The sequence below is a fragment of the Elephas maximus genome, chromosome 6, assembly GCF_024166365.1.
Source record: "Elephas maximus indicus isolate mEleMax1 chromosome 6, mEleMax1 primary haplotype, whole genome shotgun sequence".
NCBI classification, from domain to species: domain Eukaryota; kingdom Metazoa; phylum Chordata; class Mammalia; order Proboscidea; family Elephantidae; genus Elephas; species Elephas maximus.
Window position 1 is genome coordinate 67,542,258 of NC_064824.1, and position 103,249 is coordinate 67,645,506.

General features: G+C 38.3%; 2 protein-coding genes and 1 long non-coding RNA gene across 5 annotated transcripts; 2 read left to right on the top strand and 1 right to left on the bottom strand.

The window, feature by feature from the left end:
• Positions 1-39,902: 39,902 nt before the first annotated feature.
• On the bottom strand, positions 39,903-64,766 carry LOC126077772 (uncharacterized). 3 transcript variants are annotated; one of them, XR_007517846.1, is made up of 4 exons: positions 63,989-64,766; positions 57,505-57,586; positions 41,501-41,990; positions 39,903-40,246 (listed from the first exon to the last, which is right to left on the bottom strand). It is a non-coding gene; the product is annotated as an uncharacterized LOC126077772 (long non-coding RNA). The 3 variants fall into 3 exon arrangements; XR_007517845.1 differs by lacking the exon at positions 39,903-40,246 and having other exon boundaries at positions 41,080-41,990; positions 64,030-64,766; XR_007517844.1 differs by lacking the exon at positions 39,903-40,246 and having other exon boundaries at positions 41,080-41,990.
• A 76-nt stretch (positions 64,767-64,842) lies between these two features.
• On the top strand, positions 64,843-86,004 carry BBS5 (Bardet-Biedl syndrome 5). Its single transcript, XM_049887392.1, has 12 exons — positions 64,843-64,988; positions 67,185-67,267; positions 71,483-71,548; positions 72,681-72,730; positions 72,869-72,996; positions 75,471-75,606; positions 78,435-78,530; positions 81,390-81,452; positions 83,034-83,168; positions 83,582-83,665; positions 84,653-84,676; positions 84,828-86,004. The coding sequence occupies exons 1-12, from the start codon at positions 64,930-64,932 to the stop codon at positions 84,927-84,929; spliced, it is 1,026 nt and encodes a 341-aa protein (XP_049743349.1). The 5' UTR covers positions 64,843-64,929; the 3' UTR covers positions 84,930-86,004.
• Positions 86,005-87,743: 1,739 nt separating this feature from the next.
• On the top strand, positions 87,744-102,803 carry KLHL41 (kelch like family member 41). The gene is made up of 6 exons (XM_049887388.1): positions 87,744-89,152; positions 92,316-92,473; positions 92,595-92,702; positions 95,590-95,775; positions 97,425-97,571; positions 102,549-102,803. The coding sequence occupies exons 1-6, from the start codon at positions 88,043-88,045 to the stop codon at positions 102,658-102,660; spliced, it is 1,821 nt and encodes a 606-aa protein (XP_049743345.1). The 5' UTR covers positions 87,744-88,042; the 3' UTR covers positions 102,661-102,803.
• The last annotated feature ends 446 nt before the right edge of the window (positions 102,804-103,249 follow it).

Sequence of the window (103,249 nt, forward strand, 5' to 3'; positions counted from 1 at the left end):
CACTGATGCACACCTTTCCTTATACTAAACCACACAGTATCTGCTTATTCCATTTGAAACGCTGCCTCTTGGTTTATGTACAGGTTTCTCATGAACACAATTAAGTGTCCTGGAATTCTCATTCTTCCCAACATTATCAATAATTTGTTATGATCCACACAGTTGAATGCCTTTGCATATTGTCAATAAAATATAGGCAAACATCTTTCTGGCATTCTCTGCATTCAGCCAAGATCCATCTGACATCAGCAATGATATCCCTTGATCCACATCCTCTGCTGAATCCTGCTGTTTCAGTTACTATTGCTATGCTGCAAATTACTTCAAAACTTGGTGGCTTAAAACAGTTGTATTATTATGCTCTGGATTCTGTGGGTCAAGACTTTCCACAGGTCCCATGAAAATGACTTGTCTGTGCTCAATGATATTTAGGGCCTCAGATGGGAAGACTCAGTAGGTGAGAGTGACTCTATGGCTAGGGGGTGGAGTCATCAAGAGCCATCTTCACTCACAAGTCTGGGGAGTGATGCTGGCTGTTAGTTGGGACTGAGCACCTGCATGTGGCCTCCTCATGTGATCTCTATTTTCTCACAGCATGGCAGCATCAGAGTAGCTGAACTTACACGGTGGCTCAAGGTTCTAAAAGCAATGTCCCAGAGAACAAGGCTGAATCAGCATCACCTTTCTGACCCAGCCTCAGAAGCCACACAGCATCATTTCTGCTGGATTCTATTTGTCACAAGTGAGTCACGAGCCAGCTTCGATTCAAAGGGCAGGAGGTACAGAACCTGTCTCTTAATAGGAGAAATACCAAAGAATTTTCAGCCAAGCTTTAAAAATCACCAACCTTCCCCCCCTTCCACCATCACTTAAAAAATACAATAATGTACTAAATGCACTTTTTTTTTTTTTGGTAAATATCTCTTCCCCATTTTGACTTATTTGAAACCCTAGTGGCGTAGAGGTTAAGAGCTATGGCTGCTAACCAAAAGGTTGGCAGTTCGAATCCACCAGGCCCCCCTTGGAAACTCTATGGAGCAGTTCTACTCTGTCCTATAGGGTCACTATGAGTCAGAATCGACTCAACAGCAAGAGTTTTTTTTTTTTTTTTTTGCGTTATCAGGCAAGATGAGGTAAGGTTTTTCTGAGACTAAGCACTCAGCTACCTCCCATTCTATCACCTCACCTGACCGAGAACTCACACATGCGCCCGTGGGTACTGACTCGCAGACCACACATACAGAATTAATTAAGCAAACAAGCTTTTTTGTTGTGTTTAAGATTCAAGAAAACTGTCATCATCAATTTTATTTCAGCTATAGAAGAAAGATAATCTTATACACCATCAGAGTAAATTAAGCACTCTTTTTTTTACCTTTCGAAAAACTTAGCAAGTTTCGTATCAACTCTTTTACTTCAATTGATTTGATTTTTTTTAAAAAACACCATTGATTTTCACACTAGCCATTGTTTCATGACATACAATTATATAAGCAATGTTCTTCATAGCACATTCTTTATAAAAATAATTCTTATCTTCTTTAAAAAATACATTGTTAATAGTTAAATGAACAATGACTACTGCTAAGGAAGTTGAGAAAAATGTTCACTTTGAAACACTTTTTCTTTAATCTTTGTTATTGATAAAAACAAAAAACAAACTCATTGCCATTGAGTTGATTCCAACTCATAACAACCCTATGGGACTGAGTAGAACTGCCCTATAAGGTTTCCAAGGAACGCCTGGTAGATTTGAACCGCTGAACTTTTGGTTAGCAGCCAAAGCTCTTAACCACTTCTAAGAACACCTTAGAAGCTCTAAAGAATCCTTATAGAAAAACTTTTTTTTCTGATCATATTTTTGTTTGGTTTGAGAAGGATTTATTTTTACATCCCTTAGATACAATGGATGCACACAAATGACCCCAGTTTTCAACTCCCTTTTGTGGCTTCCTGGGGTATTATTGATCATCCCCAGACCCCGAACATTCTAAGGCTCCATCTTCTGAAAACGGAGGAACCGAGCAATTTGCAAGGTAGTTAGCCTGCCCACAAATCCAGGGAGTAGGGGGGAAAACCTATACTGATCAACTAGAATTAACAATGATAGCAGCATTGACAGTGAAATGGAAGATACCCAAAATGCCCCAGTTATCTAGGCTGGTTTGAAGTGACTTGCCCTTGGGGAATGAATTTGTCTTACTGGAAAGTTTACAATTTACATGGCTAGTTTAGAGTTAACTAACCTAAGGCAGAACATAAATGCCATAAGAGAGATTCAAAATGCTTTGGGGATTAAAAGGCTAAAAGGGCACATAGGTTAGAGGAATCACACAAAACCTCATAAAAGAAGTAACTACACACGGAGCTTCCAACGAACTGCTTAGGATTCCATCCTTAAATATAAATGTGTTCAAGTCTCATTAGACATTTCAGGAAGACAACAATATGGAAGAGAGAGATCAAACCAAGCATAAAATATGAAAAGAAAGAAAAGGAAGGAAAAAAGAAAACTTGAAAATTCAGAGGGAAAGGTATGAGTCATGGAAGAAAAACTTCAAAACAAAAGAAATAGCCTTAGAGAAATAAGAGATGGTGCATCATTCAGAAGGTGATATGAAAACAGATAATCCGAGAACAAAAAATAACTATTTGAAATTAAAAATCTAGTCATTGAAATTTTTAAAAATTAAATAAAATGGTAGGAAAATAAAGTCTTCGTCGATAGTAGAAAAAAGAGAAAGCAAGGAAGTACAGGGTGGGGGAGGATAAAAAATACAAAAGATAAGAAAATGAGAATATCAATCATGGTTATATAACATTTGATAGACGACAAGAAATCAGTGACTTAAAATTTTTGAGAGAAAATGATGTTCAACCTAGAATTTCAACCTAACATTACATACTTGGTCAAGCTTTAAGGTAGACTGAAAGTCCATGACTAGTCCCAGGATGACAGCAGACTTAGCAACCAGCCCAAAGTGAGCACCAGAGAGCTCCTGAAGGAAGGTTCCCAGAGAAAATGAATGAAGTTAATAGACTATCTAACATGTCTGCCATCTGGAAGACTATTGAAAGGAGTTTAACATGTCTTATGGAAAGTTTAACATGTCTTATGGGTTTTTATGGAAAAAAAAAACAAACACTGGAATTGTACAGGCAAAGAAATCATAATAAGCTACTTGGTTCAGCAGTGAGCAATGTTTATATCGTTTAATAATTTTATCACTATTCATTTAACCAAAAATAATAATATAATTGTATTTTGATGAGGGAATGTTGTTGCCTACACAGCATTCATTCCTGCCCTCCTCCATCTTCCTCCAGGCAGATTTTGTTGAGATAGCTGCCATTTTCTACAAGACAATGTGCTTTAGGAAAGGCTGATCCCAACTACAGCCCCCAGGGGTAAATCCTGATTAGTCCCAAACCCACTGGCATGGAGTACATTCAGGCTCATAGTCTGAATCCCATAGAGTTTTCAAGGCTGTAATCTTTAGGAAAGTTGGCTGTCACATATTTCTCCCACAGAGTGGCTGGTGGGTTCGAACCACCAACCTTTTGGTTAGCAGCTCAGCGCTTAACCACTGTGCCACCAAGGCTCCTTTGATAAGTCCTAATCAAGTCATGAAAATCCCATTTCCTTTACTTGTCACTGTTTTAGGAAGAATCATGCCACCCAAGTCTGTTGGAGGGCTTCTTAAATAGAGATGCAAGGAGAGCCACTCTCATCTTCTTCCTCTGGATGCTGTCCTAATGTGGAAACAACAACTAAATTTGCTGCCACCATCTAGCAATCATGACGGCAGTCAACCTGAAGACAAAGTCAATACCCCAAAGACAGCAGAACAGAAAGCTCCAAAGTACCTGAGTCTTTTGCCCCTGAATTATCCAACCCTGGAGAGAAACTATCTTCAGACTTCTGTTAAATGAAGACAATACATTTCCTTATTAAGCCAGTAAAGTCAGTTTTCTGTAATCTTTACTTGTTTTTTGGGGAGGGTACTTTGGTTTTGTTTCCTTTTGCTGGGGAGAGGGAATGTAACCAGGCGGTAAAAACAAAACAAAACACCTTGCCTTCAAGTCAATTCTGACTCAGGGTGAATCCATCTACTACAGAACAGAGCTGCTCGCCATAGGGTTTTCTCAGCTGCAATCCATCTTTAAGGAAGCAAATCACCGGGGCTTTTCTTCCACAGAGACACCGGGAAGGTTGGAAATACCAACCTTTAGGTTAGCAGTTGATCGAAAATCACTTGCTCCACCCAGGGACCTTCTAATCAGGTAGTGAAAGTGCTAAATCTGATCTGCCATAACAGGAAATACATAATATCTAAAATTGTTAAATCAAGGTATAGCTGTATAAATCCTACATTTAGGAAAAAAAAAAAAAACGCAGAGGTAAATACTCGGAGAAACAGCTAAAATAGTGAAGAGTGGGTAGCCTAGGGAGCAGGACTAAGAGTTACAGAGAGATGCAACAGGATAGCCTAGTAATTCGAATTGACTTTTTTAACTACGTGAGCGATTACTTTGATAAAAATAAAAAATAATTACAATAAACAAAAACAGAAAGTTGAATAATTTTCTAAGGTCATTGTTGTTTTAGAGACAAACTTGAACACTGTTTCAAGTTAAAACAGTAAACTTTATTGAAGGTTTAAAACAATTGCAATTGGGGAACTGCTTAGTCTATTGAAAAATGGCACCAGGTAGTCCCAGGGTGGTTTCATTATACAAGTATTCTTACAGGGTAAAAAAGGGAACCAAACCATAGGGAGGGCAATTACAGGAAAATCACTGAATATTGTAATAATCACACTCTGGTTACTGATTATTAACAGTTAAAGTTAGTGATTACAGATGGTTTTACGGGATGCTTAGATCGTGGTCACAAGATGCTCCCGCGTATCTGTCTATCTTACAAAAATACCTTGTTGGCGACAGCACTCTCCCTGAGTACGTGCATTTTGAGGGGTGCAAATGGTCACTTACTTGGTCAAGGCCCCTTGGGGCATACGATTTCACTTTGACCACTGAGGAAAAGCACGTTTTTCTCAAAAGCATAGCTGTTAGTTTGGAATCTAGATTAAAATGAGATAGCACGGTCAGCATATTATGCCTCTGTCTCACTGAGTGCACTGAAAGTTGTCTTTCCCTGAGACACTGTAAAGAAAGGTTGAGTTCCCTATGTGGCTGTCAAAATAGATATTGATATCCCCCCAAAAACAAACCAGCCAGTCTTCCAGAAACTGATACACTCATCATAACCACATCGATCTTTCCACGCTATGCACCAAAGACTCAAATTGGGGAACAACCTGGATCTGTTAATTACACAGTGCAAGCCTAGCATAGTTTCAGACAAGATGGGAACAAGGTGATACATATAATCACAAGGTGACATGATTAGGTTGCAGTCACATGACTGCCCAGTATTCTTTCCCCAAGTTATTTACTAACTTTTTTTTTAATTAATAAAAATGTCTTCCAGCTTTCATTTCTCTATAATTCAGATATACAGTTTTACTCTCAAAGTCTTAGTATTTTTAAGGGCTCCAACATGAAAAAAGAGATCTGTATAGCAAACTTACATGGTTTTGCAACTATTGGACAACATTCCCACCCACTGCCGTCCAGTCGATTCCAACTTATACCGACCCTATAGGACAGAGTAGAACTGCTCCATACAGTTTCCAAGGAAAAAAACTGGAGGATTCAAACTGCCAACCTTTTGGTTAACAGCTGTAGCACTTAACCACTACGCCACCAGGGTTTCCTTAGACAACATTAAGGTCAGGTAAAAGAAGCTGATTTTTGGTAGGCAAAGAAAATGAAAATGTAAGATTTAGTCATTCTTTTGGAAGGAAAAAGAATTTGTCATTCTGTCAAATATAATGATTTCAATTCATTTATCTCCTTATGATTTTTTTATTGAGAAATAGGATATTAAAATTCACACGTTTCAAAACATTGATTTCAACCACTAGGCCAACACACTTTTCACATCTTTTCAAGTCTCATACCCTCACATTATGTTCCCAGTGAAAAATATGTTCTTAGACTTAGCTTTAAAATTCTTCCGCAGCCCCTTGATGGTTTCCTCATTATCTTCAAAATTTCAAGAGTCACAAGAATAGTGCTATCTTGTAAAGAGAGGATTTCTGCCTACAGAGTAAGACTGTGAATTTGTCTGGGGACCTTTGACATCCTAGTCCATATAGCTAATTTCAATAGACATTTCTAGTAGGCCCTGAGTCTAAAGCAACCAATAAGCTGTTTCCTATATAACTAAGTTAAACTTATAAAAATCAATCCCTAAAATATTAAAAATGAATTCCTGAGATCTCAATGGTATGCAGCTTGGTGTTCTATAAAGAATTTATTATAAAACCAGGAATATAGTTGTGATTTGATGTGAATGTCATTTATTTGCAGTTTCTCAGTGGAAGGGAATACTTGAGAACAACTGTTTTCTTGCAAAGAAGAAGATGAAGGATAATTAATGAACAATTTTTAGCAGGAAGTTAAAAATTGTCTATTTTATTAAATACTAATTCTAAACAGAAAAAACAAATTTGAATATTTTTTAAGTACTCTTTTCCCTGCAAACAACTTGATCTTCAAAACCATGTATTTTGATTTTGAAACAGTAGACATATAACGATCCCTCAAGATTAGTAATTACTGCGGTATTTGAACATATCATAGACAAAAAGAGTTTGGTTTAAAATCTATGTTTTTTCATGTGAGAAACAGAACAAAAGAAGTATTCTTATTTTGGAAAGCTGCCTTTGAGTATATCTCACTTCAACCTTTTAGTTTTTTTTTTTTTTTCTTCTTCAGGTCCAAGAAGACCCCAAAGTTCCTTTTTAGTTCAGAGTCTTCACACAAGTTCTTCCCCCTGCCAGGAAAGCTCACCCTTCCTCTCACCTTCCACTCATTTCCTCCTTTTTTCTGACTAATTACGGTCATCCTTCAGTTGAAGTCCTCTTTGTCCTCCAAGACTAGGATAGATCCCATCGTTATACATTCTTATAACACCCTATACTTATCACCAAAAAAAAAAACCATTGCTGTCGAGTCGATTCCAACTCATAGCTACCCTATAGGACAGAGTTAGAACTGCTCCACAGAGTTTCCAAGGAGCACCTAGTGGATTCGAAGTGCTGACCTTTCAGTTAGCAGCCGAGTTCTTACCACTATGGCACCAGGGTTTCCACACTTAAAACCCAAACCAAACCCACTGCCGTCAAGTCAATTCCGACTCATAGCAACCCTATAGGACAGTGTAGAACTGCCCTATAGACTTTCCAAGGAGCACCTGGGGGATTCGAACTGCTGACCTCTTGGTTAGCAGCCATAGCACTTAACCACTATGCCACCAGGGTTTCCTTTCCACATTTATCACAGTAGTAATCAAATAATCTTTTTTTTAAATTTTTATTGCGCTTTAAGTGAAAGTTTACAAATCAAGTCAGTCTCTCATACAAAAATTGCTATATACTCCTAATTGCTCTTCCCCTAATGAGACAGCCCACCCCTTCCCTCCACTCTCTCTTTTCGTGTCCATTCTGCCAGCTTCTAACCCCCTCTGCCCTCTCATCTCCCCTACAGATAGGAGATGCCAGGGTAGTCTCAAGTGTCTACTTGATCCAAGAAGCTCATTCTTCACCAGCACCTTTTTTCTATCCCATCGTCCAGTCCAATCCCTGTCTGAACAGTTGGCTTTGGGAATGGTTCCTGTCCTGGGCTAACAGAAGGTCTGGGGGCCGTGACCACCAGGGTCCTTCTAGTCTCAGTCAGACCATTAAGTCTGGTCTTTCTATGAGAATTTGGGGTCTGCATCCCACTGCTCTCCTGCTCCCTCAGGGGTTCTCTGTTGTATTCCCTGCCAGGGCAGTCATCGGTTGTAGCCGGGCACCAACTAGTTCTTCTGGTCTCAGGCTGATGTAGTCTCTGGTTTACATGGTCCTTTCTGTCTCTTGGGCTCATAACTACCTTGTGTCCTTGGTGTTCTTCATTCTCCTTTGGTCCAGGTGGGTTGAGACCAATTGATGCTCAAATAATTATTTTTGTAATTAATTGCTTCATGTCTGTTTCCCCAAACTAGACAATAAGTTCTCTGAGGGCACAGATGGTGTTTTTTTTTTTTTTTTTTCCAGTACCTAGCAGAATGCATGGCCCATTGCACATGGCCAATATAAATAAATAAATAAATACTTGTTGAATAATAGAAAAAAGGACAACAAATGATTTTTGAAGACATTAAATATTTTAAGCCTCACTCATAAAGAAATGAAAATAAAAACATAAATGAAAAAGTATAGTTTTCATTTATCAAATTGAAAAGCTAAAAAAATTAGATAACACACTGTGTTGGAAGAGTGTGATATGATAGTGTGACAGGCGACCCCTGTTGGGTGGTGAGAGTTGGCAGTCTCTTTGAAAGACACAGCAAAATCTTCCAAAACTTAAATATATATACCCCTTCTTCCCAACAATTTCACGTCTAAAACTTTATTCTACAGTTATACTCTCATTTGTATGCAAAGACATATGTATCAAGGATATTCACTATTTTGTTTAAACAGAAAATGTTTCTTAAAATCTTACAGTAGAGAAAAGTTAAATAAATTATGGTATGGCCATATACAGCAATAAAAGAAGAGAATGAGATAGATGCATATATACTGATACCATACCCAAGACACATAAGTAAACAAAATAAAATGCAAAGTGATATGATATTATACTCCTATTTATTTTTGTTTTTTTTAAGGATAAAAATATGCATATAGGATACATATGAGAGGATACATAAGAAACTGGTAACGGAAGTTGCCTCTGATGGGGAAAGATGGAAATCCGGGTCTGGGACAGAGGAACAAATTACTTTTCACTCTGTTTCTCTTTGTACTGTTAGAATTTTTTAACATGTGCATTACTATATTTTTAAATACAAAAACTTGTTTAAAAATCTAGTTTGGAATGAATATTTTTCTAGCCAGATAAATAAACTTTCCACTTAGGCCTTTTTTTGTTAGAGAGAGAATTTGTAATTAAAAATATGTAAAATATCTAAATTCTGGTTCAGATTATTGTAGAAATTCTCTCTTTAATGTACATTTGTTACCTCTCTCTCTAGAAGAAATGGTTTCTCATAACACTAATAATTATTTTTTAACAGAAAAGTGTGATAAATGTCTGCTGAGAGTCCCTCCAAAGTAGCTATACACCAATTGCCTTCATTTAAGGCACTTCTCTTCTGAGGTGTGAACCAATATTTATTCATTCTTTCATAACAATAAATCTAATTTAATCTCTATGGCCATGTCTTTTATGAGAATTGTATATTTTCTGAAATAGATTCCAATGAGTTTTATCCTCAAATATCATTAAGAGAAATAAGGTTTGGTAGGTGAGACAGTCGCAGCTATTAGCTAGCTGATGCACTGTCACACCTGAAGATGTTGTTATAATTTTATCAGACTTCGAGTCAAAATTTTTTCTTCAGTTCTTTCAGCTTGAGAAACGCCAAGTGTGTTCTTCCGTTTCGGTTTTCCATCTCCAGCTCTTTGCACATGTCATTATAATACTTTATTTTGTCTTCTCGGGAGGTCCTTTGAAATCTTCAGTTCTTTTACTTCATCAATTCTTCCTTTTGCTTTAGCTGCTCGACACTCAAGAGCAAGTTTCAGAGTCTCCTCTGACATCCACCTTGGTCTTTTCTTTCTTTCCTGTCTTTTCAGTGACCTCTTGCTTTCTTCATGGATGATGTCCTTGATGTCATTCCACAACTCAAGTTGCAATAGTGAAGGATTCCATGGGGAAAATATTAAATGGTGCAGGAAGCATCAAAAGAAGATGGAAGGAATACACAGAGTCATTATACCAAAAAGAATTCGTCGATATTCAACCATTTCAAGAGGTGGCATATGACCAGGAACCGATGGTACTGAAGGAAGAAGTCCAAGCTGCTCTGAAGGCATTGGCAAAAAACAAGGCTCCAGGAATTGATGCAATATCAATTGAGATGTTTCAACAAACAGATGCAGTGCCGGAGGTGCTCACTCATCTATGCCAAGAAATATGGAAGACAGCTTCCTGGCCAACTGATTGGAAGAGATCCATATTTATGCCTATTCCCAAGAAAGGTGATCCAACCAAATGTGGAAATTATAGAACCATATCATTAATATCACACGCAAGCAAAATTCTGCTGAAGATCATTCAAAAACAGCTGCAGCAGCATATTGACAGGGAACTGCCAGAAATTCAGGCCGGTTTCAGAAGAGGCCGTGGAACCAGGGATATCATTGCTGATGTCAGATGGATCCTGCCTGAAAGCAGAGAATACCAGAAGGATGTTTACCTGTGTTTTATTGATTATGCAAAGGCATTTGACTGTGTGGATCATAACAAACTATGGATAACACTGCGAAGAATGGAAATTCCAGAACACTTAATTGTGCTCATGAGGAACCTTTACATAGATCAAGGGGCTGTTGTTCAGACAGAACAAGGGGATACTGATTGGTTTCAAGTCAGGAAAGCTGTGCATCAGGGTTGTATTCTTTCACCATACCTATTTAATCTGTGTGCTGAACAAATAATACGAGAAGCTGGACTATATGAAGAAGAATGGGGCATCAAGATTGGAGGAAGACTCATTAACAACCTGTGTTATGCAGATGACACAACCTTGCTTGCTGAAAGTGAAGAGGACTTGAAGCACTTACTGATGAAGATCAAAGACCACAGCCTTCAGTATGGATTACACCTCAACAGAAAGAAAATAAAAATCCTCACAAATGGATCAATGAGCAACATCATGATAAATGGAGAAAGGATTGAAGTTGTCAAGGATTTCATTTTACTTGGATCCACAATCAACAGCCATGGAAGCAGCAGTCAAGAAATCAAAAGGCACATTGCATTGGGCAAATCTGCTGCAAAGGACCTCTTTAAAGTGTTGAAGAGCAAAGATGTCACCCTGAAGACTAAGGTGCACTTGACCCAAGCCATGGTATTTTCAATCGCATCATATGCATGTGAAAGCTGGACAATGAATAAGGAAGACAGAAGAAGAGCTGACTCCTTTGAATTGTGGTGTTGGCAAAGAATATTGAATATACCATAGACTGCCAAAAGAACAAACAAATCTGTCTTGGAAGAAGTACAACCAGAATGCTCCTTAGAGGCAAGGATGGCGAGACTGCGTCTTACATACTTTGGACATGTTGTCAGGAGGGATCAGTCCCTGGAGAAGGACATCATGCTTGGCAGAGTACAGGGTCAGCGGAAAAGAGGAAGACCCTCAACGAGGTGGATTGACACAGTGGCTGCAACAATGAGCTCAAACATAACAACGATTGTAAGGATGGCGCAGGACTGGGCAGTGTTTCGTTCTGTTGTGTATAGGGTCGCTATGAGTCGGAACCAACTCGACGGCACCTAACAACAATACCACGAGTCAAAAAGTGCACAGTGTGGGACAGAGTACCACATATGCCTTGAATCCTAGGGAGAGTACTGCCAAACATCATATGCATTCAACTAAAATCCTGCCAAACTATCAAGGCTTTCAGAGGGCAAGTACACCTCACCACACAACTGTCCTAAAGAATATGGTTGCTTGTTACCAAAATAGCATAACACGACATCAAAAATTTACTATGGAGTAAAAAAAGGTGAACTCATTAAGACATTTCTAGCTACCTCGACATCAAGTAATTAATAGAAGTTAAAAGGTCAGCAGTATTTTAATAAGATCAGTAATTTTGCAAGAAGGATGTTTTTACCTAGTTTGATTAATGTATATGGTTCTACAGTAAAATATCACTTTAATAAATAATATTAACATTATAATTTCTATATGAGTGAATTATTGACCTAGGTATAATTTTATATTGATATTAGTTGTAAAAAAAAAATAGTATTTTGTAACCTTCTAGAAATGTGGTTAACAATTTTCGCCCAGACTGAAAAGGCATAGAGGAAATATTGATTTTGGCAAAAAGCCAGGCTGCTAAAAAATGAAATAAATTGTTTTAAATTAAAATGTTTTACTTTGTCTGTCTAAAGCTAATTCATTTTATACAGACACAAACTTTTTAAAGCGCAATCATGATCTTCAAGTAAATAAATGGATAAATATTAAAGTTCTAGGAAATTTAATGTATCATTTTAAGCACCATTCTTTCTGGCAATCATAAGGCATAAATGGTCTCACAACTCCTTCAATTCAAATACAACATTTTTAAAAACAAATCTTAGATCAGATGAGATAAATTGAGGCCACAATATTCTCTCCAATAAGTCTGTTCTCAGTTGCACAACCAGGAACCTAGTATTGAAACAAACAGGGCGAGCAGGGGCTAAAAGCCATCTTACATTCACATCACATAATATTTCACAGATTTTCAAATGGATGCTGAGGGTGGCCACAGATAGAAATCCCATGAAAAATGACAACACTCCAAATCACCAGTGTGAGGCTGCAGGGCCTGCCAGGGTGAAGTCAGTAGGAGAAGAAGGCTTATTCCTCAGTATGAGTTTGTGAAGTGACATAGGGCCAGGTGGGAGCATAAATACCATGCCTTATAAACAATACTAAAACACTCTGAGCAAATGCCATTCCTGCTGATAAAATCCAGAAGAGGACCAATCTTTCTTCAGCCCTCTCATCCAGAATCTCCATGGTAGAGAACTGGTATCTGCTGAGATTTCAGAAAATGCCCTGTTTTTCTGGAAAGTCAACCTGGAAAGAGTTTCTTTTGAAATCACATTCTCCGGCTCCACCTCTGCAACAGGGTCTTTTCAGTCCCCACCCTTGTCCCAAGCCTGCAGCCCTTTCTCACTCTGCCATTTGCCCACCCCACTGCCCCGTGTGTCTCCCCAACCACCCTAACACACCCGACACACACTTCCTCTCTCAAGAAGCATGGGGTTTGCTTAGGGTCTCAGAGGCATTTCCAAGATTCCAGCCTCTGGCTCTGGACCCGTATGGTGGCTGGAAAGCAGGTGGAGGGGCCTGGGGAGCTGAAGGAAAGAGCTTCCTTGTGGAAAGCTGAAGCACAACCGCCAGGCCACCAGGCTTGGAATGCTGGGGGATAAACCCGCATCCACCCCCAGAGGGGAGGCGGAGGAGGCCAGGAGAAAGAGAGGACAGGAGGGTTTCCTCCAGTTCCCAAAACGGAGCGCCAGATGATAGTCACAGAGCTGGAGGTGGAGACCTTAGGAGACCCCAGGCAAGGTCACCCAGATTTCAAGAACCTCAACCCTAGACATTCTTCTGCACCCACTGGAGCAGTGCTGGGGGTTCTAGGCTGTGTATTCTCCTAGGAGGACACTTGCCATTCAAAATCTGACTGACTAACCAAGCCCTCAAATGAAAAACTAAGAAAGTATCTAGAGTACTCTCATAATTAACCTCTGATTCATCTATCCTCTCCAAGAATTCAAGGACCAAAAAAAACAAACTCGTTGCCAAAGAGTCGATTCCAACTCACGGTAATCCTATTTTAAGGACAGAGTAGAACCACCCCATAGGGTTTCCAAGCAGCGGCTGGTGAACTCAAACTATAGACCTTTTGGTTAGCAGCCATAGCTCTTAACCTTTGTACCATCTCTGATTCATCTATCCTCTCCAAGAATGCAAGGACATATACCTCTATACTTTTGTGCCCCAGTGTTATCCACCCTGCAACCCTGGCGCCTGTGATCTATGGCCCCTGTTGGCTAGGAAGGGATACCCAGCTTTCCACAACACTCCTCCTGCACCCTACTTGTCACTTTATTACCAATATTGTATTCTCTGAGACTCTCACCATCCCTGGGACAGACTCCAGTAGCAGATGAATTAGCAAGGTTTTGGACCAGAAAGCTATCCATTTAATTGCCCTATTTTGTGTTCACATTCTATTACCACCACCCCACACAGTCTATATCACACATCCTGCCTTGACTAGAGGAAAGCTTGAAACCTAAAGGCAGTAGGAACATCCCAGATATGTGTTGTTAGTTAATGTCGAGTCAGTTTCAACTCATGGCAACCCCATGTGCTATAGTTTAGAACTGTTCCATAGGGTTTTCTTGGCTGTAATATTAATGAAAGCAGATCCCCAGGCCTATCTTTCATGATCCCACTGGGTAGGTTCGAATCACCAGCTTTTAGGTTAGCAGTTGAGTACAAATTCCCGGCAACACCTAGGGACCTACCCCAGATATGCTATTGTTGTTGGGTGCCATTGAGTCAATTCCAGCTCGTAGAGATCCTACGTGACACAGTAGAACTGCCCCATAGGGTTTCCCAAGATGTAATCTTTATGGAAACAGATTGCCAGGTCTTTTCTCCCAAGGAGCTGCTGGGTGGGTTTGAACAGCCAACCTTTCAGTTAGTAGCTGAGCGCTTACTCATTGTGCCACCAGGGCTCCTTACCCCAGATACAGAGGTAGCATATTTTAGACATCATTAGTCTTGTTCATGCTTTCTTCTAAGGGTTTTCCCCATTTCTTCCTTTCTTTTACCACTCCCTCCTTAGTTCTAGATTATAGTAATTACCTCTAATTTTCTGCTTCCAATATCTCTCTTTCTAATCATCCTACACAGAGATATCATAATACCTTTATAAAATATTTTCTCCTTGTCACTTCTCTGAAATCTTTCAATGCTGCACCACTATCAAGTGATTGTTAATAAACTCAAACTTCTTTACTTAGATTTTATTTTGTAAAATAAAATAAAATTGAATTAATTTAATTAAAAAATACAATAAATTCAACCATTTCTACATGTAAAAATCAAACTTTTTAATCTGGTTTTTAAAGCCCAAAACTACCTTTCTAGATCACACAAACTTCCATTTGTTTACCTACTGTACCTCACACTTACTTTTAGAAACCCTGGTAGCATAGTGGTTAAGAGCTATGGCTGCTAACCAAAAGGTCGGCAGTTCAAATCCACCAAGTGTTCCTTGGAAACTGTATAGGGTGGTTCTACTCTGCCCTGTACAGTCACTGTGAGTCGGAATTGACTCGACGGCAACCGGTTTTTTATATCTGTGCTCTTTTTTATGCTTTCTTCCCAGTCTCTGATGTCCTCTCCATCACTACCTATCAAAATTCTACCTATTCCTCAAGCCCAGGTCAAGAAGCCTAGACTTGAGGATGGCCCAAGATGGTGGCTTAGTCACACATACCATGACATCCCCCTACAGCAAAGACCTGAGAAGCCAAGTGAAACAGATACAGATGACAATCCTGAAACCCTAAGCATCAAAAGAATGAAGAATTAGATCGAATGCTGATTAGAAGGAGAAACTGAATAAAAACAATGAAAAGGAGTGTTACAGATTAAAGGTGTCCTGCCAGCTGGTACAGCATGACCATCCTGAGATAAAGCAAGCAGTGATCCCAGGTGAGGAGCACAGGAAGGCAACTTCACAGAACTCCCAAGAAGAGACGGAGAAATGTGTAGATAAGCCTGGAGTGAAGCAAGATGAGCAGGATATGAACTGGATCTAAGAAGAGAAAAGTACAGGAAGGCAGAAAAGATTTCCAAGGATCCTGGTGACCACAGAGCAGGGAGGGAGCCAGGAACCAGAGACAGGACTATTCACCAGCCGTGGCCCCTGGCCTTTAGGGTGAGTGGTGCACTTGGAGAACCAGATCCATAGTGTCAGAAGGAGGTTCCCCACCTGACCAGACTCCAGGCAGCACCTCTACACATTCGATCAGGGCAAGATCCCGATTGCTTGCTGCAGCCTATGGGGAGTGCCCTGGCACCCACATCCAGTGACCAGAGGAGCATGCTCTCCCCTTCACCACCGTGCCGGTGGCCAGCAGTGTTAGCCTCCCCCACTCCCACTGCCCAGCCCACCCAGGGACCAAGATATAAGCCCTCCCTCTCCCCCTCAACCAGCCCTGCCCTACCTGCAACCAGCAATGCACATCTGTCCAGTCCCCAATACCCCCACCGCGCCCACCTGGCAAGCTGCAGTGCACAGTGCTGCGCTGCTGGACCAACAATGGTGGCACATGCCCACCATGTCATCATCTCTCTGCTGCCCTGCCCAACCGGTGAGAGGCAGCTTGTGCTTCTTTGCCATTGGACCAATGACCAGTGGCAGTGTGCGCCCACCCTGCCCACCCCCCATTGCTGCCACCACCGCCCCACTCACCTGGTTATCGGCAGCACACGCTCACCCCACCCCACCACCACTGCCACCCCGCCAACCCAACAATAGGTGGCAAGCGCTTCCGTGCCACCCGACCGGTGATCAGCATAGCATTCAGGCTCCACTGGCCCTGATATATCAAAACAAACAAATGAAGACAAAACAAACATACTGTCAATATATAAACCAACAAAATAACATCTTAATGCTTCAGAGAGAGCAGACAATAATAAATCATATGAAGAAACAGGATAAGATAGCTCAAACAAGTGAGCAAAATAAAGGGAAAGAAAACTTTCCTGAGGTTTTCTGAAATGATAATAGAACTACCTGAGATGGAATTCGAAAGACTTCTATTTGGGATTCTCAGAGATCAAGGAAAACAAAGAAAAAACCCTAGAAGTATTCAGGAAAACAATACAAGAATAAAATTACAGACTCAATAGATAATTAGAAACCATATAAAAGCAACAACTAGAAACTCAGAAAATTAACAATAAAACATCAGGAATAGGTAACACAATGGAAGGACACAGAAGTAGAATAGAATCAATGGAAGAAGCATCAGTGAAACAGAGGACAAATCCCTTGATATTAATTTGTCTGAGGAATAATCAGAAAAAAAAATAAAGAAAGCCTAAGAGTTATGTGGGACACCATCGAGAGGAATAATTTACAGAAAACAGGAATTCTGGAGCCCTGGTGTCATAGTTGTTAAGAGCTCGGCTGCTAACCTAATTTTTTTTGTTTTGTTTTGTTTTTTTTGGTTTTTGGTGTCATAGTGGTTAAGAGCTCGGCTGCTAACCTAAAAGGTCAGCAGTTCAAATCCACCAGCCACTCCTTGGAAACCATATGGGGTAGTTTCACTCTGTCCTATGGGTCACTATGAGTTGGAATCAACTTAATGACAAGAAGTTTGGTTTAGTATTATTGTAGAATTGACTCTTTTCAATTCTGTTAGAGTTTGTTTTATGTATTTTGGAGTTTTGTCATTGAGTGCACAAACATTTATTATTGTTATGTCTCGGTGAATTGATCCTTTAATCATTATATAATATCCTTCTTTGTCTCTTATAATGGATTTTGACTTAAAAACTATTTTATCCAACATTATTATTGCTATTCCTGCTCTCCTTTGGTTACTGTTTGCTTGATGTATTTTTTTCCACTCTTTGATTTTTGTAAATCTTTACAGAAGCAGGCTTCCACATCTTCCTCCTGTGGAACAGCTGGTGGGTTTGAACCACCGACTTTCTGGTTAGTAGCTGAGCACTTAACCACTGGGCCACCAGGGCTTAGACTCTAACACACCACTTTCGATAATTACAGAGCACCTAGAAAGAAGCTCAATAAAATAGAGAACATCTAAATAATAAAATCAACCAACTCAACCTCACAGAAATATACAGAACACACCAACCAACAGCAATACAGTACATATTCTTCTCCAACAAACATGGATCATTCTTTAGAATAGACCACTCTCTAGGCCACAAAGCAAGCCTCAATAAATTCAAAAACATCAACATAATACAAAGCATCTTCTCTAATCATAACACTAATACAACTAGAAATCAATAACAGAAAGAGCATGGAAAGAAAAATTAAACACAGCCATGTGTCACTTAACATCCATGATATGTTCTGTGAAACAGGACATTATGCGATTTGGACATTATGCGAACACCATATTATATACAGGCAGTCCCCAGATTACGTGCCTAGCCCCGTCCACTGTTTCACCTACCCAAGGAGCAGGAGCAGCCCTGGCCCGGCAGGCCCCACTGCCACCTGCCCACTGGATAAAGACTGAGAGCTGTATCCACTGAATACAGGAGGCCGGCCTTGCTGGGTGTGTAGCTGTGGGCTGGGCAGGGGCTGCACTGACAACTGGATTGGGACTTTGTGCACATCCAGGTCCAGAGCAGGGTGCACGGAGTGGGGGGTGCAGAAAGGTGGATGCTGAGAGCACGGCTAGTGGTGGCAGCCAGGACTGCCACCATCTTGTTGGTGCGACCACTTCCTGATTATATGCAGCTGCTGCTGCTGCTTGGCGTTAGAAGCTTGCAGGTGCCTGGGTCCAGCCAACACCCCCACCAGTGCCCATGGCAGGAACAGAGGAGCCGCAGCAGGAGTGAATGGCTGCATGGCTGTTGGACGGGTGAGTGACCCAAGGAAGAGGGAAAGGAGAAGAAGGAGGAGGCGCTGTGGGGACTGGGAAGTGCCCTGGAGCACTGATGCTTGTTCACTCTGAGGTTTTGGGGTCTTTAAACCATTAAGGGAAAATAATAAACAAAAAGAGAGCTGCTTTCCCTTAAAAAAGAAAAAAAATTGTAAGGCCACAAGCATACATGCAATTGTACTTTGCCCAAACTGACATTTTGTGGCACTTGACTGTACACAGAAACTGAATAACACCTTACTTAAAAACTATTGGGTCATAGAAGAAATTTCAAAATTCTCAGGATCAAATGAAAATAACGACACAACATACCAAAACCTCTGGGACACAGCAAAAGCAGTGCTCAACAAATGCACACGTCGAAAAAGAAGAAAGGTCCAAAATCAATAATTTAATTGAACAACTTGACCAAACAGAAAAGGAACAGCAAAAAGAAGTTCACAGTCACCAGAAAAAAGGAAATAATAAAGATCAGAGCAAAAACAAATGAAATGGAAAAACAATAGAAAGAATCAACAAAACTAGAAGTTGGTTCTTTGAGAGGATCAATAATATTGACAAAACACTGGCCAAATTGACAAAGGAAAAAATGAGAAGATGCAAATAACCAAAATAAGAAGTGAAATGGGTGACATTAAACAGAACCATTCAAGATAAAGAGGATCATAATGAAGTATTATGAAAAACTGTACTCTAACAAATTTGAAAACCTAGAAGAAATGGACAAATTTATAGAAACACACTATCTACCAAAGCTAACACAAATAGAGGTAGAATATCTAAATGGACCCATAGCAAAAGGAGAACTTAAAGATATCATTAAAATAAACTGTCAGTGACAAGAACAAAAAAACCCCAGCCCAGACAGCTTTACTGGAGAATTCTATCAAACATTCAGAGAAGAGTTGACACTGATTCTACTCAAACTATTCCAGTACATAGAAAAGGAAAGGATACTCCCTAATTCATTCTATAAAGCCAGTATAACCCTGATACCAAAGCCAGGCAAAGATACCATAAAAAAACGAAATTGCAGACCAATATCCTTCAGGAATATAGATGCAAAATTTCTCAACAAAATTCTAGTCAACAGAATACAGCAGCATTAAAAAAAAAAAAATACTGCATCATGATGAGGTGAGATTCATACCAGGGGTGCAAGGTGATTCAACATTAGAAAATCAATAGACATAATTCACCACATAAATAAAGGAAAAGAATCACATAATCATCTCAATTGACACATAAAAAGTATTTATAAAATCCAACACGCTTTCCTGATAAAAACTCTCAGCAAAATAGGAATAGAAGGGAAATTCCTCAACATACTTAAGCGCATATATAATACAAAACCAACAGTCAACATTATTTTCAACAAAAAGAGATTGAAAGCACTTCCTTTGAGAACAGGAACTAGAAAAGGATACCCATTATCACCACTCTTATTCAGTATTGTACTGGAAGATGTAGCCAGAGCAATAAGGCAAGAAAGAGAAATAAAGGCTATCCAGATTGGAAAGGAAGAAGTAGAACTACCCCTATTCATAGATGACATGATCCAATCAATACAGTAGGTCCCCAGGTTAAGAACATCTGAGCTACGGACAACTCTTACTTGCCCTTCAATGTTATATAAATTTGCTGTCACTTTGAAACAATTTAATCAACCCCCACTGGCAACAAATTCTTCATCACGATCACCTTCACTTGCTGCAAGTGCAGCTTTTAAATCACTGAAAAGCCTTCGAGCCTTTTCTTGCACTAAAGGCTAAACAAGAACCATATCACCTGTTCTAATTTACCTACAAATTCAACTTAAAGACTTAAAGACACAGTTAAAAACGGATCTCATTGGTAACCCAGGACTGCCTGAAATGCAAGACTGATCCAAATCTCAACAACATTCTTTAGTGAAATGGAAAACTAATCTCCAACTTTATACAGAAAGGAAAGAGGCCCTGAATAAAAATATTGAAGAAGAACAAAGTAAGAGGCTTCAAACTTCCTGATTTCAGAACTTACTATACAACCAAGTAATCAGAACAGCCTAGTACTGGTACAACAACGGATACATAGACCAATGGAACAGAATTGGGAGCCCAGAAGTAAATCCATCCCTCTCTGGACATCTGATCACTGACAAAGGGTCAAAGTCCATTCTATGGGGAAGACAGTCTCTTTGTCATGGATTGAATTGTGTCCCCCCAAAATATGTGTATCAATCTGGCTAGGCCATGAATCTCAGTATTGTGTGATTGACTGTCATTTTGTCATCTGATGTGATTTTCCCATGTGTTGTAAATCCTATCTCTATGATGTTAGTGAGATGGGATTAGTGGCAATTATGTTAATGAGGTGGAACTCGATCTACAGGATTAGATTGTGTCTTAAGCCAATCTCTTTTGAGATACAAAAGAGAGAACCAAGCAGAGAGACAAGGGGGCCTCATACCACCAAGAAACAAGAGCCAGGGGAAAAGCACATCCTTTGGACCTGGGGTCCCTGTGCTGAGAAGCTCCTCAACCAAGGGAAGACTGATGACAAGAACCTTCCTCCAGAGCCAACAGAGAGAGGCAGCCTTCCCCTGGAGCTGATGCCCTGAATTTGGATCTGTAGCCTACTAGACTGTGAGAGAATAAATTTGTCTTTGTTAATCCACTTGTGACATTTCTCTTATAGCAGTACTAGATGATTAAGACACTCTTCACAACTGGTGTTGGCAAAACTGGATATCCATTTGCAGAAAAATGAAACAAGATCCATACCTCATACCATACACAAAACTAACTCAAAATGGATCGAAGACCTAAATATTAAAGCTAAAACTATAAAGTTCCTGGAAGATAATATAGGGACAAAGCTACAGGTCCTAGTTTTTGTCATAAATACACTATCAAACACAACTAAAAATATACAAACAACAGAAGATAAACTAGATAACTGGGATCCCCTAAAATTAAATACTTGTGCTCATCAAAGCCTTTACCAAAAAAGTAAACAAAAGGACCTACAGATAGGGAAAAAACTTTTGGTAACAACATATCTGACAAGGTTCTAATCTCTAAAATATATAGAAAACTTCAACAACTCAACAACAAAAAGACAAACAATCTCATCAAAAAATAAGAAAAGGACATGAGCAGACACTTCACCAAAGAGGACATTCAGGTGGCTAACAAACACATGAAGAGATGCTCATGATCATTAGCCATTTAAAAAAAAAAAAAAACCCTTTGTCATCGAGTCGATTCCAACTCACATCGACCCTATAGGACAGAGTAGAACTGCCCATAGGGTTTCCAAGGAGTGGCTGATGGATTCGAACTGTTGACTTTTTGGTTAGCAGTTCAGCTCTTAACCACTGTGCCATCAGGCCCCATTAGAGAGATGCAAATCAAAACTACAGTAAGATACCATCTCACCCCTCGAAAATGGCACTGATAAAAAAAAAAAACAGAATACAAATGCTGGAGAGGTTGTGGGGAGATTGGAACTCTTATGCCGTGCTGGTGGGATTGTAAAATGGCACAAGCACTATGGAAAATGGTATGGCGTTTCCTCAAAAAGCTAGAAATAGAAATACCTTATGATCTAGCAATCTCACTCCTAGATATATATTCTAGAGATAAAGAGCAGTGACACAAATAGACATATGCACACATATGTTCATTGCAGCATTAGTCACAATAGCAAAAAGATGGAAATAACCTAAGTGTCCATCAACCTAAGTGACTGGACAAATTGTGGCTCATACATACAGTGGAATACTACACAATAATAAAGAATAATGATGAGTCTGAAAAACATCTTACAGCATGGGTAAATCTGGAGGACATTATGCTGAGTGAAATAAGTGAAACACAAATATTGCATGATACCACTTTTATAAAAAGTCGAAAACAGGAATACACACAGAAAGCAACATTCTTTGATAGTTATCAGGGATGGAAGGGGAGGGAGGGGAATCATTTGCTGGATAGTTGCCATCGAGTTGGTTCTGACTCATAGCGACCCTATGCACAACAGAATGAAACACTGCCCAGTCCTGCACCATCATCACAATTGTTGCAGCCAATGTGTCAATCCACCTCGCCGAGGATCTTCCTCTTTTTCGCTGACCCTCTACTTTACCAAGCATGATGTCCTTCTCCAGGGACTGATCCCGCCTGATAACATGTCCAAAGTATGTGAGACATAGTCTAGTCATCCTTGCTTCTAAGGAGCATTCTGATTGTACTTCTTCCAAGACAGATTTGTTCGCTCTTTTGCCAGTCCATGGCATACTCAATATTCTTCACCAACACACAATTCAAAGGCATCAGATCTTCTTCGATGTTCCTTATTCACTGTCCAGCTATTGCATGCATTATGAGGGGATTGAAAGCACCATGGCTTGGGTCAGGCACACCTTAGTCTTCAAGGTGACATCTTTGCTTTTCAACACTTTAAAGAGGTCTTTTGCAGCTAATTTGCCCAATGCAATGTGTCTTTTGATTTCTTGACTGCTGCTTCCATGGTTGTTGATTGTGGACACAAGTAAAATGAAGTTCTTTAAAACCTCAATCTTCTCTCCATTTAATATGATGTTGTTTACTGGTTATGTGAGGTGTAATCCATACTGAAGGCTGTGATCTTTGATCTTCATCAGTAAGTGATTCAAGTCCTCTCCACTTTCAGCAAGCAAGGCTGTGTGATCTGCATAGCGCAGGTTGTTAATGAGCCTTACTCCAATCCTGATGCCCCATTCTTCATATAGTCCAGCTTCTCAGATTATTTGCTCAACACACAGATTGAACAGGTATGGTGAAAGGATACAACCCTGACGCACAACTTTCCTGACTTTAAACCATGCAGTATCCCCTTGTTCTGTCTGAACAACTGCCTCTCCATCCATGTACAGATTCCTCATGAGCACTATTAAGCATTCCAGAATTCCCATTCTCTGCAATGTTATCCATAATTTTGTATGTTCCACACAGTTGAATACCTTAGCATAGTCATTAAAGCACAGGTAAACATCTTTCTGGAATTCTCTGCTTTCAGGCAGGATCCATCTGACATTAGCAATAATATCCCTGGTTCCAGGTCCTTTTCTAAATCCGGCTTGGATTTCTGGCAGTTCTCTGTCAATATACTGCTGCAGCCACATTCCTTTTGAATGATCTTCAACAAAATTTTGCTTGCATGTGATATTAATGATATTGCTCGATAATTTCTCCATTCGGTTGGATCACCTTTCTTGGGAATAGGCAAAAATATGGATCTCTTCCAGTCAGTTAGCCAGGTAGCTGTCTTCCAAATTTCTTGGCATAGACAAGTGAGTACTTCCAGCACTGCTTCTGTTTGTTGAAACATCTCAATTGGTATTCCATCAATTCTTAGAGCCTTGTTTTTAGCCAATGCCTTCAGTGAAGTTTGGACTTCTTCCTTCAGTACCATCAGTTCCTGACCACATGTTACCTCCTGAAATGGCTGAATGTCGACCAATTCTTTTTGGTATAGTGACTCTGTGTATTCCTTCCATCTTCTTTTGATGCTTCCTGGATCGTTTAATATTTTCCTCATAGAATCCTTCAATATTGCAACTCGAAGCCTGAAGTTTTTCTTCAGTTCTTTCACTCTGAAAAATGTTGAGCATGTTCTTCCCTTTTGGTTTTATATCTCCAGGTCTCTGCACATGGCATCATAATACTTTACTTTGTCTTCTCGAGATGCCCTTTGAAGTTTTCTGCTCAGCTCTTTTACTTCATCATTTTTTCCTTTTGCTTTAGCTACTCAACATTCAACAGCAAGTTTCATAGTCTCTTCTGACATCCATTTAGATCTTTTCTTTTTCTCCTGTCTTTCTAATGACCTCTTGCTTTCTTCATGTATGATGTCCTTGATGTCATTCCAAAGCTTGTCTGGTCTTTGGTCATTAATGTTCAACGTGTCAAATCTATTCTTGAGATGGTCTCTACACTCAGGTTATTTGATGCCTGTGTATTCCATCTGGCGAAATCCATGTGAATAGTCACTGTTTATGTCAGTGAAAAAAGATATTTGCAGTGAAGGCGTCATTGGTCTTGCAAATTCAATCATTCAATCTCTAGCATCGTTTCTATTACCAAGGCCATATTTTCCAACTACCAATCCTTCTTCTCTGTTCCTAGCTTTCACATTCCAATCCAGTAATTATCAGTGCATCCTGATTGCAAGTTTGATCAATTTCAGACCATAGAAGCTGGTAAAAATCTTCAATTTCTTCAACTTTGGCCTTAGTGGTTGGTGCGTAAACTTGAATAATAGTCGTATTAACTTGTCTTCCTTGCAGGCATATAGATATTATACCATCATTGTCAGCATTGTACTTCAGGATAGATCCTGAAATGTTCTTTTTGACAAAGAATGCAACACCATTCCTCTTCAAGTTGTCATTCCCAGCATAGTAGACCATATGATTCTCTGATTCAAAATGACCAATACCAGCCTATTTCAGCTCATTAATGCCTCGGACATCAATCTTTACACATTTTATCTCATTTTTTACAATTGCCAACTTTCCTAGATTCATACTTTGTACATTCCATATTCCGATTATTAATGGATGTTTGCAGCTGTTTCTTCTCATTTTGAGTCATACCGCATCAGCAAATGAAGGTTCCGAAAGCTTGACTCCATCCACATCATTAAGGTCAACTCTACTTTGAGGAGGCAGCTCTTCCCCAGTCATATTTTGAGTGCCTTCCAACCTGAGGCGCTCATGTTCCGGCACTATATCAGACAATGTTCCACTTCTATTCATAAGGTTTTCACTGGCTGATTCTTTCCAGGAAGTAGATCACCAGTCCTTCTTCCTAGGCTGTCTTAGTCTGGAAGCTCAGCTGAAACCTGTCTGGCATGGGTGATCCTGCTGGTATTTGAATAGCATAGCTTCCAGCATCACAGCAACACACAAGCCCCCACAGTACAACACACTGACAGACACTTGGGGGTGCTGGAAGTAAACCCCTGTTATTTCTAGTGATGGGAAAGGCAATACAAAATATGAGGGAAATCAGCAACTTGACCAAGGTAGATGAAGACACTGAGAAGTACACAAGAATAAAGGATAAAAACCAAAAAACCAAACCCAATGCCGTCAAGTCGATTCCAACTCATAGCAACTCTATAGGACAGAGTGGAACTTCCCCCATAGAGTTTTCAAGGAGCGCCTGGTGGATTCAAACTGCCAACCCTTTGGTTAGCAGCCGTAGCACTTAACCACTACACCACCAGGGTTTCCAGAATAGAGGATAAATATGGTAAATGCTATAACATATACAATTTTGCAACAATAGCAGTAACAACCAAAAAATATGTCTGTGGTTACATAGGTAGATATATATGCTCTAGGGGCATGAGAAGATATACGTGAGTACATGCATGTATATATATAGGTATATTTGTGGACATATACATGTTTCTATGTGCTGCATATATATTCATATATACAATAAAGCACATAGGGGACACAGTTATGGATACTTCCCGGACATATCCATAAACCTTGTGGGATTAATTTACTGAGTTTGAAGGATCAGGACAACTAATCTCATGGGACAACTAAGTCAATTGGCATAACTTAGTTCATAAAGATAATGTTCTACATCCTGGTTTGGTGAGTAGTGTCTGGGGTCTTAAAGTCTTGCAAACAGCCATCTAAGACACAGCTATTGGTCCCTTCCCATCTGGAGCAAAGCAGAGTAAAGGAAACCAAAGACTCAAGGAAGAAATCAGTCCACAGGACTAATGGCCCACATGAACCACTGCCTCTTCTAGCCTAAGACCTGAAGAACTAGGCTGGCTACCACTACTGACCATTCTGACTAGGGACACAATAGAAAGTCCTGGTTAGAATGGGAGAAAATTGTAGAACAAAACTCAAATTCATTAAAAAAAAAAAACAAAAACAGACTTACAGGACTGATAGAGACTAGAGGAGCCCCCAAGACTATCACCATAAGATATATCCTTTTAACCTGGAACTGAAGCCACTTGCAGAGGTCACCTTTCAACCATATGATAGATTGGCCTATAAAATAAACAATAATACTCATGAGGAATGTGCTCCTTTAAACAATCAATTATACAAGATCAAACAGTCAACGTTAACCCAAAAGCAAAGATGAGAAGGCAAGGAGGGATAGGGAAAATGGATGGATGGAAACGGGCAGGAAGGATGGAAATAGAGTACTGACACATTTTGGGGACTGTAACCAACATCACGGAACAATGTGTGTATGAATTGTTGAATGGGAATCTAATTCGCTGTGTGAACTTTCACCTAAAACACAATAAAGTATGTGTATTAAAAAAAAAAAAAAGCCTAGGCTTCTTTTCCAATATCCCTTAATTATCCAAGCTGACATTAATCTCTCTCATTAAAACCATTACCGATTGTCTCTACCATTTGGTCCTCGCCACCCACTGCTTTGCACCACTCACTTATGGCCTCCCGAGCCCCACTCTGAACTTCAGGAGGACAGTGGAGCTTTGGATACTTTGAAGTGCTGGCCAAATTCAGACTGCAGATTCATCCTGCACAATGGTTGTAAAACTTTCATTTAGTTTTTGCCAAGTTAAAAATTGGGAGATTTCTCCTAAAATTCTGGGTTTCCTGCTTCTCTTGAAGATTCAGAAGACCTTGCCACATTGGGCCTGTACTGCTGTGTTTGGCCTATGCTGAGGCTAAATAGTGACCACCTTCTTTAGATGGGGCCTGTGTGCTCCAGTTCATCAAAGCTCCTATCTCTCATAGGTCTTTAAACTTTGCTCATACCCTGGAGTCATTTGACTTTATGATCAGTGGTTCTAACAGAGTAGAGATGGATGGATGGACGGACGGACGGGCGGACGGACAGATGGACGGATGGACGGACGGGTGGGTGGGTGGATGGGTGAGTGGAGGGGTAGGTGAAAGAAAAGTAGAAGGAAGAAAGGAAGGAAGAACCTAGCATATGGAAAATTCGCATCTTCCACATGTTTTCTGCTGTTCAGCCAGGGAGTTCAACTGCTAAATTCTCATAGCTCTCCACTCTTCCACTCTATTCTTGATCAGGGTCATGTGCAGAAAAATTCTGGTCTAAGCTTTAGTAGAGAAAACAGATATTCTCTTTTAATAAGGAGTTCCATTTTCCTTCTCAGAGGTCCTAATGAGTATGAGGCAGCAGTCAAGAAAAAAAGAAATCATCCCTATGCCTCTGTGTTTGAAACTGGGAAAGTAAAAATATCAAGAGGGATCCATGCAAGTCACAGCCTTTGCTTTGATGTGCTCCTTGGTGACCCATGCTGAGGCAACACATGGCTGTGGGTTTCCATTGTTAGAATAAATGTGACCTTTCTTACACAAGAGGATTGTGGTTTTGATGGATTGAAAAGACCTCGTGGGCAGCCAGGGATCAGGATAAAGGGTGAAAAGGTGAGCAATAAATATGCCAGTGCATTAACACAATTAGGTTTATAAAAAAGGCACTGAAGCAAAATGGAACATCAGGGGTTTACAAAAGCAACTGATGTGTTCTATGTTTTAGAGATAGATTTACAGCTAATTAACTGTCCAGAACCATTCTAATTCCTGTACATAGGAAAACATGAACTGAGAAGAAGAGTGATTGATTTTAGTGGGAAAGTCCTGTATTGTGAAACAAGAGAGAATGGGAGGACAGAGCATGACAATTATTTAAAAGTATTGAGTTGCACAGCTTAGATGTGGAATCAGGTTTTGCAAGAGACTGGGATTTGTTGCTACTGCTGTTCTTATTGCTGTTGTCTGTGTTGTTTTAAAGCATCTTGTAATAAGGTAATAGTTATATCTGTCATGGAAGGGTAGTTGGATCACAAGATTTACCAAAACCTTTTGAAGTTGCTGGCATTAGAAAGCAAGAAAAGGTACAAAACAACTCTCATTGTATAGAGATTATCACATTATCATTAGGAGAGAGAAAAGGGGAGATTTTGGCTTTAAAAATAATGACTTTACCCTAAAACCAAGATGAGAACCCACAGAGGGGCAGGGAAGCAAGATTAATGGAAAGAAAACAAAAAAGAATGGAAATAACAAGAATGTAGACACATTATAAAAAATGTAACCAATGTCATGGAACAAGTTGTGTAGAAATTGTTCAGGGGAAACCTAGTTTGCTATGTAAGCTTTCAACCTAAAACAAAATAAAATATTTTTTTAAATAAAATAAACTTTTAAAAAGCCCTTGAGGTAAAAAAAAAATACTTTTTATGTATTTAAAGTTCCACCCGGATTCCAAGGACACTGAGAAAGAGCCTATAATAGGAACAGACACTAATTATATTTTAAAACGTAAATAATTTCTGTTCAAATCATTCTGTGTCCTGAAGTCATTTCTGCCAATAGACTCATGTGCATGTACTTTCCCAGCCTTGAACATGGTCAAACCAAGAGTGTGTATACCACTAATGAATATCAGCATAATACCAAACATCTACTTTCTAAATAAGGTTTAAGCACCTCTCTGGTTCTCTCCTTCACCACTCTCTAAAGATGAATGGCCCTGACTGCTGTTACCACTTCCTCCTGCTAGAGGAGCTTCTAAGAGGGTTAATTAAGAATATAATCAGAGGAGACAGCAGGTGCTGGAATCTAATAAGAGAGAAGACAGAGACAGTAGAAGATCCAGGGTTCTGCAAGGAGAGGAAATGGGTAGGATGAAGTTTAAGTTGGTGATGATGATGATAGCTGCCTCAAAGCTAACTCTGAGTCATGGCAATCTTATGTACAACAGAATGAAATGTTGCTAGGTCTCCATCATCCTCAAGACTGCCAGAACGTATAAGTCCATTGCTGCAGCAATTGTACAAATCCATCTAACCGAGGGTCTATTTTGCCCTTGCTGGCCCTCTACTTCACCAAACATGATGTCCTCCTCCAATGGCTGATTTTCAGAAATAGGTTGTCAGGCCTTTCTTCTTAGTCTGTCTTAGTCTGGAAGCTTTGGTGAACCTGTCTACCATTGTTGACCCTGCTGGTATTTGAAATACTGGTAGTATAGCCTCCAGCATCACAACAACACATTAAGTTGGTAGAGAGTAGTTGAGAGTAAAGATAAATGAATAGCTTACTTTTCTGAAAGGGCAAAAATGGATTCTAGATTCTGTCAATTAGCTTATAGCAAACTCTAGGAAATATAAACTGGCTTAAACATAGAGCTAGTTAGCACTTAGGGAAGAAACTAGCCATAACTAAGCAAATTATACAAATTAATGTCTTTTTCTTTTCTAATAGGATATCTACATTGGTAAATCAGGGATAGGTCATTGATGTAAGCTGGGGGTTTCAGAAAGGTATGCAACAAAGTTTCTTATGATAGTCGGTAGGCAAAATGGAGAAATCTAGGCAATACAATAACATAGATAAGGCTGAAAGCTTTACGAGGACATGGATACTATATGACCATTTTACCACTATATCTCATCTATGCAGCACAGAACCTGACAAGCTAAAAGAGAAATCTCCCAGGCCCAGATGGTTTCACTGGTGAATTTTAATAAATGTGGTTTCACTAGTAAATGCTACTAAATATTTAAAGAAGATATTAAGCCAGTTCTACACAATGTCTTCCAGAAAACAAAGAGGAGGAAACGCTTCCCAACTAATTTTATGAGGTTAGCATTACTCTGATGACAAAACCAGACAAAAATAGTGCAAGAAAACTACAGACCAATACGCTTCATGAACATAGACACAAAAATCCCCAAGAAAATAGCATCTAACTCATCAGTATAATAAAAAAAGATACACCATATACACCATGACCAGATGGGGTTTATCTTGAGAAAACAAGGGTGGTTCAGTGTTGAAAATCAATCTGTGTAATCCACCATATCAATAAACTAAAGAAGAAAAACTATACAATCATATCAATTGGTGCAGAAAAAGCATTTAATAAAATTCAACAACCATTCCAGATAAAAAAAAAACTCTCAGCAAACTAGGGATAGATGGAACCTTTCTCAAGCTGATAAAGCCAAAACCAAACCCGTTGCCGTCAAGTCAATTCCTACTCATAGCGACCCTATAGGACAGCAGAGAACTGCCCCATAGGGTTTCCAAGGAGTGCCTGGTGGATTGGAACTGCCAACCTCTTGGTTAACAGCTGTAGCATGCCGTAGCTCTTAATGACTGTGCCACCAGGGCTCCAAAAGGCAACTACAGAAAGTCTTAATGTTGAAAGAGTGGATGATTTCCCAGTAAGTCCAGGGACATGGCAAGAGTGTACACTCTTACTACTCCAATTCAGCATTGTACTAGAACTCCTAGCCAGTGGAATAAAGCAAGAAAAACAAAGGCACATAGATCCAAAGGGAAGAAATAAAACTGTTTCACAGACAACATGATTTCCTACATAGAAAATAACAAGGAATCTAAAAAAAAAAAAAAAAAAAACCCTAGATCAAATAAGTAAATTTGACAAGGTCTCAGGCCACAAGGTCAACACACATATAAAAAAAAAAAATCAATAGTATTTTCATACATTAAACAATTGGTAACTGTAGTTTAAAACACGATACCACTTATAATAAAAATAGCTAAAAATAATCAAATGCTTATACATAAGTCTAACAAAACTTTTACAGGAAGTTTTAAAACCCAAAACACTGATTTTAAAAATTGAGAAAGGTCTAAATAAATGGAGAGACACATTGTGATCATTGATTGGAAGAGTCAATATTTTACTATTACTCAAATTAATAGTAAAGATGTCAATCTATAGGTTCAATGAAATTCAAATTAAAAATTCAAGCAAGATTTTTGGTAAGTATAGACAATCTGATTCTAATACAGAAAAGCAAAATAACTAGAGTAGCCACAACAATTTTGAAAAAGAAGAATAAATTTGGAGATATCACAATACTCTATTGTAAGACTTATTACAAAGCTATAGGACTCAAGAGAGTGTAGTATTGGTAAAGGAATGTTGGTTGTTGTTGTTGCTGTGAGGTGCCATCAAATCAGTTCTGACTCATAGAGACCCTATGTACCACAGAACGAAACACTGCCTGGTCCTGTACCATCCTTAACAATTGTTATGCTTAAGCCCATTGTTGCAGACACTGTGTCAGTCCATCTCGTTGAGAGTCTTTCTCTTTTCCACTGACACTGTACTTTACCAAGCATGATGTCCTTCTCCAGGGGCTGATCCCTCCTGACAACATGTCCAAAGAATGTAAGACGCAGTCTCACCATCCTTGCTTCTAAAGAATGAGCATTCTGGTTGAACTCCTTCCAAGACAGATTCGTTTATTCTTTTGGCAGTTCATGGTATATTCAATATTCTTCACCAACACCACAATTCAAAGGTGTCAATTCTTCTTCAGTCTTCCTTATTTCATCAATGGAACAGAATAAAGTCCAGAAATAAGCCCACACATGCACTGATTTTGACAAAGATGAAAAGACAATTCAATAAAGGATTGTCTTTTCAACAAATGGTGTTGGAACAATTAGATATACATATGCAAAAAAAAAATTAACCTCAACCAATATCTTGCATCATATACAAAAATTAACTTAAAATGGACCATATAGATTTGAATGTAAAACATAAAATTATAAAACTCTTAGAAGAAAAAAATATAAGAAAATCTTCATGACCTGGGGTGAGACAAAGAATCCTGACAGAAAAAAACCACAAACTAAAAAAGAAAAATTAATAAATTGGACTTAACCAAGATTAAAAACTTGCTGTACAAAAGACACCCACCATTAAGAGAATAAAAAGATAAGCTACAGACTGGTAGAAATTACTTGCCAATTACGTGTCTGATAAAAGACCTGTATTCAGAATATAGAAAGAACTCTGAAAGCTCAACAGTAACAAAACAAACAACTCAATTTAGAGATGGGGAAAAGACTTGAGCAGACCACCAAAAAGGCTATATGGAAAGCAAATAAGTACATGCAAAGATATGCAACATCTTTAGCCAGTGGGGAAAAACATACTAAAACCAAGATGAAATATCACAACACACCTATTAGAATGGCTATAAAAAAAAAAAAAATACTAAATGCTGGCAAAGATGCAGAACAACTAAAACTCTTATGTTGCTGGTGGAAATGCAAAATAGTAGTCACTCTGGAAAACAGTCTGGCAGTTACTTATAAACATGAAGTTAGACATACTCTGTTGTCGGGTGTTGTCAAGTCAATTTCGAATCATAGCAACCCCATGTGACAGAGAACTGACGCAGCAGGTTTTCTTGGTTGTAATCTATACGGAAGCATATCACCAGGTTGTTTTTCCACAGGGCTGAGTACTTAACCATTGTGCCACCAGAGCTCCTTAAACATGCCCTGTGACCCAAGAGAAATGACGACTTATGTTCATACAAAAAGTTGTATATGAATGTTTGTAATAGCTCTATTCATAATTGCCAAAACTGGAAATAACCAAATGTCTTTAAACTGGTGAATGGATGAACAAATTGTACTACATCCATACAATAGAATACTACTCAGCAACAAAAAGGAACAAATTGCTGATGCACACAACATGAGTGAATCTCAAAGAAGCCAGTCTCAAAAGGTCACATACTGAAATAACTCCATTTACATGACATTCTTAAAAAGACAAAACCATAGTGATAGAAAATAGGTTACTGGCTTCCAGTGGTTGAAAGAAAATGTGGCTGCAAAGGTGTAGAACAAGGGAGTTTTTTAGGGTGATGGAACCATTCTGCATCCTTATTATGATGGAAGTTACACAAACCTATTGTGTCAATATAAGACTATGTGGGCAGCTCCTGCCTGGAGGGGAGATGAGAGGGCAGAGGGGGTCAGAAGCTCGCAGCATGGAGACAGAAACAAAGGGTGGAGAGACGGAGTGTGCTGCCTCAATAGGGGGAGAGCAACTAGGAGTATATAGCAAGGTGTATATAAACTTTATGTATGAGAGACTAACTTGATTTGTAAACTTTCACTTAAAGCACAATAAAAAGTAAAAAGTAAAAAAAAAAAACAAAAAACCTAACATGTCAAAACTCATAATATATACTAAAAAAAAAAAAAAACTGTCAATTTTACTGTATATTAATTTTTAAAACTATATAAGTAAAAAAAAAAAGACTTTTCTTGTTAACTGCAGTTCAATATATGCCAACAGTGTGATTTGACCACCAAAAGAAACAGCTTACTCTACAGTCAGGCACAGCATAACGTCTGCTTGGGCAACTTTCCGCCACATATATGACTGTGGTGCCATAAGGTTTGTTTTTGTTTTTTTTTTGTTGTTGTTGTTCTGTTTTTTTGGGTTTTTTTAGGGAAAGCATCTCTCCTTTTGTTTATTATTTCCCCCTGATGGTTTTAAAGACCCCAAGTCCCCAGAGTGAACAAGCAGCAGCAGGGCCCAGGGAGCATCCCAAGCCCCACAGCACCTCCCCCTCCTTGGCCTCCTCCTTTCCCTCTTCCTGGCTTCCTTCACCCACCCAGCAGCCATGCAGCCTCTTACTCCCTGTTCAGGGCCGCACCCTCCAGGGCTCTTCCGCTCTTTCAGTGGACGGTGGTGGGGACGCCGGTCCAGCTGGGATGCTCACAAGCTCCCGGCTTGGCAGGGACGGCGCAGGTGATCAGGAGGCAGTCTCACCAACAGGGCGACAGTAGCCAGGGCTGCCACCGCCAACTGTGCTCCGGGCCCGCACACCCGCTGACATTGGCCACCTGTCACTGCTCCCTCCCTGTGCCTCTCTCCCTGTCCTGCGCCCCGACCTTCGCAAATTCCCGATTCGGCTGCCAGCGCAGTCCCTACCCAGCCCAGCCGCACGCCCGGCAAGGCCAGCCTCCTGTATCTAGTGGATACAGTTCTTGGGCTTTGTCCAGCTGGCTCCCATAAGGTTTTAATATAATAGGCTTTACAAAAATAATAATAATAATAACACCATACAAGTTGCCCTCTAGTTGATTCGGCTCACAGTGATTCTATAAATCAGAGTAGAACTGCCTCATAGAGTTTCTAAGGAGCAGTTGGTGGATTCGAACTGCCAACCATTTCCATTAGCAGCCATAGCTCTTAGCCACCATGCCACCAGGGCTCTGTAACAGGCTTTAGAGGGATTTAACTACAGATTGTATAGGGACTGACTTACATTATATGGCGTTCCCACCATGTCCAGATCACATAATGTCTTATTTCACAGGATGTTTATTGTGAACATTAAGCAATGCATACCTGTACATTAATGAAGTATTAAATCCAGATCAAAGGAAGTTGCAGAGTCATTGGACACAAAACTAATCAAACCTCTACAGTATTCTGCAGAAGCCCTGGTTGCACAGTGGTTGAGCACTTCGTTGCTAACTGAAAGGTTGGCAGTTTGAACCCACCAGCTGCTCTGTGGGAGAAAGATGTGGCAGTCTACTTCTGTAGATTACAGCTTTGGAAACCCTATGGGGCAGTTCTGTTCTGTCCTATAGGGTCACTATGAGTTCAAACTGACTTGACAGCAATGGGTTTGGTTGTTTTTGTTTGTTTTTAATAGTATTCTGTTCTATTTGAGGCATTGTCAGAATTAATGCTATATACAGGAAAGTGACAAGGATGGTTGGGCATTTTGGAAAGAATCGGGAATACTAGCTTGGAGAAGAGAAAGAACAATGTGATAACTCTCTTACCATATTAGAAAAATTGCCCAGTCATTTTAACTAAGTCTCATTTTGTATTACTCCTGAAGAAAGAATTGGATTCTCTGGGGAGTAGTTGCAAGAAAGTAGACTTCAAATCACTATAAAGAAAAATTTACTAATATTCAAGTCGGGAATAAATAAAATGACCTGCCGAAATAAGCAGCGAGCTTCGCATCATTGGAAATCATTGAAAATGTTCAAGCAGATGTTAAATGACCATTTATCAAGATTATTGTCAAAAGGATTACTTCCCTGAGCAAGGAGACTGTTCTATTTAACCTCTAAGGTCTTTTCCAACTCTACCTCCTGTATTTTGAATTATAAATGGTGTTGTAAATCATCCTTGCCCTATGTATATCTCCAGCTCCCTACAACTCATTATGTTATACGTTATTTACAGAGTGCTAACAAAATCCCCTGCTCTCCTCCTAACACTGGCTGTCCTGAAACAAATCCCCTGCTCTCCTCCTAACACTGGCTGTCCTGAAACAGTCTTCAAGGCTGCATTAATGATTTCCAACTAGCAAGACCGAAGAAGATGTACAGAATAACACGTGAAAAATTAACATTTGTGCAAAGAATGGATATATAAATTCCAATAAATATGCATGAGGAATTTTTGGCCCTACTCTATCTTTAATGAGTTACCATGTCAGCTCAAAAATGGACTAATATGAGGCCTGACACCTATTTTGATACCTCTGATCTGGCCTTTGATCTCATCTAGGCAAGGAAACTGGGAAGTTCCTATCTTAAAAATCATGAATAGGCAAAAAGAAATACCCCTATTGTTTTCTGTCCTTTTTAATTCTTTAAATCTCACTTTTTAAATTTTCTAATTTTCTCAACATGAATTGTTCAGCCCTAGACTTTTAAAAAAAAGTAGCTACAAATTAGGAGCAAGAGTGGCTAGTTAACAGTCCTAGTGGGCAGGATCATCAGGGCAAGCAAAAGGCTCACTAAAAGTCAAGTCAGCATGGATTGATTCAAGGGGCTGGCTATGGAGATTAGTTTTGTCTGGCAAAACTTCTAATCAGGGCGAGTGATCAATATTGAGGTATCTGAATTTGGAAGGGCAATATTTAAGCAGTAAATCACGTACAGGTTAGAGAGGACTTCAATCGGAAGTCACGTGGCACTCCAATGATTCTAAGACAGCTGAGTTGCACTGCCTGAGTCTAAACGTATAATGAAGGCTTCTGCATCGTAGCACACAGGCTACCTGGTTGGCTCCAGCCTCTTGGTGGAACTCTAGTTTCAAATTGTTTACATCCTCTGCTGTTTTATTATTTCTAGGGTGATTATGAAGGTATTAAACACCATATTGAGTTGGGCAAATTTGTTGCAAAAGAACTCTTTAGGCTGTTTAAAAGCAAAGATGTCACTTTGATGACTAAGGTGTACCTGACCCAAGCCACGGTATTCTTTTTCTTTTTTTTTTATTGTGCTTTAAGTGAAAGTTTACAAATCAAGTCAGTCTCTCATACAAAAACTTATACACACCCTGCTATATACTCCTAGTTGCTCTTGCCCTAATAAGACAGCACACTCCTTCTCTCCACCCTCTGTTTTTGTGTCCATCCGGCCAGCTTCTGACCCCCTCTGCCTTCTCATTTTCCCTCCAGACAGGATCTGCCCACACAGTCTCATGTGACTACTTGATCCAAGCTTAGACCTCACCAGCATCATTTTTTATCCTGTAGTCCAGTCCAATCCCTGTCTGAAGAGTTGGCTTTGGGAATGGTGCCTGTCTTGGGCTAACAGAAGGTCTGGGACAAGGACCACCAGGGTCCTTCTAGTCTCAGTCAGACCATTAAGTCTGGTCTTTTTACAAGAATTTGGGGTCTGCATCCCACTGCTCTCCTGCTCCCTCAGGGGTTCTCTGTTGTGTTCCCTGTCTGGACAGTCATCGGTTGTAGCCGGGCACCATCTAGTTCTTCTGGTCTCAGGCTGATGTAGTCTCTGGTTTATGTGGCCCTTTCTGTCTCTTGGGCTCATAATTCCCTTGTGTCTTTGGTGTTCTTCATTCTCCTTTGATCCAGGTGGGTTGAGACCAATTGATGCATCTTAGACAGTCTCTTGCTAGCATTTAAGACCAGAGACTCCACTCTCCAAAGTGAGATGCAGAATGTTTTCTTAATAGATTTTATTATGCCATTTGACCTAGATGTCCCCCGAAACCATGGTCCCCAAACCCCCACTCCTGCTACGCTGGCCTTTGAAGCATTCAGTTTATTCAGGAAACTTCTTTGCTTTTGGTTTAGTCCAGTTGTGCTGACCTCCCCTGTATTGCGTGTTGTCTTTCCATTCACCTAAAATAGTTCTTGTCTACTATCTAATTTGTGAATAACCCTCTCACTCCCTCCTTCCCTCCTCTCTCTCGTAACCATCAAAGAATATTTTCTTCTCTGTTTAAACTATTTCTCAAGTCCTTATAATAGTGGTCTCATACAATATTTGTCCTTTTGCAACTAATTTCGCTCAACATAATGCCTTCCAGATTCCTCCATGTTATGAAAAATGTTTCACAGTTTCATCACTGTTCTTTATTGATGCATAGTTTCCCATTGTGTGAATATACCATCATTTATTTATCCATTCATCTGTTGATGGGCACCTTGGTTGCTTCCATCTTTTTGCTATTGTAAACAGTGCTGCAGTGAACATGGGTGTGCATATATCTGTTTGTGTAAAGGCTCTTATTTCTCTAGGTTATATTCCAAAGAGTGGGATTGCCAGATCGTATGGTAGTTCTACTTCTAGCTTTTTAAGGAAGCGCCAAATTGATTTCCAAAGTGGCTGTGCCATTTTACATTCCCACCAGCAATGTATAAGTGTTCCAGCCTCTCCATAACCTCTCCAACATTATTTTGTGTTTTTTGGATTAATGCCGGCCTTGTTGAAGTGAGATGGAGTCTCATTGTAGTTTTGATTTGCATTTCTCTAATGGCTAATGATAGTGAGCATTTCCTCATGTATCTGTTAGCTACCTGAATGTCTTCTTTAGTGAAGTGCCTGTTCATGTCCTTTGCCTATTTTTTAATTGGGTTGTCTTTTTGTAGTTGAGTTTTTGCAGCATCATGTAAATTTTAGAGATAAGACGCTGATCCAAATTGTCATAGCTAAAAACTTTTTCTCAGCCTATAGGTAATCTTTTTACTCTTTTGGTGACATCTTTGGATGATCATAGGTGTTTGATTCTTAGATTTTTTGATCCATTTTGAGTTAAAGTCCAAGGCTGTTTACGCCTGGACAGGAGTCACTTCTGTCCTGAGCTCCCCAGACTAGACAAGCTGGCAGATTTTGTTTTTCCCCAACTGTGAATTTACTCCTTCTCCAAGGTGGGGAGAATGGCTCAGGATGCTCAGCAGGACCTATCTCAGGCCCAGGGAAATCAACAGCCACTGAAGCCGGCTTGGAGGCTGGGGACGTGGTAAAATATATGCAAGTACTTAGCTTTTGCCAAGACCACCGTTCTTCTCTGGTTCCAGAGGTGTGAGTAGGCTGTGCAGCTGGCTGTCTCTCCCTGAGGAAACTGCACTCAGAACACTATTGCCAGCTCCGCCACAGTTGCTCCAGGGAATGGTGCCTGAGGGTTCCTGCCGGTTCACATCTGGCAACTCCTCTCCTCTTCTGAACCATCTCTCCCTCCCCCTGCTGCTCAGTCCATCTTTTAACTTTGCCTTTGATATTCAGGGCTCCTAGCCTGTCAGAAATTCTAATTGTTTCACTTGTATTTTCAGGTCCTTGTTGTAAGAGGGATCACCATAAGTGTCTGACTACTCTGCCATCTTGGCCCCGCCTCCCCAAGCCATGGTATTTTTAATTGCCTCATATGCACATGAAAGCTGGACAATGAACAAAGAAGACAGGAGAAGAATTGATGCATACGAATTGTGGTGTTAGTGAAGAATGTTGAATATACCATGGACTGCCAGAAAAATGAACAAATCATTCTTGGAGGATATACGGCCACAATGCCCCTTAGAAGCCAGGATGGTAAGACTGTCTCGCTTACTTTGGACATGTCATCAGGAGAGGCCAATAGCTGCAGAAAGACACCATGCTTGGTGAAGTAGAGGGTCAGTGTAAAAGAGGGAGACCCTCAATGAAACGGATTGACAAGTGGCTGCAACAATTGGTTCAACCATAGCAATGATTATGAGGATGGCACATCTGGGCGATGTTTTGTTGTTATACATGAGGTATACTATGAGTTGGAGCTGACTCAAAGGCACCTAACAACAACAATAAACCAGTACCAGTTTCCATGGAGTCCATTCTGATTCATGGCAACCCCATGTGCTGCACAGTAGAACTGTATTCTCCAGGGTTTTCAAAGCTGTGACCTTTCGGGAGCAAATGGCCAGGCCTTTCTTCTTAGGTGGGTTCAAACTGACAACCTTTCAAGTATTTAACCATCTGTGCTACTCAGGGAATCCATGAAGGTACTACAGGTCCCTTTATAAGTCCATTATAGAATTAAAAAAGTCTTGTTTGGCAAACAAAAGTATTCTATGGTATCAGAAGTCAGATCACCCTTTGGGGCAGGTAATCACTGAAAGGGAATCACTGGAGTGCTGCTCATGTTTCTTGATCTTGGCACTGGCTACATGGGTACGTTTACTTTCAAAATTATAGTTGCATACTTACGATTTGTACAGTTTTCTGTATTTATGTTATGCGTCAAAAAAATTTTTCCTAAGATAAGGGAAAAGCCCTAGAGCAGAGGCTTCTGAAGACATTCTGGTTAATGGGAAGCCAGCAATGCAATTTCTAGACATCAGCTTTTGCTTCTCAGCCCTCTTTCTTTCTTTCCTGGTGTATGTACATACACACACTCACACTTATATATGGACCTGTTAAAAAAACCAAACCTATTGCTGTTGACTCATAGTGACCCTATAAGACAGAACTACCCTATAGGGTTTCCAAGGAGAAGCTGATGGATTTGAACTGCCAATCTTTCGGTTAGCAGTAGCTCTTAACCACTGTGCCACCAGGGCTCCCATATATGGACACACACCCAAATACAAACATTGGCTCAGAGGCAGAAGAGGCCAGCAAGCACACTGCAGAGGAGTGTATTTACCTTCTGTTCCCAACCCTGACCCAAATGCAGCTCCTAAGGCTTGATGACGTCCATAGAAAAGGATTTGATATTCTAGGCCTCAGTGTTGGAAAGGGGGTCCTCCTTCTCTTGGTATAAACCTAGGCCCACGGAGGCAGAAGAAATAGGGTAACTTTAAACATCAGTTAACTAATGGTACCATATGTATATATTTATGTATGTTTAGCAAAAACGAAATACTTTAAAAGGTTAACAGTTTTTAACTGCTGAGTGATGGCACGAATCAAATATTTTTTTTTATACTTTTCTCTCATTCTCATGTTTCCTATGTTGATTGTATATTATTTTATAATCAATAAAAATATAAATGCATAAATAAAAAAATCTTGTGTTTGTATAATACATTATCATTTTCAAAAATATTTTACAAATATTTTCTCTCAGTCTGTGGCTTGTTTTTTCATTTGCTTAACTGTCCCTTTTGAAGAGCAGAGTTTTAAATAATAATTAAGTCTAATAACTTAGCATTTTTTTCTCTTTCATAGATTGTACTTTTGGTGTTTTATCTAAAAACTCATCATCATCAATTGATTCTTATCATCATTCTGTGACATTATTATCCCCATTTTACAGATGGGAAACCAAGCCTCAAAGATTAACTAACTTGACTAAGTTCAGATGGACAGCAGCAGAAGTAATGGATTTGAACTCATTTATATTCCAATGCTCTTTCGCTATACAACATTGTGATGTTATCTAGTCCTAATCTTTCTTTTTTTTTTTTAATCCTATCCTTTTTGTCTTTTTGGTTTTCTTTTTTGAGTTTTTTAAAGTTCCCCCCCGCCCCCCCACCACCGCCAACCTAGGGTGAACATAGTTTGCCAGAAGAACACCAGGGGAAAAAAAGGTGGATGAAGCTAGTCCAAAGAATATCCTAATGGCAATGTTAGAAATATGTTCTAAGGTAGCCATGTCAAATATTCTTGCAATCACAAAACCCACAGGAGCATATCATAAAAGTTAAAGTTCCATCCGCATAAAAAATACAGACACATACAACATTTTGCATATAACTTTAGGGATTCGGATGCCGTGGCTGCTCTATGACAACAAAAATGTTAGCGTGGGGGTAGATACATGCAGAAATCAGTTTAACCCTGGTCTTCTGGGGGGCAATATAAAATAACACAGGAAATAACATCTATAAAAGAACTAACATAGCTCCTATGCATAGTGGGCACTCAATAAATTCTTGTCGAATCTGAAGCTTGGTAAGCCTGATTAACAGTATTGTTTTGCGGAGACGTAGGGAATCCATACCCACTTTGCTTAACATAAAATTCAATATTATAAGGATTTTCATTATACTACTTCACTTTGTTTTCTCCACCCACCCTTTGAAATGTTCTGTTCAGCCCTTTTACTTCATCATTTCTTCTTTTTTGCTTTAGCTAATCTATGTTCAAGTGCAAGATTCAAAGTCTTTTCTTACATCCATTTTGATCTCTTTTTTCTTTTCTGTCTTTTTAACAACCCTTTCCTTTCTTCATGTATGATGTCCTTGATGTCATTCCACAACTCATCTGGTCTTTGGTCATTAGTGTTCAATATGTCAAATCTTTCTTGAGATGGCCTCTAAAATTCAGGTGAGATATACTCAAGGTCATACTTTGGCTCTTGTGGATTTGTTTTAATTTTCTTCTGCTTCAACTTGAACTTGCATATGAGCAATTGATGATCTATTCTGCAGTTGGCTGCTGGCCTTGTTCTAAATGATAATATCGAGCTTCTCCATCATCTCTTCCCACAGATGTAGTCGATCTGATGCCTGTGTATTCCATTCGGCGAGGTCCATGTGTATAGTCACCATTTACGTGATCTTGGCTGAAAGCAGAGAATACCAGAAACATGTTAACCTGTGTTTTATTGACTACGGAAAGGCATTCAACTGTGTGCATCAAAACAAATTATGGATAACATTGCAAAGAATGGGAATTCCAGAATATTTAATTGTGTTCATGCACAACCTGTACATAGACCAAGAGGCAATCCTTCAAACAGAACAAGGGGAATCTGTGTGGATTAAAGTCAGGGAAGGTGTGCATCAAGGTTGTATTCTTCCACCATATTTATTCAATCTGTATGTTGAGCAAATAATCTAGAAGCTGGACTATATGAAGAACACAGCATCAGGACTGGAGGAAGGCTCATTAACAACTTGTGATATGCAGAGGACACAACCTTGCTTGCTGAAAGTGAAGAGGACTTGATGAAGATCAAAGACTACAGCTTTTAGTATGGACTACACTTCAGCATAAAGAAAACAAAAACCCTCACAACTGGACCAATAAGCAATATCATGATAAAGGGAGAAAAGACTGAAGTTGTCAAAGATTTCATTTTGCTTGGATCCACAATCAACGCCCTTGGAAGCAGCAGTCAAGATGTATTGCATTGGGCAAATCTGCTGCAAAGTCCTCTTTAAAGTGTTAAAAAGCAAAGATATCGCCTTGAGGACTAAGGTGCGCCTGACCCAAACCATGGTATTTTCAATCGCTTCATATGCATGTGAAAGCTGGACGATGAACAAGGCAGAGAGAAGAAATGACATATTTGAATTATGGTACTGGTGCAGAATACTGAATATATCACGGACTGCCAAAGAATGAACAAATCTGTCTTGAAAGTATAGCCAGAAAGCTGCGTAGAAGCAAGGATGTCAAGATATTGTTTCATGTACTTTGGACACGTCATCAAGAGGGACCAGTCCCTGGAGAAGAACATCCTGCTTAATAAAGTAGAGGATCAACAAAAAAGAGAAAGACCCTCAATGAGATAGACTGACACTGTGGCTGCAACACTGGGCTCAAACATAACAATTGTGAGGATGGCGCAAGACCAAACCGTGTTTTGTTCTGTTGTATATGGGCCTGCTATGAGTTGGAACCAACTTGAGGCGCCTCACAACAATTATAAGAATTGGCCACAGGATGTCGCTATTGCTCTGGAGAAAAGCTTAAACAGAAAACTGGCCAGTTTCAAATGATGAGCGGTGAGGAGGAAGGTGGGAGTTGCATCATTTTCCTATCCTGAGGCCCTTTTTTTTTTTTTTTTAAGTAAATGTAATTTTAACATAATTCATTGAACTTGCATATTCTACTAAAAATACTGCATCAACATTCTATTTCATATACTGTGCAGTTTTCCCAAGTACAAAAAATTAAAATGTACTATTGGGGTTCAGGAACTTCACTCTAACAGATGACCCATGGGGAGTCTCAATCATTCATTTATTCACTCATCAAAGATTAAAGTACCCACCATGCGATAGGCACTGTGCAAAAGGTTTGGGAATATCTGGTCTAGACTTGAAGTTCTGATCACTCTCAAGATAGCTCTGGGTAATCAGGTACCAGCTTAGAGTAGCAATAGAATAGGGATTTGTTTGAGAACCCCAGTAGGGATCCTGGTCACCCAAAACAGCCTCTTGCAATTATTCGACCTAAAAAGTGTCATAATGCATCCTACATCATATGGTACTGCCTTGGGTAAGAAGGAAATCCTGGTGGCACTGTGGTTAAGTGCTGTAGCTGCTAACCAAAAGGTCGGCAGTTCAAATCTACCAGACGCTCTGTGGAAATTGTATGGGGCAGTCCTGCCTTATCCTATAGGGTCACTAGGAATCGAAATCAACCCAACAGCAACGGGTTTGGTTTTTGTGGTTTGGTCTTGGGTAATAACCATTCACCACTACAAAGGTGAGTAATAAACCAAAACCAAACCAAACCTGTTGCCATCGAGTCGATTCCGACTCTACAGGACAGAGTAGAACTGCCCCGTAGAGTTTCCAAGGAACACCTGGTAGATTTGAACTACCAACCTTTTGGTTAGCAGCTGTAACACTTAACTACTACGCCACCAGGATTTCCAAGTAATAAACACTCGTCTGTAAAATGTCCACCTGGCCTGTGCCTTCCTCTTTCAGGGTACCACTAAAAGCACAATAGAAGAAGCCAACAACATTCACACGTACTGTTTTGGTTTTGCTTTATAACAGCATTTTTTTTTTTTTTTTTTTTTTTTTTTTTTACCTAGTCCAAGATTTATTTTTTTTTTTTTTTTTTTTTATAATAACTTTTATTAAGCTTCAAGTGAACGTTTACAAATCCAATCAGTCTGTCACATATAAGTTTACATACATCTCACTCCCTACTCCCACTTACTCTCCCCGTCTTGAGTCAGCCCTTTCAGTCTCTCCTTTCTTGACAATTTTGCCGGCTTCCCTCTCTCTCTATCCTCCCATCCCCCCTCCAGACAAGAGTTGCCAACACAATCTCAAGTGTCCACCTGATATAATTAGCTCACTCTTCATCAGCGTCTCTCTCCCACCCGCTGACCAGTCCCTTTCATGTCTGATGAGTTGTCTTCAGGGATGGTTCCTGTCCTGTGTCAACAGAAGGTCTGGAGAGCATGACCGCCGGGATTCCTCCAGTCTCAGTCAGACCATTAAGTTTGGTCTTCTTATGAGAATTTGGGGTCTGCATCCCACTGCTCTCCTGCTCCCTCAGGGGTCCTCTGCTGAGCTCCCTGTCAGGGCAGTCATCGATTGTGGCCGGGCACCAACTAGTTCTTCTGGTCTCAGGATGATGTAGGTCTCTGGTTCATGTGGCCCTTTCTGTCTCTTGGGCTCTTAGTTGTCATGTGGGCTTGGTGTTCTTCATTTTCCTTTGCTCCAGGTGGGTTGAGACCAATTGCTGCATCTTAGATGGCTGCTTGTTAGCATTTAAGACCCCAGACGCCACATTTCAAAGTGGGATGCAGAATGATTTCATAATAGAATTATTTTGCCAATTGACTTAGAAGTCCCCGCAAACCATGTTCCCCAGACCCCCGCGCTTGCTCCGCTGAGCTTTGAAGCATTCATTTTATCCCGGAAACTTCTTTGCTTTTGGTCCAGTCCAATTGAGCTGACCTTCCATGTATTGAGTGTTGTCTTTCCCTTCACCTAAAGCAGTTCTTATCTACTGATTAATCAATAAAAAAACCCTCTCCCACCCTCCCTCCCTCCCCCCCTCGTAACCACAAAAGTATGTGTTCTTCTCAGGTTTACTATTTCTCAAGATCTTATAATAGTGGTCTTATACAGAATTTGTCCTTTTGCCTCTGACTCATTTCGCTCAGCATAATGCCTTCCAGGTTCCTCCATGTTATGAAATGTTTCAGAGATTCATCACTGTTCTTTATCGATGCGTAGTATTCCATTGTGTGAATATACCACAATTTATTTACCCATTCATCCGTTGATGGACACCTTGGTTGCTTCCAACTTTTTGCTATTGTAAACAGAGCTGCAATAAACATGGGTGTGCATATATCTGTTTGTATGAAGGCTCTTGTATCTCTAGGGTATATTCCGAGGAGTGGGATTTCTGGGTTGTATGGTAGTTCTATTTCTAACTGTTTAAGATAACGCCAGATAGATTTCCAAAGTGGTTGTACCATTTTACATTCCCACCAGCAGTGTATGAGAGTTCCAATCTCTCCGCAGCCTCTCCAACATTTATTATTTTGTGTTTTTTGGATTAATGCCAGCCTTGCTGGTGTATAACAGCATTTTTAAGCTATAATTCACGTACCATAAAATTCAACCTTTTAACGTATACAATTCAGTGGTTTCAGTATGCTCACGGAGTTGTACAATCATCACTACTATCTAATTTTAAAACATTTTCATCACCTAAAATTTAAAAAAAGCATCTATTAGCAGTCAGTCCCCATCCTCTCTTGCCCCTAGCCTCTGGCAACCACTAATCTACTTTATTTGTCTCTATGGATTTACTTACTCTTCTTATTTCATGTAAATGAAGTCATAATACATAAACTGTTTTTAACGGCAGAGGAAACCAATTCCTTCATCTCTACCCCAACCACAATGGTTTGATTGGATGGGTTTCTGCTTCCTGGGTCATGCCTAATATATAAATCTGTAAACCCTTATTCTACAGAGCATGAATTCCCTTGGGGGAATAACAACTTGGCTAAAAACTACAGTCATACTGAAGTGAAGCTGGTTTCACTAAGGACAAAAGTGTCTGAAATTAATCACTTTCTGAAATCATTACCGAGTAATAAGTATGTTCTTCAAAAATGTAGAATCTTTATGGGTATAGTACTTGTATCTATTATCTTATATTCTGAAGTAGGAGACAAGAAAAATTAACCATGAGCCTCTGCTAGTCTCTTAATCAATCATTAAAGAAGCATTCCTCCACCCAGGTACATAGAGTAGTGAGCTGACAGTAATCTGCTTGACAGTGGAGGAAAATAACATCTACAGCGAGAAAATAGTGCCTGGCATTGTACTAGGCACTTTCCTCCCATCAATCCTGCAAGGTAAGTATGAGAAAATAAGACTTGGTGAGATTCAGTAACTTGTCTAAGGAAGACTGCATCCCTGGTATGTGGCAGAGTCAAGTAATGGTTAGAAACAGAACCAGGAGCCAAGCTTTTTGGGTTCAAATCCTGCATTCTATAGCACCCTACCTGTATGATCTTGGGCAACTTACTTAACCTTCTGTGGTTCAAGTCACTTCTGTAAGGAGAGTATACTAATAACACCTTCCTTATAGGGTAGTTTTAAGGTTTAAATAAGTTAATACCTAAAGCATTTAGAAGAGCCTGGCATATGGAAACCACTACATAAGTATTATCGATTACTATTAGCAATAGAAGCCCTGGTAGCACAGTGGTTAAGAGCTACGGCTGCTAACCAAAAGGTCAGAAGCAATTTGAGTCCACTAGCTGCTCCCTGAAAACCTTGTGGGACAGTTCTACTCCATCCTATAAGGTCGGTATGAGTTGGAATCCACTCAACGGCAAAGGGTTTGGTTTTTGATTAGTAGAATCCACCTTTGCTTAGATTTAAATCCTTGACCTTGATGAACAATAGTGCCTCTCCATGCTTGGCTTATATTCCTGCAGGTTATAAACAGTGGTTGGGAGGGCGCTGAGCTGTATTGGCAATGCCTCGGAAGGCAGCCTTTCTGTCAGTGTGTAGGCATGGCACCATGAGCACCTTGGTGGGGCCACCCTGTTCACTGTCCAGATGATATATGCTGCATCTTATTTCTTTCACTCACTGTACATAAATACCACAGCTCTGACAGGCATTTCAGTATTGTGCATTATAAAGATGCAGGAGAAAGACGTGAAGAGCTATTCCTCCCGCAAGAGCTCTTACATCACTGTAGAAGCAGATTAGTAAAGCTTCTCTGACATTTTCCAAAAAAATTTTTTAAAAAAGGGAAGCAAAACCAGACCAATAAGGTGATAACAAGAACTAATGACCTGAAAAGCATTTTCCTGCCCATGTTCCAAAGCAACAGGGACAATTAAGCTGATTTATGGCAGCAATAATAATGATGCTACTGCTACCATTACTGGCTTAGTCAGCAGTTGTCCTTATCGAAATGGTCTTTTTTAGGGAGCCCTGGTGGTGCAGTGGTTATTAGAGTCTATAAGTCTGCCTAGATTTCCACAAGAAGGAACTGCAAAAGAAAAGGCTGTTCCCTAAAATTTAAAGAAAGAGGGAAAACTTGTATTTAAGTTTTCTTAATAAAATGTATTATCTCTATATTTATATAACTGCCTGTTTGCCTCCCTGGGATCATTTTGGAGAAATATTAATCATCATTAAATAACCAAATCCCTAAAGAACAAATTAAATATCCATGAATCCATACTGACATAAATAAATGATTGAATAAACAAACAGAAGAGAAAATCTTTCTTACAGAAGAATTCTGAGTAATATACGTAAATATTTCTCCTCCAAGAAGATAGACCTTAATTCCCCTCCCCTTGAGTGTAGACTGGACTTAGTGACTTTTTTCCAAAGAACAGAGAATGAAAAGGGAACAATAGTCCTTAGATGGTGCAAACAGTTGATGCCTTGACTGCTAACCCAGAGGTTTGAAGTTCAAGTCTACCCAGAGGGGCCTTGTAAGATAGGTCTAACAATCTAGAAAAATCAGCCACTGAAAACCCTATGGAATCCATTAGGAATCTAATAAGCAAAATACATATAAAACATCGACACAACAAAAAGACAAAAAACCCAATCATAAAATGGTCAAAGACTTGAATAGACAACCAAACAGGACATTCAAATGGCCACCACACATATGAAAAGATGTTCAGCATCATTAACTATCAGACAGGTGCAAATCAAAACCACAAGGAGATACCATCTCACTCCCACTAGGGTGGCTAAGATTAAAAAAAATAAAATAACAAATGTTGGTGAGGATATGGGGAAACTGGAACCCTTATCCAGTGATGATGGGAATGCAAAATGGTACAACTGCTGTGGAAAACGGTATGGCAGTTCCTCAAAAAGCTGAAAAGTAGAACTACCATATGACCCAGAAATTCCACTGCTAGGTATACACCCAAAAGACTTGAAAGCAGATACTCATACAGAGAGACTTGTACACCAATGTTCACTGCAGCACTATTCACAATAGCCAAAAGGTGAAAACAACCTAAATGCCCATGAACAGATGAATGGATATACAAAATAATGGAACATACATGTAATGGAACATTACTCAGCCAGCAGGAGAAATGAAGTCCTGATACATGCTACAATATGGATGGTGCTTGAGGATATTATGCTGAGTGAGAGTCAATCATAAAAGAACAAATATTGTATGACCTCACTTACATAGAAAGACTAGAAAAGGCAAATGTGTAGAGACCAAAGTTTATTAGTGGTTACCAGGAGTGGGGGTGGGGGGGGAGAGAGGATTATTACTTATGGAGTACTGAGTTTCGGTTTACAGTGATGGAAAAAATCACCCTGATTAAGGATAGAGTTGCACATTGATGACTGCAATCTCTGTTAGTAAGCTGAACACCAGTAAAAAGTTAAACTGGCAAAAGTTATGTGCTAGAGATACTTACAAGGACAAAAAACAAAAGTAACTGCTGAGGCTGCTTATGTACAACCAAACACCTGATAGGATTTGGTTCCTTGGTTTGGAGGTTTAGGGTCATGGTTTCACGGGACATCCTAGTTGACTGGCCTAATAATGCGTTTAGTGCTTTTGTTCTGCCTGCTACGCTTCTGTGTAGTGCCCGGGGTCTTAAAAGCTTGAAAGCGGCCATCTGAGGCACAATAATTGATCTCTATTCACTTGGAGCAACAGAGGAAGAAGGAAAGTCAGGAATAAGAGAGTATATGGAATGTGCAGAACTGCCTCCATGAACAATTCCCTCCTTTGCCACGAGACCAGAGGAACTGGGTGGTGCCCAGCTACTACTACTGAACATTTTGATTAAAGATTCTGTAGAAGAATCCTGATCAAAAGGCTGAAAATGCAGGATAGAATTTCAAATTCTCATAAGACTCCAGACTTTCTGGAGCCATGGAGGCTGGATAAACCCTTGAAACTACTGCCCTGAGATAATCTTTAAACCTCAAATGAAAAATATCCCCTGAAGTCTTCTTAAAACCGAAAAACAGTTTAGTTTAACTAGTAAAGAATGTCTGCCTTAAGCATTGTGCTCTTCCAAGATCTACCTATATGGGATCAAGTTGACAACAGCAACTCCAAAGACTAGCTAGGAAACTTATGGGGCAGTGAATTTACGCTAACAGGCGAGGAACAACTTAGAAAAGGAGGGTAAGAATGGCTGCACAACTCAAAAGAATGTAATCAATGTCACTAAATGGTACATGTAGAAACTGTTGAATTTATGTATGTTTTGCTGTGTATATTCTCAACAACAAAACGAATAAAATTTTTAAAAATTTAAAAACCTACCGAGCATAGTTCTACTTTTGACACACACAGGGTTACCATGAGTAGGAGTTTTTATAGTGGTGAAACCAAGGAGATACCACCTTAACCAAATGATCAAGGTTGATATCAGGAATAAGTCATGTTGATATGATACCTCTGATATGATACCTATATTCCAGAACAATATATTTTTTATATTTTTATAAAATATAAAATTAAAATATCTTATGTATTTTTTTGCCCCAATTTAGGGACATGTATGTATGTGTTAGTATATTCAGAAATATACAGAAGAGGTCTGGAAGGAAAAGACCAAATTGTTAACAATGGTCACCTTTGGGGAGAAAAGTGTTATTGGAGGAAGGAGAGCAGATGAGGGAGTTTACTCTTTCCTCCACCTATTTCTGTAATGTTTAAAAATTTTGCAGCAGTCACTTTTGTAATTTTTGTTAATTTAATAAAACAGAAATGACCTAAAAGAGAGAGAACCTGGGGAGGAATTCACAACTTTATACTTCATGGCTCTGGTCTCCTCCCAAATATGAAGACGACTCTAGTAAAGTATTTTTTTGAATACATTTACAGATTAATCATTCCCTATTTTTAAAATATTTTATTCATACAAAGATAATTTCATGCTACTCTTAAATTATGAATTCTAATTTCTCAGTTCTGAACTTTAGCATTTTTCCCAGTAGGGATGTTAAAGCTTTATTAGGTTGTGAGTGACTATATGTCTCTCAACTGTTTCACAGGCCTCTTTTGGCAAATCCAGGATGAAATATTGATACATACTAGTAACTAGTAAATGTCAAATGAAAAAAAGAAAGAAAAATGAAATGTAAATGAAACATTGACATATATGATTATATAACACCAAATTCTACCAGCATCTAAATGGCTAAACGTAGTAAATTTACATTTCGGTACAATCTTTGCTTAAAATGCTGAATAAGTATTTTTTGATTAATGAGTTCAAGAAACAACATTATGTCGTGGCAAAAGCAATGGAAAAAGATAAAGAATAGCCCTCAGGGCTCTAGTTAGGAGTCTTAACTCCTTGTCCATTCCTAGCTGAGGCAAGTGGCAAGTGTGTGAAAAGAGAATACATGTCTTACAGATGGAAGAATCACTGGAGTCAGGTTATGAAGGCTATGGGAATGAATATATGAAGAGGAATGAGCATTCTACATTTTCATTGAATCCCCAAGATACTATTATTTTCATATGTGAAAATATGCATTAATCCATATGAACTTCAGACATCAACAGTATTACCCTGCTTCTAACAGTGAGATAAGATTAGACAACATGTCCATTCCACATTCTGTGTTAAGTCCAGCAATGTTCCCCAGATGTATGTGATACAGTTACTGCTATGGATTGAATTGTGTCTCCCAAAACTATGGGCTGTAAATCCTAACCTCTATGCCTGTGGTTATAATCCCATTTGGGAATGGGTTGTCTTTGTTATGTTAATGAGACAAATTTAGTGTAGAGTGTGTCTTGAGTCTTACAAGATACAAAAGGAGCAGATGAGGTAAGCAGAGATGGGGAAGATAGATGCCAAGCCACGTGGAAAACTCCAAAGAACCAGGAAACAGAAGTTGAAGAGACAAGGATCCTAACCCAGAGCCAACAGAGAGAAAGCCTTCCCCTGGAGTCCAAACTCTGAATTCGGACTTCCAGCCTCCTAACCTGTGAGATAACAAATTTCTGTTTATTAAAGCCAACCACTTGTGATATTTTTATTATAGCAGCACTAGATAACTCAGACAGTTACCTATCGCTCCAAGCTTCCACTTCTTCTGAATTAATAAATTCAGATTACAGATCACCTCACCTTCACAAACCCTCTGTCCTTGTTCTGAGCCATGAAATTCAGCTTCTCTTTCAGGGGAAGAAACACTCACACAAAGCCTTTGTGCACACAACAGATGTTACTTAGAGTTTTGTGAGATGAATGGGGTTCACATCATAATCCTACAGGTAACTTAAAATTGAGTTAGATAACCATGTCATTCAAATGGCCTTCTGCCAGGTTCCAAAACGACCATTTCTATGTCAGCCAGGGTACTGGGTTCTCCTCTTCGTCTTTCCCACTTCCCCTCACAATGTATCACAAAGATAAATAAGTTGATGGCCTTCTGGAAGGCATTTTTCATCTGTTTACTTTTTATTAATACAGATAATATTATAGCTTACAAAATGGAATTTCTAAGCTTTACTAGCTATGTTATAATCAGTAAAAAAAAAAAAAGTAGACACTAAAAATTCTAAGAAATAAATAACCTTTTTCTTCCTTCTATAACCTCTCTAATCTTTAAATTTGACCTGATAGTTAATGTACTGTAAATAGTTCCAACATCATCAGATTGTTTTTGTGTTCTGGATTTACATGAAAGAACAGTAACAGTTAAAACCATTCCATTCACAAAGTTTACGTTTAATGCTGCAAGGAGTTGCAATTTTATCACCCCATTGAGCACAGAGGCCCAATTTGAGTATACAAATCATATTATAAAATCAAATAATAATCTTTTAAATTTGTTACTATACAGCAGTAATGGCATACTATTAAAATAACTTTAGCTGTACAGTAGATCTACTTTGAGGTATGAGTTGAAAATTAGTGCTTGTAAAAGTTTTTATTAAAATGATTAATAACAAAATACAAATAATTATAGACATTTTCCTTGTTCTTTTTTTATACAGAAGATACACAGGAGCTATGATAGGGACTGACTTAGATCAAAGCCATGCTATGGTGTGATACAGTGGTACTATGATATGAATATAAATGACTGTGTTTAGTTTTGGTAGGGTGGCTGATGTAGAAATGCTAATCATTTTGTCAATGAAGGTCAGTATATAAAGGCCTGCCCATTTTTTAATGGAGATTAGAGTAATATTAAAAATATTAATCTAGGAAGATAATTTCATAGGTTTACAGGTTTAAATCACGAAGAAGGGTGAATCCAGGCAAAGAACATAAAAGAAAGCACAAGGTACATAGTGGGAATCAGAGGTTCAACAGTTCAGAACACTTGGCAATAGGTAAATAGTCAGATCTAAGACTAGAATTCTGGGGTGATTTGGCTTTATAATGACAATGATAAAGATAATTACAAAGAGATTCAGCTTTTAAAGTTTAGGGAAGAGACACTGCAGTACAGTGAACAGGACTAGCGTGGCTCACTTAGAAGTCACTGGTTTGTTTCCAATTTGACCAGACAAGAGGTCAATGGGGTTGTTCACATAAGGAATAAAAGAGGTCTGGTTCTTCCCACTACTATTAGTCTCAAAACACAAGGGCAGAAGATAAGAAATAATAAAAATTAGACCAGAAATCAGTGGAAATGAAAACAAGAAATTAATAGAGAAAACCAATGAAACCAAAAGCTGGTTCTTTGAAAAGATCAATGATCAATGAAATTGATAAACCTCTAGCCAAGCTAACCAAGAAAAAAAAGAAGACACCAACTGCTAACATTAGAAATGAAAGCAGGATCACCACAACTGATCCAATGGACATTAAAAGGATAACAACTCTCCATGCCTACAAATTTGATAATTTAGATGAAATGGACCGATTCCTTAAAAGATACAATCTACCAAAACTCACACAAGGAAAACAGATAATCTGAATAGACCTTTATCTATTAAAGAAATGGAATCAGCAATTAACAACCTTCCAAAATACCAGGCACAGATGGTTTCACTGGTGAATTCTACTAAACAGAACACTTCCTAATACACTTTATGAAGCCAGTTTACCATAAGACCAAAACCAGACAAGGACATTACTAAGAAGGAAAATTACAAGCCATTATCTCCCATGAAGATAGATGCAAAAATTCTCAACCAAGTATTAGCAAATCAAATCCAACAATATAAAGAAATAATTATATACCATGCTTAAATGGAATTTACCCCAGGTATTCAAGGTTGGTTCAACATTCAACAATCAATCAATGTAATTCACAATATCAACAGGCTAAGGAATAAAATCATATGATCACATCAATTAATGCAGAAAAAGCATTTGACGAAATCCAACACACTCTCTTGACAGAAGCTCTCAGCAAACTAGGAAGAGGGGAACTTCCTCAACTTGATAAAGAACATCCACACGCACAAAAAAAAAAAAAACCCTACAGTTAGCAACAGACTTAATGGTGAGAAACTAGATACTTTCCCTTTAAGATTGGGGACAAGAATGCCCCCTCTCATCACTCCTACTCAACATCATACTGGAAGTCTTAGTTAATGCAACTAGACAAGAAAAGGAAATAAAAGGTACACACATCGGTTAGGAAGAAAGAAAACAGTCTTTGCAGATGATATGATTGGCTATGTAGAACATCAACAAAAAACTCCTAGAACTAATAAGTGATTTAGTATGGTAGCAGGACACAAGGCTAATATACAAAAGCCAACTGCTTTCTCATATACCAGGGATGGATGATGAGAATCTGAAACTAAAAACGCAGCACTATTTACATTACCACACAAAAAATTAAATTCTTAGATATAAATCTAACAAAATATGTACAAGATCTATATGAGGAAAACTACAAAACGCTGACAGAACAAATCGAAGATCTATATAAATGAAGAGATATCCCATGCTCATGGACACAAAACCAAAAAACCAAACCCCCTGCCATTGAAAAATGTAGAACAGAATTCAAATACAGGTACAAAGACCAGACTTACTGGTCTGACAGAGACTGCAGGAACCCCTGAGACTACGGCCCCCGGACACTCTCCTAACCCAGTATTGAAACCATTTCCAAAGCTCACTTTTCAGACAAAGATTAGACAGGTCTATAAACAAAAATAACACACAAGTTCAATCAAGTATATGAGACCAAACGGGCAACTCCTGTCCCTTAAGCAAGACAAGAAGGCAGGAAGGGACAGGAACTTGATGAATGCACACAGGGAACCCAGGATGGAAAGGCAAAGCATGCTGTCACATTGTGGGGACTGCAACTAATGTCACGAAATAATGTGCATACATTTTTTAATGAGATATTAACTTGATTTATAAAATCTGAGCTAAAGCACAATAAAATTAAAAAAAAAAGAACAGCAATCACTGGGGTATCTAATATATGGTGGATACTCAATAGAACAATTAATGCTGACACGTTGGAGCCAAGACTATTACTTATGACCCTTCGACATTAATAAAAATTTGGTAATTTCAAAAAGAAGATGGGTACAGTATGGAGAGGACTAAATGACTTAGTGATACAAGGCTAACAGCTAGTTTTTATTCTTGTTTTGACTTTATTGTGCTTCTTTCCTACCCAGGCCATGATGTCTTCCACTAGGCTATCAGCTCCTTGAGGACTATTACCCCAATGCTGAGCTCAGAACCTGGCACACAGCAGACCCTCAATAAATATCCGCAGAAGTATTTAGATGAACCCTGTTGTTCAGTGATGTCAGACACAATGTAGTGTTCCCTGACAATTTAAAGTAAAACTTTTGCCCTGTATTGTTTTGACCCAAGTCAGCTTAAGAATGAAATTTAACCATTGTATAAAATGACCATTTTATATATGTTGGTTTTATTTTTTTCCAAGGGTTCTATGCTTATACAAACATGCAAAAGTAGTTTTCAACAAAAACACCTTATATTTGCACAGAAATTTAACTTTTTAAAAACTCTTTATATGTTAGATCTCACAACAGCCTTGAAAAGAATGGTATTATTAGCCCTTAAACATGGAAGCCCAGGTTCAGACTGGTTACCTGATCCCCACGTTGCTGAAAGAATAGACTAGGACTGCTGTCTCCAGACTCATGTTTTTACACCACACTGTTTTTTCCTCCTGCAATCTCTAATCATTCTGTTTACCTGGGTTTTTATTTCTCCTAGAAGGATCTAGTGTCAAGTTAATTGACTCCCCAAGACACTGAAGAAATGGGGTGGTATGGGTCTCTCCAAACAATTTTCAACTAAAATGTTCAGGCCATTTGTTTGGTTTGAATGATGTGGATAATGTCACAAGTTTTTACTTTTAGGCCTGAGAATTGTTCTACCTTGAGGTTAAAAAAAAATAAAAGCCTGTTGCCACAGAGTCGATTCTGACTCATAGCAACCCTATAGGACAGAACAGGACCACCCCATAGGGTTTCTAAGGAGCGGCTGGTGGATTCGAACTGTCAACCTTTTGGTCAGCAGCCAAGCTCCCAACCACTGCGCCAACAGGGCTCCAATCTTGAGGCAGGTGCATGGTATTGCTAATCAAAACTACAGAATTTGGGAAGTAATAAAATTTTTTACACATATCTTCTAATTGTCTTGTTCGATTTCTTTCTTCATGAGTCTCACATAACTCACTCATTTATTCACTTTCAACAAGTATTTATTGAGCTCCCACTAGGTTCCAGGCACTGTGCTAGACACTGTGCTAATTGCAAAAGGCAGGCACATCCCTACCTTCAGAAAACTAATAGTTCCATAGGCGAAGACAGACAATTAACTCAATCCTGTCTAAATTAATCCATAAATTCAATGTATTTGCACTGAATATGCTAAAACTCGGACGGCAGAATAGAAAGACAAAATGATTAAGTCAATTTTGAAGAAGAGTAAGAATAAAATATTCTAAAATTAAATCGTGGTTATTTTTTTTTTATGGTTGTACAACTCTGGGAATATACTAAAAACCACTGAATTGCATACTTCAAAAGGGTAAATTTTGTGGTGTCTGTGTCAAAGCTGTTATTTTTAACATCACCAACCTAAAATTATTTAATTATACATTTTAGATTGGATTTTTTACCACTCAGAATCCAGTCAAAAAAGGAGAAACAATAGGAAAAAAATGTACAATGAGGGATTTTAGTATAGGAATTCTATCTTACCCATTTGTGAGAGCTGTTTACACATTCTATGTGAAGCTGTTGTTCATGGGTGTGGTGAGTGCTAGTGTCTGAAGACCTCAGGGTGGCTAGTCAGGAAGGAAGATGGGTGGGAAGTGGGGAAGCAAGGACAAGATGGAACCTCTGAGGATGAGCTAGAACTTATGAGGACAGACTGGAACTCATGTTGGTCTCTCATGGTTCCCAAGCTTCCAACTTCATCCAGGGAGGTATTCTGCATGAGAATTTGGCTCTCTTCATCATGGAGCTCAACACATACTTGGCCAAGGAGTCAGAGAAGCTGAACAGAATATCCATAATGAACTGGAGGAGCTGTGGACCTGGCAGCTGTCCCAAATCCACAAGAAGAAACCAGCAGATAAATAACAACGTCAGTGCTCTATGCTCTGTACCAGCCTCCCAAGCATAAAAAGAGTATGGCTGCTCCTCCACTTCTATCTTTCAAATCTCTTGCAAAATGTCTCTCTATGGCCCACAGTAACTTGCAACTATGCAGGGAAAGGAATTCTGGGAGATAGAGTTTCAGTTTAGTTGAAGTGACACAATACAAATCTACCACAGAATCACAAAGTCCATCGTTAACTACTTTAATACAGCAAGCTTTTTTAAAAATCAGTTTTTAAATACTACATATATACAGATTATTTCTAAACTTAACAAAAAAGAATTATACTATATTGGAGTCTTACCCTGTCTTGAAAAAAAGGTATTTCCGCGGAATAAGTCGTTGGTCCTTTCTTCAACAGCATAAATGGTGATATACACATCGACCTAGCCAGATGAAAAACACAGAATCAAAGTGACTACATATGTGGAAAGAGAAAAGCCCTGGTGGTGCAGTGGTTGAGAGTTCGGCTGCTAACCAAAAGGTAAGCAGTTCAAATCTACCAGCCACTCCTTGGAAACCCTATGGGGTGGTTCTACTCTGTCCTATACGGTCGCTATGAGTCGGAATCAACTTGGCACCAACAGGTGGAAAGAAGTGATGGAGGACCTCAGTATCTTCAGCCAGAACAAAGGCAGGGGTCAACTGTGGAACAGATCATGAATTGCTCATATGCAAATTCAAGATGAAGCTGAAGAAAACTGAAACAAGCCCACAGAGTCAAAGTACGACCTTGAATAAATCTCACCTGAATTCAGAGACCACCTCAAGAATAGATTTGATGTGTTGAAAGCTAATGACCAAACACCAGACAAGTTGTGGGATGACATCAAGGACATCATGCATGAAGAAAGCAAAGGGTCATTGAAAAGACAGGAAAGAAAGAAAAGACCAAGATGGATGTCCAAAGAGACTCTGAAACTTGCTCTTGAATGTGCAGTAGCTAGGGTAAATGGAAGAAATGATCACATAAAAGAGGTGGGCAGAAGATTTCGAAGTCTGCCTCGGGAAGACAAAGTATTATGCTGAAATGTGCAAGGATCTAGAGTTAGAAAACCAAAAGAACATGCTTATCATTTCTCAAGCTAAAAGAACTGAAGAAAAAATTCAAGACACAAGTTGCAATACTGAAGGATTCTATGGGAGAAATATTAAATGGGGCAGGAAACACCAAAAGAAGATGGAAGAAATACACAGAGTCACTATATCAAAAAGAACTCGTTGACATTCAACCATTTCAAGGGGTAGCATGTGCTAAAGAACCGATGCTGTTGAAGGAAGAAGTCCAAGCTGCACCGAAGGCAGTGGCAAAAAATAAGGCTTCAAGAATTGATGGAATACCAATTGAGATGTCTCAACAAATGTCTCAACTCACTTGTCTATGCCAAGAAATCTAGAAGACAGCTACCTGGCCAACCAAGTAGAAAAGATCCATATTTGCACTCATTCCAAAGAAAGGTGATCCAACAGAAGGCAGAAATTATCAAACAGTATCATTAATATCATACACAAGCAAAATTTTGCTGAAGATAATTCAAAAACAGTTACAGCAGCACATTAACAGGGAACAGTCAGAAATTCAAGCTGGATGCAGAAGAGGAAATGGAATGAGGGATGTCACTGCTGATGTCACCTGGATCTTGGCTGAAAGCAGAGAATACCAGACAGATGTCTACAGGTGTTTTATTGACTTCACAAAGGAATTTGACTGTGTAGATCATTAACAAATTATAGATAACACTGTGAAAGATGGGAATTCCAGAACACTTAATTGTGCCCATAAGGAACCTGTACATAGACCAAGAGGCAGTCGTTCGAACAGAACAAGGGGCTACCACATGGTTTAAAATCAGAAAAGGTGTGTGCCAGGATTGTATCCTTTCACCATACTTATTCAATGCGTATGCTGAGCAAACAATCCAAGAAACTTGACTATATGAATAAGAACACAGCATCAAGGTTGGAGGATGACTCATTAACAACCTGTGATATACAGATGAACAACCTTGCTTGCTGAAAAAGACCAAAGAGTACAGTCTTCAGTATGGATTACACTTTAACATAAAGAAAACAAAAATTCTCACAACCGGACCAATAAGGCAACATCACGATAAACAGAGAAAATAATTAAATTGTCAAGGGTTTCATTTTACTTGGATCAGTAATCAATGCCTATGGAAGCAGCAATCAGGAAATCAAACGACCTATTGCATTGGGCAAATCTGCTGCTAAATATCTCTTTAAAGTGTTAAAAAAAAAAAAAAAAACAACAAAGATGTGACCTAAGGTACGACTGACCCAAGCCATGGTGTTCTCAATGGCCTCATATGCATGCAAAAGCTGGACAGTGAATAAGGAAAACTGAAGAAGGATTGATACATTTGAATTATGGTGTTGATGAAGATTGTCGAATATACTATGGACTGCCAGAAGAACGAATACACCTGTCTTGGAAGAAGTACAGCCAGGATGCCCCTTAGAAGCAAGGATGGCGAGACTTTGTCTCACGTATTGTGGATACATTATGAGGAGGGCTCAGTCCCTGGAGGAGGACATCATGCTTGGTAGAGAGTCCGTGAAAATGAGGAAGACCCTCAACAAGATGCTTTGACACAGTGGGCTCAAATGTAGCAAAGATTGTGAAAATGATGCAGCATAAGGCAGCATTTCATTCTGTTGTATACAGGGTTGCTGAGTTGGAACAGACTCGACTGCACCTTACGATAGTCTATTTTGTTTATTAACATATCACACAGTTAACAGGAACACTGGCAAGTGGTATATAATCAATAAATATTTGTTGAATGAATGCATTAATGAATATTTTGGGTTTAACTGGTTTTATCATTTCTCAATTTAATTCCAAACTCTCCTGGATTTAACAGATCCTGGTTCACTATACTAGTATTGGGCTTATTTATCCTTAGATCTATTTTTCTTCCTTTGGCTGGTCTGCCCTATCTCTCAAGAGGGCCAACCTTCATAGAGTGTGTTTCCCAAATCCTGTCAGCTGGATCCCAGTTGGTATTAATCCGTTTGAGGTACTAGTGGCAGACTGAAGCACAAGGTAGGAAGGGGGAGGAAAAAACCAAGGTATATTTCTCCCTCTCTTTTTGCCTTGGAAATCCTGGTACTGTAGTGGTTAAGAGCTACAGCTGCTAAACAGAAGGCTGGCAGTTCAAATCTATCAGGCGCTCCTTGGAAACTCTATGGGACAGTTCCACTCTGTCCTACGGAGTCTCTATGAGTTGGACTCAACTCGATAGCAACAGGTTTTGAGTTTTTTTTTTTTCCTGTCTCAGTGGGTTCCTTGGGTAGCAGTTAAGCATCCTCCATGACTTCAGCTTTCTGCTGACAGGATCACTGTGGTTCCAGATTTTGTAGTTAAGTTTTGAAATCAGAAAGTGCATGTCTTCTAAAATATTAAGCGTTCTGATCTGTGAACATGAGATGTTTTGCCATTTGTTTAGGTCTTCTTTAATGTCTTTCAATGACGTTTTGTAGTTTTCAGTATACAAGTCTTGTATTCTTTTGTTAAATTTGTTCCTGTTTTGTTCTTTTTTAAGCTATAGTAAATGGATTGTTTTTTAATTACATTTTCAGATTATTCACGGCTACCTGTTGTCAACCAGTCAATTCCAACTCACAGCAACCTCATAGGACAGAGTGGAACTGCCTCATGGGGTTTACATGGAGCAGCTGGTGGATTCAGACTGTCAACCTTTTGGTTAGCAGCCGAGCTCTTAGTCAGTATACCACCAGAGCTCCTATTCATTGCTGGTGTACAGAAATACAATTGGCTTTTGTATATTGATCTGGTATCTTATAACCATGATAGCTTGTTTATTAGCTCTAATAGTTTTTTTCTGGATTCCTTAGGACTTTCTATATACAAGAGCATGTTATTTGTAAATAGAGATAGTTTTACTTCTTCTGTTCCAATCTGGATGCCTTTTATTTCTTTTTCTTGCCTGATTTCCTTGTCTAGAACTTCCAGCACAATGTTGAATAGAAGAAACTTGTGATTTTAAGTTTAACAGAATAAGTTGGCCAAGTGTGTAAACAACACTGGAATATTTAAGATAAATTAAGATTCATCCTATGTATAAGTTTAATTTATTCCATTTTGTTGATTTTACATAATTGCAAAGGTTCTCCTTGTTAGATCATTGTAAAATAGTAGTAGTAATAGTGTCAGAACTCACCTAACTTCAGGAGTGAATTATTAGTCCAAGGCTGATTCCTATTAGGTGGAGGTCAGACAACCCTCCTCTCTCCAATCATTCCAATGGCCACACCAAACTCACAGACCGCACTTACAGTTAAGTGGTTTATTAAGGGAGTAAAAGGGTACTACTCGAGATCAGGATCAACAGGCTGTAACTCAGGATTGGGATTAGGAAGCATGTAGGCAAAGTCTGGAAGGCTCCCCCAAAGTGGACAGTACATCCCTCCCTTTTTCAGTGCAGGACAGCTCTCTCAGTTCCTCTTGGCTGTGCAAGCAAGCAGACCCTTCTCTCTGCCATATACACTCCCTCTTCGCCATCTCAGGACAGGACTCTCTGTCTTTGGCCGTCAGGCTCTCCAGTGCTAACTGACCCAGCTCATAGCAAGTGCAGCAGTTTTTTTAAGCTCTCTTAGCTGCATTCCTAGCAGCAAGTTTCTGCCATAACCACTGATCCTGCCACAGGGCCCCTTCCAAGCCTCTTGCTGTCTTCAGCGTTACAGCCCTTGACTCTTGTTACGTATCTTTTAGGAGGTTCTCTGCCTCCTCTCTCTCTGCTTCTTCTCTGTTCTTGCCTGACTTGCCTTTTCTGCTTTCTGTTTCCTTCTTCCTTCTCTTTCTGTCTGCAAACCTCTGTGGGGTTGACTGAATTTATAAGCAAACTCGTAGTCAATTTCAAGGCATGGCCCTCCCATCAAGGCCATGAACTGACCAATCCCCTCTCATAGGCCACAGTCACTTCATTTGCATAGTAAGCTATAGTCACTTCATTTCTGTAAGTATATTGACCAATCCCTGCAAGGTACATAAAATAGACCAATCACAGGGCAGGCTGCAATCCAGGGCCAAACGAAAAGTATCAAATAATTATTTACAGCTTACCCAGGAAATGTCAATCGACCTGGACAAAAAGTAACAAAACCTCTGGGGTCGAAAACTAGGGCAATGGTAACTCCTCAGAGTTTAGGGGGAAAATCTCTCGAGCTGTTTTTCCAAAGAACCAAGGCAAAAGGCTACATAAAGGAACTCATTTTACCACAGTCATGGATTTGAAATGCTTAAAGAGGACTGAATAAACTTTTGATCCAGTGGCAGCTGGGCTGAGCAGAATATGGACCCTCCCCCCCACCACCACGACCACCAACTTTGCAACCAGGAAGCTCTCAGTGTTTCACTCAGTTCTCCCCACCCCCCAGCACACTCTGCAACTAGGACAGTAGACGCCTTTCCCTTTGTGAAGGATTTTATTGCCAGTGGTATCACCATTGCTATATCCAAAACTAAGGAGCCCTGGTGGTGTAGTGGTTAAAGTACCTGGCTGCCAAATGAAAGACCAGTGGTTCAAACCTACCAGCAGCTCTGTGGGAAAAAGATGTGGCAGTCTACTCCCATGATGATTAGGGCCTTGGAAACGCTATGGGGCAGTTCTGTTCTGTCCTACAGGATCACTATGAGTCGGAATTGACTTGATGGCAAAGTATACCCAAAACTACAGTGACCCAAACTACAATGGTGAGTCAGGGATAGGATATCAATTATAGACATTCCAGTTCAAAGCGGGGAAATGGCAGGTAAAAATGAATCACTGGTATACAAAATTTCTGAAAGCCATTTGTTTTTATTGATTAGGTTTCAAGGTCTGGGAATAACATTCTGTGGCTCTCCACTCCGCTTTCGGGCTTTTGGTTCTACCCTCTGAGACTTAAAAGGTAGCACATGTTTGCAGCTGGACGGTTTGATCAGCCTGCTTCCTGACAGTAGAATTTTGTGAGATGTTATACCCTCTACCCACTGCCCAGTTCCAAAGATGCTCCCACATTATAGGTATTTGTTACAATAGAACCCCATTCCTGATACCAAAATCTGTGTTTTCTATTACTACATAATAAATTACCACAAATTTAGCAGCTGCCCTGAATTAAAAAAAAAAAAAACCATCGCCATTGAGTTAATTCCAACTCATTGTGACCCTATACGACAGAGTTGAACTGTCCTATGGGGTTTCCAAGGAGCCCCTGGTGGATTTGAACTGCCGACCTTTTGGTTAGCAACTGTAGCTCTTAACCACTACACCACCAGGGTTTCCTGCCCTGAATAGCGTCACCTAGAACTCATGTCCACCCAGGACCTGGGAATGTGACCTTATTGGGAAATAGGGTTTTTGCAGATATAACCAAATTGAGATGAGGTCATACTGGATTAGGGTGGGTCCTAAATCCAGTATGTCCAGTGTCCTTATAAGAAGAGGGAAATTTAGACAGAGACACAGGCACACGGGGGAGAAGGCAACGTGAAGACAGAGACAGAAACTGGAGTGATGCATCTACAAGCCAAGGAGCACCAAGGATTGTCAGTAACCACCAGAAGATAAATGAGGCAAGGAAGAATTCTTCCCTACAGCATTCAGAGGGAGCATGATCCTGCCAGCATCTTGATTTCAAACTTCTAGCCTCCAGAACTATGAGAGAATAAACTTCTGTTATTTTAAGTCATTCAGTTTGCAGTAATTTGTTTCAGCAGCTCTAGGAAACTAATATAGCAGCTTAAAACTACAGATACTTACTATCTCTGTTTCTGTAGGTCAGAAGTCCAGGCACGGCTTACCTGGGTGCTCTGCTTCAGGGTCTGTCTCACCAGGCTGCAATCCAAATGTTGGCTGGGTCTGTGGCCTCATCATGTTTTACCTGGGAAAGATGTGTTTACTAGCTCATTCAGGTTGTTGGCATAATTCAATTCCTTGCACCTATGGGATTGAGGCTTCTGGTCCTAAGGGCCCCATCATAGAAGCTGGCTTCTACAAGGCAAGCAGGACAATCTTCCTCACTCTAGTTGGCTAAGATTTATTATGTACCTACTATGTGCGGAGGCACTGTTCAAAGCCATGAACTAGATAGGTCAGGTCCCTGTACTGAGGAAGCTCGCGGTAGAGGGACAGAAAGATCAGAGAAAGCCAGAGTTGACATTTTAACTGAGACCTGAATGACAAGGAGCCCTTCAAGCAGAGATCTGGGAAACTGCGTTCCAGAAGGAAAAAAGGGGCTCTCCAAAGACCATGAGCTCTGCCTGGCTGGAATGTAGTGAGTAGGGAGGGCGGCATGAGGTAAGAGAGGGTGGTGGGACCAGATCCGGAGGGGCCTACTAGACCACGTAACTAACTTGGGAGTTTTAAGCAAATTTTTTTTACGGTGTGAAGAAATGGGGAAGGGCATGGAATGGCTTAAGGATATCTGTTTGGAGGCAAAGAAGGTCGCCCAGAGGTCAAGCACACGCCCCTCCGCCACAGCCCCGTCGACTTCTAAGCGACTAGTCGAGCCTCACGTCTCAAATCAGCTTTGGCGGAAGTGCAGAGCTGCGGAGGTGAAAGCGTTCACGCTACCCGAGAAACCTTGGGTCTCTGCTCTCGCCGTAGACGTCGTGACGGACGCAGCCTGTTGCCTTGGAGCCAGCGAGACGCGGCTCGGCCTCTCCCGCTGTGGCGACAGTCCGCCACGGGCCGCAATCACCATGTCAGTGTTGGACGCTCTTTGGGAGGACCGGGACGTCCGCTTCGACGTGTCCTCACAGTGAGTCGCCAGGATTCCGCAGCGGCCTGTAGCCTGCAGAGGGCGCTGCGCCGCGCATTCGGGACTCACCGGCCGGGCTTGCGGCCCCGCCGCTCGCCGCCCTAGCGAGGGTGGGAGGGAATTTGCTCGGGGTGTCTGCACCTCGGGAGTACCCAGATTGGCCCGGGAACTGCGGCCCTGCAGAGACCGGCGGCATAGCAGAACATCTAGATGATCGAGTTTCGGTCCAGTGCAATCCCTGGCCCGGTTCTGGGAAGCTACTCAACACGGCCCGGGGCCACCGAAGGCTTGAGGCGTCAGTTTTGCGTAGTGGAAGGAACATAGGGCAGGGACTCAGGACACCAGGGTTCTAAATCTAGGTCTGGAATAACGACAGATAGTGGGCCCTTGGACAGGTGACTTCACCGTTCCAAGCTTGAGTCTTAGCTGTAAAATGAAGGATGTGGGAGGAAGCATTCTCCAGAATTTCTAAACTCTGAAACTTTATGCCCACGGTAAGCTTCCACCTAGTTATTCATCTAAATCACTAATAAGAAGAAAGAGCTCCCTTTTGCAATCTCTCAGATACCTTGTTTATGCAAAATACCTTTTTTTCCCTACACTTTAAAGAGGGTATGATTAGAAACTTTCTGTCCAAATGATTTAGAAAAAGGAAAAACAAAAAACAAAACCTGTCCCTTTAGGATCTTCAGTGTTGAGAAAAAAACAGCAAAGCTAAAGTTCTTGGGTTAGCCACACGGAGCTTCGTAGCCACTTCTTACAGTTCCCGATCATGAACAGCACCTTCTCAGATGGAAAAATGAAGTTTTAATGCATTTCCCAGGCTTCGTTGTGGCTGAAGAGCTAGCACTAACATGGTGTTAGATCCTCTAAGGAAGAGAATTTGTAAAATTATAAACCATAGTTATATATTGTACACGTTCTTTGACTTTTTCTGTCATTCTTAAGGGTTCTTAATCCAAATAAGGCCCATTAAAAATTTTAGTTTATTAAACATTTATCAAATGCTTACCATATGCTAGTCGCTGTATTGATAGCTAGGGATACAACACATAGGAAATAACACACACACCCTCATAAAAAACACCCTCATACCCATACCTAATGTAGTGCAGGAGATATACATGGACAACTAACTATAATAAATGTGGTAAATACCATCCTGAAAACATAAAAACTGGGGACCATAGAAGACAGAGCAGTTAATTCTGCCTGGGGAAGCCCTCACAGAAGAAATATTTGAATTGGGCCTTGAATGATGGGCAGGGCCTTGTCAGGGTAGACAAGAGGAGAGTATTCTTGTGGGGGCAGAGTAAGGGTGGAGAATCCTCATTAGAAGCAGAGTTTTGGAGGTATAAACCTCACTGACTACAAAGCAGGGTGTGTGACAGGGAGAGGATGGAGATACAAATGGAAAGGTGGATTGGCCAGATTGTGAAATGCTACGTTGAGTATTTTGGTCATTACCAAGGCAGTAGAATGACGTGGAAGGCTTGTAACCAGGAAAGTGATACGATCATATCTGTATTTTCAATAGATAATTGAGTTGGGCAGTTACATATAGAGAGTGTTAGAAGGTTCTACCAGATATTCTGCAAGTTGTTTTTGACCCTCTAGGATGCATTGTATTAGTCAGCAAACTATTCTTCATTTCCTTTTGTCTTTTATATGTAATCGTTCAGCAAGTCCTAAAGATGCTTTAAATGTATCTCTTCTTTAACCTGTTTCTTCTTTAACTGCCTGATCTCTTTTCCTTGACTCAGAAACCTCTAAGAATTCTCCATTATCCACAGGATAAGGCACAGACCTATCAGACTGGCATCCAAGGTTCTCCACAATCCAGTACCAATTTACTTATCCAGTCGTATTTCTCACTACCTCTTAGTCTTGGTCTTCTTCCCCAGCCAGGCCAGTCTTTCTTCAGGCTCTTAGAATTCCTTACTCCTGGTCTTTAATCATGGACTCTCCTCTCTCTTCATTTTATTTCTCTAAATCCAATTCTTCAGGTTTGGGATTACTCCAGGTGGCCTCACTGATCTCTAGCTTCATGAAGTTCTTGCAGACCTTGTTACTCGTTTGTTATGGTGCCATCTGTACTGTTGGCTATTCTATATGCATATGTCTCTTCTCTCCCTAACTAGATTGTAAGCAGGTATAGTTGTAGTTATAAAATTAAAGCCTTTATGTTTATTTTAGACAAATGAAAACAAGACCTGGAGAAGTCCTTATTGACTGTTTAGATTCAATTGAAGATACCAAAGGAAATAATGGGGATAGAGGTAAGTACAATTTTCTAATGTATTTTATATTTCTGGCTTATTTTACAAATGTTATATCACATTTGCTAGAGAATAAGGTATGAAACAGTGTTATATGAAAATATAATTGTGAGTCTTAAATCCACATAAGACTTTTCTCAGACCTAAACTGAAGAAAGGATAGGTATTAAACCTGTAGCTAGGGAACACAGGTTCTCCCTCAAAACTCTGGTCTTTCAATAAGTGCCGATTCTGACATCACCTGTATCCAGTGTGACTGTTAAAACCCCAGGAGCCCTGTTTGTAAGAGGCAGTAGGTATTTCTGATGGCCCTACTCTTGATGAAACTTGAATTAACTTGAGGAAGCCAAGGGCAAGGTTGGTGGGTCTTATAATTGGTAAGAACTCTTAAGTAATACTCCATCCACCAGTCCATATAAAAACTATGGGTAATAGAACATTTTTTGACTCATCAAATATGCATTGAGTACCAAATTCTGTAGTTGTACTTCAGGGTAAAAAACTAAAACCAAAACCGTTGTCATTAAGTCAGTCCTGATTCATAGCAACCCTATAGGACAGAATAGAACTGCCCCATAGGGTGTCCAGCGAGCAACTGGTGGATTCAAACTGCTGACCTTTCAGTTACCAGCTGAGCTCTTAACCATTGAGCCTCCAGGGCTCCGTACTTTGGGGTAGGGAGGACAAAAAGCCTCTCTCGCCAAAAATCCTCACTACAGTGCCTGAAGTCTTCCTAATAAAAATAATTCTCTGTGTGCGCGTACACCACAGAAACCTTTGTTCAAATGAAATTTTATAGGAGGTTACAGAGCTTCTGGCTGATGAGATGGAAAAGGGAAGGAGAATCCTGCCTTCTAGCCATCTCCCTGTCCTCTCTTCTAGCAGTTTGAGAATGACCAAGTTAAGTCGTTGCCAGTTCAGGAAACCCTGTGTTAAAACTAGAAATACCCCAGAAGATTGGCATATTTAATCCATTTTTAACTGTAAATGCCCTGACATGAAATTATCAGATTAGCTTCATGCACTGAAGCCCTGAATGAAACAGGGACAGCTCTATTTCAGCATTTGGGAAACTAGGGGAAACAGGGATAGCTATATTGTGGTGTTTGGGTAGAACAGAGAGAAAATAACACTAGGTTTGGAGCTGTAGGAATGGCCCTTCAGCAGAAAAAGGCAGCATAAGAATCCCAGAGACTTACAGGAGATGTACCAAGAGCAGAAAAAGAGGTTGACAGAGTTGGTAGGTGGTTTTATAAGACTTTTGCTGCTGTAATTTTTCTGAGATCCTTTAATAGATAAATCAACAGCTATCCTGGGCTCATAGCCCCGTTGCAGAGACTAATGTTGCCTAGATGAAATGACCTAAGAAAAACGTAAACCAATGTATCTACAAAAACAAAAATAAAAATAAGTCGTTAAACCGAGTTTGTAAAGAATTTAAATATTAAAAAATTATAATAGCAGTTAGAATTTTGAATACATGTAGTCCCTGACTTATAACAGGGTTCCATTCTGACGACTCTATTGTAAGTTGGTTCTGACGTTAATACCTCTTTTTTTTTTTTTTTTTTAGTTTTTGTTATTGTTGCCTTTTGTTATCGATATCTTTATAAATCTGATCTGTATTTGTCTTTGGGGGTTGGGACAAGAATGATAACACCAGCAAATTACATGCTGCAACACTGTACGTAGTTTGTATTACTAACTACAAGATGTACAAAAAAAACCAACGGACAGTTCTAAGTGCAGTTCGTCGTAACTTGAGTATGTCATAAGTTGGGGACTATCTGTATTTACTGTTTGCCAATCACTGTTCTAAATATTTTATATGTATAATCTTATTTAATAATATTAATCATAAAAACAAAAAATACAAAGTAGGTGCTATTATCTTTTTTTCAAATGAGGAACCTGAGAAACAGTGCAGTTACTTTACTTTTCCAAGTCACATAGCTAGTAACTAATGAACAAACTGCCTACATTGCTCCCTAAACTACAACAGTTACATTATTCCTTTCTTAAAATTATTCCGTCCTCTCTGATCCTAATTCTAAATCCATAGCCCATTCCACTGCCTCCATTACTAATAGATCTTAGTTCAGATTTCTGGGGCCAGAATTGAAGAACTTCTAGTTTGGCTACAAAAAACATTTGTTGCTGTCTTCCATTTGTCACTCCAGGTCCAGCAACCTTCTGCACATTTTTCCCCTTACCCTGGGAAGATGACTTGTATAGATTACATATAAGAGCTCCTGTGCCCTCTTGCTTCCTGTTAAGAGAGCCATGGCAGAAGATCAAATGCTGTCAGGAGAGTGAGGTCAGGGAATTTATTCTGACTCTCCCCAGAGAGAGGCTGGCTGTGCCTTTCTTCTCAAAATGGTCGGTTCTGCAGGAATCTTGCTCCTTCTATATTTCGGTAACTGCTCCCTTCCCCCGTCACTTTGGTCCTGGGATGGTGACATTTCTGCTGCAATGACATTTATTGTTCCCAGCACCCCACCCCTACATTTGTACTAAGTCCTCATTTGAGTATGTCACCTGTTTTCTGTTGAACCCTGACTGATAGATGCAATGCCCAGTCTTCTATGATTTTGTGTGTGAACCTTACCCTCCAGCCGTTTTGGGCTACTTATTGTTCTTCAGACACATCCTGTGATTTTCCACAGTCTTCCTGGAGAATGCCTTCCTTTATTTTTGGAACCTCCTTTACCATCCCATGTCACTCCAGTATGCATGCAGGCCTAGTTTCTCTGATATTAGACATTCTAAGTGTTTTCAGGAAACCCTGGTGGCGTAGTGGTTAAGTGCTATGGCTGCTAACCAAAGGGTCGGGACTTCAAATCCGCCAGGCAATCCTTGGAAACTCTATGGGGCAGTTCTACTCTGTCCTATAGGGTCGCTATGAGTCGGAATCGACTCAACGGCATTGGGTTTGGTCTTTTTTTTGGTTAAGGGTTTTCAAGGAAGAGAGCATATATGTGGCCTATGATTACTAATCAAAAGAATTATATAATTAGTTGGAGAAATGTGTGTTAAAGTTGTTGATGTTAGGTGCCGTTAAGTCAGTTCCGACTCACAGCAATCCCATATATAACAGAAGGAAACACTGCCCAGTCCTGCGCCATCCTCACGATGGTTGTTATGCTTGAGCGCATTGTTGCAGCTACTGTGTCAGTCTGTCTCGTTGAGGGTCTTCCACTTTTTCAGTGGCCCTCTACCAAGTACTATGTCCTTCTGCAGGGACTGGTCCAGCTTGATAACATGTCCAAAGTATGTGAGACGAAGTCTCGCCATCCTTGCTTCTAATGAGCATTCTAGGTGTACTTCTTCCAAGACAGATTTGTTCATTCTTCTGGCAGTCCATGGTATATTCAATATTAATGTATGCTTCAAAAGTTAAGCAAGTTTTATAATTCAGGATACCTCAAAGAGTTTAACGTGCTGATCGTATTGTAATTCTTTGCAACATAGTTCACCATCCTCAGGTTTATTTGACTTTTTTTTCTTTGGAGCATTGATGATGCACTGCTATTCCATAGGATACACTTTGAGTAATAAAGTTTATCTAACTTTATGTTTTAATGTAAGAACACGGAATATTAGATCAACATCACTTTGATGCTAAGCATGAAAAGCACAAAGCCTTAAATAGACTTCAGTCTGGCCATAACTTCATATGAGCAAAAAAGACAAATTTGCTTATAGCAAAATTGGATGTATAAGTATATATGGCTCACATAAGTGAAAACTGTTAAGAGAGCACTCACAGCAGGGATGAGTATGTATGGGAGAGTTTTTTGAAAAGGGTGATTTAAATGAGTGGCTTTGTAATTATACTGTCCCATACCCATTCTCAGTTGCACACATATGACCACCTGGAACCCAAAGCAGCTGCTACTGAGATGAAAGATCAGTACATAATTTTCTCTTTGGTCAGTTTGAGTCATGCCAAGCTGTTGGCAGTGATTACTTGTATCCCTTTAGTAATGCTCAGATTTTGTTTCTCAGAGATTATGAATCATGCATCGTATACCTTATGTAGGATTTAGTCACACAATAAATATTTTGAATTAATAAATATATGAAAACATCTTCGATGTTGCTGCTGATACTGGGCACATCCAGTCCATGTTCACTTCATGGTATACTACAAAAATGGGTTCTTACTGAAGCTAACCTCTTTTTTGGTTTGTTTGCTTGTTTATTTGTTTTTAGGTAGACTCTTAGTAACAAATTTAAGAATCATCTGGCATTCTTTGGCATTACCCAGAGTCAATCTTTGTAAGTATCTTTGTTAGATAAATCTAAAGAAAAAAACCCTATGTCAGGTGAGCTATTATACTTGCACTGTGACTTGTGATACTGAAAAACTATACCATGACATATGGCTTTAATTTATAAAAACTTCAGAAATTCTATATGAGATTAGGGCTTTTACACTGAATAATTGTCTTTTGTTGTAAGTTTTTTTGTTATGTTTTTTGCTTATTTTCGACAATTTGCCATAACCTGTTTCTAGAACAAGTAGTACTTGACTTATGAAGAGGTTCTGTTCCCATGACTCTGTTGTAGGTTGGTTCTGATGTAAGTGGAATACCTCAGTTCAGGTTAACAACTGGTGGTTCTTATGGTATGAAACACTAAATAAGATCACACTGTAGGCCTGGTCTACACTGAAGTCAGCCTCAGTGTTGTAACAATGAAGTAGAAGTCATAACAGCTGTTGGTCTCGTGCACAGTTCAATTGTATGTCGTTAAGAGTTGAATGTTGCCCAATTTTCTATCTGTTATGATTCCCAACACCAGCTTCATTGCAGACCAGGACGTAGCCTGCTCTACGGCAATGTTTTGAACAGTGAATCAAAAAATTGAACATCTGCAAGTGAACACCTGAGAATGTTAACATCAGCAAATTACGTACTGCAAGATTATATGTAGTGCTTATCACCAAGGATAAGATGTACAGAAGAAGTGTGGTTGGTCATAACTCAAATATATCGTAAATCAGGGACTACCTATAATCCCAAAGAAGGGAGATCTAAATTCTAATAAAACTTATTGTGTTAAATGGTGTTTCACTTATTTTTTTGAAGTATTTTAGATTATCCAGCTAGACTTTTTCTTTTTCTAGTGGTGCTAAAATTTTCAATAAATAATGCTGTAGAGGTTTTAGAGAAGCAAACTTCTTATATTCCATATTATGAATGTTTTTGTTCAAGGAGGCAGATTGAGGCTCTATTTCTTTTAATTATTTAACTTAAATTTGCAGTTATTTCATAAACATTTTAAAAAGTTGTCCTTATATATCTTCAGTTTTTAAAACTTAAAAATTATGTATATATGATTTTTAGCAAAATACTTTTTCTCAATTTACTGTATCATGTTCTCTAAATTCTTTGATTTTGAATTTTAGCTGTTGGTTACAACTGCATATTGAATATTACAACAAGGACTGCTAACTCTGTAAGTCTGAAAAAATCTTATTGAAATGTATATGTATAGTGAAGAAACAGTAGCTATTTGAGGTTAACATTCATGTTTTCACTGTAAGTGAGGAGTTGATCTTAAAATCTGAACTTGTGAATGAATTTGTCCTTACAGAAATTACGAGGCCAAACTGAAGCTCTTTATATCCTAACAAAATGTAACAGTACTCGTTTTGAATTTATATTTACAAATGTGGTTCCTGGAAGTCCTAGACTTTTTACTTCTGTGATTGCAGTACACAGGTATAGTAATACTTTATGGATTATTGAATATTTTTAAAGCAATTCTGTGATACAAATATTTAGAAGATAAAATTTAAAGTGTGCAGTCTCCCTCCAAGCTCCGTTGTAAAATATTCTGAAGACTGCTTTAGAACACATTTCATTATCATTTGATAAACACTTCGAAAGTATTTATAGAACACATGAGACTACAGAAGAATTATAAAAATTTCCACTGAGGATTCTATTAAAATAGCTGTCATGGAGAATTTATTCATTGTAGATAACCAAGTTAGATAATTCATTAATTAAAAAAGGTTATTTTCTAGCAGTAGAAAGCATGTTTGGGAGGTTTCTGTAAAGAATTTCCTTGTTTTGTTTTTGTTTGCTAAATTCTTTTCTTTTCACTACTTTAGCTTGCTCACTTTTTTTTTTTAATCAGTTCTAAGTACTATGATTTCTTTTAAAAAAGCTTGGCTAAAATGACAGGCAAATACATACATATACATAATTTAGTGGTTTTTAGTATATTCACAAGGTTGTGCAGCCATCACCACTATCTAATTCTGGGATATTTCAGCACTCCAAGAGAAACCCCATACTGGTTAGCAGTCGTTGTGCACTCCCCTGACAACCCTCAGCCCCTGACAACCACTGATTTACTTTCTGTCTCTATGTATTTGTCTATTCTGGACATTTCATATAAATGGAATCATATAATATGTGGTCTTTTGTGTTTGGCTTCTTTCACTTAGCCTAATGTTTTCAAGTTTCATTCATGTTGTAGCATGTATCAGTACTTCATTTCTGTTTGTGACTGGGTAATATTCCATTGTGTGGGTATACCAAATTTTGTTTATCCATTCTTCAGCTGATGGGCATTGGGGTTATTTCCACCATTTGGCTGTTATGAATAATGCTGTTAAGAACATTCACGTACACATTTTTATGTGAACACGTTTTCCATTCTCTTCGGCATATACCTATCTGTACTTCAGCTCTTCGTTTCATTTTCCATGGAGATGTGCTATGAAATGAAGTTTTAAAGGGAACATGAAAGCTGCTTTCATTTAGTAGTATGAAAATGTTATATAAGTATTCCCCCCTAAATAATTTACGGTATAGCTTCCATTTTTTCCCACAGGTTTAAGTATTGGTAGTAGCAGCACTAAACCAAGTTGAGATATATAGGCAGAATGCTCAAATCCTGCTGTTTCACAGTTTACATATTAGGTTAATTAAAGTAAAAACTAGAGTTTAACAATGAATATTACAATTTATATAAATTAATTACAAAATTATTAAAGCTAAGAAAATCCTTTTATTACTCTTACTAAGGCATAACGTAGCCTGTTTTTATATGGAGTAAAATTGTTGTTGTTGTTGGATGCCATCGAGTCAATTTGTGACTCATACTGATCCCATGTGACAGAGTAGAACTGTGCCGTGGGATTTTCTAGGCTATAATCTTTATGGGAGCATATTGCCAGGTCTTTTTCCTGCAGAGCCGATGGGTGGGTTCAAACCACCAACTTTCCTGTTAGTAACCCAGCATATAACCATTGCACCACCAGGGCTCCTTGGGGTAAAATTAGAATTAACTAATCAAAAGTTAACCATAATTTTTTTTTCCTGTATTTAATGTTTATCAAAGAGAAACAGAAAGAAAACAGTCATGAAGATTTTTACACACACTCTCATGCAGACACACACACACACACGCTGTCACGCATACACACTCACAGTTTCCCTTTTGGAGTTGGTATAGACTCATTGTCATTTTCTATATAGAGATAGATGTGAGCCTAGTATTATTTCCAGGTTGCCGTGAGAAAAGTAATCAGAGTAATTTTTTCAAAAGAATAATGGTATTTTTACCTTAAACAGGTGAAAAAACAAAGAGAAGCATTTTGATGGCGGGGCAGGGGGAGGGAATTTCCCTGTCAATAATGTGCAGTTGGAGCCCTTGTAGCGCATTAGTTAAGAGCTACAGCTGCTAACCAAGAGATCAGCAGTTCGAATCTACCAGCCGTTCTTTGGAAACCCTATGGGGGCAGTTTTACTATGTCCTATAGGGTCGCTGTGAGGCAGCATCAACTTGATGACAATGGGTTTGGTTTTTTGTATGTGTAATCATTGTTTTTGTTTAGCGAGAAAAGTCTGTTTGCTATTATTTGTGCTGTATGGTACATATTGCCTTAAAAATTAAAAAAAAAAAAAATCTTTTTTTTTTTTTAATCTAAAAAAACAGATTACGGAGATAAAATCTAAAAAAATAGATTACTGAGATATATACCAAAATGACAAATAATGAAAATCTACAAAAAACTCTAATTAGCAGAATCTATTGTAAAGAAAATTTCTTTAATTTACCATATTAATTGTGTGATATACATAAATACTAACAACACTATATTTTAATAGTTAAGTAAACATAACCTACGAAAACCACATTTTCAGTTTGGGATGACCTTTTGTTTATTCTTTTTTCATAGAGCATATGAAACATCTAAAATGTATCGTGATTTTAAATTGAGAAGTGCGTTAATTCAAAACAAGCAACTGAGATTATTACCACAAGAACATGTATATGATAAAATCAATGGAGTATGGAATTTATCCAGTGATCAGGTATTGTGCAAAGAACTAATGAACCTTTTGGGACAGTGCTTTGGTGGTCATTTTTCCACTCTTCATTGAGTTTGTATATTCATTCAACTCTAATTATTACATTAGCATTTTAGCTTTTGACATGAAATAATATTCTGATTTTCATATTTTTATGGCTTTGCACTCTTTTTAACAACTTTGGTCTACATAGAATTTAGAGCTGGAATGGACCTTAGAGATCATCTAGCTCAGCCTACCTTCATTATAGGTGAGAAACTCAGGCCCAAAAGAGTTACGTGACCTCGTATATCTCATTCGCCCTAGAGCCACACTCTTCCACACTACTTTCTACCTCTTGATTGCTAATGCTAATGAAGGAGGACCATGGTATAGACAGTCACAGAAGCCTTTCAGTCTGGTCTTTTTCTTTTTTACATGCTATTTATTAATTTTTTTTAATTGTGAAAAGATACATAACACGGCATTTGCTGATTCAACATTTTTCAGGTGTACGGTTTAGTGATATCAATTACATTAATCATGCTGTGCAACCACCACTCAATAGTTGTTAATCTTGGTTTTAGGGAATTAAATACATAATTGATTTGATGTCTCTTAAATCCATTATTGTAACTCTTCATTTTTGTCAGGGGAAATATATGTATATGTATGTGTGTGTGTGTATATATATATACACATATGTATTTGCATGCATATATTTGTTTATATAGGTTAGCAACTTATATTTGAAATAAGTACTGTATCTTTATGCAAATAACATGCACCTTCTACATGTTTACTGACTTTGTCCTCCCTCCATGAGATATTTTCATAAGTGCCGCTATGCTAATATTTTTTTACAAGTTGCTGTAAAAAAAAAATTAGTATAGCTCACTTAATGAAAATACCTCGCAGAGGGGGGGCACAGTTGGCAAACAAATGTAGAAGGCATGCATTATTTCTAGAAAAAAATTCATTTTACTAAAAGTTTCCAGCCTTCGTGTGTGTTACAACTTAGATTAGACTAATAACCTCTGTGATAAATCTGTAGCATTTCAATGAAGAGCTTATTGCTAGTTAAACATCATAAACATGTGGTTAAATTTTGAAGATTTGATAGCCTTTGCTCATTTGAAAATGTCTTTTAAACTGGTAAGGGTTCTGTAGAACATAGACAGCTCCCCATCTGAATAACTCCTTCTCATCCTTTAGGTCAGGGTCGGCAAACTTTTCCTGTAAAGGGTCTTATAGTAAGTATTTTAGACTTTGAAGAGCATACAGTCTCTGTTGCAGTCCTGCCGTTGTTGCACAAAACCAGCCATACACAATACCCAAAATCATGAGCATGACTGTATTCTAATAAAACTTTATTTATGGACACTAAAATTTGAATTTCATACTGTATTCATCTGTCACAAATTTTTTTTTTTTTTACTTTCTTTCAACCATTTGAAAATGTAAAAATCGTTCTTAGCTTACAGCCCAACACCAAAAACAAATACCAGAACAGATTTGCCCACAAGCCATAGTGTGCTAACCTGTTTTAGGTCATAGCTTAGATGTTACATTCCAAAAGCTTCCTTCTGTGTGCTGGTTATGTAGCCTGTCCTTAACAATTACCACTCTAAGTTATTATTATTCTAAAATATATAGCTTATCTGTACCCTGACATTAGATTATAGGCTTTATAAGGATAGAGATAGAATAACTCTGTTCAAGTGCCATTTTTTAGTTAATTAATTAAATAGATGTTTGGGATTATTAGAGATACCATTTTATTGAAAATTGGGAATATTATTGTGAACCTAACTTGGATTTATTGAAAAATAATAAAACAAATGTGCTCATCTATCATTTTAATAGGTCTTTAGGAATTTTGCACATTCTTCTCTTTTTCCTAAAGAGGAAACAAGAACATGAATTATTCCACTATTAATTAATGAGACTTGGGACAGGAATAATGGGGGGCTAAATTTTTTTGTATAACAATTGCTCGCAAGGTAAGAGTGGAGGGAGAAAATATGTATGTATGTGTGTGTGTATATGTATGTATGTATATGCGAGTGGTAGGTAAACAAGACTCCTTTTCTGATGTTTCAAATCTGGTCGTCTCAGAAAAGGGCTTTTTAGGTTCTGGGTTCAATTGTGAGTTAATGCTTTATGCCCAACCTCAGAGTTTAAAGAAAATTCCTCTGAGCATGTAGGGGTAAAGTGGAGAATGAAAAATAAATGGTAATTTTGGTGCCATGTTACTAGGTCTCGAGGATTTTTTAGACCCTTTAGCTATCATACTGGATAATTGTGAGTTGATGTTGAGGGGTCATGTGTAATTGGAGAACAGTTTTGATCTAAATAGTAGTGATGAAGAGCCGTAAAATACCTCTTGTGGACTGATGGGGGGGTTATCACATGTGTTTTGTATCTCTTTTACTATAACTTCTTTGCCTTCTCTTATCCCAGATTTTGAATAATAATCATAGTAAAATCTAACACTTAAAAATGCTTATTATATGCCCAGCATTGTGTTAAGGGCTTTATTTACTTAGGTTATTTAAGAAAATCTCCACTTTACATTTGACAAAAACGTACCAAGAAGAAATCTGCCTGTGGTCAGACAATTAGTTAAGTACTGATGGTATAATGACTAGGAGTCTGACTCCAGAGTCCATGCTGTGAGTTATCTAATTTTACTGCCATTCAGTGAATGATTAACTCGTTGATACTGTATTGTATCAATTATGGTATTGTCTACTACTGTGATAATCAGAATTATTCAGGTTTTTAGAACATAAAGAGTAAGTATCCAAACAAATGATTGTTGATACATCTCTCATTATTCTCTTTAACAGGGAAATTTGGGAACTTTTTTTATTACCAATGTAAGAATTGTGTGGCATGCAAATATGAATGACAGTTTTAATGTCAGTATACCATATCTGCAAATTGTAAGTACATGCATTTTTGTGACCTTATTTTAACGTAGAATAAATAATTTCTGTTCAACAGTTAACAGGACTTTTGAGATTAGGTGAGTTCACTCTCTTCCTTTTGAAGTGGCTGCAGTTATTAGCTGAAAGTATACTTTAATATTTCAATATAGAAAACACCTGATTGCATTTATATTCAAGGGAAATAGCACCATTATCATCTCAAGATTAAGAGAAAAAATATGCTGGATTCTAAAAATTAAAATAGTTGGACTCTATTCAAAGGATTTTAGTTACTAAAGTTTTCCATAACCTTTCCATGAGGCAAGCATATGCTGGTTCCTTGGTATGGCTTTAGCATGCTCTCTTGTCACTTTTATCTTGGCTCTCTTGTTACTTTCTGCTCCAAAACCTTTTAAAGGCAGAGTGAATTCATTAATTTTATGAATGGACTGATTTCATTGTGTTCAAATATAGCATGTAATGTACACTGGATTCATACTACAGGTTTACTGAAAAGGAGCCAAGATGGCTTATAGTGATAACGCTTTTAGTGTAAGCTCAGTGAAAGCTAATAAAATCCAGAATAAGAGCTGAAACCAATTTGGGGGGGAGTAGGTAAAGATGGTTCTTTTTACTCTGCTGCTGCTATGGTAAGTGTGTGATTCAGTGAAATAAACAGTAAACTCCAATAAACTGAAGAGTTTCATTTTATGTAAAGTAGCTATTTACAGGACTGTAGGTTTTTTGGGTGGAGTGGAGCCTTATGAGTTGGAATCGACTCAACAGCAACAGGTTTGGTTTTTTTTTTTTTTTTTTTTCCAGTGGAGCCCTGGTGCCACAGTGGTTAAGAGCTACTGCTGCTAACCAAAAGGTCGGTAGTTCGAATCCACCAGCCACTCCCTGGAAACCCTAGGGGTCAGTTTTACTTTGTCCTATAGGGTGGCTATGAGTTGGACTGGATTCGACCCAACGGCACTGGGTTTGGTTTGTTTTGAGTGCAAATTAGATGGAACATAAAAATGGTTAATGAAAATCCTGTGATGTTATCCTGTGCTAATTACCATTTTTGTAGGGTAAAAGTAGTTTTAAGACTGAATATTTATTGAGTAGATTTAATGTATGCAATATCTGAAAAATGTCTTTCTTTCTTTTAAAGAAAATCTTGGCCTATCAGAAGGATAATTCTTTGCATAATATTCTCAAGATCATCTTTCACTAAATTGGTTGATTTTTGAGTTACTTTAAAATAATCTGATATTCCTTCCTTTATTTGTCAAATATTGAGCACCTACTCTGTGCTAGGTGCTAGAGATATAATGATGAAAATCATCAACCAGTCCACAGTATCTGCCATCAAGGAGGTTTCAGTCTGGTGGGGAGAAGCAGCACATTAAACAGAAAATCATAGAATCTAACAGGAATAAAATTATTTCTGCATCTGAAATATATGTAGGAATTTATGATCAGGACTGGAAAGGCATAACATGCAGATTCTACAGATTAGTTTGATAAATTGGTATATGTATTGTTCATTACTTTTTTATATTGCGTTTATATGTGTTATAGCTTGCCTAACTATTATGCTGAATAATTACTGAGTAGTAAACAACCCTGTGCTTTCTGTTCTTCACATAGGATGTTTTTTGTTATTTAAGAATAGAGTTGCCAAACACGACCTCTGGAATGAATTCAGCCTGGCCCAAAGAACTTGCAATCTGATATCATCACAGTCTGTCACTGCAGCAGTCATATTCTAACTTCAGCTCCAGGCCTCAGCCATTGCTGTGACCACACCCATATAGACATATATCAACTTCTGCTGGTTTCTATTAAATCAGCCTGTGTTTCACTGACAATCACCTGGTTAGATTCCCTATTGACAGCCAGGGTGCTAATGTTCTGTGGCTTAACTGTCTCTGTGTGTACTCCTGGTAGGGTGTGAAGGAATCTAGATGGAAGGCGAGGTTTTTATAACAGTTAGCTTTGTCTCCTTTTCTTTTTCTCACTCTGTTTCAGCTTTTAATGACCATCTCTCTGGAAGTGTGGTATGCCATCACTTACCACAGATTACTATTTTTTGATATTTTGGTCTCCTGGTCATAATGTCAGACCTCCATGGTTCTCTGCCAACAAGTACTTTCTGTAGGTCCTGCCCACCATTGTGCTTCTACCCCTTCCTCCTCCCTGGCCAGTGTTGTCACTGTCCATCACCTGCTGATCAAGCTTAACCTTCATGTTACGTTTACCTTTTGATGTTAGTTATGTTTGATCTACCCCAGCCTTATCTGATATCCTATTAAAATTTGGAAAGGCAAAAAATACTTGTGCATACTACCTTTATGTTGTATCATTATGCAGAAAAATTAAATACATTTGCACTCTTACAGTTTTTAATTACTAATGAAATTAGTATTTTTGTGTTTTTGTCTTTAAAACTTGCCAAAAATGATGAATGTAGTAACTGAACGCTCGTAAACTTTTTCTTTTTTTTTTTTTAAAAAAGTTGGAATATAGTTTCTGTAAGAACTTAGCCTCCTATAATGGGAGACATGAAAAGTGACTCTTCAAAACTAGCCCAGCCTTAGGAGCCACAAAAGACACTGACTAACTAAAAGATTGCTGGTCCTTTATTTAAAATATTCAGATAAGTTGTTGACTCTCGGGGGTATTTGAGTCAGAGCATTTTGTCCGTATTTCAGAGATATCTTTTTATTGCCTTATAATCTGCCACCTATTTTCAGTACGAGTCTTAGTTCGTTTACTTTACCTCTGTGGAAGAGTAATGAAGGAAGGAATGTTCTTTAAATGCCACTTGTTACTGTGTGTAAGTTTACACACTTATATTAGTTTTTTTCTCTTTCATTTTACATCTAGCGTTCAATAAAGATCAGAGATTCAAAATTTGGTTTAGCTCTTGTCATAGAAAGCTCTCAGCAGGTAAGATACTTTATACTTTTATTAGTCTTTGATTGATTTTTAAAACTATGTGACAGTCTAGATTTTTAGTTTTAGTTACATAGAACCAATTTACAACTAAGAAGAATATTAGCTGTAATATGAAATTATATGCGCGTTTGAAGTTTTATAGTAATTGCCCCCATAGGAAGAATCCTGCTTTTTTTGTTGTTGTTGGCACAGATATTATCATGATCATTATTTTTATTACTGACAGTATTAAGTGCTAAGCGCTTTCCATGCATTATCTTAATCTTTACACAGCTCTATGATACATTTACATTGTTGGTGCTTTGGGCCGTTGAGTTGATTCCGACTCATGGCAACCCTATAGGACAGAGTAGAACTTCACCATAGGGTTTCCAAGGAGTGGCTGGTGGATTTGAACTACTGCCATTTTGGTTAGCAGCCAAGCTCTTAACCACAGTGCCACCAGGGCTCCACATTTACTATATTCTCCCCATTTTACAGTTAGGGAACCTGCCGTTTAGAGAGGCTAGAAACCTTGCCCATGATCTCACAGCTAGAAAGTGGTATGGCTAGGTTTTGATTCCAGGTCTTACTCATTCCCAAGACTGCCTTTGAGAAACTCAGATAGATACAGACACACACACACACTTTGAGATTCATACTCTCACAGATAAGTGATTTTCCTTTATCTAATTGTAAACTGCTATGCCAAGTTTTTGCAGAAATACATTTAAAGAAAACATTTATTTGTTTATGAAACACTTCTATATTTAAACATGAATGTTTCCTCTCCCCTGGCCTGTAGATTATTAGTAGCTGCCATTTACTGAGTACCTTCTATGTACCAAGAACTGTATGAAGTGTCATACGTGTTATTTAATTCAACTTCATAACCATTTTATGATTAGAAAATTGAGGCTTAAAAAGGTTAAGGAGAGTATGTTTTCCAGCATCACACAGTAATTGTAGAACCAGAATTTGAACTCAAAAGCTTCTGCTCTTAACCCAAAGCATCTGCTCTTACCTATTACAGTATGCTCCTTCATTTTTTTCTAACCACAGCAGGGGATATAATACTTGCTCTTCTCCAACAACATATTGTGGTCAAGTTTCTTTCCTAATTCTTCAAGGAGATAGCCTCAGGCTGTTGCCTATCTTTTTTAATGTATAGTATATTCCTTCTTTCAAGGCCTAGCTGAAGAAAAACTTAGCTCACTTGGTCTTCACAATCTTCAGTGTGTGTGTGTATGTGTTTTAATCTTAAAAGATCAGCTTGATATTTACAGATGAAATGATATGACCTGGATGTGATTCAAAATAATGCTGAATATGTGTCTTGGGGGTGGGGGTGGTTAGAGATGAAACAGAGCTGGCCAGATGTTGTTACTTGTTGAGATTGGATGATGGCTAATGGAGGTTCCTTGTACTCTTCTATTTTTGTTTCTGTTTGGCATTTTTCTAATAAAAAGTTTAGTTTAAAAAATCAATTTTCAAATTATGTTCTCAAATAAGAACAGTTAAAGCTATGGTTTATCATACAACGTAAATAGTGTTCTTCCTAGACTTGTTTTTTTCATTATATTTTGCTTATAGAGTGGAGGATATGTTCTTGGCTTTAAAATAGATCCTGTGGAAAAACTACAAGAATCAGTTAAGGAAATCAATTCACTTCACAAAGTCTATTCTGCCAGTCCTATATTTGGAGTGGATTATGAGATGGAAGAAAAGGTAATTTGTTCAGTATGTAAAATAGAGTTTGCTGAATTGCTTTTACATAAATCTGTCAGATTCAGATCTAAATACATTGTGTACAATTTAATTTTAAACCATTTACATCAAAGTGAACATGGGGTCTGCTTGGTGAGCATAGTCCCTACACCATCACTTATCTGTACCTGCCACCTGTCTCCTAATTGGCTGCTTCATCATTCATGCCTGCCCTCTATACCTGCCCATGTAGGTTAGCAGCCTGTCTCCTAATTTTATTACTTAAGTTGGTTTTGATAGAAAAATATAAATTATGCAGTGATTTTTATAGGACTCGAGTAGTTACTGTAGGTAAGGGAAATTCTCAAATAAATAATAAAATGGTTTAACTAATATTGTATCTTTGATGCATTTTAACATGTACTAATTTTCAGCCACAGCCCCTTGAAGCTCTGACAGTTGAACAAATTCAAGATGACGTAGAAATAGACTCCGATAATCACACAGACGCTTTCATGGTGAGCATCACAAAGGAAAGCCACTGAATTTCTTATGGGTATTATCTGAAAAAAAAAAAAAATTATCTGAGTCGTGTTTAATTAGATAATGGTTTTAGTCTGCAGAATACCATAGAACTTGAGACTTTTCAGAATATCTTAAACATGAGTTCTAGAGTTTGTTTTTTTTTTTTTCCTTAAATGAGGGAATTTCTCTTGTAAGAATACTTTTAACTAATCAAGCTGGGAAACAGTTTGGGAACACAATTATTCAGAGAATTTCAGATATATGAAAAGTTTTCTCAAACCTTATAATAATGAAACATGTTAAAAATTATAATTAATTTAAAATCTACAGTTTCCATAATTAATCTTTAATTTTTAGGTATAGTTTTTTAAGAAGGACATGCCTTTGATAATGAACTCTCCTGTTTCCAAATTGGTATTATTTAATTAATAGCCAGAATAATAGCAGTAATAATAATAAATGTTTTCTTCATACTTTGGTCTGTGAATCTAACCAGAATAACTCTCTGGAAACAAATATTTTGAAATAAAACTATGAAATTGTATGAAAAGTTTTAATTATAAACTACTTCTGCCTCCAGTTATATGCATTTGTTGATACTTTGGAGTACTGATTGATTGCTTAGGGGTTTTTTGTTTGTTTGTTTGTTTGCCAGCATTATCTTCTAAACCAGAAGTAGGGAAGACATTTTATAGCTTTTAAGTCATTCTTTTTTATCTCATTTCAAATTAACAATGCCAATTATATATCAATTACAATGCATATTTTTTAGAGCTTAAAGCATAACTCTTGTAGACGTTAGTTATGATTGTCAGAAGTGAATTCTGCCACCAGAATGGTACAGATTAGACACACAGTAAGAGAATGAGAAATACATTTACAAAATCGTTCTGTAAATTAGTTACCTGTCCCTTAGCCTAGTGGTCTGTTATTATATGTTGAGTATGATATTATAAATGTGAAAATTTTTTTTCTCATAGGCTTATTTTGCTGATGGCAACAAGGTAAGGACATTTCACCTATAACATATGAAAAAAAATTTCTGTATTTAACATTTAGTATTCACAAACTTATGTGAAACCTATTTTTTGTTTTTTCCTCTTCCTTGCCCTTCCCCCCCTCTATTCCTATCTCATCCTCTTACCTCCTAAAAAGCAACAAGATCGTGAACCTGTATTTTCAGAAGAACTGGGGCTTGCAATAGAGAAATTGAAGGATGGAATCACCCTACAGGGACTTTGGGAAGTAATGAGTTGATCTTGAGTTGAACTGGATTTCTAATTAAAGATATCTCAAGATTAAAGATACTAGTTGCCTGGTTTAAGGAACAGTATAGTTTTTATATTTACAGAACAAGCTTTAAGAAAGAGTTTCTTAATGATTGAAGGGAAAACTCATTTATCTAAGATTTTACTGCCAGTTTTCTAAAAATTATGTTTAAAATTGTCATTGAAATGTACTAGTTTGTGAATATGTTTATTTTGTATATAATATTTGTAAACTGTTAATTTGTGGATTCTGAATGGCTGTATCATGTTGGGTTTAATAAAGAACTTAAGTAGCACCGTTTAATGTTTTGAAAAGTATTATTTCAAAGGATAAGACTATTCCTATAGAATAATCAAAATAGTGCTTTTCTATTATAAAAATCTGGTTTAAATATATTATCACAATAGTTCTAAATGTGATAAGCAATTAATAAAATGCAACTAAGCAACTCTAATCAAAATGATGACTTTTAAGCCTGTCATCTTTAGGGGGACCATTTTTGTAAAAACTAAAAATTATGTAAAGTTTTGGGCAGTATTTTATAAGTAATTTAAATATAGTTTTGGCAGTAATACATTTATTTTGTAATATGTATTGATTTTCTCCTTGTTTGCATTCATTGTAACTTCCTTGAAGTTTTAAAAAATAGGTATTATTTTCTGATTTCTTAGTTAAGTTGGTGACCTCTCTGGCATCATTCACTGTTTTTTGTCTCTGCTTAAGTGTAAAGCAGCATTGTAAGGAACATTTGTCAAATCATTGGAATTAGCCAAATCAGCCTACTTTTTCTCCGGAGGGAAAGGAGTGGGCATATAAAAACATCTAAAATAAAATGCAACTGTATGTATAACCATGGACATGTAGTACAACCCATGGACTACCCTGGGTTTATTAAAAATCAATGTATAAAAGCTATAAATTGGTTTCATCATTTAAATACAGAATGATTCCTAGATTTTTAACGGAGGGAGTTATAATAAACAACCTATGTGAGGAAAAATTGGTTGGTTGAGAAATTTATTCGAGTCAGAAATAAAATATACTTCCAAGAATATAATTTAAATACTACATTTCAAGCAAAAGAAACTATAAAATTGCTAAGTACTAAGGAATGATCTCAAATGTCATATCGTACTGTTTGTATCTGACTCATTAATCTTTTCAAATGTTAGGTGTAACATGTAGAGAGAAATGAGTCATTTATTGTTTAAACAAGGGAGCAGCTGGTAGTTTTTTCTAGTGTGTTAAAACCTTTAGTGGCATCTATAAATGGAAAAAGAGTCAATGAGCTCTTCTTTCAGCTGTTGTTTTAGCAGCTGACAGTACCATTGACTTGACTGTGATGTAAAATAAAAGAAAAACTGTTACTCATGGATGGAGACCTTAAAGTTTAAAAATATATAACTCCCTGGTCTGGGAGCGTTGACTCATTTGATAAATATTTATGGAGTACTCACTAGGTGCTGGGGCTATAATATTGAACAAAACAGACCAAAACCAAAATCCCTGTCTTCATGAAACTTACATTCTTGTGGGCAGGTTTAAGAATACCAGCCTCTGAAATTATTGTGTTCCTGCAGTCCCACTGAGCTTAGGAAATATGACAACATGATTATGTAACAACATATTTCATGAAGAATTATACAATGTTATCTATATACAAAGAAGCCCTGGTGGCACAGCAGTTAAACGCTTGGCTACTAACCGAAAGGTTAACTGTTCGAACCCACCAGCCGCCCTGCGGGAGAAAGATGTAGCAGTCTACTTCTGTAAAGGTTTATACCCTCGGAAACCCTATGGGGCAGTCTTCCTGTGTCCTTTAGGCTTTCTAGGAGTCAGAACCGACTTGGCAACAGGGTTTATCTTTATATAAACAAGATATATTTTCTTTCATATCATGACTTCTACATTCCATAATTAGTATGGTATTCTATTACAATCAACAGCTTACATTATGATTCCAGTTATATATATTTTTTTCTCATCAGGCTTGTTTTCCAAATTTTACAGTGATGTGGTTCTTCATTCCGATTGTGCTGTGCTCAGCTGATAACATTGTTCCCATGGGGTTACATCTGTTTTTTTTTTACCATTTCAACACGTAAAACTGTAGACTATCTTTAGTGATCGTATTTGTAGGTGTATGGGTTTTTTCTTTAGCCTTGACTTTCTATTTCTGGGTTTTTTTGTTTTGTTTTTTTCTGGTCTTGATAATTCCTTTTCATCTTTTGCCTTTATTTTCCTTTTTTTTTTTGCCAGCTCAAATTCTTTGTAGAATGAGTAGGGTGTGAATAAATTGAATAATTTGATAATTTAATGCTACAAATTCTTTGTAGAATGAGTAGGGTGTGAATAAATTGAATAATTTGGTAATTTAATGCTAACTGGTTTTTCCACTGAAGAAGGAAGATAATTTAGAATGTCTTAGAAGATTAGTAGTTTCTCTGCATTTATTATTTTCAATTAGGAGGGAGGTATTATTATTTTAAAAGTTATTTAAAAACCATTATTAAAGTCCACAAGTCAAAGTCTTCCAGTGCCCAGCTTTTAGAAGAAAAATATATATCCTGCTATTTTAAGTAGAATATAAAAACATGTGTAACTTTGCTTGGAAAGGGGATCTTGCTTATGAGTGTTCAGACGAGCTCACCTCATATACTTGACCTTTGCATCAATTCAGAGAGCCAAGTAGCTTGCCAGACCAGTATTAGAAGACTGGCTCATTTTTATGATTCACTTTTTGATTAATTCAATAAACATTTCCTTGGGGTAGCCTTTATTAGCATATCTTCTAATGCTTCATGTATTTTAAAGCCTTTGATTTCACTTAAATGTCTTGTTTCTTAGCTGTTTCCTTAGTGATTAAAAGCTCCAGTTGTTCCTTTCAATCTATAACAGCTGCAAGAACAACTCTTCTTTCCAAACTAGCTCTCCTAAATTCCCGTTGTTAAGAGTTGGTATCTATATTTAGCCAGTGGGATTAAATTGCAAAGGCTTGAAGCTGGGCGAAGCACACTGATCTGCCTTTTTACAGCTAGACCTGTGTGCTGCAAGGAGCTAAGGCCTTCAGTGTCCCCTTCCTTACCCAGGTTACTCACAAAATGGATTCCCAGCGGGAACTCGCAGAGGAACTGCGGCTTTACCAGTCCACCCTTCTTCAGGATGGTCTAAAAGATCTCCTGGATGAGAAGAAATTCATCGATTGCACCCTAAAAGCAGGTGACAAAAGTCTTCCTTGCCACAGATTGATTTTGTCAGCTTGTAGTCCTTACTTCCGTGAGTATTTTTTATCTGAAATTGACGAGGAGAAGAAAAAGGAGGTAGTACTAGATAATGTGGATCCTGCAGTACTCGATCTAATCATCAGATACCTGTACTCTGCCAGTATTGATCTCAACGATGGAAACGTGCAAGATATTTTTGCATTGGCCAGCCGTTTTCAGATTCCGTCAGTGTTTACTGTCTGCGTTTCTTATCTTCAGAAAAGACTTGCTCCTGGTAACTGTTTAGCCATCCTAAGATTAGGACTTCTTCTTGACTGCCCAAGATTGGCCATCTCTGCCCGTGAATTTGTGTCTGATCGCTTCCTACAGATTTGTAAGGAAGAGGACTTCATGCAGCTTTCTCCACAGGAACTGATCTCAGTTATTTCAAATGACAGCCTAAATGTAGAAAAGGAAGAAGAAGTATTTGAGGCTGTGATGAAATGGGTGCGAACAGACAAAGAAAACAAGGTTAAAAACCTTAGTGAAGTGTTTGATTGCATCCGTTTTCGCCTTATGTCAGAAAAATATTTTAAAGATCACGTTGAGAAAGATGATATAATTAAAAGCAACCCTGAACTCCAGAAAAAAATCAAAGTTCTGAAAGATGCCTTTGCAGGCAAACTCCCAGAACCCAGCAAAAATGCAGAGAAGAGTGGGGCTGGTGAGGTGAATGGTGATGTTGGTGATGAAGATCTACTTCCTGGTTACCTGAATGACATTCCCAGACATGGAATGTTTGTCAAAGACCTCATCCTTTTAATTAATGACACAGCTGCAGTGGCTTACGATCCCACAGAAAATGAATGCTACCTTACTGCACTTGCTGAGCAGATTCCCAGAAACCATTCCAGCATTGTTACCCAGCAAAATCAGGTCTATGTGGTAGGAGGGCTATATGTGGATGAAGAAAATAAGGATCAATCTCTACAATCTTACTTCTTCCAGGTAAGAAAGACTTTTTTTTTATATAATTAAAGGCATAAAGGGAAGACTGTTACCATCCAGTTAGCCAATTTGTAAATTATTCAGGCTGCTTGTATTATATTCTAATGTATGTCCAGTTCTAGTTCCTCTGCACTTTTACTACTTAGAGGAATGACAGAGAGAAGTATTTTAATTCATTTAATTTGGCTTGCTGAGTCGGAATCGATTCGATGGTAATGGTTTGGTTCGGTTTGTTTTTAATTTGGCTGCTTGTTAATATTTAACAAAACGTTGGGGGATGTTTAAAGGATGACTGAAGATTTTTTAAATATTATTTTACCCAAAATGTCATATCTATAGTTGATGACCTTGACCCTTCAAAGCGCAGTATTTTAGTAAAAACTAAATAATCTTATACATTCTTAACTGAAAAATAGGTTAACGTGTTTCCCTAAAACAAAATATACATTCAAAGATGGAATAGTCATATTTTATAACTTGTTCCAAGTTTCTCTGAACTGATTTGAAGGTTTTAGAAATGGCATTTTATCTCTTATTTGTGGTTATTCCCTAAAATATAAGTGACTTAAGCTTTATCTTTAATAATGCCAATACCAGTACTTTGTAGGTTACATCTAGCTCAAAAGACTTGGTTTAGATTAAAGCTAATCACGGCCTGGGGCTTATAGGCACTCGAGTTGACAAGGCCAGAGATAAGCGAGTGTAGAATGTCCTGCCACAGTAACAGTACCCTCTCAAAGTGTGTGACATGCTGCGCATTCAGGAAAGTCTACCCTTAATCAGCTTTTCTAATCGTGAAAATATAGTTATAAATAATCATGTGTCTTAATTTTCAGAGCTCCAGGAAAGAATGTTAACTATGAAATAGAAAAATAAGATAAAATCTGTCAAAATAAATATTTGAATACAGACCAGAAAGTTTCCTAAACTCTAATTTTAAGTTCAGATAAATTTCCCCTAAATCCATTGATAAAGGCTATGAATATATTCAGGACGCTAAAATGGTATCAAAGCATGGATGGATAGATGGACAGACAGACAGATGGATAGATGGATGGATACATAGAAATCATAGATCCAAGGAATTGTTATAGTTATAAAATAATTCCTAAAAACTCCCAGAGTTTATTTCTTATTCCGTCTCATATTTAATTTTAATTGAATGTATCTACAGCCCAGTCCATTTACTTTCAAGTGTTTAATTTTTATCCTTATTCTTTTCTATTCCATTTCTACCCTTACTTTTATTGACAAATGTTTTCATTTCTGGTTCAAGAAACCTGCTTATTGTTCTTTTCGCTACAAAAACATTTATACAATGATGGAAGGATTAACTACTATGTTCGCTCCCTGTCATTACCGTTGCCTTGCTGCTTTTAAAAGACGCAATAGTAGAAGACGATGTCAGGATAAAAAGACCTGACCAGGAAAGAGGGTTATGACTTACAAGAAAATATTTTTATGAGAATTTAAGATTTTGTGTTTTTCTGCTTGGTTACCATTTGTTTAAAATGTATTAATTTAGCAATAGTTTGGCTTTTATACACCACAGATAGATTATGAGTATGTTACCTAAGTAAAAGATTTTTTTTTTAATAAAATTAATAGATTCATTAAATTTTTAACAGCACAAGGCCCTAAGTAATCTAGGCCCAAACCCTAATTTTAAGGATGAGGAAACTGGAGCCCAGAGAAGTTAAATAGCTTGACCAGGATCACCCAGATCATCTATAGAAGAGCCTGGCAGGCGGCTCTACTGTTCTGTCTGCTATAAGGGGTGCTACAACCCATTTCATTCCATGGGTTATATAAGGGGTGCTATGGGGAGGTAAATAACACTGTACAGTGGGACTTGACGGCACTGGGTTACTTTTTTTTTAGTGTGGTAATTAAGCCCTCAGGTTCAGGATTATGATGACTGCTGTTTCCATTTTTAAAACAATCTGTATTTAGATAGCTTGGACTTGAAAACCACTTAAAACCTTGGGCAGGTTTTTAAATGTATCTATGCCTCAATTTCCTCATTTGTAAAATGGGGATGATAAAAGTACCTATCCTAGAGGACTAAATAAGATTATATGTGCAAAACATTTAATACAAAGGTAAAACTTCATAAATGTTCATTATTATTTCTGCTATACTACACACCCCCTTCTTGATTAAAGATTGTTTTTCCAAAGTAAAAATTTTAGTGATCACAATCTAGATGTTGAAATTAGTGAATGCAGAGCTGACAATGCACATGTGGCAGTTAAGTCCCTCCTCTTGTCTACTATTCATTAGTGCTTTTCTTTAACTGAGTTTATTAGACCAGATGTAGATAAGCTTCCACAGAGACCCCTCCCTGTACCACAGGCTTTTATATCTGCGTCTATTCTTGGTATGTAGTGGGTTTTATTCATTTTCTGCTATACAGAAGTAGCAGCAGAGAGAACAACAAATCTGTGGCTGCAGTCTCTCAGAAAACACTTTTCTTGTACTTGGGCGTCCTAAAATGCAAAGTGGAAAAATCTTAAATTATCGATAGTGAGTTGAAACCAATGCCAGCCACGCGAGAATCTCCTACCCCAGAGCATGGCACTAGGAGGACCATCGTAGGCTTGCAGACGTGGCAGTAGCAAAAACGAGCAAAGTTACTTCTTAGTATTGGAAAAGAGATACCGCTTAACTTCCCAGTTGTCTGTGGACTGAGCGACAGGTCCAGCTGTCCCCGGTGCCGGCTTGGGGAGCACGTTAAATATAGCATGTAGGGGGTCACTCCCATCACGTGACCCTCCCTGCTGCACAGCCTTTCTTTCCCCAGTGTGCCAAAAGTATTATGATTCCTTGTTTCAAACCTGAACCAGCCAACACGGGAAGAAAATGTGACAAGAAACCTCACAGTTCTAACCTCTGGTGATTCTGCTTTACTCTCTTTTTCCTTCTGAAGTTCTGAAGATTTTGGTAATTTAAGCTATTTTGGTAAGTCAAGTAGGTTTTCTCGTTCTTTTTTGGTAATCCAAAGCTAAAATATGATACTTTTGAATTGTAGTTTTATTTCACTTGCCAGATCTTTGACCATCTCAATGAATTCTAACCAACGCATAGAGCATAGTATACATTTTTTGGTACTCCTGTGACTTTTTTCTACAAGCCCCACAATTTCTTAAATTATTTTTTTCAGCTTGATAACATAGCATCTGAGTGGGTTGGACTTCCTCCTCTGCCTTCAGCCAGGTGCCTCTTCGGTCTGGGAGAGGTAGATGACAAAATCTATGTAGTTGCAGGCAAAGACCTTCAAACAGAGGCTTCGCTGGATTCAGTATTATGCTATGATCCTGTGTAAGTTGGCATGACATTCCTGTTTCCTAAGCATTAATGGCGTATGATTGCCTAAAAAATATTCATATTTTTAGAACCTGGCGTTATCTGAAAGCATATAAATTCTATTTTCTAATTTTAGGGCTGTAAAATGGAATGAAGTAAAAAAACTTCCTATCAAAGTCTATGGCCATAATGTGATTTCACATAATGGGATGATATACTGTCTAGGAGGAAAGACAGATGACAAGTAAGTACCCTGAAATTTCCTTATGCTTTATACCTAAATGATTTTTTTTTTTATTATTAAAATGGTTCCTTCCTCTTTTCATTTAAATCTATATACTGAAATGGGTCTTGGTCCTCAACCAATAATATTTTAGAGGTAAAATTTCAAAATAAAAATTTGAAAACTTAATAGGGGAATTATAAATTATTTCTGAAGGAAAACTGTAAAATTTAAAAGTTGCTGAAATAAATATGTAGATGCCCAGTATACTCCTAGGAACAAACATAATACCTCCATCATAAGCATTTTTATAGTGAAAAAGCAGCATTACAAGCATAATCAAATCTTATTTAGCTGATTTATAATTGTATTTTACTGCATGAAAACCAGTGGGCTTTCATTCATTCAGCCACAGTAGATAAAAATGAAATGAAATGTATCTCTTTAATGCAATAAAAATGTAGTGTATTTGTACTTTACATTCATAGAAGGGAATTTGGAAAGATGAGTTTGAAACTGAAAAGCATAGTCACTGAAAAGAAGGCAGTTATTTCCTCAGCAACGTGGCACAGATTTACTCCTGGAGAGAAGCAATATTCAAAATATTTAACAGGTAATTGCAAACAGGTACTCATCAAACAGAACAGATACTCCCTGGTATTCTAGTGCCCACTCTCTTTTGAGAAAAACAGAACCACTTTCATATAGAACCCTAACTTGATTTCTGTGCATTTCTTAAGATATAGGTAATGATGAAAGAGATCTTACAATTCAAAGGGAAGAGAAATGAGTTCACACTGCTCCAGAAGTCAGTCAGTTAAGCCAGTAGCCTAGTAAAATGAACGTTTTCAGTTTAGACATTGAGCAGCATTAACTTCCTGCCCCTGATTCCTCTGCTTAAGCTTGTCCTTATTTGCCCAGGCTGTTTAATAAGTAAAGATGTCTGATCCTAGAGAACAGGCCAGAATTTAGAGTTGTAAGGTCAAAGCAGGGGAGGAGAATAAAATATGAAAATGTGTTAGAAGTAAAGAACTCTATATTCTTGAGTTAATAATTAATGGTTTTTATTCAATAAGAATGATAAATATAGAACAGAAGGAAACCCTGGTAGCATAGTGGTTAAGAGCTACCTCTGCTAACCATAAGGTCAGCAGTTCTAGTCCACCAGGCACTCCTTGGAAACCCTATAGGGCAGTTCTACGCTGTCCTGTAGGGTCGCTATGAGTCAAAATTGACTTGACGGCAATGGGTTTGGTTTTGGTTTTGTTAGAACAGAAAATGTGATTTTTAAAAAGCAATGATTTTTATACAGTCCACCCATATTCAGAGATAACATATATTGATATACTTTTTTACAGCAGCATTATAGGGTTGGTGTCACCTAGTGCGGTAACTCACGGTGTCATGCCCCTCACAGACCTCCTCCCATACCAGACCATACAGAATCCTTACTAATGTTTTTTGTGCTAATGTTACTCATAAATCATAATTCCCACATATTACTTCTTTTCCTTTAATTACTGCTTCATCCTCAAAAAAGGTATTGATATAGGTTCATAAGTTCTAATTACCACAATATTTTAGCTAAAACAACAGAAAATTTGACAAAATCAGCAACTATAATAACACCGGCAGCAACGAAAACAACGCCCTTGTGCTTGTAGTGCACGCAGATGAAACCACAAGACTCAGAGTATTACTGTAATTGGGTAATAATGACAGGTGTGACCAGAGGGCATTAGAAGGTTCAAAAGTAAATCAGCGTGAAGTTTTAGCCTTGTAGGTATTTTGATACATGTAAGCTAGGCTAACAAAAAAATGATTTTGTTGTCACAACTAACTACAGGGATGTTTTTATAAAAAATAATAAATTTCTGGTGAAACACTGCACAGAAATTTTATAGACAATCATTTTGGCGTCACCTCCTCTGACAATGTTACCTGGTGCAGTCCACATGCCTCGCACCCCCCTAGTGATGCCACTGCTCTTTAATTCGAGCTATTTCCACCAGGTAAAAATTGAAAGGAAAATATATTATAAACCCCATCCAGTGCAGTCTTATTTTGTGCATTTTTCCCAAGTAAATGGAATGGAAAATCTGTATTAAGTGGTGGTGTGACTCCTGAAACATAGGAACCCTGCCAAATGATTCAAATTGTTTCCTTCAAGTATTAAAAAAAAAAAAGTATTAGAAACTAGGAAATTGATATGTCAGTAAGAAGCACACAGTTCTTGTCAGTGAGAATATATTAATCTTGAGAATATGATTAACAAAGAGAGCATTGCTTGACAAATGCCAAAGTCAAGAACTTTGAAATGAGTCATTATCTAAAAGTAGGTACTGAACTGCACTAGTTCCCATCACAAAATTTGAAGACCATGATTTTGGTGTCATGTTTTTGACCAAGAGGTTTTACTTAAAGTGATCCCATAGTCAAATATTAGAGGAAATGTTTCTAGTTTAGATATCTGGTCTTTTGTAAGTTTCAAGAAAAAAAAAATGGCCTCATAAAAATTTGTTTTGTTTTGATACTACCGAATATATCTAGTTAATTATTCAGAATCCTAAACTTCCATTATTAAATTATGGGTAACTTGAAGGAACCGGAAGGAACATAACTCTGAGTTTTTCTGGCAGTTGCCTGGAAGTAAAGGTACCCTATCTTTCTGTAGTGTAATTGTTATAAAATAATTTGGTTACCACATCTGTAATTGTCTTTTGCTTAATGGTGTATGTTCAAATTAAGAGTACTTTGTAGTTTTTCTGACCTTCTGGTGTACTACATTTCATATGAGAAGTGAAATTATTAGCAAAGTTGTATCTTTCAAAAAAATTTAAAGAAAATTTTAATCTAAACAAATTAAAGGAAATTCTAAAAAGAACATTTTGTTGTCTTGTGTTTACAGAAAGTGCACAAACAGGGTGTTTATCTACAACCCTAAAAAAGGTGACTGGAAAGATCTGGCTCCGATGAAAACCCCTCGTTCCATGTTTGGAGTGGCAATCCATAAAGGCAAAATTGTGATTGCAGGAGGTGTCACTGAAGACGGTCTTTCAGCTTCAGTTGAAGCTTTTGACCTCACAACCAATAAGTGAGTTGCTGTATCTTAGTAGAGCATATGAATTACTGTACATTTTCATTTTTAACTTTGGGTAAAAATTAAACTTTCTAATTAAAAATTAACTAAAAATTAAACTTTTTAATCAGGACATGGGGAAAGGAGGACAGGGAGGCATAGATTAAAGAGAACATATTTTCATGTGTTTCTTCTGCCATTATTGGGTGTCAAATGCCTAACATTTTGATGTATTACATGTGTATGTAATTTGGAGCACAGAACCTTCAAGTTAATGGTAGAACGTTCTGTTTGTCCTTGCTTGTTATTAACTTTGTGAAATTAATTGTACAAAGGTAATAATTCTGAATAATTGTATATCTGTAGATGGATATACGTACCTGTATAGAGTTATGTAGATTTGAAATATGTAGTTTCTTCAAGGATGAAAAGATCTTCACTTAGCATTGAATGACTGTTACTTGTAAATTACGAATGCCCCAGAAGTTTAATTCCTTTATGCTCTATATAATTTTCTTGAAATTTTCACTTTAAGCTTTTATTGGTTTAAAGTTAATGTGAAAAGATATTCGACAGATATTCTTTATATAAAACTAGTCTTTTTAAAATTGTGAGCTTATACATCTGGATGAATATATCCTTTTTATGCTCCTAGTTCAGCAATGAAGAAAAAATTAGAACGCTATTACTTTTTTTAAGGAACCATGTGTTTGCCTGATTACAAAATAGACTTTTATATCTGAAAATCATGAGGAACTTTTTAAGGAATGATATTTAAATAATCATTGAAAATCATGTTTTTGAAGACTATATAATGAGGAAATGCTCACGATATAAGTTAAAGCAGTATACAAAATTGTAAACATAGTGTGTTCCTAGTTTTGTTCATCAGTATGGGTGCTAATATTTATATTATACACTTCTAAAAAACATGACAAAATTACACCAAGATGTTGCTGATGATTATGTCTGCAGGGTATGATCATGGGGGATAACTGTTTTCTTCTATGCCTTTTTGTACTTTCCAGGTTTTCTAAAATGTACATATATTATTTTTATAATTAGAAACCAAATAATGTTTAAAGAAAAACCATGAGGTCCACTTTTAATGTCAGAGTAATGAAAATAGAGAGCTACTGAAATGACTCATTCTAGACTCTTGATACTCCCCGTTAACTTGATTGATTTTCCTTTAAGTTGTCCTATTTCAGATGGGTGTTCACGTTAAAAAATACCTTTAGATGACCCAAATATGAAGTATAAGTCATTAAAAAGAAATCTTTCACCCCCAGTTTCTAAACTATCCTTATAATGTTTCTATCATCATTCAAATGAAATCCAACACAGTAGCAGGTTGGAGGCCTAGGAGCCCTAGACCACCACAAACCTCCACAGTTTGTGGCACAGTGTGACAACTACTGCTGAAGATGTTAACTGATGAAGCGGATGTACTCTAGGACTGACCTGTTGAGGGCTTTATATCTAAATGTGATTATTATCTTTCAAATAAGGAATATTTAAATACTTTTCAGTAACAGACTTCTTTAATCTTCTAATTTTGGGTGTCTATGCTATTTGAATTTTTCTATTATGACTTCCTATAATTCTTTCAGTAAATGCAAAAAAAAAATTTTTTTTTTTTTAATATTGTCAATAATGCCTAGGTGGGGAGTAATGCCTGAATTTCCTCAAGAAAGAAGTTCCATTAGTTTAGTCAGTCTGGCTGGATCCCTGTATGCCATCGGTGGTTTTGCTATGATTCAACTGGAGTCAAAAGAGTTTGCACCCACTGAAGTCAATGACATATGGAAGTAAGTTTTTCTTCACTCCAGTTTTCTGAACCAAGTATTAAATAAGACAACTGATAATTAAGAAGATAAACATTTTCATAGTAAATTTCGCAGCAAGTGAGGCTTTCCCATCATGTAAGCTACTTCTTGGTAGTAAACTAAACACTTTTTGAACCTAATTGATATTTTGCACTTGCCCATATTTGATCAAGTACTGCCTCTAATAAGCTGTCAACTTGGGAAAGAAATAACAATCTCTGGGCCTGTTTCTCAATCAGTAAAATGAAAGTCGCACTACTGATCCTTTAAATTCTGTTCAGCTCTAAAAGCCTGATGCTGTAGCCATCCAGTAAAGGCTACCTCATTTCAAACCAGTTAGCTTCTACCAGGGAGTAGTTTATTGCCTAAGGAAACAGTATGTTTCTGAAGAAATGTACTTAACCTCTTGAGTTTTCCATGGATTCATTAATTCAATTTTGAATCTAATTTAAATGGTTTTCCCCTTGTTCGAGGATTCAGGTAACAAAAGCTTTTTAAAAAACAAAAAAATTAAAAGTAGCAACCCATTTTACCTCCCAGATAGGTACTGGGCAGTGCTCCCTAAGTATGATACTTGCAGTTGTTACTTAAGTGAAGTATTTTACAGTTAGACTAAAAAAAGAGAGAGAGAGAAGATTTTACCATAGTTTCTAACGTAGTGAACGTCATATGGAGACCAAGTTGTATTCAGGAAGTCTTGTGAACAGAAGTTAGTGTTATGGAGGGTCACGGTATAGTCAGGAGCAGGGCTTAGAGTGTCTAGATGTCTGGTCACCTTCAGGATACCACATAGGTCTGCCGAATGGCACCTGCTGTGTTCAGCTCAGGCACTGTGCTTGCTTATTGAAGTTTACAGGCAGTAGATCTCAGGTGTCCGAGGTGAAACTGTCATCCAGAAACTGCCAAGCTCATGCTTTCTCTGTCCGTCTAAAAGCCAGCCCACAGGTCCCAGGCTGGATGCTGCAAACATCAGTGCAAAACATGTGTTCTGCCCTTACCTGGCCTGTTACCAGTTTGTCTAGAATACGGCTTTGAACCAGTTTGTGCTTCCAACCGGTTCATTGAAGATCAAACCCCTGCATTTCCACTCCAGATATACTGAATCAGAATCTATAGTTTAACAACAGCTCCAGGTGATTCTTAATGTATAAATTTTGGGAACCACTGCTGTACTGGTCGTTCTCAGAATGGGTCCTTAACTGGCAACATTAGCATCCATCGCCTGGGAACTTGTTAGAAATGCAAATTCTCAGCAAGGGTTTGAACTAGAATGAACCAGTTTGGAGCCGTGGTCTAGAACCTTGCTACTCAAAGTGTGGTCTGTGAAGCAACAGCATTGGCAACTACTGGGAGTTTCTTAGGAATGCAGAATCCCAGGCCCAACCCCAGAACTACTGAATCAGAACCCACATTTTGGCAAGTTTCCTAGGTGATTTAAGTCTATAGGTACAGTTTTGAAAGAGCACCACTTCCACCTGATCAGTGAAGTTATACCACTGAGCCGGAAGGGAAAAAGTGGGTCATGATTTGGTCTATACGTGAACCAAGGAGCCCTGGTGGCACAACGTTAAAAGCTTGGCTGCTAACTGAAAGGTCGGTGGTTTGAACCCACCATCCGCTCTGCAGGAGAAAGATGTGGCAGTCTGCTTCCATAAATCTCTAAGAGGCTAAAATTAGCAAGAGGATGAGATATAGGAGAAAGACTGGAAGCAGTAGAAAAAAGGCTGGAAGCAGATGAAGTAATGCAGGGCTGAGAAGGTTTTGGGAAACGGAGCCAGGTACCAAGGGTGAACAGGCAATAATTCTCAACCTTGGCTGTACACTACAATTGCCTGGAGGGTTTTTAAAATATACCAGTGCCTGGGCCTTAACCAGACCAATTTAATCAGAATTTCTTGGGGTAGGGCCTAGGTACTAGTAGTTTGTAAAATCTTCATAGGTGATTCTAATGTAAGAGTTAAAAAATGGTGCCAACAGAGCCACCCTGGTTCCTGATTGTGGTCAAAAGCCAGGCTGCCCTAGGAGGAGAAAGTTGTAGGCAACAAAGGAAAATATAGCATATCTTGTTTAAAGTAGCCCTTACGTTGCTGAGGGGAACCTGGAAGAAGGGTCTTCTCTAATTGCAGTTTATTTTGCAATTAGGGCCTTGGTTCCCGAACTTGCCTGCAGATTGCAATCACCTAGGGAGCTTCAGAAAGTCATCCACAGCCCCACCCATGGTTAGACATCACAATCAGGAACTTTTTTTCAAAGTTCACATTCCCAGATATCTCCCTTAGTGATTTTGATTCAGCTAGTCTAGGGTAGTTCCTAGGGGACACCTGTATTTATTTTAAAGTCCCCAAAATGAGTGTGATAAGCACCTGAGTATGAGCACTAGTGCTGTAGGTTAAATACAGAGCCTCACCATTCTTTTGATAGGTTGTGAAACCTATTCTGACCTCACCTGTACAATGTACAGCTCACCTTTCAGTAGCACTGAGCAAGAGTGCCACTTCTTCCTTTTATTAGGAACAGCATACACAAGAGGAGCAAAAGCTAGTCTTCACTTAAATTGGTTAAGACAATCAGTGGTATGGCTTAGATTACTAACCTCTGACCTAGTAAGACCTAAATACACTTGGTCTCAAGTTTAACTTGGGGAGTTTTAAAAAAAAAAAAAGATAATGCAGAGGTTCTGCCCCCAGAAATTCTGATGTAGTTGGTCACTGGCCTGGGCATCATCACTACACTTGGTTCTAAGATGAAACGGAGGTTGAGAACTACTATCCGAGTTAACTTCTGGGCCTCAGTTCTTCATCCAGAAAATAAATCATTATTTTTATGAATGTAAAGATATATAAAATATTGGAGTTTATATGATTGTACACTATTGTTTAATGTTTATGTGCCAAGTAAATATAAAAATTTTTAAATTTATTTAAAAAAATAAGACTATTAGTAGCTTAAAAAATAAAAAGTACCAGCGCCTCTGTCCCACCCCAACTGATTGTGATTTAATTTGTCTAGGGTATGGCCTTGGCATTGGAACCTTTAAAAGATCCTCAGATGATTCTAGTGTTTAAACAGTTTGGGAACCACTGGATTAGGGAAGATAAGAGGGGACATTTATCACTATCTGCTTAGGGCTGTAAAATATTAAATTTCGGTACTGGCATTTTCTATTTGGGTAAAATAATCTGAAGCACTGCTTCTCAGATGTTGCTGCATATTAGAATGACTTGAAAAAAGAGCTCTTAAAAATTCTTATGCCCAGGCCACACTCCGTACCAATTAACTCAATCTCCAGGAATGGGACCCAAGCATCAGTATCGTTAGACATATCCACGTGGTTCCAATGTGCAGTCAAGTTTGAGACCCAGTGATCTGCCTGTTGCAGTGATTCTCAAAGCAGCATCAACGACATCTGGGTACTCATTACAAATGCAAATTTTAAGGCCTTAACTCGGAGCTACTGAATCAGAAGCTCTTTGAGCAGGTCCTAGCAATCTTTTTTAACAAGCCCTCAGGGTGACTCTGTTGTATGATGAAGTTGAGAGCTACTGAACTAGACAAAGATGGCTGCCCACTTGCCCTCAGCTTCATAGTGGATCTCTGTATTCACACATGCAAAGAGATGAAAATGTGACCTAACAGTATACCACATTCTAAACCTGTAGACCCTCTTACTGTGATGTGTAAAAAATTTCCATTCTTGTATTTTTTTCTTGAAATTATTTGTTAATTTAGGATTGGCCATGTGTTTTTAGCTGAAAGTAAAAAAATATAACTGCCATGAAGCAAACATTTTGAAGCCTCATTTAATCTTAACCTGTTGCTTAAACGTGGTAATTTTTCTTCAAGCCACGTAAACCTATTATGTCTTAATTTGCTGCCCTAAATTTTGCATAGGAATTAGGACTCTTCCCTGTATTAGTGATATTTTTTGTCTACTTTTCTCTATGTGGAAATCACTCTGTACATGGTCCAATTGTTGAGGAAAGTTAATTTGGAACATTGATGAAATTAAGTCAGACAGTGCATATCTTGTGTAGGTACCAGCTAACTTCAATAACTATTACTTTAAATCTCATTCATTCATCAGAATGATTTGGAGTATTTCCTATGTGCAAAGTGTTGATAGCTTCTGGAGAAGGGAAAATACTAAGGTGAATAAGATGCATTCTTTGTGCTCAGAACTTTGGGCTCATTGAGGATATAGATATAGGGAAAGAATTTAAAGTGATAATTTCTGTAACAGATAATATATAAAGGGCTATGTGAGAACTGAAGAGAAAGCAACAAACTCTGCTTGAGGAAGACAAGAAAGGCTTCAGAGAGAAGGCAATGTTTTAGAGTTCTCAGAGAGAAGAGCTTGTTAGGAATGCAAGTTGTCTGTTATCTTTGTAACCCTGATTATTCAGAGAGGAAGACCAGTTCTTACCTAAAGTCGAGTGCAGAAGTCTAGGAGTAGCCCTCAAGTAGGACAATAAAGGTGAAGGGGAGTGAATTTGTATTGAGTAACTACTATGTGTCAGGTACTGTGCTAAGCACTTAATGTATGGGAACAGATGAAATCATAATTAAGGCTATTACAGGCAGCTGCTCTTCTCCAGTTCTTCCTCTGCTTACTTATTTACTCAGAGACCAGCCATCTTCATTAATCAAAAGGTGAATGATTATTTAACTGTCCATTACCCCTCGTCTACAGACAGCTGTTGATTCCTAGAGAAGACATAACTGCCTAGGCATCTAGATTAAGTACTGCAGCAGTAGTTCAGGCATGTGCTCATTCAGAGAATGCATATTTTGGGAAGAACTCAAGTGTTATTCTACCAGGCAGGTTCATCCCCCTCTGGGTAGGAGCTAGTAGGATCCTAAGGCCATAACCACCACTGTACTTTTCAAAGACCCACATTTGCTTATGAAACTAACTACTTAAAAGCTGCTTATTGATTACTTTTTTTTTCCCTCCATCAGGTATGAAGATGATAAAAAAGAATGGGCTGGGATGTTGAAGGAAATCCGTTATGCTTCAGGAGCTAGTTGCCTAGCAACACGTTTAAATCTCTTCAAACTATCTAAACTGTAGACAAGAAGGTGACAAAACACAATAGATTGGGCGGTGGTTTGTTTGGAAAATAGGGCTTTAATTTATTCTGTTTTCTTAAAAGCCTGTACAGAGTTTCATTTAGAAATCTATTATTCACTGAGTTATTGTCTAAGAGTTTAGCAATGGATATCAATGAATCTTTAATGTGATGCTCAGAGTCTAAAAAGGTTTATAATAAGAAAATATTAAGTTGAACAAAATTATTTCTTTTGTTAGTATGTCTCAATCAATTACAAAGGCGGTACTAAATTTGTTTACTAATTATTTCATTTACATTGTTAGGGTGCCTTTACACTCATTTTCTATTACAAGTGAAATTGGAGAATGAAATATGTACATCTGCATCTAAAAAAATATTGAAAATACCAAAAACCTTCTCTATTGCTTCAAGATATGACAAGAATACTATGCATTATAGTAAAGAAGATTACATGCCATGAGGAGACTTTGCAAATGCTATTTAAGGAGTGTAATAAATAGGTCTTATTTGAAGAAGAAAAGTCTCTAAGTAAAATAGTCAAATTCAAGTGGTCTTTTTTTCTCCATTCTTTCTGCGACACTGGTGTAT

Coding starts and splice junctions, on each gene's coding strand:
- KLHL41 (XM_049887388.1), top strand. CDS start 88,043: ATGGATTCCCAGCGGGAACTCGCAGAGGAACTGCGGCTTTACCAGTCC. Junction 92,703..95,589: donor GGAGGAAAGACAGATGACAA/GTAAGTACCCTG, acceptor TTGTGTTTACAG/AAAGTGCACAAACAGGGTGT. Junction 97,572..102,548: donor GAAGTCAATGACATATGGAA/GTAAGTTTTTCT, acceptor TCCCTCCATCAG/GTATGAAGATGATAAAAAAG.
- BBS5 (XM_049887392.1), top strand. CDS start 64,930: ATGTCAGTGTTGGACGCTCTTTGGGAGGACCGGGACGTCCGCTTCGAC. Junction 75,607..78,434: donor GGAATTTATCCAGTGATCAG/GTATTGTGCAAA, acceptor TCTCTTTAACAG/GGAAATTTGGGAACTTTTTT. Junction 81,453..83,033: donor TCATAGAAAGCTCTCAGCAG/GTAAGATACTTT, acceptor TTTTGCTTATAG/AGTGGAGGATATGTTCTTGG.